General features: G+C 54.1%; 35 protein-coding genes and 30 non-coding genes across 65 annotated transcripts; 30 read left to right on the forward strand and 35 right to left on the reverse strand.

The window, feature by feature from the left end:
- Window positions 1-1,002: 1,002 nt before the first annotated feature.
- PHYSODRAFT_485033 (hypothetical protein) lies at window positions 1,003-1,406 on the forward strand (the record flags this gene model as incomplete). The annotated part of the gene is made up of 2 exons (XM_009520105.1): window positions 1,003-1,140; window positions 1,323-1,406. Coding segments are annotated over 2 exons (222 nt in total), but the record flags the coding sequence as incomplete, so codon positions are not given.
- Window positions 1,407-2,389: 983 nt separating this feature from the next.
- PHYSODRAFT_478218 (hypothetical protein) lies at window positions 2,390-3,232 on the reverse strand (the record flags this gene model as incomplete). Its single annotated transcript, XM_009520106.1, has 4 exons — window positions 2,390-2,495; window positions 2,586-2,713; window positions 2,783-2,907; window positions 3,028-3,232. 4 exons carry the CDS (start codon window positions 3,230-3,232, stop codon window positions 2,390-2,392), a joined length of 564 nt encoding a protein of 187 aa, XP_009518401.1.
- Window positions 3,233-5,641: 2,409 nt separating this feature from the next.
- On the reverse strand, window positions 5,642-6,646 carry PHYSODRAFT_483478 (hypothetical protein; the record flags this gene model as incomplete). Its single annotated transcript, XM_009520107.1, has 1 exon — window positions 5,642-6,646. The coding sequence occupies one exon, from the start codon at window positions 6,644-6,646 to the stop codon at window positions 5,642-5,644; it is 1,005 nt and encodes a 334-aa protein (XP_009518402.1).
- Window positions 6,647-7,296: 650 nt separating this feature from the next.
- Window positions 7,297-10,454, forward strand: PHYSODRAFT_540634 (hypothetical protein; the record flags this gene model as incomplete). Its single annotated transcript, XM_009520108.1, has 3 exons — window positions 7,297-7,549; window positions 7,640-7,728; window positions 7,807-10,454. The coding sequence occupies 3 exons, from the start codon at window positions 7,297-7,299 to the stop codon at window positions 10,315-10,317; spliced, it is 2,853 nt and encodes a 950-aa protein (XP_009518403.1). The 3' UTR covers window positions 10,318-10,454.
- A 25-nt stretch (window positions 10,455-10,479) lies between these two features.
- PHYSODRAFT_540638 (hypothetical protein) lies at window positions 10,480-16,915 on the reverse strand (the record flags this gene model as incomplete). The annotated part of the gene is made up of 5 exons (XM_009520109.1): window positions 10,480-10,885; window positions 10,959-11,104; window positions 11,176-11,418; window positions 16,200-16,466; window positions 16,540-16,915. The coding sequence occupies 5 exons, from the start codon at window positions 16,913-16,915 to the stop codon at window positions 10,532-10,534; spliced, it is 1,386 nt and encodes a 461-aa protein (XP_009518404.1). The 3' UTR covers window positions 10,480-10,531.
- A 2,208-nt stretch (window positions 16,916-19,123) lies between these two features.
- PHYSODRAFT_463937 (hypothetical protein) lies at window positions 19,124-19,405 on the reverse strand (the record flags this gene model as incomplete). The annotated part of the gene is made up of 1 exon (XM_009520110.1): window positions 19,124-19,405. A coding segment is annotated over one exon (282 nt), but the record flags the coding sequence as incomplete, so codon positions are not given.
- A 1,320-nt stretch (window positions 19,406-20,725) lies between these two features.
- On the reverse strand, window positions 20,726-22,862 carry PHYSODRAFT_555820 (membrane alanine aminopeptidase; the record flags this gene model as incomplete). The annotated part of the gene is made up of 1 exon (XM_009520111.1): window positions 20,726-22,862. The coding sequence occupies one exon, from the start codon at window positions 22,860-22,862 to the stop codon at window positions 20,850-20,852; it is 2,013 nt and encodes a 670-aa protein (XP_009518406.1). The 3' UTR covers window positions 20,726-20,849.
- Window positions 22,863-26,543: 3,681 nt separating this feature from the next.
- Window positions 26,544-26,756, forward strand: PHYSODRAFT_483708 (hypothetical protein; the record flags this gene model as incomplete). The annotated part of the gene is made up of 1 exon (XM_009520112.1): window positions 26,544-26,756. One exon carries the CDS (start codon window positions 26,544-26,546, stop codon window positions 26,754-26,756), a length of 213 nt encoding a protein of 70 aa, XP_009518407.1.
- A 283-nt stretch (window positions 26,757-27,039) lies between these two features.
- PHYSODRAFT_483000 (hypothetical protein) lies at window positions 27,040-27,366 on the forward strand (the record flags this gene model as incomplete). Its single annotated transcript, XM_009520113.1, has 1 exon — window positions 27,040-27,366. A coding segment is annotated over one exon (327 nt), but the record flags the coding sequence as incomplete, so codon positions are not given.
- A 1,964-nt stretch (window positions 27,367-29,330) lies between these two features.
- On the reverse strand, window positions 29,331-29,403 carry PHYSODRAFT_t639. The gene has a single exon. It is a non-coding gene; the product is annotated as a tRNA-Val (tRNA).
- Window positions 29,404-29,782: 379 nt separating this feature from the next.
- On the reverse strand, window positions 29,783-30,163 carry PHYSODRAFT_478365 (hypothetical protein; the record flags this gene model as incomplete). The annotated part of the gene is made up of 1 exon (XM_009520114.1): window positions 29,783-30,163. One exon carries the CDS (start codon window positions 30,161-30,163, stop codon window positions 29,783-29,785), a length of 381 nt encoding a protein of 126 aa, XP_009518409.1.
- A 21-nt stretch (window positions 30,164-30,184) lies between these two features.
- Window positions 30,185-31,006, reverse strand: PHYSODRAFT_378851 (hypothetical protein; the record flags this gene model as incomplete). The annotated part of the gene is made up of 4 exons (XM_009520115.1): window positions 30,185-30,279; window positions 30,355-30,623; window positions 30,680-30,825; window positions 30,896-31,006. Coding segments are annotated over 4 exons (621 nt in total), but the record flags the coding sequence as incomplete, so codon positions are not given.
- A 552-nt stretch (window positions 31,007-31,558) lies between these two features.
- Window positions 31,559-31,825, forward strand: PHYSODRAFT_445618 (hypothetical protein; the record flags this gene model as incomplete). The annotated part of the gene is made up of 1 exon (XM_009520116.1): window positions 31,559-31,825. A coding segment is annotated over one exon (267 nt), but the record flags the coding sequence as incomplete, so codon positions are not given.
- Window positions 31,826-35,163: 3,338 nt separating this feature from the next.
- Window positions 35,164-35,613, reverse strand: PHYSODRAFT_324374 (hypothetical protein; the record flags this gene model as incomplete). Its single annotated transcript, XM_009520117.1, has 3 exons — window positions 35,164-35,301; window positions 35,358-35,526; window positions 35,573-35,613. 3 exons carry the CDS (start codon window positions 35,611-35,613, stop codon window positions 35,164-35,166), a joined length of 348 nt encoding a protein of 115 aa, XP_009518412.1.
- Window positions 35,614-35,843: 230 nt separating this feature from the next.
- PHYSODRAFT_295661 (hypothetical protein) lies at window positions 35,844-36,431 on the forward strand (the record flags this gene model as incomplete). Its single annotated transcript, XM_009520118.1, has 1 exon — window positions 35,844-36,431. One exon carries the CDS (start codon window positions 35,844-35,846, stop codon window positions 36,429-36,431), a length of 588 nt encoding a protein of 195 aa, XP_009518413.1.
- Window positions 36,432-36,698: 267 nt separating this feature from the next.
- On the forward strand, window positions 36,699-36,923 carry PHYSODRAFT_440034 (hypothetical protein; the record flags this gene model as incomplete). Its single annotated transcript, XM_009520119.1, has 1 exon — window positions 36,699-36,923. A coding segment is annotated over one exon (225 nt), but the record flags the coding sequence as incomplete, so codon positions are not given.
- Window positions 36,924-38,193: 1,270 nt separating this feature from the next.
- On the forward strand, window positions 38,194-38,580 carry PHYSODRAFT_295662 (hypothetical protein; the record flags this gene model as incomplete). The annotated part of the gene is made up of 1 exon (XM_009520120.1): window positions 38,194-38,580. The coding sequence occupies one exon, from the start codon at window positions 38,194-38,196 to the stop codon at window positions 38,578-38,580; it is 387 nt and encodes a 128-aa protein (XP_009518415.1).
- Window positions 38,581-43,058: 4,478 nt separating this feature from the next.
- Window positions 43,059-43,715, forward strand: PHYSODRAFT_485275 (hypothetical protein; the record flags this gene model as incomplete). Its single annotated transcript, XM_009520121.1, has 2 exons — window positions 43,059-43,170; window positions 43,261-43,715. The coding sequence occupies 2 exons, from the start codon at window positions 43,059-43,061 to the stop codon at window positions 43,713-43,715; spliced, it is 567 nt and encodes a 188-aa protein (XP_009518416.1).
- A 592-nt stretch (window positions 43,716-44,307) lies between these two features.
- PHYSODRAFT_447642 (hypothetical protein) lies at window positions 44,308-45,003 on the forward strand (the record flags this gene model as incomplete). Its single annotated transcript, XM_009520122.1, has 2 exons — window positions 44,308-44,445; window positions 44,527-45,003. Coding segments are annotated over 2 exons (615 nt in total), but the record flags the coding sequence as incomplete, so codon positions are not given.
- Window positions 45,004-45,610: 607 nt separating this feature from the next.
- PHYSODRAFT_480914 (hypothetical protein) lies at window positions 45,611-47,020 on the forward strand (the record flags this gene model as incomplete). The annotated part of the gene is made up of 1 exon (XM_009520123.1): window positions 45,611-47,020. A coding segment is annotated over one exon (1,410 nt), but the record flags the coding sequence as incomplete, so codon positions are not given.
- Window positions 47,021-47,110: 90 nt separating this feature from the next.
- PHYSODRAFT_444861 (hypothetical protein) lies at window positions 47,111-48,228 on the forward strand (the record flags this gene model as incomplete). The annotated part of the gene is made up of 2 exons (XM_009520124.1): window positions 47,111-47,555; window positions 47,606-48,228. Coding segments are annotated over 2 exons (1,068 nt in total), but the record flags the coding sequence as incomplete, so codon positions are not given.
- A 2,289-nt stretch (window positions 48,229-50,517) lies between these two features.
- On the forward strand, window positions 50,518-51,938 carry PHYSODRAFT_251156 (hypothetical protein; the record flags this gene model as incomplete). Its single annotated transcript, XM_009520125.1, has 2 exons — window positions 50,518-51,483; window positions 51,591-51,938. The coding sequence occupies 2 exons, from the start codon at window positions 50,518-50,520 to the stop codon at window positions 51,936-51,938; spliced, it is 1,314 nt and encodes a 437-aa protein (XP_009518420.1).
- A 2,853-nt stretch (window positions 51,939-54,791) lies between these two features.
- On the forward strand, window positions 54,792-55,523 carry PHYSODRAFT_251206 (necrosis inducing-like protein NPP1 type; the record flags this gene model as incomplete). The annotated part of the gene is made up of 1 exon (XM_009520126.1): window positions 54,792-55,523. The coding sequence occupies one exon, from the start codon at window positions 54,792-54,794 to the stop codon at window positions 55,521-55,523; it is 732 nt and encodes a 243-aa protein (XP_009518421.1).
- Window positions 55,524-56,644: 1,121 nt separating this feature from the next.
- PHYSODRAFT_375762 (hypothetical protein) lies at window positions 56,645-56,929 on the forward strand (the record flags this gene model as incomplete). Its single annotated transcript, XM_009520127.1, has 1 exon — window positions 56,645-56,929. A coding segment is annotated over one exon (285 nt), but the record flags the coding sequence as incomplete, so codon positions are not given.
- A 522-nt stretch (window positions 56,930-57,451) lies between these two features.
- Window positions 57,452-57,847, reverse strand: PHYSODRAFT_483845 (hypothetical protein; the record flags this gene model as incomplete). Its single annotated transcript, XM_009520128.1, has 1 exon — window positions 57,452-57,847. A coding segment is annotated over one exon (396 nt), but the record flags the coding sequence as incomplete, so codon positions are not given.
- Window positions 57,848-57,925: 78 nt separating this feature from the next.
- PHYSODRAFT_479223 (hypothetical protein) lies at window positions 57,926-58,318 on the reverse strand (the record flags this gene model as incomplete). Its single annotated transcript, XM_009520129.1, has 1 exon — window positions 57,926-58,318. One exon carries the CDS (start codon window positions 58,316-58,318, stop codon window positions 57,926-57,928), a length of 393 nt encoding a protein of 130 aa, XP_009518424.1.
- A 219-nt stretch (window positions 58,319-58,537) lies between these two features.
- PHYSODRAFT_484467 (hypothetical protein) lies at window positions 58,538-58,897 on the forward strand (the record flags this gene model as incomplete). The annotated part of the gene is made up of 1 exon (XM_009520130.1): window positions 58,538-58,897. One exon carries the CDS (start codon window positions 58,538-58,540, stop codon window positions 58,895-58,897), a length of 360 nt encoding a protein of 119 aa, XP_009518425.1.
- A 483-nt stretch (window positions 58,898-59,380) lies between these two features.
- PHYSODRAFT_324383 (hypothetical protein) lies at window positions 59,381-59,905 on the forward strand (the record flags this gene model as incomplete). Its single annotated transcript, XM_009520131.1, has 3 exons — window positions 59,381-59,497; window positions 59,679-59,780; window positions 59,834-59,905. The coding sequence occupies 3 exons, from the start codon at window positions 59,381-59,383 to the stop codon at window positions 59,903-59,905; spliced, it is 291 nt and encodes a 96-aa protein (XP_009518426.1).
- Window positions 59,906-61,957: 2,052 nt separating this feature from the next.
- On the forward strand, window positions 61,958-62,606 carry PHYSODRAFT_284701 (hypothetical protein). Its single transcript, XM_009520132.1, has one exon. The coding sequence runs from the start codon at window positions 61,965-61,967 to the stop codon at window positions 62,499-62,501; it is 537 nt and encodes a 178-aa protein (XP_009518427.1). The 5' UTR covers window positions 61,958-61,964; the 3' UTR covers window positions 62,502-62,606.
- A 113-nt stretch (window positions 62,607-62,719) lies between these two features.
- Window positions 62,720-64,869, reverse strand: PHYSODRAFT_555828 (hypothetical protein; the record flags this gene model as incomplete). Its single annotated transcript, XM_009520133.1, has 3 exons — window positions 62,720-64,242; window positions 64,310-64,576; window positions 64,720-64,869. The coding sequence occupies 3 exons, from the start codon at window positions 64,867-64,869 to the stop codon at window positions 62,932-62,934; spliced, it is 1,728 nt and encodes a 575-aa protein (XP_009518428.1). The 3' UTR covers window positions 62,720-62,931.
- A 3,508-nt stretch (window positions 64,870-68,377) lies between these two features.
- Window positions 68,378-69,209, forward strand: PHYSODRAFT_310667 (hypothetical protein; the record flags this gene model as incomplete). Its single annotated transcript, XM_009520134.1, has 3 exons — window positions 68,378-68,720; window positions 68,749-69,064; window positions 69,122-69,209. The coding sequence occupies 3 exons, from the start codon at window positions 68,378-68,380 to the stop codon at window positions 69,207-69,209; spliced, it is 747 nt and encodes a 248-aa protein (XP_009518429.1).
- On the forward strand, window positions 69,187-70,148 carry PHYSODRAFT_487100 (hypothetical protein; the record flags this gene model as incomplete). Its single annotated transcript, XM_009520135.1, has 3 exons — window positions 69,187-69,329; window positions 69,698-69,776; window positions 69,849-70,148. 3 exons carry the CDS (start codon window positions 69,187-69,189, stop codon window positions 70,146-70,148), a joined length of 522 nt encoding a protein of 173 aa, XP_009518430.1.
- Window positions 70,149-70,532: 384 nt separating this feature from the next.
- On the forward strand, window positions 70,533-71,201 carry PHYSODRAFT_454285 (hypothetical protein; the record flags this gene model as incomplete). Its single annotated transcript, XM_009520136.1, has 2 exons — window positions 70,533-70,812; window positions 70,936-71,201. Coding segments are annotated over 2 exons (546 nt in total), but the record flags the coding sequence as incomplete, so codon positions are not given.
- Window positions 71,202-71,864: 663 nt separating this feature from the next.
- Window positions 71,865-72,724, reverse strand: PHYSODRAFT_324387 (hypothetical protein; the record flags this gene model as incomplete). Its single annotated transcript, XM_009520137.1, has 3 exons — window positions 71,865-71,881; window positions 71,965-72,424; window positions 72,494-72,724. The coding sequence occupies 3 exons, from the start codon at window positions 72,722-72,724 to the stop codon at window positions 71,865-71,867; spliced, it is 708 nt and encodes a 235-aa protein (XP_009518432.1).
- Window positions 72,725-82,207: 9,483 nt separating this feature from the next.
- Window positions 82,208-82,390, reverse strand: PHYSODRAFT_486679 (hypothetical protein; the record flags this gene model as incomplete). The annotated part of the gene is made up of 1 exon (XM_009520138.1): window positions 82,208-82,390. A coding segment is annotated over one exon (183 nt), but the record flags the coding sequence as incomplete, so codon positions are not given.
- Window positions 82,391-83,937: 1,547 nt separating this feature from the next.
- On the forward strand, window positions 83,938-84,010 carry PHYSODRAFT_t334. The gene has a single exon. It is a non-coding gene; the product is annotated as a tRNA-Arg (tRNA).
- A 1,044-nt stretch (window positions 84,011-85,054) lies between these two features.
- Window positions 85,055-85,127, forward strand: PHYSODRAFT_t335. Its single transcript has one exon. It is a non-coding gene; the product is annotated as a tRNA-Val (tRNA).
- A 1,658-nt stretch (window positions 85,128-86,785) lies between these two features.
- PHYSODRAFT_324389 (hypothetical protein) lies at window positions 86,786-101,369 on the reverse strand (the record flags this gene model as incomplete). The annotated part of the gene is made up of 26 exons (XM_009520139.1): window positions 86,786-87,077; window positions 87,166-87,207; window positions 87,616-87,801; window positions 88,210-88,395; window positions 88,804-88,989; window positions 89,646-89,831; window positions 90,240-90,425; window positions 90,834-91,019; window positions 91,428-91,613; window positions 92,022-92,207; window positions 92,616-92,801; window positions 93,210-93,395; window positions 93,804-93,989; window positions 94,398-94,583; window positions 94,992-95,177; window positions 95,586-95,771; window positions 96,180-96,365; window positions 96,774-96,959; window positions 97,368-97,553; window positions 97,962-98,147; window positions 98,556-98,741; window positions 99,150-99,429; window positions 99,500-99,618; window positions 99,961-100,212; window positions 100,555-100,806; window positions 101,149-101,369. The coding sequence occupies 26 exons, from the start codon at window positions 101,367-101,369 to the stop codon at window positions 86,786-86,788; spliced, it is 4,992 nt and encodes a 1,663-aa protein (XP_009518434.1).
- PHYSODRAFT_t638 lies at window positions 87,256-87,328 on the reverse strand. Its single transcript has one exon. It is a non-coding gene; the product is annotated as a tRNA-Val (tRNA).
- PHYSODRAFT_t637 lies at window positions 87,850-87,922 on the reverse strand. The gene has a single exon. It is a non-coding gene; the product is annotated as a tRNA-Val (tRNA).
- Window positions 88,444-88,516, reverse strand: PHYSODRAFT_t636. Its single transcript has one exon. It is a non-coding gene; the product is annotated as a tRNA-Val (tRNA).
- Window positions 89,038-89,110, reverse strand: PHYSODRAFT_t635. The gene has a single exon. It is a non-coding gene; the product is annotated as a tRNA-Val (tRNA).
- On the reverse strand, window positions 89,880-89,952 carry PHYSODRAFT_t634. The gene has a single exon. It is a non-coding gene; the product is annotated as a tRNA-Val (tRNA).
- PHYSODRAFT_t633 lies at window positions 90,474-90,546 on the reverse strand. Its single transcript has one exon. It is a non-coding gene; the product is annotated as a tRNA-Val (tRNA).
- PHYSODRAFT_t632 lies at window positions 91,068-91,140 on the reverse strand. The gene has a single exon. It is a non-coding gene; the product is annotated as a tRNA-Val (tRNA).
- On the reverse strand, window positions 91,662-91,734 carry PHYSODRAFT_t631. The gene has a single exon. It is a non-coding gene; the product is annotated as a tRNA-Val (tRNA).
- PHYSODRAFT_t630 lies at window positions 92,256-92,328 on the reverse strand. The gene has a single exon. It is a non-coding gene; the product is annotated as a tRNA-Val (tRNA).
- PHYSODRAFT_t629 lies at window positions 92,850-92,922 on the reverse strand. The gene has a single exon. It is a non-coding gene; the product is annotated as a tRNA-Val (tRNA).
- Window positions 93,444-93,516, reverse strand: PHYSODRAFT_t628. The gene has a single exon. It is a non-coding gene; the product is annotated as a tRNA-Val (tRNA).
- Window positions 94,038-94,110, reverse strand: PHYSODRAFT_t627. The gene has a single exon. It is a non-coding gene; the product is annotated as a tRNA-Val (tRNA).
- Window positions 94,632-94,704, reverse strand: PHYSODRAFT_t626. The gene has a single exon. It is a non-coding gene; the product is annotated as a tRNA-Val (tRNA).
- On the reverse strand, window positions 95,226-95,298 carry PHYSODRAFT_t625. Its single transcript has one exon. It is a non-coding gene; the product is annotated as a tRNA-Val (tRNA).
- PHYSODRAFT_t624 lies at window positions 95,820-95,892 on the reverse strand. Its single transcript has one exon. It is a non-coding gene; the product is annotated as a tRNA-Val (tRNA).
- PHYSODRAFT_t623 lies at window positions 96,414-96,486 on the reverse strand. The gene has a single exon. It is a non-coding gene; the product is annotated as a tRNA-Val (tRNA).
- On the reverse strand, window positions 97,008-97,080 carry PHYSODRAFT_t622. The gene has a single exon. It is a non-coding gene; the product is annotated as a tRNA-Val (tRNA).
- On the reverse strand, window positions 97,602-97,674 carry PHYSODRAFT_t621. Its single transcript has one exon. It is a non-coding gene; the product is annotated as a tRNA-Val (tRNA).
- PHYSODRAFT_t620 lies at window positions 98,196-98,268 on the reverse strand. Its single transcript has one exon. It is a non-coding gene; the product is annotated as a tRNA-Val (tRNA).
- Window positions 98,790-98,862, reverse strand: PHYSODRAFT_t619. Its single transcript has one exon. It is a non-coding gene; the product is annotated as a tRNA-Val (tRNA).
- Window positions 99,859-99,931, forward strand: PHYSODRAFT_t336. The gene has a single exon. It is a non-coding gene; the product is annotated as a tRNA-Val (tRNA).
- On the forward strand, window positions 100,453-100,525 carry PHYSODRAFT_t337. Its single transcript has one exon. It is a non-coding gene; the product is annotated as a tRNA-Val (tRNA).
- PHYSODRAFT_t338 lies at window positions 101,047-101,119 on the forward strand. The gene has a single exon. It is a non-coding gene; the product is annotated as a tRNA-Val (tRNA).
- Window positions 101,370-101,640: 271 nt separating the features above from the next.
- Window positions 101,641-101,713, forward strand: PHYSODRAFT_t339. Its single transcript has one exon. It is a non-coding gene; the product is annotated as a tRNA-Val (tRNA).
- Window positions 101,714-102,234: 521 nt separating this feature from the next.
- PHYSODRAFT_t340 lies at window positions 102,235-102,307 on the forward strand. The gene has a single exon. It is a non-coding gene; the product is annotated as a tRNA-Val (tRNA).
- Window positions 102,308-102,828: 521 nt separating this feature from the next.
- PHYSODRAFT_t341 lies at window positions 102,829-102,901 on the forward strand. The gene has a single exon. It is a non-coding gene; the product is annotated as a tRNA-Val (tRNA).
- Window positions 102,902-103,422: 521 nt separating this feature from the next.
- On the forward strand, window positions 103,423-103,495 carry PHYSODRAFT_t342. The gene has a single exon. It is a non-coding gene; the product is annotated as a tRNA-Val (tRNA).
- Window positions 103,496-104,021: the final 526 nt, after the last annotated feature.

Consider the following 104,021-nt stretch of genomic DNA (forward strand, 5'->3'; position numbering starts at 1 on the left):
GTACATATGGCTCGCACGTGTACGCCCGCGTCTGTATTAGCATTTTTGCTCTTTGCTGGTCTACACCTCTACAGCATTGCAGCGTGCTCCAGTTGCACGATATGAATCCTGCTCCTACTGAGTCGGGCCGTTTAACTGAGGCTGGAAAACTTGTATACACATGAATCTACTGAAAACTGCGCAAACGCATACATTGCGCTTATAGACTACATCCTGGTAATTAGTTCAAGTCGTCGATATACTTCGTCTAACCTGCTTTCACGCATGTCGCGTCGAACCTTTGTATGGTAGAATATCATCAAATCTCCGACCGCACTTAAGATGATAGGTATATAAATCCCCAGTCAAATAACAGTATTACCCTACCCCTTCCCAAAGTGTTATGCATACACAGTCCAAGATAGATTAGTCGTCCCGTTTGCTCATTGGTCGGAGCCTTGGGATGGCTGGCACGGAGCGAGCGTAGCGAGCCCCCGCCTGCGGTTTGACAGTCCGTGTGCGTAGCACGCGGCTGCAAACCCAGGACCCAGCAGTGCTCTACCTAGCAAGCGGAGGCGATGCGTGCGAGCCGCAGCGGGCTTAGGGTCCTGGCCCAGCGAGCGCAGCGAGCCTTTAAGGGTTTTAGGTTCGCGCGTTGCGCGTAGCTGGGTGATAGTTAAAGGTGACCCCCCTCCTATCCGCATGTTTTGTGTACGAGTCGGAGAAAGTCGGAGGGTCGGAGGTTTTTGGGTATGGTTCGGTATCATATGGTTCAGAAACGAGTCGATGACGAGTCACACCATCGCGGCGTTTCGGCCACTACTTTGCGTGTCGAGCAAGCGGGAACATGCTCCACCCACCACAACGCGAGGGACTGCGAGGCAGGGAAGGGATTCGGCCAGCAGCAGGTTCTGCAGACCACATTTAGGAGGAATCGCGTCGCCGTCCAGAACAAGTCGAAATATGAACCAGGAGCGATCCCCGAGTCCCACCAGCAGCGACGCTCTCAGGACACCGCTTGCAATGGAGAAGGCTGTGGAGGAGCTCCCGCCGGCCAAGCGTACGCGCAAGAACAACAAGCGCTCAGCCAAGCGCTTCCTGTGGCATGAGGACCTGCACTTGCGCTTCGTCGCGGCTATTTTCGATCGTAAGTTGAAATTGGTCGTGAGACATCGGAAGTCAATTTGGTCTAACACGGGGTCAATGGTGTTGTCTACTTGTTAACACAGTTGGTCTCAAGAATGCATCTCCAAAGGCGCTGCTGCCTGTAAGTGTCCTTCTTTTAAGATTAAAGGGATGTGGCATGATCTCGTATATTGACGCCTTGTTTGCAGTTGATGCAGGCATCGGACCCAGACTCGGCGCTCACGACGGAGCACCTCAAGTCTCATCTGCAGAAGTACCGCATCAACTACGAGCGCTCGCGTCGGGAGTTCCAAGAGATATGCCACCGCGAGGTCAAGCGCAACCGGAAACGCCGCCGCAGAGAGAAGAGTACGGGTCGTACTTACATTTTCCCGACCCATACTGCGAATGACCGCAACGACAGCAGCAAGAACGAGACCGATTCAGACTCGGAAGGTGACAAAGGTACCAGCTGCAATGCTAATGCAGAAGAGCAGCGACAGGGACCAAGCGCTGCAGCTTCAATCTCAGCGCCGATTTATCCTACGCGGTACCGACCCGTTCAGCAGACTCCAGTCCAAGCACCTGCCATGACGCCTGAGCTCACGGACGCTCAATGGCGCACGTTTTGTTTGCTGATGTCTGCAACCCCACAGACGTTCAGCGGTGACGTCGGGAATCTCTCCATTCAGATTCCACAAGAGGCAGCGCCGTCTTTCCCTCAGCAAGCGCAAGTCCAAGAGGAGCTGCAGACTCAGATGCACCGAGCCATGCAGGCGCAAATGCATTTCCACCGGCAAATGCTGACGCGTAAGGTGGAGTTATCGCACCATCTGAGCCACATGGGGGCCTTAGGTGCTGGTGGTTACCCGGTCAACAACAGCAGCTTCGATTCGAGCACGCTGGAGCTTAACCGTCAAGGCTTTCAGCAACGATGGGCCACCTCTCCGCAGCAACTCCAACAGCCGCTGGTCTCATCGGAGTTGAACGTCCAGGTTTCGCCCCCGCCAGCGTTCGAGGCACCCGCCCAGAGCAGCTCGTGTTCATCTTTGATAGCAACTGAGTCCAAGGTGGCAACCGACGCAAGGACCGACGATGTCGGCGACGACCTCAACCGATGGGATCCTTTTAGCGTGGATCTGGATGGGGACGATCTCTTCGACTTCCTTCGGACGTAAGATGCAGATATTGAGCGTCAATGGATATTGTGCTGTTCATGTTAGTTTCTTGGCGTTAGGTTACCGACGACACACGCCAGTCGCATATTTGAAGCCACACACGAGCTCTACGCTAGGAATCCAAAGAGGTCTTCGTCGTCGGGGTCCACAGTGAGGCTAAGCCGGCCCCAGCTGGCTAGGTCCATGTCATCGGTTGTGCCCGTGCTGTCTTGCCTCACAGCAGTTCGTTCTAGCGATGCTTGCGCTGCGGCTTGAACGCTGTTTACCGACACGTGGGTGGCAGCCACTGCGTCCTGCACCGACGGCTGCTGCTGCTGCCAAAAGAGGTTTTGTTGTTGCTGGTGCAGACGGCCATAGACTTGCGCCTCCTGCTGTCGGAGTTGCTCTGCCTTAGCCCATGCCTGAAGAAAACTTGAGTTGTAGGTATCTTGCTCGTGCTGCTCGTAGTGATTGCTATCGGTGCTCGCTGGCCTGCTAAGATTGGCCTGGCTTCCATCCACGCTATCCATTCGACTGGCCCAGGAACTGCCCGACGTAAACTCGACGCTGCGAGTGAGAAGAAGCTCCCGGTGGAAATCCATCCGCTGCTGCATCGTTGCATGCATGTGCTGCTCCGACGCCTCGTCTTCGAGCAATAGTGCGTCGCACACGTTCCATTGCTGGTTTGGGTCCTGCAATATCGCAGTGCCTGCTACTCCCGCGGAGGCCGTGAGCCCTACCGTATCTTCGATCGATTCAGCAGCACCCTCGCCTCCAATTTTCGCATCAATGCTGCCGTGCTGCTCTGAAGCGTGCCGGTGCTGATGCCGCTTCGAGCTCCGTGTAGCATGTTTTTCATTGAACCGCTGAACTTCCAATCTCGAACGCTTGTAGTTGATCCGATACTTCTGTAGATGAGACTTGATATGCTCGACTGTGAGCCCCTCGGTCTTAGGATTCTTGGTCTCCATTAGCTGATAGTGCCAGAATGACATATCCACAATACGCGAAAACTCGACAATTGGTTAGTGGTAGTCTCGCAAGTCAAAGACACGAGAGCGAACGTACGGCCAACAGAGCTTTCGGGGACGCATTCTTGACCCCCACTGCTACATCAAGACACAGCAGACGCCCGTCACAACGCATTTGTTCACCGTTCATTATCATGCTAGTGCGCTACGTACGCTCAAAGATGGCCGCCACGAATCTGAGGTGCAGGTCATTCGTCCAGACGAGCCGCTTCATCTTGCGTTTGGGCTTGCTGCCTGCAGTCTTGTCCGGCGTGAGGAGGACTGCAGACTTGTCATCGCGTTCCGACGAAGCCTTTGAGCTGGCTGTCGCGTCGGGCGCAAGCAAGTTGCCAGGTGGGCTTGAATCCATGTCGACCAGCACTACGACTCGTAGTACGAGTGCGGTCGACACGGGGTCGACTGAGATGGCGGCGGGTATTCCAGGCCCAGATTCGAATTGACCAGATGATTCTACAACACAGGGGACATCGATGTCGCGGAGCTTGCAAACTGAGTGGTACACCCCGGCCATCACCAATGGTGGCATGTCACCATGGGCGCCAATAACCCCCGAACACTTTGCGCGCGTGAACCGAGATACGGGGGAGCAACGGCTGGGCTGTTGCGTAGTCACAAACGCCATGGATGAATCTCGAGGCGAGCCGGGCACATCGCGTTGGAAAAACATGGCTACACTCGCTGACGGCGTCAACGACGAGCCTCGTCACGGATTGCTCTCGCACCATCGGAACCAAGGAGCGGTGAAGCAGGCTACACCCTGGCGGGGAAGCGCCGCTCTATCCTGCCGCATAACGTCGTCCTTCTCCGGGTCCTCCAGTAAGCAATGATACAGTCCGTGGAAGACCTTGACCTCCTTGTCGCGGCTTGCCAGTCGGTCGAAGAAGCGAGTGCCTTGGCGCTGACACACCACGCGATCGGCTGAGCCGATGAGGAACAGCGCGGGGATCTGGCTGAAGGCGCTATCTGGTTGGGCGATTTGCGGATCGATGGCGAGAGCTCGCATAGCGCGCAAAGTCTCCGATCCCATACGCGCTGTTACCTTTCTGGTGTCGGTCGTCAGCGGGTCGTTGTCGAAATCCTCGAAGTAGCCTGGATCTCTGCACAGCCAGTCGCGATTCACTGCTGGAACGATGTTCGCCTTTGTGAACAGTGTCGAGAGAGGACCTGCGAACGCCGCTTGAAGCCTCAACAATGGCGTCAATCGAATGAAGAGCGAGGGGCCAATGAAGCACATCGCAGCGAAGTGGTGCTGTCTCGACAACACCCCACCAGCGTGCCGTACGAGTAAGCTCCGATCACGATAGGGGGCGAGACTGCTGCGGAGGCCGACATCATCAACGGGAAGATCGTGTTCGTGGCAAACGTCACAAAATCGTTCGTGTCGTCTACAAGTGGTGGAACCGAGTCGTGTGAGCCCTCACGCCGTCGCACGAAGCGCTTGCCCCATGGCTCACGAAATCGTAGGCTATGACGCCGAATCTTCGCTCGCACAGCCGCTCGTACAGGAACGAGTACCGTCGGCAGTGATCTCCAAGCGCATGCAAGAAGAGCACCACAGCTCGTACCCCGCCAATTCGCTCTCTTGCTTTCGTGGCGGCTGGAAATGCTGCTAGGAAGAAGAGCTCCTGGTTGCGCGAGTTCTGGAACATGCCCTCTTGGTATCGCAGTGTGGACGGCAGCGGCTGCCCGCGCAGCACGCTGCTGGTACTGCTTGTATTAATACTTGCTAGGTGGATGTGAGATTTTCGTTTCGGCATGCTTCCGACCTGCGTAATACGCGTCTCTTTCAACTGTGATCAATGAGCAGCAACTCAATATCCAACCGTACCTGTTCTGACTCCAGCACGCGCTGAGCTCGTGCAGGGTAGGAATTAAGGCAGGTAGTAGGCTGTGCATCTGACGTGCATTCTGAGTCCACCAAATCCATCTACTGCAGTACATGTATTGCGTTATGTGTTGGCGCTGAGTTGCTTCAGTTTCGATGCCGAGGTTTGGATCCTTGCGTACATGCTTGGCCACGACCAGAGAGAGAAGCACGGGTCACCACCATCTGAAGACAATTCCGAAGCAGCTTCAGGTCGAGCTCAACGGTCTGGACCCGTAAGTACGTCGCTAATACGCAATGGCGCGACGAAATCAAGTGCACATGACGTTTTGTAGCCCTGCACTGCAAGTAATTTTGGTGCTGCCTGTATTTCGACCTTATTTTTTTAAAGCTAAGCTTGCTCGTACAAGTTGTACGGTACAACTTTGGAGACGCAACAATATATTTTATCTTCATTTTCTCTTAGAAACCAGAGTTAATTGATCGACAAATTACACACTCGCCTCCGTTGCAGCACCTCCCCTCTATAGCTTCGAGGCACCGAGGGAGGTTGCATCCATCTCATGGGGTACTGCCGGCGAGGCAAACCGCGCGTTGAGCCAATTGGTTGCATACTTCATTACCTGCTGCTTCTCCGGTTCGTTCCAAAGGCAGTGGAAGAGTCCGGGGAACAGCTTGAGCTCCTTGTCCTTGCTTGCCGCACGGCCCATAAAGTCTTCCACGACCTTCACACTGGTAACCTTATCCTCCGTTCCTTGCAGCACCAGCAGTGGGACCTTACAGAACGTGCTGTTCGCGTCTTCGATCTGCGTACTGGTCTGCAACTGCTTCATCCCCAGTCCGATCTGCGTCGCCATGAGCGTGGTCAGGTTGTCCGTGACGTTCAATGGGTCTGCCATGTAGTCCTTGAGGAACTCCGGGTCGCGCGTCAGGCCTTCAAAATTCACCCCAGCCACCAACCTGGCCTTCGGGAACATCCACACAAGCGGCTTGGACACCGTCTCCATGATGCGGAGCGTGGGCGTGTACTCGACGGCGATGGCTGGGGAGGCCACCACGCAGCCGCTGAAGTGGTGCTTGCCCGACAGGATGGTGTTTAGGGCCACGAGAGCCCCGAAGGAGATGCCCATGATGATCATCGGCGGCTCGGACGCGCCCTCCGGCAGCATTTTACTGTACACCGAGAGCTTGGCGGCCGTCACGAAGGCGTTGGTGTCGTCCACGAAGTAGTGGAACTCCGACCCGTGGGCCCGCAGGCCGGGCTCCTCGCACTCGCTCTGGCCATGGCCCAGCATGTCGTACGCGATCACGCCGTAGCCACTGAGGCGCAGGTGCTTGTACACGTGCGTGAAGCGCAGCGCGTGCTCCCCGACGCCGTGCAGGAAGAGCGCCACGCCGCGCAGTGGCACCGAGGCCGGCGGGAAGGCCGCGCAGTAGAAGAGCTTCTGGCCGCGCGCGTTGAGGAAGTGGCCGTCCGTGTAGCGCTGGCCCTGCAGGCACGAGGCTTGAGCGGGGAGGGGGGAGGCCATGGCGCGCGTCGAGCAATGGGCGTTGCGGAAGTGAACACTGAAAAAAGTTTACGTGACCGTGACGTGAAAGGTTACGGCCCGTAACTTACGGTCCACTTCAACATATCGCTGATTGGCGCAACGTCCTTTGGATTTATGACCAATCGAAGGCGTTGGCTCCGGATTGGGCGGAAAGGGCACAGCGTTGCAGCACTACGCATGACAATGCACTGGCGGCCGAGCCTTGCATACACCGTTCACGTTCGTCACGCTGAGCTCGACACCCCTCGTCCTATTGAGACGTCGCTCCTGTTGCGATCCAGCAGGTTCCAGTGTCTCGGCCAGTCAATCATTGGTTCCGCCACTTTCTGATTGGCGTAATTTCAGCCAATCACCGAGCTAGTGCACTTTTTTGCCTGGCGCTGCGCCAGTCAGTGGCGCAGCCTGGGGCCGCAGCCAACCAGACATTATCGCCGCATCATCCCGAGAGCAACGCGTTCCGCTCCCGTAGCCGCCGCATCTCTCCATCTCCGGGACCTTCGAGCACCTGCGCAAGTCGTGCGTGTGTGTCCGCGTCTCCTGCATCTCCCCACGCCGCTCCGAGCGTCTGAGTCCCCGCACAGCCCTCGCAGTCCCACTGCGCGCACAGCCACCGCCGTAGAGCCATCATCATGACAGAAGCGCGGCCCGAGAACCGCGCCACGCTGGACGCCAAGACCAAGCCCGCGTCGGCCGGCAGCTCCTCCAAGCTGCGCCCCACTGCCAAGGAGTTCGTCTTCAACACGGCGGCGCCCGTGTGGACGCCGTCGGCCGCGGCGTCGCCCTCTCCCTCGCCCGCGCCCGCTGCGGTGGCGTCGCCGGCCAAGGCCCCCGCGCCCAAGAAGAGCCAGCTCAAGCTGTCGGCCAAGCCCTTCGTGCCTTCCTGTAAGCTGCATTGGAGGCTGTAGTGAATGTGTGTGAGTTGTGTGGAGCTGGAGTGCTGACAGACTGTTTCATGTGTTGGTGTGACTGTAGTTATGGCGCCTGCCTTCGTGCCGGCGTCGATGAAGGCGCCCGCTGCTGCTGCTCCGGCCGTGGAGAAGACGGTGAAGGTGGAGACGACGGTGGAGGCGGAGTCTGCTTCTACTTCGACGACCACCACCACGACTACAACTACCACCACTACCACGACGGTGGTGAAGGAAACTGACACATCAGAGACCCCGACGCCCGCCACCTCTGCGGCTTCGTCGAGTGCGTCGGAGACTGAGGTCGAAGAGCACACGACGGTGAAGGTGGAGGAGACGCAGGCGGAGGCCACCGAGCGCGAGCAGAAGCAGAACCAGGACGTTGATGTCAAGGTGGAAGCTGCTCCGGTCGTCACGGAGGAGCCCCCTGTCAAGGAGGAGGAAGTGGCTGAGAAGCCTGAGGTTGTGGCCGAGCAGGCTGCCATTGGCGAGCGTATTATTTACACCATTAAGCAGCTACTCGAGATGGAGCCCGAGGTTGAGAAGTGTCCGATCCCGGAGAGCGTCAAGGGCATGGTTTGTGCCGCCGACAAGACCACCAAGGCTCTGTCCGCCCCGGCGCCTGAGTCTTCGGGCAAGATGCGTCGCAATGACTCCTCTCGTTCGCTGGGACGCCATGGCAGCGGCAACTTCAATGAGGGCCGTGGACGTCGTGAGCGTGGCGGCCGTGGAGGCCGTGGCGGCCGCGGTGGTCGTCACCATCAGGAGACTGCCCCCCCTCTTGAGGAGTGTGCCCCCCTTGAGATCAACGAGGAGACCCGGTGGAAGCCGTCGCACGCCAAGTCGCGTCTGGACGACCCTGTCGAGACGGCCGAGGCGTCCCTGAAGGAGGCCAAGTCCATCCTGAACAAGCTGTCGATCGAGAAGTTCGACAAGCTGTCGGACCAGTTGATTGAGGTTGCTGTCCGTGGCCTGGAGGTGCTGAAGGGAGTTATCGAGATGGTTATTGCCAAGGCTCAGATGGAGTGGCACTTCTCGACGATGTACGCCGAGCTGTGCGCCAAGATTGCTCAGACTGCTATGCCTGCGATCACCCTGGAGGACAACGAGGTCGTTACTGACACGCACAAGCTCTTTCGCAAGCTGCTGCTGCAGCGGTGTCAGAAGGAGTTCGAGGCCAAGCCGGACGTGGAGGGACTTGAGAACCTCCCGGAGGACGAGCGCCTGGAGAAGGAGCTGATCATGAAGCGCGCGTCGCTGGGCCACATTCGCTTCGTTGGTGAGCTGTTCAAACAGCGCATGCTGAGCTCGCGCATCATGCACGAGTGTGTCAGCATCCTGTTCGGTGACATCACGGCGCCCGATGAGGAGTCGCTTGAGTGCCTTTGCAACCTGCTGAGCACGATTGGCCAGGCTCTGGAGGGCAACGCTCGCGAAAAGGCCGAGCTGAATCACATTAACGGCTACTACGCCACCATCAAGAAGCTGAGCGGCGAGTCCAAGCTGCTGTGCACGCGTGTGCGCTTCATGCTTCAGGACCTGCTTGAGCTGCGCGCGAACCGATGGGTCGCTCGTCGCAAGGAGACCAAGGCCATGACCATCGCTGAGGTGCACGCCGAGGTTGCTCGTGAAGCGAAGGAGAAGGAGCGCTCCAGCGGCAAGCCCAGCGGCCACTCCCGTCTGCAGCGTAGCCAGTCGATGAACTCCACGAGCTCCACTGGTTCGAACGACCGGAGACGCGGCAGCGGTGGTGGCGCATCGACTGCTTGGAAGGCTCGCGCCGCGGCCTCTTCATCGACGTCGTCATCCAGCAACAACAGCGCCCCTACCGTGGATGCGGATGGCTGGGAGACTGTGACGGGCGGTGCACGCCCGAAGGGTCTGAAGCACCGCAGCAACTCGGACCGATTCCCTAGCTCCTCGTCGGGTCTTCCTCGTCCCCCGAGCGGCACTCGCCTCAGCGCGAACGCCTTCGCGTCTCTGGGCGGCAAGGACTCTGGACGCAAGGAGCGCGGTCGCAGCAACAGCTCGACGTCCTCGTCGTCGCGCTCCTCTCGTGGGCGTGAGGATGCTGGTCGCCCGCCCACGCCGTCGTCGGCCAAGTCAAGCAACGGCCGCTCTGCGAAGCCGGAGAAGGCTGCTGAGGCCGAGGCTGCCCCGGCCCTGACTGCTGAAGCCTTCGAGAAGAAGGTGAAGGCGATTCTGGACGAGTACGTGGAGCTGGAGGACTTGGAGGAGGCTTACACCAGCTTCACGGAGCTGAACGCGCCGAACCACTACGCGCTGATCCCCAACAAGGTTCTGAACATTGGTTTGGAGAAGGGCGACAAGGAGCGTGAGGCCATTGCGAGCTTCCTGGCTGGCCTGTACGACCGCAAGGTCGTGACTGCTGCTGCTCTGGAGAGCGCGCTGCAGGATGTGCTGGAGTTCGCCGAGGACATCGAGATTGATATCCCCAAGACGCTCCCGTACTTGAGCGAGATGGTGGCTCCCTCCGTTGTGGCGGGCAGCATCACGCTCCCTCAGCTTGTGGCCATGACGGAGCACCTGCAGTACAACGGTAAGGCTGCGAAGCTGATCGGATCGACCCTGGCGGCCGTCGTGTCGTGCGAGGACGAGGCCAAGGTGCAGGAGCTCCTGGCCGCGGAAAGCGTCGACTTCATGGTGCTGCTGGCCGAGGCGGAGCGCAACGAGGAGGCCGTACAAGCGTTCTACAAGGACTATTCGCTTGAGTTCCTCCTGTAAGACATCACGAGGCCGCGCAAGCAAGCCCTGCTCCGCTCCATAAAGTTGATTTATTGGGATGGATATAGGTAGGTTTGACATATACGTAACGTAGCTGAGAGCAGGAAATAAAGCAATCGTTCACATTTCACACACTCAACAGCGTCTTTCATGCAGGTAAACGTGTAAGTGTATGTGTATGTTGAGAATGCAACGGTCTCCGATTACAGGACGTCTAGAACACGGCAATCAGCACGAAGCACGCATACACCAGCATGGTCGGGTACATGACCAGGTACTTCTGCTCCGTCATGTAGAGCGCCTTCTCGAAGAACCGCGACGCCGTGTGCGTGCTCCAGAGCGTGCATACACTAGCGAGCAAGAAGCCGGCGATGCCCAGGTCCTTGACGGAAATGACGATGTTGATAGCTGCCAGTCCGATTATCGGCAGCAGACAGTAGCCCAGCACGGAGCACACGCGGTAGATGTCGATGGTCCGCTCAGGAGACAGCAAGTTCATCAGCAGGTACATGAACAGACACGAGAGCACTCCGAAGCCGTAGATGTAGCCGAAGTGAACCTTGGCAGCCTGTACCAACAGCAGCAGACTAAAGGTTAACAGGATATTTTTCCTTTAAAAAAAATATTTTTCAGCCGCGCACCAGCAGCAGACACATGCCGAAGAGGAAGCAGAAGACCAGCGGTCCTGCCAGATCGGCATCGTCCAGAATGTGCTCGTTGATCTGCTTGGTCGGGAGCAGCACGGACACCGTCTTGGCCCAGATATGCTCGAAGTTAATGCCCAGCTCTGCCAAAATAAAAAAAAATGTGTTAAGAAAAAACACTTAGAGAGCAAATAAGAAAATAAATATGCCATACCTTCCAAGAGCGGAGGTTCATTGGCGAACTCGTCCTCGTCGTCCTCGTCGTCATAGTAGCCGGAGGAGGAGCCGACAGTGCCGCTGAGGCCGCTGGACGAGCCCGGAGCGGGCACGTGAAAGCCCGAGCCGCCGACGCTGCTGTTCGGGTGCGGAGCCTGCGCGTTCATGGGCGGGTACTCGCCCTCGGGCGCCGTGAACCACGGGCTCATGGCGTTCGGATCCATGTTCATGTTCATCGTCGCTGCGGGTACGTGGACGAATGTGAAGTGAGGAAAAAGCTCTAAATTTGGGGAGATAATTTAGTATGTAGTGTGGTGCACACACATTAGCACACGTCGCATGAATGGCTTCACCTTGTGCCCTTGGACTGCAGTACAGACAACGACTTACAAAGCCGGCAGACACAAAATGCCGGCAGACGAAGTCAAGCAAAGCTTAACATGAGCAAACCAGCCAATCAGATTCAATCAATCGACTTCATCTTTGTATACCATCTGGTTTTGTGTACTTTATATGCTTTCTTGTGTACTTTATGCAACACACCGTGTGTTTTATGACAGTTTTACAGATTTGACGGGAGGGAATTTATCGTTGTTTTTATATAGGAGGATGGCATTAAGCATGCCGGCTTTGTAAGTCGTTGTCTGTAAGTGCATCACATCAAGATTCAGCATAAGTGTTTTGGCCAGTTTAGTGGAATTGACCAGTTTAGCAGAACCAGCAATATTGCAGAAATAATGAAATGCGTGCTTTGGCTGGCTATAAAACTCTTACCACGCGTTTCCATATGGTAGTTCGATACAAAGACCAGTATTATTCCGCTCTACTAAACAGATCGCAGCATACTGTAGGTATGTATTCTATGGCGCGCTACAATAGCACTTTCATAGCTGCTAACTGTGTCTGGATTGGTGCACATTGTTAGAGCAAATCTAGGGCTTTCATTGTGTACACGTTTTATCTCCAAAAGATTAGTAGTTTTCAAGAAAATACTTTTCAAAGTCAAAAATTCAGCTTGCTCTACTAAACTGGCCAATCCCCTTAGGACAATCCCAGCCCCCCCCCAGGCACAAAGGGTGAGCATTCCTAACTTGCGCTAATCTGAGCTGAACGCTTGCCGCACTTTTGTGTCCGAGCAGCGGAGACTTTCTAGCCCCTATCTATGACTACAGGTTCTCTTAGCTATAAAGCCTCGGAGGAATGTGACCTGCATGTGCATGGTTTTCAAGATCGAAGATATATGTCCGTTGACCCAGTTCGGAGGGCAGAACCTGAAGTTTTCCAAATAAAAGTCAAGGGGCTCTCATTGGATAAGAGTCACTCACCGATGAGTTAAACACTTAAGTTGTAGGCGGTGTTCTCACGTCCCACAACGAAATCAACCTGAAGTCGACTGTTTATCAACTTCTCACTATCTTCGCGCGTCGCAGAAAAGAAAAGGAATGTCGTATTGCCGACATGTTATCGATTTTGTGGTGGACTGCTGGGAGCTGGTGCAAGTGGAGCTTCACGGTCAACTCAGCGCCGATCGCATTCGAGCGATGCGGTCGTTTCTAGCTCAAACAAGCATCAGAAAGGCGACGCACTTTGCGTCTTGCTGCCACTTCCATTTGTGCTCCTGTTGGCTGCGATGGAGGCCATCCCCTTGGCGCCACTGGACGCAGGAACAACTGCGAACTACGCCTTTTGGATTGGCTATGTATTGGCGTTGGCTGCGCTCATACCAGGCATTATGTCAACCTTCCAGTCGTTTCTCCCTGAACTGAAAATTGCCACTAAAGCGTCGATAATGCTGAGCATTCTTGCGGGAGTCGCATCGGCAGGGTTTACCTTCGGCATCTCGCTCTTGATTGGCTTTCTGGTGCCTTTCACGTTGATCGCCAGCCCCCCCCCGCGTGGTTTGCGGCTACGGTTCCGGCCGTAATAGTGGCGTATGAAGCTCGACTTCGGGACGATTCGGCACTACGGAGAAAATTCATTCGTTGCTGGCTAATGTTGGTTTGGTTCGTGCTGTCAATTGTGCTCTACACGATTTACGTCTACGGCTTCCAGCATTTCGACTCGGTCAGCCAAGTGTTTTACGTCAGTCTGCTCCCTCTCCTCAAGATAGCAAGCCGCAATGTTTTCAGCTATCTTATAGGAGACGGCGATTGTGATCTTCAACGTCGAGGTATTCAGTGCTCTCAACGCCGTCGTCGCCGTCCAAAATGCGTCAAAAGTTACCACAACACTCGCTATGGCCGCCGTAGATATCGGCCAGTCGATTGTGGCTCTCCGTGATATCGATAAAATGACGAGAGGCATCAATCGGATCTGTGGACCTCTCGGGGCACAGTATACTGCCAATGCTTATATGATGATCCCCAGCGAAGTGGATCAACCAGCTCAAGGAAGAGAGCGATCTAGTTCCCACAATGCGATTCGACTACTTAAGTCGGTATCCTCGAAGTTGCAAATTACAGACCCCACCGGTTCTGCTTAAGCACGTTCAGCAGTCTTCGACGAAGTTGGTACCACGAATTCATCCGACCTTAAACTCCCCAGATGAACCTTTGAAGCACCATTGCTAATACATCGGGTAGCTAACCGAGCGTGCATCGAGGAGATCATTACCTGAAGTCTTGTCCAAAGAAAGACCTGGAAAAAGTTGATATGAAGTCAGCACAAGTTCTCTTCACAGCTGAATTTGTACTGCTCGTTGAAGCAATGGTATCAGCCATCTACTAAGTACGGTAAGCGTAATATTTCTGCACTGATGTCTGGTGGTGTGAACATTGCTAAAGTTTTTTTCCCCTGTCGATTCTTAGGGGTCTTCGTGGCAATCGCGTACAACTCGCCAAATCGGAAATACAGCAGCCTGCTCGCCTCGATTGCTTCAAGCGATGTCTCCAGTATTATCTTCAACGTCACGCTTTTTTGCCTGCTGAAAACCTTTGCTTTCTGCATCATGTGCTTTCTCGTTAGTCGCAAATTGGGAATGTCCGGCATTCATCTGGTGGCGTTTGTTCTGGGGTATCACTGGGATACAGCGTTAAACAAAGCCTTGACGTGGTTGATATACCTGACGGTAAGCACGCTCGACCACGCAGGTACGAAGTACTGCTGCTTACTACCAAAACTCCTTCAGATTATTTGTTTTTGTTTACTGATGCATGCTATAATAGGCTCGGATTTCACGTTCGAATTTGCCTGGCTACGCCAACATTCTGCGGGATGAAAATTCACCAACTTAGTGTCATGGAATCTAGGTAGTGTTCGCTCAAACGCTAACTGTATAGCTAACACTAGCGTTTGCAAACTGTTTGTTAGTGTGTTGTGAAGCTGGCTTGCATGTTTGTGGAGTTAGACAATTTTTAACTATTTATCTTAAACTAAAAACGAGCTCTTTTCTTGTCGGAAGCTGACTTGCACACGAAGGTCTTCTTCTTTACACCAACCATGATCTCTTCAAACTAAGCAGCACTAGATTGCTCTGATGCACACATGGAATATGGACTCGACAACGAGTGCTACGTAATTGTGAGTACAGTTCATTGACTTCTGAGTAATTCCACATAATGTGTCTTAGGAAAGATACCACGCCCGGCATCGCCACCTTAAACCAGGCTGGAGGAAGAGATACAATGTGAATGTATCTGGGGAAGTAACGCATTAATTCCGTTATGCGGACGTGAGTAAGCTAATAGAGAATTCAAGCGTCATCTAGCAGAAAACAAAATAAAAGTTGCCCTAAAGGGCTTGTAGCACTTTAGTTATGCTCATGAATGGCATCCCAACAAGCAACGTCTTTAGGGTGAAGCCAATAGTTTCAGTTGACGCAGCGCACGAGATTAATGAAGTTTACGTACTCGGAAGTCCGAGCACATTACTCGTTGCTCGAAAGTCCGCGAAATATACTCAAAAGTAAGGACGACGTCCTCTTGAGTAGCCATTAATTTGATCTGCTATTAAAATAGTGATAGAGCAGCAAACATACAAACGCGTTTGCAAACAGCACTTACTGTAAGTCAGTGTGTTGTGAAAATCACTAACATGTTTGCGGAGTACACTAATTCTAGGGCATAACTTGCCTACCCGTAGGAATTGGTTCACTTTTAAATGAGCTCCAATGGAAACGTGTTTTCGCTGCCATTGCTGTGAACAATGTTGGAGATATATTCCATTCCAGAAGGATAACATTCTTTTTCCTGGCATGATGAATGGGATTTCCCTCGTTTAGGATTTGATGAACTTTTGGTGGGAAGCTCCTTACAGATTAGGCTCACAATGTCAATCGTCAAGTAAGGGGGCCTACTTCTGCGTGTTACATCTACCTACTCTCATACTTTCATGTTCGCGTGTGTCGTCTATGCCAAAGTCGGCTGGTCGGTGTAGTGGAGAAAGCCGTCACGGCCTCGTTCCTGGTGTAGTAATAGGAGTGGACGTACAATTTCCGAGACGGCGAGTCCTCCGTGGCATACTCGTCTGACTTGTATCTTCCCTCATCGTCAGACTCCGCCCTCTTTAATCTATCCGCGTCTTCTGTGACCACGATCCGAAGCTCCGACTCCCCTGTCTTCGCCGTCCTAAAGGGCGAGTCATACCACACCATGCTCGATTGTCCACCACTTGATGAAGCTTTGTTCCTGTAGTTCTGCAGGGCGTGGATGCCTGGCAACACGGGATAGACCCTGCGCTCATGGTGGGGGTGGCGTGGGTGCTGTGCATGCGGATGCCTCGTGTACCGATCTGTGGGCTTTCGTATTTTGCTGTAGGTCGCGAACGAAGGGAATTTATCGTTCGCAGTCAGCAGCGCTGCCAGACCTGGTGCTACGGGCGAGTCTCTCCTTTGAGTCTCATCGTGACCACGGGCTGTTGGCCTCCTAACGGGTGATGGAGACCATGTTTCTGGCTGACCTGTGGATTCGTGTCTGCTTCGCCATTCAGACGCAGGTGCTGAGCAAATTCCTGAGTGAGTCGCAGTTGGTACTTGTGGTTTTTGTTGAATGGCGCGACAACGCCGACCTTCGTCAGGAAATTGACCTGGTGTCGGCAATCTGCTTGCGGTGACGGCCTGCAGGGAGGCCTCGGCCTTGTGCTCGGAGCACATTCCGCCACGCACCGCACGCTTGTAGCAGTGCTCTAAGACGCACACGGAGGAGCCGCCGTGCTGCTGGCAATAGTCGTTGGCCATTGCTCGCCGGTCGCAGTTCTCAAAAACACACCGCCGGTAGCCGCCGTGTCCGACGCACAGTCCGTCGTACTGCACCACCTTACTGCATCCATCCATTCGACATCGCTTGCCACCGCCTGTGTTCACCACAATCATCAAGTTAGTATCGGAGTGGCAAGTGTCAACTCACGATGATCAATGACGTCTTACCGTGGGCGATGCAGGCGCCACCGCTCTGAGCACGCTTGGGACAGCCCTCATAGCCGCACTTCTTCCCACCGCCGTGGACCCAGCAGAATCCTCCGGATTGAGCACTCTTGGTGCACGACGGGGTCTGGCATCGCTTGCCTCCGCCGTGTGCGACGCACAAGCCTCGACTCACGACGCTGGTGGTGCATCCGTCCACGGCGCACTTGTTGCCGCCTCCGTGTGCGATGCAGCGCCCGCCGCGCTTGGCTGTCTTCTGGCAGCCGTCGACGCTGCACCGCCGAAGGTTTGGTTTGTCGTAGTCTGAAGGCACTTGAGACCTTGCCGGAGCTAGATCTTCGCTATCGGTAGCGCATAGGAGGTGGTTTAGCGAGGCCATGGCGCGATAACGACACGTGCTTGATCTTCACCGACTTGTCGGAGGATGGAGGTAATTATTGAAGTGTGGATGACCACCGTGGGCGTGTGGAGTTTGGTTAACGGCGATGTTGTAGTTGATCCGGGTGATGGCAAAAGGACGAGTGCGGAGTCCATTCTGCTTTTAGTGCCCAGCTGCGACCGTGGACATCGGGAAGTCACCTATTGGTGCGTGTGGGGAGAAGTTGAAACGAATGCCCGTTTGGTGGGTTTCGCGCCAACGTACTTTGAGCCACTCGGAAAACTGATGCGCGACGAACGCCTGAGAGCTTTCTTTGCTCACCCGCAGGGCTATTTTCCTTAGAGAAGCGTGATCCTTGCAGTCCTCGTCTCAATAACTACACCCGTTGAAAAATACCAACATGGCTCCAAATAGTGGTGCAGTTGGCTCACGAAGGGCAAGGAATTTGCTTTAGGGGCCCTGCAGTTAGTGACTTAGACAATCGGGGGATACCGGCCTGCATCGCAATTGAGACTGGTGTAAAACAAATAGCTTCCACTCCTGGGGTTTTGATATATCGTTGGCCAACGGATCCCCGCTAATATTAACGTTCATTATTGGAGGCAAGCTACGTGGTTGATTTCACGAACGCCTCGGTTGCGACATCGGTACAAAAAATACTTGATAAAACAGCTCGACGCTGCATCGCAAATGTTGTCGTGATAGTGAGGCAAAAATAGTCTTCGAGTACTGGTGTTGGTGGAGGCCTTCCACCGGAGGGTCTTCAATGCGATTCTGCTTCCTTTGCGGCAACACCCCACTTCGTTTCTCTCTCAGGTAGAAGACAAGCGAACCTGCCCCGCTAACGGTAAGACCTACGCAACTCGAGACCTTGCGCTACACCCTAGATTCAGGTGAACAGGAGCGGACGCACCATCGCATACGTTTCAGATGTTGCAGTCTGCACTGGGTAGCTATCCGAGTGCATTCCAACGATGCTGAGGGGGGTTGTCAGTAGAAATATGATGGCGTGCATTTGACCGAAATGGCAGTTTCTGGAAGTGTCCTGGGCAACCGACAGCGTGTTCATCGACTGCAACGGCAGGAGAGTAGTTACGAAGCATTTGTGTCCCGAATATAGAGTCGCTCTCCCCACACAAGGAGCTAACATCACCTAAGTATGTAGCACGCTTGCTGTGCTAGTGCGCTCGCTTGAGTATTCCTTCAAAATACCGAAAAGCACCAGTATTACGCAACGCGAGGGTTTTTATATATTATACCTGACATGTTGTTTGCGCTTCACTTAACTTAGCAGTAGTTGACGCCATCACTATTTGTGTTTGCGGATTGCTCAGCGTACCAACCCGTCTGCGTTGTGAAGCACGGCAACACCCTTGCATTTTGTCTGTGAAAGTAGGAGTGCTCAGGATCTGCTCTCGACATCCTCTCCGGATCTTCCTTTGCCATTTGAAGTTCTGAATCCTCTGTCTTCAGGACCACGCGCTTCTGTAGTTCTGCAGGGCCCGTATGCCTGGTAGCACGGCGTACCCCTTGAGTCCATGGTGGGGGCGCAAGTCTTCAGTGCATGAGCGTCTCGTGTAGCGTGAAGCGAACGCGTTGTTGGCGCTGAGAAGCGCAGAAAAACCTGGGGCCGAGGGTGATTCTTCGCACCGCACCTCATCGAGACTTTGGTCCGCTTGCCTAACTGGCGAAGGGGGTCACGTCAAATTAGTGCGTGTCGGGCAATTAGGGATCAGATCCGATGTTGATTCCCGAACCGCGGGCGAACACGGCACCGCAAATTCGGGCCATGCTAACGTCGGCACTGGGTCCGTTGGACGAGTTGAAGACTTTTGTCGTACTGCGCGACGACATCGACCAGACAATTGACTCGTAGTTGGCAATCCGCTTGCGGTGACGGCCTGCAGGGAGGCCTCGGCCTTGTGCTCGGAGCACATTCCGCCACGCACCGCACGCTTGTAGCAGTGCTCTAAGACGCACACGGAGGAGCCGCCGTGCTGCTGGCAATAGTCGTTGGCCATTGCTCGCCGGTCGCAGTTCTCAAAAACACACCGCCGGTAGCCGCCGTGTCCGACGCACAGTCCGTCGTACTGCACCACCTTACTGCATCCATCCATTCGACATCGCTTGCCACCGCCTGTGTTCACCACAATCATCAAGTTAGTATCGGAGTGGCAAGTGTCAACTCACGATGATCAATGACGTCTTACCGTGGGCGATGCAGGCGCCACCGCTCTGAGCACGCTTGGGACAGCCCTCATAGCCGCACTTCTTCCCACCGCCGTGGACCCAGCAGAATCCTCCGGATTGAGCACTCTTGGTGCACGACGGGGTCTGGCATCGCTTGCCTCCGCCGTGTGCGACGCACAAGCCTCGACTCACGACGCTGGTGGTGCATCCGTCCACGGCGCACTTGTTGCCGCCTCCGTGTGCGATGCAGCGCCCGCCGCGCTTGGCTGTCTTCTGGCAGTTGTTGACGCTGCACCGCCGAAGGTTTGGTTTGTCGTAGGCATAGGGAGTAGTTAGATCTTCGCTGTCGCTTGCTGGGGAGCACAGGAGACGGTCTAGGAAAGACATCGGGCGGCAACAGCTCGTGTTTTGCTCGTGCACGAACTTCTTGGATGATGGAAGAAAATAGTATGATGAGCAGCGCGTGGAGTTTGGTTGACGGGTGTTGTAGTGTGTTCACTGACAGCTGGACTGCTGTTGCTCGGGTGATGGCGGAAGACGAGCGCCACTTATATCGAGTTATGATCAGAATAGCATGGAGAACGAATGGGATACGTTGGGTAAGCTCCAACTAACGAAACGGCTTCGTCCCCCGCACGTGGGTGTTCACTCTTCAAACGCCTGCTATTTTCATGTTTCGACCAGGAGACTCGCAACTCAGTCTCGTGCTAGGCTATACGCCCTCTCAAAATACTCCACAACGGTAGGGACAATCGAGGTCGTGCGAGCTCAAATACAGTAGTGAGTGGACTTCAGAGACATCATCACGCCACCCGACTGTAGCAGCCCCAACAAATCGCAATATCGATTGTGGTGGTTTGTGTTGATGTCTCTCAAGTCGAGCCAAATTCAGCTTTTAAAGTGATCCTGTGGTCCTGGGAATCCACAATAGCACTTTCATAGCTGCTAACTGTGTCTGGATTGGTGCACATTGTTAGAGCAAATCTAGGGCTTTCATTGTGTACACGTTTTATCTCCAAAAGATTAGTAGTTTTCAAGAAAATACTTTTCAAAGTCAAAAATTCAGCTTGCTCTACTAAACTGGCCAATCCCCTTAACCACAATTTTTTTCTCCAATTAGAGTTTCTGGGTGACGAAAAACCCGGCGACTAGGTCACGGCTTGATTTCACAAAACGGCTTCGGGTCAGAAGGCTACATTACGATAGACCTAGTGGGAAACTGCGCAGGGTTCATCCCATCTTGTCCCAGTTGGTGAAACCACGCGATGGAAAATAGTACTGTGGTTGCAGTCTGCCAGCAGTCAACCCGCGAGAGCACCAATCTAATTGGCGATTTTTCGCTATGGGTTCTTGGCTGCATTGATTCCTGCCGCATGGGCTTCCCTCTCATCGACAAGTTGTCTGCTTGGGTGATAGAGGCAAGATCTTGGGGTGAAAGAGTACGCATGATGCCTGGTGAACCGCCCGCTCATGTACTTAGCTCATCCACGATCGAAACTGCTGGAGAGGAAATAGCGCGGCAATCAGTTGACTTCGAGTTAGCGGGGTCGGTTTCGGATGCTGTGTGCTTCCTCTCGCTCTGATCAACCCTGTCATTGCGAAGAGCATATGCACTGAACAGTACCGTGGCAGAACTCCAAAAGGTGTTACTTGACGCGAATAATGTGCTGCTGCCTTCTGGCTGCCACCGTCCTTAACCTCTTAACATACTCCGGTGTATTACCGTGTCAGCAAGGACCTATGCTTACCGCCGGCGAGACACGACAACGAGGGCCACAGCAGCGACAGCAGCAGCTACAGCCGCGTAGCCAACCATCTCGTCAGACACACCCAGCCACTGAGCCAGAGCACTCGGGGCCGTGGGCGAAGCGAACTTCACCTTCTTGCTCTTCGTCTTGGCGATGCTGTTCTCAATGTCACGCTGGATCATCTTGGCAGCAATCGGGTGGTACAAGTGCTTGCAATCTGCGAAGATCGCCTCAGCCTGAGCGGGGCCCAGAGCCGTGCACAAATCACGGAACAGCGGACGCACAAACTTCATGCGGCCCTGTTCCTTCAGCATCTCCACAGTCTTGTCAAGCACGCGCAGGTCACCCGAGCGAAGCGACAGCGTGTACCAGCGGAAACGCAGCTCCGCGTTGTGCGTAGTGGTGAGGTGGCGGTGCGTGAAGGAGTCGATGGCGTCCAGATGGGCAGGCGTGAAGCTCGCCTGTTCCTGCTTCAACAACAGCGTATCCAACAGCAGGATCCAGAGACTCGCCGGCCACTTCTTCAGCACGTTCTTGCTGACGCTCGTCCACGTGTCCGGGTTGCTGCTGGCCGTGATCTGCTCGCCCAGCTTCGTCGCCTGGGTAGTCAGAGTCGTGTCGAACTTGTTCGCAACGGGGGGCATACCCGGCGAGTGGTACCACGCCTCCCAGTCGATCTTGCGAAGCGCCTCCTGCTTGTCGGCGAAGTACTTCTCGAAGAAGGCACGGAACTCGCCCGACGTGAGAGTCTTGAACTTGAACTCCTGGATGTAAGCCTGCGCGAACTTGTCAAACACTTCGTGGCCGCCGACCACCGTCGACAGGTAGTGAAGGAAGTTGAAACCCTTCTCGTACGGGATGGACGAGAACACCTCGTCCGGGTCAATGCCGTCCATGTTGGGCACCAAGGCCGTGTACGGGTGGTCGTGTCCGAACGCCTCCACCGACTCCACAAGGTCACGCAGACCCATGGCCGCCTTGAGGTCGTACGCCTTGGGGTCCTGAGCGATGCGCGTCTGGATCTTGCGCTCCAGCCACATGGTCCATCCTTCATTAAGCCAGAAGTCGGTCCACGAGCGGTTCGTGACCAAGTTGCCCGTCCACGAGTGCGAGATCTCGTGCGCCACGACGTCCGCGAGGGAGCGGTCTCCCGCCAGCAGCGTCGGGGTCACGAACGTCAAGCACGGGTTCTCCATGCCTCCGTACGGGAACGAGGGCGGCAGACACACGAGGTCGTACCTCTTCCAGACGTACTCCTGACCCGTGATCTCCTCCGCGTGCTTGAGGAAGTCCTCGGTCTGCGCGAACTCGTGCGCGGCCTTCGTGACCACGGAGGGCTCCGCCCACACGCGGCTGCGCGGGCCGAGGTCCACGCTCTCGAGCTTGCCGGCCACGATGGCCAGCAGATAGGACGGGATGGGCACTGACTGCTGGAACGAGACCTGGTACGTGGCGTCCACGCTGTTGTGGTTCTTGCGGCCCTGCGGGTCGGCGATGGCGCTCATGAGGCACGTGCACCAGTCGGGAACCGTGACCGTGGCCGAGTACGTGAACTTGCAGGCCGGCGTGTCGGGGCACGGCACGATGGTGCGCGCGTGGATAGCCTGGCACTGGGTGAAGAGGTACGGGTGCGTCTTGCCGGCCGTGAGCTCCTTGCTGAGCCACTGCAGGCCGCTCGAGGCGGCGGACGTCGTGTAGTCCACGCGCACCTTGGTGGCGTGGCTGGGCACGTCCACCACGAGCGCGCGGCCGAACGCCGGGTGCTCCTGCTCGGCCAGAGTGTAGGTCGTCTCCTTGCCGTCCGCGTAGGCCTTGGACACGCGCAGGTGATGCGTGTCCAGCACCACGACGGCGGAGGCGGCTGAGGCCGCGTGGTGGAACGTGTACTCGGCGTAGCCCTTGAGCTGCTGCGCGGCGAAGTCCAGCGCCACGACCCAGTGCAGGTGCGTGAACGTCACCTCGTCCAGGTTCGAGTACGAGTGCGAGCGGAGGGCGCGAGGCTGAGCCATCGTGTCTGTCTGCTGACGGAGGAGACTTCAGACTTGCGCGGCGTCGGGAAGATTGGCGAGTGATCCAGATCGGGGGGCTCAGGTTTGGGGGCGTCGTGTTTTTGTAAAAAAGAGACCTAATTCAGTGGAGCAATTAAGCTATTCAAGTAGATTACCCTTGATTTGTTGCAACGTAAGTAGGTTTGTGTTACTACAGTACTTATAAGTAGGTTAGGGCCAAACCTACTTAAGCGTAATATACGCTTTTATAATTATCTTATACATGTAAGCTACTGGTCAGCAACGCAATGTTTTACTATCATGCTTCAGTACAGGGTAAAGTTGACGAGCGATAGCGGGCTAGATGTGTCGCCAGCTAATTGTCTTTTGCGGGGACCATGCTCCGCAAAGTTATTACAGTACCGTGTAAACTTATGGCATGAAGCACGAATACGTTTATACAGTGCAAAGTTGCCCTATCTAGCCTGCCCCCGAATCAAACATCCTTAACAACATCATAAAATATTTATGTCGCACGCTTGTCATCTTCATTCGCTTGCTTTACCGGATAGTGTACATCGCAAACATGTTCACGATTTTCACAGTACACCAATTAGCGGTAAGTGCTGTCTACTAACGCATTTGTACGTTTGCTGCTCTATCATTTGCGTGCAATGTTATTTTGCAAAATTTCACGGCTCCGCTCGCGAACTGTTACCCGATGTCGAATCTGCATTCCGCGCACGCACCACAACGTAGTCAGAGTAATCTAAGGTAAGGGGGTCACTATTGGCAAACCGTCTAACCCACAAACATGTTAGGTAGATTTACGACACACTAACAAACCGTTTGTAAACGCTAGTGTTAGCTATACAGTGAGTATTTATGCGAACACTAATGTAAACACGAGGCACCCTGAATATTGGTTGATGCTGGTGTTCTTCTTGTCCGCACGGGTGAGCTCGGAATTCTGCTAGCCGTTTAACCAGGGATCGCTGTGTGGGGAGAGTGTGGTAGCACCACCATCCAACACCCTACCGACGCTTTAGCAATGTTTTTTCACAGTTTAAGTTCCTGATTCACAGGTATGTACAGGTTTGGTGATATGATTCTTTTCCATTATCGTCGGTATGCGGGGTTGAAGAAAAGCTCACCCTGAGCGCAATCGGCGTTAACCCCGGAAAAAAAAACTTATTATCGTCAAACAAATACATGTTACCTACGCTTACACCAAGTCGACAATTCTTAAAACGGCGCTATAAGATAATCATAAAACCTATATAACGTTTAGAAACGGGTAAGTAGGTTCGGTCCTTACCTACTTATAAGTAGTGACACAAACCTACTTACGTTGCAACAAATCAGGGGTAATCACCTTGAATAGCTTAATTTCTCAATTCAGTGTGGAGATCCTTTTTACAGAACTCTGCCTGAATACCGAACGCCTGATATATATAAGGGCTCCAGGTTTATAAAGTGATCTCAGCGTTACCAGAGAAAAGGCTGTACTTAATTAGTTTATCTTAGACGGGATTTGACGCTTGCTTACTTATTGTGGAAACCGATTAGATTGTCCGAGCGGATTAGCTGATAAAGCAGCGTTCATGAGGGATTTGACTAGTACTAAATCGGGGATTCCTATGATTTCATATGGCATCAGTAAGGGTATAAATCGGTGTAAGGTTAAAAAATAGGGGTTGCCTCATTACCGCCTGCAATGCGAGGAACGACCACTTACCGCCACGAGCTAATGTTTCGCGCACCTACTAACGAGGAATAGCATCGCGTGCATTAAATACGCTTCTGTGAGCAGTCGATACGTACTGCTATCTATTTATCAAGTTGTGTAGTCATGTATTTGCGCTGTCATTTCTCGTCAGCATTAGCGTTTGTCGGTTTTACTTTAAATCGGCCGCCGAATGCCGAGTGGGTGTCGGACATTCGGGCTGATTAGCATGCAAATCAGCCGTCCAAGGCTTTGTAAGTCGTGGAGTGGCTAAATCAGCTTGCCACATGGCGATGTAGGCACAACAGACTGCTCTGTCAAATCAGAGTACAAATCTTAGGTTTTCGATCTAATTAGGAGGTCGGATTTGCTAAATCCGACCCAATTAAGCTTAATCATCTGCTTAATCAACCGATTTATGTTCCAATTAGACAATATAATCGGTTTTCACAATAATCAAACCCGAGTACTGAGTTGTTTCAGCGCTGACCTTCGATCAAGCGTGTTCGCACCACGTCAGTGCGGTTAGTAGCTCTACTTTGTACTACTCCTAGAGGGCTTAGCGGGTAGTGCGCAAATGTGAAAGTGGAATCGTAAATACAGAGAAGATCGCACAGACAATCAAAAGGGCGCCAATTTTCAAACTGCACAGCTTAGTACTTTTAGCCAAACAAAGGTATCCTGAATTTTTACATCAGTACCTTTGCCCATCTCCGTTCGTCCTGTTGTTGGACCTTGAAGTATTATTTATATGAGGTTATGTATTGTATACCCGTTCGGTATTGAGGCAGATTTCTGTATCCCCTTTTGATGAGTGAACAGACCGGGTCTTTGCCGCATTCGTCTACACGTCTGTATTTCCACCCGGCACAGACTGCAGAGCGCTCGGTGATGCACGAATAATAGAGAATGCACCGCCACACAGCAATGTAACAAGGCGCTGGGGGTACCGTCAGATAATGCTTCGGTCATTACTGAAATCAACGTTAAAATATGTTTTTCTATTTCGAACTTGCATTCTTGTTGTCGTTTAATTACGTAATAACAGTTCGGACAACAAAAAACGTATACTGCAGAAAGCGAGCGGTTATTTGAGTGTCAAAATTGGAAGCATATCTTGTTGCTGGAGTTACTTCTATTTAGCGGCTATATGCATTTTGATGTACTAAATTAAGTTTTAAAGATGTGGGTACTATGTACTGGATTAGTAACGTACCGTAGCAAAATGTTTAACTTATAATCACAAGTTCCACTTAATGTATGAAGGCTAACCAATCAGATACGATTAAGGGGTGGTCTATTTGCCGGTCGTTGTCTGTACCAATCTAATAGCCATGCTTCAGCCGACGCATAGATTTAGTATCCAGGCTGTTAAAAGCTAGTATTTACGTCCCTTCAATTGGTAATTTACTGGCTTGGCTCAAAACAGGTCTCTGGTACACAAGAACAGCATTAAAAAAAACTGGTGTGTAGTCATTTAGCAAGGGGTTTGCGACTGAGCTGAAGGTTTCCCGGTAGGTCCCTCTTGATCACAATCTCGCCAATAGATTTAAGATTGAACCAGTAGAACGAACATGAGGATCTGCATCTAAAACAACGAGTTATGCTTTCGGTAGCTGATCTATTCTTTAGTTTTGAGGATGCTCTCCTCTCTGTACTCAAATCATTACATAAATGTCCAAACAGTAGTTGCAGCACTCATGCTACAATATCACCACTCAGGTCGGGCTGTTGTCACTCACAAAACAACTAAACCACCGTATTTCATGTCGCCAAATACCCCCCTATATATATATATATCAACACCACTGAAGTTGCCACCCGATCAAATTGTACTATTGCCCGACTTTAATCAGTTAGAACTAAGGTAACAAGCGCCAATTGTATATTACTGGCTGCAAGCCACTCGATAATTCGACACTTTCCTGCAAGAATCCAGCCCCTGCCCAGCTCAGCAAGTTACCCCTCACCGCAGCATGAAGGCCAAGATTCTACAAACCGCCCCAACTCCCCCGATGCCTACCAGTGATACTGAGATGCTGCTCGACTCTTTCAAGATCTTCAAGGTGGTCAAGAGCCTCTTCGTTTTGTGTGGGCTGTGCAGCCATGCAGCCTCGCATACCATGCGTGTCCGGCTACCGACCTGCAAGTGCCCTACGTGTGCGGCGGTGGTGCCCTTTACCCTGTGACCATGTCGCGGTAAGATGCTTCCCTGTCAGCACATCAACCGCCTGCCCGTAGAGGAAGCTGGCATGCAGGTCTCGTCGGAGCCATCACCTCCGCGCCCTCGCCTCTACCCCCGCTGTCGGTGGTGCAGCGATTTGCCATACCTATACCTACTTCCATCTACGCAACTACGACATTTTGGTGACGGTGAAGGGCAAGGTCTGCGAAGCCGCGTTCCACAGCGGTGAAGAAGAAATCCAGTCCTTCATGTTCACGCGGGCAAATGACTCGGCTGGCTAGTCAATTGTCGGAAACGGCAGTAACAACGCCCCATTCATCGCCGCCATTGTCACGAAGAAACTGCTCCAGCTCGCAGACCGCGAGCCCAGTTCTTTCGTTCTTCACCTTGATCCAACCTCCAAGCTACACCAGGCGACCTACCCAGTTCTGGTGATTGGTGTATCTGACAAGGTACGCAGGTTTCACGCTGTTGTCATTGTGATTATGTCTCCGCAGATGCAGCTACACTATGCGAGGACGCTAGCCGCTTTGAGAGAGTTGCGAAGAAAGTCTACGCGAAGGCTAAGATTCTGGAATCTACTTGTTCGCCATGGTGCTGCGCGATCTGCATGATCTCCCTTCATGGTTGATGAAGACGAGTACGAGAAGGTCAAGTCACGGATGTTTGCTGGCTGAGCCGAGTGGCCAGGCCTGGCGGCTTTTACGACTTACACCACGAGCACTTGGGTTACGGGGCGCTTCGTGTGGTGGCAAATGTACAGCACTCCACCTGAGATGGCGGCCACAATCTACAACCAGGTGGAGCAGTACAACGCAGTACTCAAGCGCGATGTCACCGTGCACAGGACGGTTAAGATGGGGCTTGACAGGCTGCTAGACTTTTGTACGCTGGAGAGCACTTGCTCCGTATCTTTTGCTGTGGTAGCCGTTGCAGAGACAATACGGCAACGACGCACTCGCAAGTTGGAGCGGCGAAATCTCCTCTCTGAGCTAGCGGTAACCGGCACGGCATTGGCTTCATGACGGAAAATACGCCACCTGACGCCGAGATCCGCGACACCTTCTATGTGTGTGCTGTAGGTGCAAGTCGGCCTTAAGAAGAGAACTAACACCGTCGACACGAGGAGCTTCGGCCCAGTGAGCTTGCATACAGCTAGGATGGAAACAAAGGACGTCTCGTCGGAGGGGTTGAAGGTGGATATGTGCGTGCCGATGTCAGTTCTATACGAAGTTTGCGTGCTGCGCGCATGTGCTCTTTGCGTTGAATGCTCGGTGTCTCGTCGACCTTTTGGTCACGAATGACCTGTTTACCGAGAAGCCACCAAGAAGCGCCGAGTCTCTAGGCGTCAAGGCCCAGGCCACCTGACATCCAACAGCTACGTGCTTACTATCAACTATGCACACCGCAATTGTAGAACAAAAGTTTATACAGCGGACACGACCTTAGTCAATGCCGTTCACCTTCGCCCGTTGCTTACCATCAAGTAATGTGCGGTCCCTTACCCACTTACCCACCGCCCACCACCGATGAGGCTCCGACCTCACCCGCGCCACTCACCATCCTGCACAACCTCTCACCACCGCGTTAAGCGGCTCGACCCGCGCGATGTTCACCGTTTGTCAACGTGTGCCCACTTCAAACCGCATCCTGCCATCCCTACGGACGCTATTAGATACCCGCAGAGAGCGCAGTATACGCAGACATCATTCTGGCTGCCCTTCCCTGTGCTTCACCATTACCAACATAAATTTGCCGGGGGACATGGATATGCGCACCGATCTGACACCGATATAAACCAACGGCCCATCCGCGAAGCTGGTTGACCCCTATAGCGCCCAGGAGAGCCGCGGGAACTTCGGCGCGTGTACCGTGCCCTGACGTGCCGCACGACGCCTGAAGGTCAGGATAATGAATGGACAATGGTACGGAACATTCACACCAGACCGACTCTGGTAAGATGCGAGTCAAACATAGCCGCTGTGATGCTGGTCATGTCTCACATATCCTATATGCGTGAAATAATGATTTCCCTTGTGCTGGGCACCCTATTCATATGGTATTTCTCGTATTTTATCACAAACAACTCAAAACGCACCCTACACGCTCCTACACACAACACACAAGCACACGCGCTTGCGCTTGCGCCACGCCTACACATACCCCTCGCTCGCCAAACCGCCCTGCCGCACCCGCGCATTCGACCGCATCGACTACCAAAGCATCACCCCTGACCGCCGCCGGGCTACGCCGCCGCCTCGTGTCCTGGTGTCCTGTGAGCTCGGTTTGACCTGCAGGACACCGAGGACGCTGTGGTGGCTTGTGCGCACGGCCGACAACGCACCGGACGCCCACTTGCGAGAACCACGAAGACAGCCGCAACCGGGCTCGAAGCCCAGCCAGGCGGGCCTCCAAAGTGTCGGCCAAGATAACATTCAAGGCAATGGACCGATCCAGCGGTCCGATCGGTGGATGAAGGCATGCAGACGCGAACGGGGGCGACGAAGAGCCGCGCAGGCGGCCGGGAGCGCTGGAATCGGCGCGGTAGCGTGCGTGGAGGCAAAAGGAGCAAAGAAGATATCAGAGGAGGGGATCGAACCCTCGATCTCGAGCGTGTGAAGCTCGCGTCCTAACCACTAGACGACACTGACACGTTCGACTACTCACAACACAAAAACAACACAAAATTCACCCTACACGCTCCTACACACAACACACAAGCATACACGCTTGCGCTTGCGCCACGCCTACACATACTCCTCGCTCGCCAAACCGCCCTGCCGCACCCGCGCATTCGACCGCATCGACTACCAAAGCATCACCCCTGACCGCCGCCGGGCTACGCCGCCGCCTCGTGTCCTGGTGTCCTGTGAGCTCGGTTTGACCTGCAGGACACCGAGGACGCTGTGGTGGCTTGTGCGCACGGCCGACAACGCACCGGACGCCCACTTGCGAGAACTACGAAGGCAGCCGCAACCGGGCTCGAAGCCCAGCCAGGCGGGCCTGTTTTGAAAAAAGAAGATGCTATTATCAGATCAACATCTCAGGGTACTTAGGAATTGCTTTCTCAAAGCTACGAATTACGGTGGTTTCCGCTAATTCTTCCCAGGGCGCAATTATAGACTTAATTGCACGGAGGCGCTTCTCCTTTGCAGTGCCTCCTGCAACACCCCGAAACTTTGACCTAATTTTTGCTGTCAGTGGGCCGATCACGCCAACGTCGAGCGGTTGACAAACCGCCGTCGTATTAGGCGGGAAAGGCACCACTGTGGCGTTCGTTTCTTCGAAAACGACCCGCTGTCCCTCCTCCGAAACATGTGAGTCAAAATTACCAAGGAGGAGGACAGCGGGTCCATTGATTTCATGTTTTAACACATTACTCACATAAAATCTCCATCCTACCGCGTCCATCCAGGCATGCTCCTGGACAGTGTAGTAGTGACCGGGTGGATAGTGTGGCAGCTCGTCGCTGTCGATGTCGCCGCCGAGCTTACCCCGAATGATGAAGAGAATTGGCAGCTTATGCCCTAAAATATATAATACAAAATGTGTTAGCATTAAAATACCCAGTTTCAGAATTGTGAAAGCAAGAAAAAACGTACCATCACCGCGAACAGTAAGAACTGCTGTCATTCGGCCAGTGTGCTTCGTCATCTTGGTAATTCGGGCAGGGTCCTTGCGGCCTTTGACAGCCCAAAACCGTGTCGGCGGCACATCAAAATTGATAGCCGTCTCATCCACGTTAAAGAGTGTCGTAGGGCACCACGTCGAGTACTTGTTCCAAAGTTCAATGGAGAACTCAACGCGTTTCTCGAGCAGCTCCACTGTCGGAAGCGTGGCTTCTTGGGGCCTTTGAGACGTGAAGTCGTAACTAAATAAAAAAACATCAATTGAAAGAATGATTAATCGATTAAAAATTAACTTCACACCATGAAAACCAATTTACCGTTTGCAAATGCGTTGACACATTTTTCTAGCGACTGCCCAGGGCTTTTGTGGCTGTCCACGTAGCTAGCACACCACTCAGGCTCTAGTAGCCACATGTAGTCGATCATTGCATGCGTCGATAGGGCCTACAAAAAAAAAGCACGCACAATAGTCAGTATTAAGTCGCAAAAGCACGTACTAGAATGGTAAACCGACCTTTTCGTCTCTGCGCGTGTCCTTCATAAATGTAACAAGGGCTGGGACGCTAGGAAATATTTCCTTGCGTCCCTGCCCCTTCAGAGTTGGCGAACGCGAGTTTCCGCGAAAACGAAAAGCCTGTCGGCTTGCTTCCACCATCCGAACACAGTTCCGCGGGGTCGCCCAAGCTGGTGCGCAGCCTCGTCGACGCCGACATGAATTGCGAGCTGCGCACCTTCACGCTTCTCCTTGATACTATAGCGCTGTTGTTTCGGCGCCATTTCGACAATGAACCTAGGCTTTAGTGGGTGAGGTGGCGCGTTTTACAGTGGCCAACCGATTTTATCTAAGCTATGATTTGCTAAAATAAAAGCACAGTTCTGCGTTTTGATTTGCTAAAACAAAAATTTATGTGAACATATGTCTGTCTTTTTTCTACTAATGCCGGCTTTTTGAGTCTGCCGGCTTTGTAAGTCGTTGTCTGTATTGCTGACTGAGCGAGCACGGAGAGTATGTGATGGGCGACGGGTCGCTCGTTCGAGCTGGTGGTGCGATGATGGGCGGGATTCCTTAGTGTTACATCTATCGGTAGCGCTAAGGCGGTTGGTTCTGCTACAAGCAGCGATCTGTCGCTATGGAGTGATAGGCCGATCCACTAAAGGAAGCTGACTGTGGACTATCAGTGGAGGTCTTAAGGGGAGCGGAGGATCTCCAGGGTGTGAAGGTTCTCCATTCGGGTCCCAGGTTTACGGGCGCGCGGCGTGGCACAACGATCTGTACGCCATCGTGTACGCCTGGTACTTCCCAAAAGGATTCTCGGGGCCTTCGCCGTCAAGGCGCCACGACTGGGTCAGTGCGGTCGTGTGGCTCGACAACCTAGACGTGGCCACACCAAAGATCATGGGGATTTCGCTGTCAAACTCCGACGACAAGTACAAGAAAGACCCGATGGCGACTGTCCCGAGCCACGCCATTAGTGCTGGCACAACCCTCAAGTTGTTCCATGACTTGTCCCTGTTTGGAGGATCTACCGTCTTTGACTATCCTGCCATGTTGGGATCCAGACGACGTGGTATTCGCGAGGAGGGCGTCACCGACTGCTTGGTACTGATAGCTGACATTGTCTGATACAGCAGGCATATCCGTTTTTTTTCTTTTCGAGGCACGACAGAAAACATTGGCTCTTGTTGTTAGTTAGCAAGAAGATTCGGCCAAAATTCTGCAAAACAACTAACGCAATGTTGGTGAACCATCAAATAGCAAATGACTTCAAAACTTAATTCCATGCCGCGTTGAACTTGTACTCCCTCCAGTTTGCCCGACTGTTCTCTCCAGCTACCCAAGCTCAGACGAGCTGGATACGGGTCCACAGTATCCAAAATATGAACCTGGCTGGATGAAATGCTTCTCGTCGTGCCTTCCAAAACTAGGTCGTCTGCGACTTAGCTGGGAACACTTATGAGAAGAAGTGCTGTATTTGGCAGTGGTAGATGTTGCAGTGTCAAATTGAAGTGCTTATCCGTGTTTAGGTCTTTCGCGATAAAGATGAAGTCCAAAGCACTATATAGTAATTGATACAGCTGTATACAGACAGTCTGTCAGATTCGGCAGGGTGGGACCAATAGAGAGTGGAAGGTTGTAAAATTCATGAACGCTTCACATAGATGCAAATGTACTGAATTACTACAACTTGAGCTTAGTTGAGGATGCGGCGCATGTGCATCATTGAGCTTACTATCCCCGGATGCCTCCAACAATTCCTGATAGTATCCTGCGTAACTCCGTCCCAAGCACGTGACGCCCACTCCACAGCATACTTTTTCACCTTGTCGTCAGAAAGATGACTATATCGCTTCTTATATTCATCGCGTGATACTTGAAATGTTTCTGGTAGACGAGAAAGCGGGATGCATACAGCGGGTGGATTAAATGAGCCCCCCCCCCCTCCGTCGCATGTTTCGATACAAATCATGGGAGCCCATACAAAAATCAAGATATGGACATGGCTCAGCTGTATCGGGTGCTCAACTCAATCAATGATTTGTCAAAATACAGGCATTAATAGCCAATGATAGGGCAGCTGATTATAGTCCAAGGGATTCTGCGTCGAATGGGGCAGGTTTGATGTGAAACCAAGAAGAAATGACAATTCTGTACTTCTCTGGCCCACCTAAGAATCGACATTTCTATTTTTCCGCTCTAAAAAAATCAAAAAAATCTGTCGGAGACAAATAATAGCTCAAAAGAAAGCTGGGATTTGGGGGATTCGCGTTATACTATTGGCTACTCAAAAAAAGCAGGATTAAGGGAAACAGAACAAATTTCGTAAGCCCGATTTTGGGTAACATTAGGTTTTTTGCGAAATGGCTACAATTTTTGGCGATATTATACCAAAATGGTATCATTGGAAAGCTTAGTTAGCTGTCAATACAGTGCTAGTTCGCCGTCGTAGAACGCGTGCGGAAGGTGTGGCGTTCGTCAAGTTTTTGAGGGTTTTCTAAGCAATTTTGTACTCTAATCAAACTTTGTACCCAATCATATGGCTGAAACCGTATATTAAGCCAATCAGGTGAGTTCGCAAAAAATGAGGTTAAATTGAATTGTCGATTGTTAAGTGGGCCAGATGAAAAGTCAAGCCTGCAAATCATTTGACTTGTTTTTTGTATATTTTTTTTGCTAAGGGGGGGGCGCTCATTTAACCCACCCGCTGTACGTGTCCACACTGAGATCCCACCAGAAATTCGCAGCAAGAATCACACGCAAAAATCCCACTCAATGATGGATCTGCAGCTGCCGCTGATTCTTGGCAGCGTGCGTATTCAGCTACGCCTGAGGGAGAATCCAATACTCTCATCAACCGTTCCCGCACTGATTCACTTTCACGAACGTGCTCGTCATTGAAAACGAATGCATCTGGATGACCTCCACAGCAGTAATAGTTAGCCAAAGCTAATCTCGGATCAGTCGTAAACTTCTGTCCACTCTCCATCAAAGCGATTTCGTCATCAGTTATGCTGTTTTTCAGCAAGATAGAATCTGCTAAGTCCTGTAGACGTTCATCTTGACCTCGTTGCCGCGACTCTTTTTCTGCAAATAATACAACAACCAATCCATCAGAGACTAGAATATAGCATCGTATCGAAACAATACCACGATACCTTTCTTTTCTTCTGCGTAGCCCGGGATGCTCGCAAAGTATCTGCAGGCCGCTTCAACTTTTTTTGCTTTGTAGCCATCTCTGCAGGTGCCATATCGCTGGAACCACGATCTGCTACACCCTCTCGGCTACTAGTGAGAGTCTTCTTGCGCTTCGCGCGGTAATTGCGCATGTAAAGACCCTGCTTGCGCTTTTTATCTTGCGCCGCCACTCCAGCTGATGTTTCAGCGCTCTTCGTTTTTTTGTAGCTTCTTCTGTTGATACGTTGCCGTCAATATCGCACTCGCGCCGCTCGCAGCTACTTGCCGTGACTCGAGAGGAGCCCTGGTCGCTGCTACCAAGGTCGTTTCTGCCAAACCACCACCCGAACGCGTTGCGATCTTTATTCGCTTGTGTCTGGCACGGTAATCCCGCATGTAAAGGGGCCGCTTCTGCTTCCTTCTGTTAAGCAGCTCTTCAGCAGCTGATTGCTTCGCGTTATTACGCTCGCGTTTCCTTTCCGACGCCACTACTTCGCCGGAATCAATACTGCTCGCAGTTGAAAGCGCTTCGATAGTATTCGGCACTCGCCTGTCTTCGCCAGGGACGGCGCAGCTAGCAACCTTAGACATTATTCCGCCTTGAGATCAATTGGCAAACTGTCAGGACTCAATCAGGTCTATTCAATTCAATCATATCTTGTCATTGCCGTTGAAGTCGTTGAAGTTGCTGGGTCAACATTCACTATTCGAACTGTGCCGCGAAGGTTGCGCCAAGTTACGCTTACGCGTCCAACTTGGTCGTCTTCGACTTGGCTGCTGGTGATGGTACCGGTGCTAATTGCGATGATAAGGGAGAACTGTGCCGCGTGATTCATGGGAGCTGTCCACCCCCTCATTCTTCGGGAGTTCCCAGTATTAATCCGTTGGGAGCTGTCCACTCCCTCATTCCTCGGGTGTTCCCAGTATAACAATGAGGTTGAACCTCACAGCATATCTGTATTTCCAGATCACAGTAACTTTGATTCAAATTCCCACAGCCATGCTGAAGAATTCCATTTCATTTAAACGAAGAACCACTTAATAAAACTATCCTACCTACTCAGTTACTGCTGACTAGTGTCCTCTACTCTTTCTCTATACTCACCAGTCTAAGAAAGCGCGGTGACATCCAGATGCAGCAGATCGCTCCACGCAATCGTCGTCGGGTACACGAGCATCGACGTCTCCTTCACCGTGTTCTTGTCCATTTCGTGCACGAAGATGTTGGTGAAGCGCACTCGAGTGAGCTTCATGACGATCAAGGGAGCAGATCCTGCGCGCCGATGAGGAACTTGCCGTTGACCACGAGGAAGCCGTTGCAGTAGACCGCGTCGATTGTCGCGATGAGCTGGTTGTCGTGCACCGCGTAGTTGTCGTAGCTCGAGATGACGCCAAAGCGGTTGGTCAGAGCCGCTCCTGTAGCCACTTCGAAGGACGTGAGGCCGTTCTGCTGCAAGCCTTCCCTGTAGGCGCTGGACCGTCGGGTCTCCGGTCGCTACGACTGGCACGCTGGTGTACCGAGTCGACTTCCGACCGATAATGTACGCGAGCATGAACATCTCTCGAAAGATCTCCGGCGAGAACAAGCGACCCTCCGGCCGCGCTCGATAAAGATCTCAGCAAGCAAGACTGTACGTGTGGAGAGGCACGTGGCCAGGGTCACTAAACCCAGGAAGCAGTTCAGCTACAATCTCAACCTACTATGGACCACCAAGACTGACCACCGGACGTGTCAATACACCCAGGTGAACGCCCCGAAACTTCCCCCTCGAGAGCTGGAAGTCCCAAGATGGAGAAGGCAGTGACGGCTCCTGTGGCCCCGCTGGAAGGAGGCGTAGTGGCTCCCGGAGTGGCAGAGGCCTCCGCAGCGGATAAATCGGATGCCGGGTGGACCACCAAGACACCAGGACGCAAGGGCAGCGCTGGACAGAAGGCGCGAAACGAAGGTTTGAGTCCAAGATTCCGAGTTGGCAACAATGGAAAGAATCCAAGCTCAAAAGACGCTAAACAGCACCAGAGGACTGCCAAGCCTAGTTTCCCACCCAAAGGAACGAGGCCTCAAGGTGAAAACGGCGATGGCCGTGCCTCCTTCTACAAGCTACAAGAACTACTGCGATCGGAAGCACCACCAGAGTACATTTTCCAGATGGTGGTTCGTATTCATGATCTTGCGCAGCAACGTCGGCTTGAGGAATTCGAAAGCCGTATCAATGCAATCAAGGACGAGGAGGAAAGGGCGAAATTACAGGCGAATTGGACTGACAGTCTCCCTGCTAAGACGTTGGAGCGCTTTGGCCGTTTTGCAGACCAATGGGACTACACCATCCGCGATGACAAGCTCCGCCTCGCTCGAACGGTGTACAGCTGGCTCATCTAGGATAAAATATCAAAAAAGGAGCTGGAGCAACGTGTCCAAGTCTTCACTTTCGTGAACAAACCGGAGCAGCAGGTGTACATGTCTGTCAAAAGCTACGCGCAACCAAAAAGTTACAATGATGTCTTAGAATCCAAGATGCCCGCCTTTAGCACCCCTCCGCCTGGCGGGAGCGCTAGTATGAACAAGCTACTTCAAATTGCTGCCCGACCAGCGGCTCCGTTGATGAAACCACGGGCGATGACAAGCGAGGAACAGGAGGTCTTGAATCTGATTCTCTCCGGCGAAATGGAAATCAAGTCTACGCCGCCTTTTCTGGCTCAAGTATTCGACACGGACAAGGTGGCATTAATAACGGAGCTGATACAGCGTCAAGAGTACCCAGTGCATGCGCATCTACTACCAGGCCACTTTGTTCGAGACGGCCTGAGCCAAAACACGCTACTACAACTGGTGGATGCGGGGGAGGCAGGCCTTCCTGAGCAGCAGAACCAAGTACAAAGACTCAAAACAGACCTGGTGCGATTGCAGCTCGACTCAGAGCAGCGATTGCTCACGATGTTTTTTCCCAGCGCCCGGATTGCCAAACAATGGGCGGGGTCCTTTTGCCCCTTTGACCGGCGTGGCATGCAACTGATCGACGCGTTACGTCAAGAATTTCCGGACGCGGTGCTGCGCATGGATACTTACAGACCTCCTGTTGCGAGGGAAGATAAGCCCAACTGAGATGCACGCACTGCTCACGAAAGAACTGCAGCTCCAGATAGCCGTCTTGAACCACCCAACGCTGTGCGAGCAGCAGCCAGGAAGAGAGAGATGGGAAGTGATCGTCAAAAGCCCGAAGTGCCCCGACGTACTAACGCGGCACTCCCGTATCCAACTGCCTCATGCGGAACTACTAATCCACCACTCGGATGTGCATCTACATCTACCATGTACCAAATGCCGAGACAGGTGGCACTCCCACGCTCACTGCAAAACCGCAGAAGCCGATCGCGCCCAAGCCGCGGCGAAACGTACGCTGAAGATTCCATCCTGGTCTCATGCGCTTCCCGTAGCACATGATGCCGCAGAATCATTGGAAAATATCCGGAGCCTTGACCAGCTTCTGCAATTTTTTGACCGGATGAGCGAGACATCCCCCTCAGGAACTGCAGCAGAATCACCAGGAACGAGTGCCTCGCCGTCTTGTGTGTCCAAGAGGGACCATAGCTCAGCTGAATTGAAGCCTAGGGCAGAAGAGGAGCATGCAGACTGTGCGAACGACATCGATATGGAATTAGACAGCATTTACCAGGAAGAGAAGAGGGCTGCTCCACCTACAGAAAACGATGTGTCACTCTCAGACCCTGGATCAGTCGCGCCCCAACCTGCCTCGCCTCAGACTGTTTCGACTGGAGAGGAAGCCCCAGCTGTGCCGCCCTCAAAGCTTTCACCACTGAAGAGAGCACGGGCCAACACTGCAGTCAGTGAGGAAGTTGAGACTCACAGCGAGGGCTCGGAAATTGGGTGTACAGACGCAACGACAGATAAGGACGCCGTTCGTAAAGCCTCCTCAACCCAGCAACGCTCAGCGCGACGAGAGGTAAAAATTTTACGACAAGGATCCAATTCGAACAGCTGCTCAGTGGCTTTGCCCGCAGCTAGATCGAAGCCAGCCAAGAAAGCTACTAAGCAACTTTCTCTCTACGATACGCTACGGGTTGAAGCCCGGCCAACCTCCACCGGACCGATGATCGGACCATCACAAGTTGAAGATGTCAAAATGAGATCAGTAAGCGCTAATGCGGAGCCAGCCCTCGTCTCGCCCAAGAAGGAAGCGCTGCCTATATCCTGGGCTGAAGTGCTACCGGCTGCGGAGTCCAGTACCGAAGCCGATTTTAGCGATATTGACATGGCTGAGATAGTGACATCGGAAACTGAGGCTGCTCAACATCAACCAACTACGCAAGACACATTGCATGTAACGAACAACGATGACGATGTCAGTATTACCGGAGTGAAGCCAACTGAAATGCACTATCCTCTACAGCTGTGGTTGGAGGCGTTGGGAGGGGAGGGTCTATCACCGACGTGGAGGCAAATGGCCAATGCGGCTGGTCAGCGCTTTTTGCTGCCATGCACAACATACACGAGGACTCCCTCCAACTGACCTCCAAACAAGTCGTGGAAGCCACCCTGATGAAGAAGAAGATATTGAACGTCCTCCTTGCATAGTTTCAGTACCTGGTGGATACCCGGGCAATTGACATAAAGACAGAACCCGGAGCCACATACTTGGGACCACAAGAAACTGCAAAGGAACCTACGCTCTACTGGGACGCGGAGCGTAAGCGTAATGTCGACGTCCCTGTGCCTAAAAAGTGCTGGGTAAGCCACACGGTACTTAAAGGGGCAGCTCTTTTCCGTCATTGATGTGCACGAACTGGAAGTGCATATCTGGGCATGTACTCCTACAAGCCGAAGCCTGATGAGGACGGCAACAGTGCCGAGTTCCCGTACTTTGAAAATCTCAACACTGGCAATCCTGTACAAATGCTGAAAGACTTGCGTAGAGCAGAAGTACAACCAGTTGTCATAGTACTCAAGAGGGAAGGAGACAGTAAGCATTTCCAAGCGGTGACATACCCTGACAGCGCATCTGAAGGGCTGAACGATCCAAAGGCATACGACTTGATGGCAGGCCGCCATGACGACATCCTGCATTCATACGGACTGACTCGGCCGCCGAGGGGCAACACGGACATAAGATCAATTACTCTGTCGGCAAATCACGCGGTTCGAAAAGCCCATAAGAGTCTCGCTTGTGTGAATGCACAGAACAATGAAGCAAAAGACTCCGAAGGGGCTGCGGGCACCGGTAATGCCAATGTGGACTTATCGGCAGCTTCGCCGAATCTCTAATGGGTGAAGGGGGATCGAGATCTCGACGAAGTCCTGTCCAGGCTTCGATCAGAGATTTTTACTCTAGAGTCCCTGAACAAGATCGCGCACGTCAGGTGCAGCATCTCTTTCAGCGCTCTCGAGTCAACCGAAGGACACGTATTACTTTTGATTTACCGCCACGACAAGCAACATCGCGTCGACTTGCCGCGGATAATTTTACACATGGACTGGCCACCTACAATGTTGGGGGCCTTGCATCTTATATTAACCAGCTACCCCAGCTTTTTCAAGGCCTGCGAGAACAACACCGGAATGGTGCCAACGACATAGTGCAAGAAACACACCTGGATGTATCGGAGTCGGCATTTGCAGAGCGTCAGTATAAAGCTGTTTGGGGTTTCAAGGGGTTAGCCAAAAGCGTAGCCTCATTTTGGTCTCCAGCCCATGCAGGAAGTGCTTCCGAGCGTGCAAGGCATGGAGGGGTTGGTATCCTAGCTAACCCGTACGGAGCAGTTCGAGACGCGAGGCCGTGGAAAGAGGAGTTATGGACTGCATACCATCAATTTATCCAGTGTAAACTGCAAGGAGGGAGCTGTTGGTGATGAATCTGTACGCGCCGGCAGACCCAAGTGCCAGAAAACAATTTTTTATTCAGCTGAAAGATGTACCCGTGCCGGAAGGGGCTAAGGTGATCACTGGAGGCGACTTCAATTGCGTGATTGACCGCACTCTCGACAGACGCACATCATCGCAGAAGGGAGATGCTGGACGTGCGCAACTACAAACTTGGATTGAACAAAGCAGTATTGTCGATGCGGTGGAGCAATTTAAACCTCGTCATATCAATACGATCATTAGAAACGCCTTCGCCAGCGAGTTCCACACGTATTTCTACAACTTGGCTCACAGGCAGAAAGGTTCTAGTCGAATTGATCGCTGGTACATCTCTGCTGAAATGCAGCAGTGGGTCAGACGTGTTGAAAAGTGCAAGTGTCCCCTCGAATCAGACCACTACGGAGTCACGATGCATCTTCAATCGCCGAAAAATCCGATACGAATAAAGCGCCAATCGCCGATTTACCCGATGCCGAGATTCGTCACGGCCGCAGCGAATGACCTCATTGCTACAAGATTGACAGCCTTCAGCAAGGAGCTATGCTGCGAAGATGCCGGAGACGGTTCCGCTCTTGCAGCAAAGTGGGATCAATTCAAAGGAGATTTATGCAAAGAGCTCACGCATCTAAAACGACAATGCAGACGCAAAGTGGCGAAAGGATTCAGACAGCGCATCCGACGAGTGATGCGGAAGTTACGCAATTGTGAGGCCGACCAACAATCCACGCTTTTCCTCAAACGCAATGAACTTCTCAACCAGCTGAAGGCAATTCGAAACCTTCGACGGAAAAGGTTAACGAGGAATCATACATGGAGTGATCGTTCATCGTCGAAGTTTTGCTTTCGTAGGATCAGTACTCGGTTTGGAGACAATATTATTCACCAGCTGAAGCCTGCGAGCGGAAATCCCACGCGAAACCCCAACGACAAAGCCAACATTCTTGCGGACGCATGGTTCCCCATTATGACAAAAGAGGACATCAGTTGTGAGGACATAGATGGCTACGTGTCGAGGATGAAGTCGCGTTGGGAGAAGTTCGATCTTTCCGAAATGGACGCCATCATCACAGAAGACGAGGTGGGGGCGGCAATAAAGAAGTGTAAGTGTGGAAAAGCAGCAGGGCCAGATAAGCTTGGGAATGATTGGTACAAGGACCACTCGGAGCAACTCCGCCCCATTTTGACTACTCTTTTCAACAAGTGGATGGATGCTGGTATTTTCCCAAGAGCTTCCAGCAAGGAAACATCTTTAGTATCAAGAAGAAAGGTGACCCAACGGATCCCCTCAACTATCGACCCATTGCGCTTCCCAACTCAGACTACAAAGTGCTCACTAAAATTTTTACGAAGCGGCTACGGACTCGAATAGGTTCTCTGGTTCTCGACACTCAATTTGGTTTTGTACCTGGACGCAGAACTCACACTGCAATCGAACTTTTTGAGGCGGCCAAGAAGGTTTGAAACTCCAGCGCGAAGTATGCCAACGCGCAGGCACTTTTACTGGATTTCGCAAAGGCCTACGACACGTTAGACCGTCGGTTTCTACTGGCGGTACTCAAGGCCAAAGGCTTCCCGCCTAAATTCATTCAGCTGGTGGACGCAACTCATGCCGACACTTTCGCAATCTTCCTCGCCAATGGTTATCCGTCTGAGCCGATCTCCGTCACGCGAGGAATTAGGCAAGGGTGCCCTCTAGCCCCGCTCCTTTTCATTCTTGCGGTCGATCTGCTGTACGATGAGCTGGAGTTCACAGCAGAAGAGTGTGGTCTGGATTTAGTGGGATTACAGGGCTCCTTTAGACTTCACGTAGCTGGTTACGCGGATGATACAGCTATTTACATTCGTGAGAAAGCAATGCAAGACAGAATCATCGCAGCTGTCAAGCGTTTTTCGGACGTCTCCGGGCTAAGAGTCAATGTTGCGAAGTCCGTTGCGATTCCGCTGAGCAATGCCAACCAAAATTCCAACACTACCGATAGCATTTCAGGACCAATCTCCGCCCAACCTGCGTGCAGGTATCTTGGTCACTGGGCTGGAACTCTGGGTACCACTGCTGAAGCCTGGAAAAGAGCTTTCTCGGCTCTATCTTCACGTCTTGCGTTGGCGATTGACAAGACAAACTCCGCTATGCAGCGAGTCGACATCGCCAATGCAATAATCATGCCCAAACTGCTGTATGTAGCCCAGCATGCATGGCCGACATCGCGTATCGCCAGGGATGCAGAGATGCGGATGCGAAATTTCATCTGGCATAGCTCCTTTGCACGACCAACAACCAAAATTTGTGGATGGGCAAGCTGCGAAGCCCTAGAACTACCACGGAAACGTGGGGGGTTAGCAATGCCGAACTATCAAAAGGAGCTACACGCGCTAAGCGCCCATGTTGTGGGCGAGTGGTCTACTTCAACTTCACGTATTGTCCGAACTATCGGTGACATACTAGGTCCCAATGGGATTGATCGCCGTACCCATGTCTCTCCGAGCTGGAAGCTGGCGGCTCCCGTTACCATCCGAGATTCAATTCGAGCCACAGGCTTCCTTTGGGTCTCCCGTTCGATCACTCCCCACTATACAGAAGATATCATTACACTTCAGCAGGACATACGCTCTCGATGCCGAGCTGTCCACCAAGTCACGGCAAGATGGTGTGAAGGCGGACTGCTCTGTGATTTAAGGAGTTTGTTGGCTGAATCAAGGCGTTTGGCTCAACTTCAGGAAAAACGACTCGGTGCTTTTGCAGCTGAGGGTGTAAAACATCTCCCCGTCTTCGATTTACCGGTCTTCAACGATCCCGGTTACTTTGCTTCATTGAGGACGAAGTTTGGCCTTCTCGCAAACAGCGCGACCACTTTGGCGGAGGTTCTCGACTGGTAGTGGATTAGACCGGGAGGTTAGAGTCAATGTTCGGCTTCCACGGACAAGATGTCGAAGACGTTACAGTCGAACGAGGAAGGCTGCTTTTTCGGATCACGAGAAGGTTGCCTGAAAAAATTTGTAGGCAAAGTTTAGTCTTAAGAGGAAGGCTGGACAGACAGCCGAGCTCAGTTTCTCTTTTCCTCCGCTTCTCATCAACCTCCAGCCACCCCGACCTTTCGTGTTGCCTTACGGAAGCTGCCAGCAGACGACATTATGGCTACTTCGAACAAGTACGCGTTCTTCAGGCCGGACACCCTGGATACAGCGGGTTATGCCTATGGCAAGGCGATCTCGGAGGCGCAGAGAGGAAAGATTGAAGTGGAACGTGTGGCGAGCGGGCGGTGGGCCGACGCCGGGACGCTCGCAATTCAGCGAGAAGCCTCGGAATTGGAAATGCGCGCCGTGACAGAGGAAGAAGCATTAAGCGGGGTTGGGACGTACGTCGGGTGCGCCCTGTGCATTGCTCGGGTGCCCGAAGGACAGCCTAAGATATGGGATTACGGTGTGGTAGTGGGCTACACGTGGGATAAGGCCACTCATACAGGGGTGCTGCAAGTGACCTTCGTTGATGGAACAAGCGAGCTACCCTACGGGAAAGAAGAGCAGCAGGACCTAGTGCTGGAGACTTACGCACTCCGCCCTTGTAGTGGCAGAAGCGTCGCTGACGTAATGCCGGCCGAGATGCGCGCCATCCACAATGCGGTTCACGACCACTTCAACGGGATAGGACAGCCCGCCCGTCGAAGCTCTTCCACTGTTCTCCGCAAGGTTGACATGGCAGAGATTGACTGTACCCGTGTTCAATGTAGCAGACGCACGAGTCGCGAAGTTGAGGATCGACCATATCCTAAACTATGTTTTCTACACTGAGGGCAAGCGCCGAGCGCCGCAAGGAGTCACGGTACCAGCTTCATTGTTCTTGGAGACGGTGGAAGGACTGGACCTCGCGCGAGAGAGCCCAGGCAATTCCAACATGGATGTGGAACGCTTGGAGCGCCTTTACGAATCGGAGGACGACGATGTGGGCGAGGGCACCAGCCTAGAAGTAGATACGGCACGGTCGACAAGTGCAAAACGAGCACGGGAGGCCGCTCCGATTGTTCAAGGTGAGGCGCGCCTCGAGGCTCTTCGACAACGCCTTGAGGACGATCCCAATATGGTACGGGATATCGACCAGCTAATCGCTCTCCGCCAGGCCAACGTGCGTTCAAGCAACACTACCGCTCTAGTGACGACCGCAGGACTCAATACAAAGGCGCAGTTCAAACCGAGTCGTCAGCAAGTGATGGCACACGGTCTGCTGGTCAATGGTAAGTACGCTTCATTGGATTCTCAGTTGTTTGTTAAGACTATGCAGTCGAAGTCGAAAGAGTTCGATTATTTGCCACACCCTGGATCTGCACGATGATTTTTCGGCTGGGATTTTGGTTTTCGTGGACTCTCCTTGATGCATTTCTCCCCCATGGATGTGGACGAAGAGCGTGAATATCGTCGCCGACACGACATGACCGACTTTTCCGCCAAGAACAAGCTCCCAGAGCCTCCAAAGGCTAAGGACATTGCTGACATCTTAGCTGCGCTGGAGGTGCTGTCACTGCTTGTGAATGAGCTGTACCAACCAGTGGTAATGGACCTAATCGACAGTGCGAGACGATTTCTGCTGGGGTTACGGAAGACGAAGTCCATGACAGGACCAGAGGCCGTCCCAGAATTGGTGGCATGGATTGACGACTGTTTTGAGCAATTCCGATCGTATCTCGTGCGTCAAGACCTGGTGGCGGCGGCGGACGTGAAGATGGGCTTTCAATTCAACAGCGAGTCTTACGCCCGGGTGGTGCATCGTGTGACGAACCTGAGAGTCGAGGCAGCGACGAGAGCACCCCCTCGAAGAACCGACACTCGACACAGAGGAGCTCAGCGCAAGACGAAGGGCGCTCACCAACCCTCAATCATCCCGGTTCCTCAAGCGGTTGTGGCGGCTTTACCTATCCGGAAGGGGAAAAAGCTCTGCGTGAGATTTTTGTCGGTAGACGGTTGCCCTGGTGACGGCGACACCTGTGTGTACGACTATCGAGGTCATTTCGTACCAACAAGGCTACCAACGATTATCAAAACGTTTATCGCCAAGGCTTACGGTGGGATGCGAGCTACCAGCTCAGAGAAAGAAGTGGGGGCCACAGATGCCATGAAACAGATCGGGAAGCGTCTCGTTTCAGGCCTGAACAAAAGCCCCCACCTGCCGTTTTGTCGGTTCGCCCCGGTTGTCTCTCCGTCCCTGACAGCCCCAAATTATCTCGAGAAGTTTCTGGGCTCAGGCGTGTACGCCCGAGTTCCGATAGTGCACCGATTCCGGTCGGCGGAAGCACGAATGGTCCTGTCGTGACCCACGCCCCGTGTTCGGCGTTGATCAGCCGCTGCAATACACTTGCAGGCAGGTAGTTTGCCTCAGGGTGGCCACACATCACTCTCCAGGCGTCGAGGTGCCGCTGCACGACGAGTGCAGGCAGGTTGTTAGCTCCGACGAGGCTACCAGCCACTTGCGGGGCGTTAAAAAGCCACTGCAAGACGGTTGCAGGCTGGTTGTGTGCCCTGACAAGGTGGATGACCACGGTCAAGAAGTCGGTATGCCGCTGCAAGATCAGTGCAGGCAGGTAGTTTGCTCGGAGGTGGTCAAACGTCCGGTCCAGTGTAAGGCGGATCGGCCTCGGAGCAGCCAACAGGCTACAGAATCAAGGGTGGTCCTGGCACAAAATCTACATTCGCACATGGAAGCTCTGCAGCGACAGTACGCGTCAACCTTGCGAGCCCGGGAGTGTTTATTTTCCTTGCAGCAGGACGCCGCCGACTCCAACTTGAGGACGCTGCTGGCCCACTACGGAATTACACCTCCCACTGCGAGCCCATCCTTCGTTCTGAAGAAGGGAGTCCAAGTTTTCAGGATCGACAGGGCAAAACAATCTGCTTACAGCGAGCTACTACGGAAATCAAGAATGCGACTGCCGGATTTAATTCGCATTGTGCGCGGAGAAACAAGTAGCGACCCCCGCCCGAACAAAGCCTTGAGCGTACCTGATCAGCTCCCGTGCTGGAAGTCATACCAATACAAGGACGAGTGGCGTGATATCGTCACACATGGAGTGCGACCAACATGGAAGAATGAGTTTCCAAAGCAAACAAGGCCACCCCAGAACCATGGATCAGCCTTGCCAGCTCTAAATATTGTGATCAAAAGCCTTCGAAAAGGCCAAGATGACAATAGATACCTGATCTTGGACATCAATTTGCTACCACTACTCGAAGGAGTCACCTGCAGCCCGTTCGGGGCGGTACCAAATGGAGAAGCCGACCTGAGCGTGGATGGTCGGGTGATACACGACCTCTCCTGTCCGAAGGGCACCTCGGTAAACGACCAAGTGCAAGATGAGCCCACCATAACTGTCACGTATGATGGAGCTGCAGTGTTAGCCCAACGGATATTGGATGTCGAGCAAGAATTTCCTGGTTTAGCTCGAATGGCTACAGGGGATGTAGCTGGTGCATTTCGCAATATTCCGCTTGCAGCAGAGGCGGCCTGCCGATTTGCAGGGACTTTGCCTGAACTCGGCATTCTGGTGATCGATTTATCATGTCCCTTTGGGTGGTCAGACTCTCCACGGCAGTATTGGTCTGCAGGAGGGGCAATAGTTCATCTGCACGCGCAGTCATCGCCGACGTGGCCCGAGCAAGGTGCCACAGCTAATGGGAACTTCGATGGGAAAGATTGGTGCGACGACCACATCTGCATAGAACCCGAGGTGGGGACCCGGTTGAGTGAAGCCAGTATTTCTCTGCGGACAGCGATGGTCACGATTCTGGGACCACACGCATGCAATGAGGAAAAGTTTACATCTTGGTTCGTCGAAGGAAAAGCATTGGGACTGCATTGGAACCTGACGAGATTGACATTGGCGATGCCGGAGGAGAAGATTACGAAGGCTCTTGGACGAATACATGACATGTATGTATCTGAAACAACGACCAGGAAGCAGCTCAATAAACTTCTTGGGAGTCTACGGCACGTGGCGACCTGTATTCGCGCAACAGCCCCATTTTTCCAACGAATAGCGGCTTTAGCCAGAGCGACAAATCGCTTCCAGCGCTCTGCCATTTCGGAGGATGTACGGGAGGATTTACGCTGGTTTGCAGCAATTATTCGAGTCGGCCGACTCAATTCAGTACCGCTTTCTCGTTTTGTAGCATCACGCGCTCCTGATCACCATATCTTCATGGACGCGAGCGACCGAGGTCTCTGCGCACTGTGGCCAGCGAAGAAGGAATATGTGCAAGTGGAATTTGATCAAGAGGAACTCCAACGAATTGCTGAGTTTCATGCTGCGGGCCCAGATGATTTCAGCATCATCATCCGCGAGCTGATGAGTGCCGCCTTTGCGTCAATTGTCTGGGCCAAAGAGTGGTCTCAGTCAAGTGATGATGACCCATCACATGTCCGCTATTGGATTGACAATTCTTCAGCGGTCTGCTGGGCAAACCGGCGGTCGAGCCGGATTTCATTCGCTCAAGTAGTGCTGCGATTGCTCGCCCTCTTCGAAGTGCAACATAATTTTTACTCTTCTGCCCAGCACATCGCGGGTAGTGACAATATCATGGCCGATGCAGGAAGCAGGGTGTGGCAATCTGTGGAGCTCTCGAAGAAATTTTCTGACATGTCGTGTTCGTGGACACAGGTCCAGGTCCCAGAGAGCTCAAGAAAACTCTGGAAGCTCTGGGAGCAATGCTCCGAGCTGGCGCTCTAGCGGACACGTCTCGAGTGCAATACCGGCGAGCTTGGAATCAGTGGCAACGATGGTGCTCTTCTCTCGGCTTTAATCCGTGGATGGATCGAGACACTGTCGATGCTAATGCTGCTCAGTTGGGAGCGTTCGCAGTATTTCTCTGTCGGTATGGCATGAACAGATCCGGAAAGGGAAACACCTACTCTACGATTTGCAATAAGCTGTGTGCTGTGAGATGGTTTCACAAGCATACAGCAGGGTACGACCCCGGTGTGAATGCAGGACATGCTATTCTGCTTCGTGGAATTCGAAGATTTACAGACCCCGTTGTCAAGCAACAACCGCTTTCCCCCGCTCTTCTTCGTCTCGTCTATCAGGATTTGGACTTACGACGTTCACGGGATCAATTATTGTGGGGTGGTTTGTTGCTCGGTTTCTTTTTTTTATTACGGCGCTCCGAATACCTATTTATCGGGCGGAGACACCACAACTACGTCCTGCGACTGGGAGATATCCTCTTTCAAGACGGAGCAGGAAATCGTGCTAAACCACACCGAGCGGAAGTGGTGGGTATCCGGTTGCTGGGAGCCAAAAACAACCAATTCGGGCGCGAGGAGCGACGTTTTCATCATCGGTCAGGTGACGAAGTCCTGTGCCCCATCAAAGCCGCGCGATGGATCTTGCAAGGAGCCAAGTCCTACGGCACAGCCGCAGAGCAACCAGCCTTGTCCACTGGAGCCGGAAAGGGAATTACCGCGACAGAGGTGGCGCTGACACTGAAGCGGGCGGCCGCGTCGGCGGAACTTGATGCAAAGCTGTTTCGACGCACTCGGTTCGAATTGGGGGAGCAACAGTTCTGATGAACTCGGGCGCCGATCGCCTAATTATCAAGTTGATGGGTCGCTGACTCTCTAATACATTTGAAGAATATCCAGTGCTGACATCGGACGGATCAAGAAAACTGGCAAGGCTGATATGCGGCGCGGCAGGCGATAGCCTGTAGTGGATGCATGGTGTGGATCGGCGGGATCTGTTGGGGCGCGCCACTCCACTCCCGAGAAGCTCAAAATGAAGTTGATTTTTCCCCACAATGATCGCGATCCATGAAAATGTTGTACTTCACAAATACCCCATGACCTCGTAGCTGGCTCACCAATTTCGTGAACTAGCACTGGACGTGCTTGTGATTTTCCCACAATTGTACTTCATCAGAATTGTAACTCCCAGATTGTGGTAACACCAACTCGATGACCCCCACCATGTATTTCAAATAGAAGCACTGCCGGGCTTAATCGTCACACACACATGGGGTTCCAGGGATCCTGTTGTGTTCAAGCACTCATCGCCACCGCTACTTGACGAAGAAATCGCAACGTTTCTTGCGGTCCCAAGAACCTCTGTATGGACCGCACCCCACGTGTGGGCGACGCGAATGGCAGCAATTTGGGTGGGCCAGCGTCGTTGGTCTCACACGAGAGCTCGATATCGGACGGCTATCATGGCGAAGCGAACCAACAAAGGGGAGAAGAGAGTGATTCAAGCCGAAGCAGCATGGACCAAGGACTGCCCAAAAGTTAGCTCAGCATTGAAACGGGTGTCATGGGGCAGTTTGGCTAGAATCGTTGGGATTTCCACGTATCAGCGCTCCCTACTTTATCGTATCAAACTTCACGCTCTGTCGCTGTGGATCAAGAATCGCAAGGCAATTGCATGCCCCCATGACCAATGCGAACACCTTGATATATCGTTGGGACATGTTTTCTGGGATTGCCACTTCGCTCAACAAGCATGGAGCTGGATGCTTAAGCTGTTCACGACTCATGGGCCAGAGGAAATTTTCTCTTTCAGTTTGGACTACCCGCCGTCGAGGTGCATTGCTTTCAGGACGGCCTGGTTAGACAGTAACAACAAAAAAGATCAAGACATGACAACGGATACCATCGCGGAGGTGGTCAATAAGTATTGGAAATACGCAGTGATGCAGGTTATCAGCTTGATATGGAGAGTACGACTGGACTTAATACGCAGTACTGAGTCGAGAATACCCACGGTAGATGAACGGCGGGCTCTCTTAAGACGGCAACTGCAGGAAGGATTCGACAACATTGCATTCTCGTTTCCTCTTACGGGGGAAAAATACGGAGAGTGGGTAGCGGCCATGGAAATTCGAAAAATGCTGCGCTATAAAAGTGGAGTCGCGATTGAGAACCCTCTCACCCAACCCGAATCGACGGTGAAGTATGTCGGATTCTTCGACGGAGGTTCACGGGGTAACCCAGGTCCCGGGGGGAGTGGCAGCGTCCTGGTCGAATTTGGAGTAGGTGCACCAAAGATTATCTGGATATGCAGTACATCACTCGCAGGGACCAGATGCACCAACAACGTTGCGGAGTTCCGAGGACTTTACAGTCTTCTGCTCTTTGTAGCCAAACGGAAGCTACCCACAGTTCATATTGTTGGCGACAGCCAGCTGATCCTGCGGATGATGAAAGAACGACGAAGGCCAAAGTCTCGCAAGCTCCAAGGCTGGTATGACCGCGCTCGACCGCTGGCGGACATGGCCAGAATAGTATCGTGGACCCACCACTTGAGGCGGCATAATAAGATGGCAGACTGTATAGCGAATCTGGCTATGGACTCAAGACGCAGCCAGGAAGATGAACCGACAACAGATGAGATGATAGATTGGCGCTACCCAGGAATACTGAGCCACCTTAGCGGGGACTGTACTCACTGGTTGTCAGCGAGAGAGGGCGAACCACGGTGACAGTCCTCCCTCTGGATATATACCTTTTGCATTTATAATAAGTAGCGTTTCCCAGCCCTCTTCAATTCGAGGCGGAAGGGGTTCGGCGTGAGCCAGTAACTCAATGCACCTCAACATTATTATTATTTCAGAAATGGAGCTGGTAGCCCCCGTCGTGGACTGCACGTTTGGTCTTTTGGTGCTTGGCGACCCAACCGCCGTCCGCGTGTACTACCTGGTGCGTAACCAGAGCGACACCGAACAAGTGTTACTGCTGTCGACTTCGCTGTCGGCGCAAGACTACCAAGTGGCTCAACAATTCCAGAGAGGACCCGCTGCAATTCTCCAACTCGCACCTATCAACGATACTCAGGCCACCACGCTGGAGCGTCAGCTCACGGTGACGCTCAACTATCCCTACGTATCCGACCCAGCGTTTGCCTACTCCGAACTGGAAGGGATTGATGGAGACAACTACTGGCTTTTGAAAACTTTCCCAAACCAACACAACGCAGACCCTGCCAAAACTGTGCGCATGGCTCGACGTTTTGGGCGATACAGGAGTGATCCAACCGCACAGTCCAACATCGAGACAGCGCATTGGGACCTACCCACTGACGCCGCTACCGAGCTGCGAGAATGGAGGTGGTATACTCGTGCTGTACTACACGACTCGTGGGCCTGGACGCACGCTATCCACGGCGCCTTCGCCCTCAATGACATCTTCAACCTGAGCGTACTGGCGTTCATCATCTATCGGCGTCTGCGCATGGGCCACGTCTGGGTGGGCGACGCCTTCGCCACCATCTCGAACTCGCTGCTGTACCGAGGCGTGATCGTCATTTTCTGCAGCCACTTGAACGGGTACTGGACCATCACCAAGATGTGCATCTCCATCGGAGACTCCATCACGGACCAGCACGTCATCTACTACCGCCCAGAGCTCGTGCACGCCAACTTGTGGTCTGTGTATCTGAATCTGGCCAGCGTCTTGAGCTATCTCGCGCGTGAGAGGGTCGACCCACTGGTGGCGTATCTGACGTTCGAGTTGGGCTGGACGTACCGAGTGCAGCTCGCCAAGCTGTTCCCCGCCTTGGCCCACGCATATCGCGACCTTCGCGTGGGCTGATACGATTCTGGGTCTGCTGGACGTGAGTTCGGGGCTCGAGGGTCTCTCTCCGATGCAGCTCATGACGGCATACCCGCTGGAAAGCGACCGGAAGCCAGTCGTCTTCTCCCATCTGCAGCCCCATCGTGTTCATGCTCGCGTACATTATCGGTCGGAAGTCGACTCGGTACACCAGCGTGCCAGTCGTAGCGACCGGAGACCACGTTACAATGACAGCTCGTCGACGGTCCAGCGCCTACAGGGAAGGCTTGCAGCAGAACGGCCTCACGTCCTTCGAAGTGGCTACAGGAGCGGCTCTGACCAACCGCTTTGGCGTCATCTCGAGCTACGACAACTACGCGGTGCACGACAACCAGCTCATCGCGACGATCGACGCGGTCTACTGCAACGGCTTCCTCGTGGTCAACGGCAAGTTCCTCATCGGCGCGCAGGATCTGCTCCCTTGATCGTCATGAAGCTCACTCGAGTGCGCTTCACCAACATCTTCGTGCACGAAATGGACAAGAACACGGTGAAGGAGACGTCGATGCTCGTGTACCCGACGACGATTGCGTGGAGCGATCTGCTGCATCTGGATGTCACCGCGCTTTCTTAAACTGGTGAGTATAGAGAAAGAGTAGAGGACACTAGTCAGCAGTAACTGAGTAGGTAGGATAGTTTTATTAAGTGGTTCTTCGTTTAAATGAAATGGAATTCTTCAGCATGGCTGTGGGAATTTGAATCAAAGTTACTGTGATCTGGAAATACAGATATGCTGTGAGGTTCAACCTCATTGTTATTTTGGAAGGCACGACGAGAAGCATTTCATCCAGCCAGGTTCATATTTTGGATACTGTGGACCCGTATCCAGCTCGTCTGAGCTTGGGTAGCTGGAGAGAACAATCGAGCAAACTGGAGGGAGTACAAGTTTAACGCGGCATGGAATCAAGTTTTGAAGTCATTTGCTATTTGATGGTTCACCAACATTGAGTTAGCGGAGTTTGACAGCAAAAGCCCCATGATCTTTGGTGTGGCCACGTCTGGGTTGTCGAGCCCCACGACGGCACTGGACCAGTTATGGCGCCTTGACGGCGAAGGCCCCGAGAATCCTTTTGGGAAGTACCAGGCGTACACGATGGCGTACAGATCGTTGTGCCACGCCGCGCACCCGTAAACCTGGGACCCGAATGGAGAACCTTCACACCCTGGAGATCCTCCGCTCACCTTAAGACCTCCACTGGTCCACTGGTCTCACCGGCCTCATTCACTGCCGGGTATGACGCACACCCCTCGCGGATGGACATCCGTGGCTTGAACTTGACGCCAGCCTTCTCTGCTATCGTGACGGGCTCAGGCTGAGCGTGCGGCTTGACTTTGTCGTGGTCGGTTGAAATGCCGTCGACAGCAAGGAAGGTGGCCGTGAATACGACAACAAGCATTCGGAAGTGCATGGTCAGGTAAAGTTCACTTGTGTCTCACTTGGAATTTTCAGGAGTGAATTTGTTTGTTTTTTAGGCTCGGGTTTCCTTTTTCTTCTGTGTGGGAAACGGAAGATGCCAACTAGACTCAACGGTCAAGGTAATATCCGCAATCAAAATCCGATGATCGCGTTAGATCGTCAATAACGTCAATACCGCCCCGCTATCCAGGAAACCACATTTTTTTCGCACTCGAGTATGGGTTATCATTATTACAGGTCATGAACGGATCTGGTCACGCCCTTTGGACACGCGACTTACAATAGTGTAAAGGGTGAGAACTACTCGAGCACACTCTCCATTGATGAAGGATCACTTCAAGGAAAGTCACACCCTTATGAGATCTAAATAGCTGTCCTAAAGCTCCTAAGCCTGGGTTGAGCCAAATTGAGGGCTTCTACACCGAAAATGGACAAAAAAAACATGTACAGTACTGTAAAATAAAGAATTGATGATACTCCATACCATGAAATATCGGACTATAGGGATCTATCGGACCTGTACCAAAAACATGGTACCCTAGAAGGATGGACTCTACGGGATAGGAGTTTTTTGGTATAATCGCTTTCTATTATTATGAGTTTTTTTTTTACGAACCACGGGCATCTCCTGCGCTTGCTTCGCAGCCGCAGCGTCTGCCCGGTAATTCACCTCAAAACTGTAGATACATGATATGCCTTGGCGGTGCTTATACACAGTGATAAAACGAACCTTGCTCGAGATCTGTTTGTAGTTTGTAGAAAATGAAAATGTTTACCTTTGTATGCGGTTCGCCCGCTTCAATCATTCTACTGACTCATACCGGTTCAATCTGCCCACGCATATACATGTAAACCTTTAGGAGGGCCCAGTGCGGCACCGGGGTCACACCGGTTTCAGGACAATGTACCAGTTAGGTGTCAAGAGGGTTCACCTTTTGACTTGACGTACCACGGATACTAGGGCTTCGCGGGGGCTGAGATAGCGAAAATAAAACAGAACAGATATACGCACAGCGCACACGACTTAGGCGCGCCGCACTTGCGGTGCACCAGTCGTCCACGCTGTACGTATTGTATTATAAACATCCACAACTACCAGATAAGCAGCTTCTTAGTGCAATAACCCACTTGCGATAATATCAATTTACTTTCTTAAGCTTACCTCCGCGCTGTTAATAATCAAATACAAGCAAGCTATTAGCTGCAACAGCGGCTGTAACTTCGGCCTGGTGTTGCGTCTTCGGGTCGGGCGTGAGAATGGGAAATGGTTCGAATGAAACTTGATGATGCGATTGATGCTTCCTCACCGATAGAGACCGACTAGATAATTATTTAGGTGACCTATTCAGTTTACTTTCATAAAATTTCAATATATGATGGATACTTAAACACGCACGGCTTCATGCGACACCGATTTAATCCTGTGCCGGCTGCGTAGCAGCATACCTTACGGTACACATGCTATCTCAGAATAATCCTATTTGGTCTGCGATAGCAGCACTAACGTTGCTTCCTATCCCAGTAAAAACAAATATATTAGTAATATATATATATATAATACATTTGCAGTGTAATTGTAACGTTGCCTTACATCGGCTGCAGGCACCGATGCATTATCCAAAAGTTGTCGCCACTATTATACTGCGGTCCTGCTGGAGCTCAGAACTACAGTATTTGGTGCAATCATCGGGCCCAAAGTGCTATCATTGAGCGTAAAGACATTTGTCAGGAATGATTCAGCGATAGCGTTATGGCAAATCTAACGCTATAATATTAATAATAACCATCGCCCATCTCGGTATATTATTTGAAGTGCATTCTGAGGTCCTCAGAAAAGCACCGTCAGAGCAAGCACCGAAGAATGCACGCGCTCAAAGTTGTCTTCGTCGCTGCAATCCTGCTGGTAGTCGACGCAGTCTCCATCGACCATGACAAGGTTCAACCGTTCGCCCAGCGCGAGCCCGTGACTCTTTCGGAGAAGCTTGGTGTCAAGTACAAACCTACAATGGACGATCAAGAAGGCTGCGCGGTTTTCCCTGCTGTGAACGCGGCCGGGGAGACGAATGGCGGGCTGAAGGGCTCCGGGGGGACTACTGGCTGTCGCGAAGCACCTCTGGGAGCGCAAGTGTACGGCCGATCGATGTGGTATGAAGGAAAGTACGCCATTTTGTACGCATGGTATTTCCCGAATGGCTTCTCCGCGGACTGGCCAGTGAGGCGCCACGACTGGGCGAGCGCGGTGGTCTGGCTGGACGACCCCGAGGCTGCGTCACCAACAGTCTCAGGGCTTTCGTACTCAACGTCGGACACCAAGTACGATAAAGAGGCACCGCCAAGTGGCGACAACGCTTGCCTCGCATCAGTTAACGGTGGACCGTACGTGACGATGGTGCTGGAGCATGCGATCCCGTATTTCCTGGGTCCCATGTATTTGCGCTGCAGTGGCGGCGGCGGGGATTACGACCTCATCATGTGGGAGCAACTGACGGATGCCGCCAGGATGGCGCTGAATACGGCGGACTTCGGGGAGGCAGAAGTTCCGTTTAATGACGTCAACTTCGAGAAGAGGCTCAAGAAAGCGTGGCCGTATTAGTGCGAGCCACAAAGGATGTTGGTTGTGGCAATGAAATTTGCATTTCAACCATTCGCCAGTAATACAAAGCGTGCGTATGAACGATACCTGTACGAAAATAATTAATACCTGTTGTTCCAGCACTGTCGAGCTGTTGGTACCGTACAGCTCCTACTGACCTGTCAAGGACCCTGGTATGCTGTTGTTCTCCAACAAATACTACGTAGTATTTTAGATTAAACGCCAGTTGCGGGCTCAAGCTGCGATTCGCTTCGATAATTCAAAACCGCTTCATCCAAAGCACTTCAGTCAAACGTACATCGGCTACTCCCATAGCTAGTAACTTGCAAGTGGACTGCTCTTTGCTATTGAGAATCCGTAGGATACAGAAGTAAAACAATAGCGCTGTACTAAGTAAATTCATGTAGCAGAAGGTAGTGAGCGATTGCAAGGGCACGTAGCCGAAGAAAACCCTACTGTACTAGCAAATTAGGGCCGCCCGGAATTTCCAGAGGCGGAAACCATTGCCGAGCATTCCTGCGAATGGGCCTGCCCCCACAACTCGGAGTAAGATTTATTGCTGGGGTCTGTAATCCACAGTACACACATCTCAGGAGAAATCCATGAAGAAAGTAGCAGGTTAAACAGAAAGCAACAGCAGAACAGGGCTCATGACGGGTGAACAGGGGCTGTAGGTGGGCAACAGCCGAATAGTGCTAAAGTAACAGCTCATAAATATCACCCATACCTGTACCTCAACACTCTATGTGCAGCACCTTCAGTTGTGACTCACAAACACAGAGACGTTACAACGTGAAGGCTCAGGGCGCGGCTTTCGCTCGAATGGGTTCGACCGTCAGCTAATTTGCTGTTCGTTTCTAAGGTTTCAGACAGGTACCCGACAATTGAAGACTGGCGTTAGTATTTTCTTGCCAGTACTGGGCAGAACTCTACCATTTTCCAGCTACGGTGCAACATCACGCGCATTACTATCGAGTGCCCGAAACAGACCTGCACACGGTGTCCTTTCAAGATCTCACTTGGGTGTGCCAACAAGAATTGAAGACTGAGCTCTACTTGTTGAACAAGTAGAGCTCAGTCTTCAATTTGCTACCTTGGCATCGAGCCCCTCCATGGCGAAGTCCACAGCTGCAACAATCCTGGTGCTGGCAACTACCAAGCTAGTGACTGCAGACTTGACGGTCACTGTGCAGCTCGATGCAACCTACGCCGTCGATTCCTCTCGAGGACCAGTATGCTCTGGTCTTGGTGATCTTCCAGTAGGAACAGCATGTCCGCTCAAGGGGGATGTCGCCGTAGCCGACTGCCACTCCAGTCTGCACACGTTCAATGGGACCGACTGCGTTGCTCCGGTGGACGCCAAGTGCGTTGCTGCAGATTCAACTTGGAGTTGCGCTTTTCCTCGTGAAGACTTGTCAAGCACGCTCATCGTTTCGCGCGATTCATCGCTAGAGGAGTCGCCATGGGGGGATCTCCCGTGGAGAGCCCCACCACGAGTAGAGCGAATCTCGACACCAATGTCTGTCGAAACGGACTACGTCGCCACAGAATAAAGAGCGTAAGCAAAACTAACAACCATTTCACGAACCTTACCTGGAGTTTTGGGTATAGGACTGCCATCGTACTGGGCGCCGGTAGTTCAAGCGACTATGATAGCGGTGCACGTCAGTGGGGCTATCAATTATCCGAGCGCGTTACCACGTTAAGCATGAGCACGCTCGGGTTGCGATCGGTGCTTTTGGGGGTATTGTTGAGTGCATTAACGCGTCACTTGCCTGCTTATCCTACGTAAGCAGTCTACTCTGCTTCGTCGGCGTCGTCCTTCTCGCGAATGGCGCCGATCTCCACCATCTTGCGGGCGAGCTGCAAGGCAACATAGGTTAGTGAAAGTTGTTAAACAGCATGCAAAAACAAAAACAAAAAATGGATCAACGTACGGCAGCGGTGGGGAAGTTGTCACTGGACGTGGCGTGGTGGTTCGACCGGGATCCAAAGTTTGCCAGCTCGGCCTCTTCCTCGTCCTCCGTGAGACCGTCGAAGCCGACGACTCGGTCCGGGAACGCCACGCCGTCCTTGAAGCACACGACCGTCGGCAGCACGCGGATCACGAGCTTCTCGACGAAGAACGGGGCCTTCTCCGCGTTCAGTTTGAGGAATTTGCACTCGATGTGGCTCTTTGCCAGCTTTGCCAGGTGCATGTCCATGATCTTGCAGCGCTCAAAGTCCCGGTGGTAAAAGTGCACAGCCACCAAGGGACTGCCCGTGACCTCCTTCAAGAACTCGTCCTGGGTGATCTCGCGGTACTCTCCGTGGCCTTTTGCCAGCAGCGTCTGCTTCTCCTCGAACTCGCTCTTCAACTGCTTGAGCCTCGCCGCGCGTATCCTACAAATATCAACAAAACTCTAGTTAGCAACTTTAAACACACACAAGGTTAGCACTAGTTTAAACTTGTGGTTAAAGAAAGTGTCTAACCGCTCCAGCTCCGGGTCCTCGTCCAGCTCGTCCAGCAGGGCCTCGTCATCCGAGTCCAGCTCGTCCTCCTGCTGCTGCTGGCCCACATAGGAGCGGTCCTCCTTCTGCTGCGCCGCCTTGGCCGCCAGCGCCTCCTCCAGCCGCCGCGCGCGCTGCTTGTCCTCTCGCTCCTGTTGCTCCAGTTGTTGCGCGCGGATTTTCTCTTGCCGCTCGTTTTTCACCTTCAGCTCCTCCATGGCGCCCTGCATGCGGTCCGAGGCCTCCACATGGGCCGCCGAGTCGAACAGCCCGGAGGTGTTGGCCATGGAAAACTTGGCCGCCATGGTTAACACTCTTTAACCGAAGCGACGGCTCGATTGGCTCTTGCAAAATGGAAATGATGTGGGAAACATAGAAAGTGTGCGTAACTGGAACTAGAACCTGGAACCTGAAAAAAAATCTCGAGGGGACACGAAACGGTGCGAGCGGATCCGCTGCAGCGGAGTGAGTGCAAGATGCGGCGCCTCGGGCTGGTGCTGGCGATGGTTTTGTCCCTTGTTGCCATGGTGTTGGCGACGGATTCGTCGGGGGTCTTGGTTGACAATGCAGGAGAAGACGCAGCGGTCACTGTGGATGACACGCACAACACGACGGTGGTGCAGCCCGCAGCCGACTTCATCCCAAGGCCAAACGACAACGACGACGCAGCGGAGAAGAGTCCGAGTGACGGCAACGGTGGCGGGTTGTCCAGGCTGGTAGTGGCGGTGATCGTCAGTGTCAGTGTTGCCGGGCTCTTGTTGGGTCTCACGCTCGTCGGGTTCGCGTGGAGAGCGTTGAGGCGCGAAGAGGAATCCATGTTAATGGACCTAGGGGACGATCGCAACTACGTGTACGGGCAGTTCGGCGACTATGCTGCGATGTAGAGCAGGCATCGACAAGCAATGCCATAGTAGATTGATGAACCGATGGGGGTTTTATGTTGCGGTTGCAGTTTTGTCTTGTTGAATCTGTCGCCAACGGAAGCTGGGTGTTGCTTCCTCTTCGAGCAATATGTGAGCCCCCCCCCCCCCCGCCAGTAGAATGTCGGTGTAGAATGAAGAGTTAGCTAGTTGTCAAGAAGGCAGACCACCTTTATTGGTGAAGTCTGAGCATGAACGGTGTTCTCGTCACGAGAACCTCGTGTTTTATGCCTCGAGCTTCATACCGGTACCATGAATCTTGGACACAAATTGAAGCTGCCGCGATTTGTCAGGGGTTATGCCGAAAAGCCTCTCGAGGGAGTTCTCGCATCCTTTTCCCTCCTCCAAGCACACGCAGCAGGTACCCACTCCGGCCTCATTTCAAGACTTGCCACCCTGGCAACACCCAAGTACTTCAAGCGTATTCAAGCTCAAGCTCAAGTCACCATGCCGATGCAAGTTCCCGGGTACCACACCAACACGCCGCTGGACCCCTCGTTTGACAAGGACACCCGCGACCTCCACCTCGTGTACGACTACGACGTGAAGGAGGAGGACGGCCAGGTGCGGAAGTGGCGCTGCGAGTTGTGGTGCATGTCGCCCACGCGTATCGTGTACTCCATTCATGGCTGACCCATGGCCGGCCGGCTCAACTACCAAACGGTGGCGTGCCAGTGCATTCGTCCGGGCGAGCTCTGGCAGTGCAATTGGCTTGAAGAGACCGGCACGATCGTGAGCCATCCAGAAGCAGATGATCACCACCATGTGCGCGTTCTCCAAGGGGCACTGGGAGCATAGCGAGGAAGCGCACGGTGACAAGCGTAACCCCGGGGACTTTGCCCGCTGCGTAAACTCGCGGAGTACGGCAACCAACGCGACCGCCTCGTGCTCTGCGAACAGGCCAAGATCCTGGAAAACTTCCGAGGCCCGGGCGACCTCGTGCCCATTGCCTCCGATGCCGAGACGCTGTAGCTCGATGGATTTGTCGCATTGAAGAATGTGCTGCGTGCAGGCTAGAAATCCAAAGTAATGGATCCACGTGGTTGTGTCTAGGTTGGTTTCGTGCATTTCGTCGCAGGAAGAAACTTCATATGATGAAGCTCATCGAGTCCATGCACAAGTCAGACGCAGGCACGAAGCTGCCGGCTGTGTTGCCCCTGGATGAGTGCGCGGGGCAGCTTATCCATGTCTTTTTCGCAGCAGCGATTGAATCAGGAAGAGTTGGCATCGGTATCATACATACTGTATCCGGATAGCAGTCGTGGAGTTCCCAAGCTCTCAGGTTGGGCTTGGAAATTCAGCAGAAAAAAACAATGCTACATGTAGAATTTGAATTAAGGTGTATAATAATGCTCTTGGACGCCGAATAATGTTGAGCATGGAGGACGTTTGATGGACAGGATCGACACTGTCGAGGACCTAGTTGATGAATTTCTTTAGCGACACCAGTGCTACAATACGGTACAGTGGTGTGGTGGTGCCAGCCCGCCGTACAGAGGAGGTTGGCGTCATCGGCCGCGGATAACACCTCATGAGAACGCTCATCCCTCAAGTCCTGTGAAGCAGCAGCAACAGTATCAAAGGCGTCCATTTCGGTGGCGTAACGGGACGGAACTTGTAGCAAACTAGCAAGTCTTCCTCGTTTCGCGCTCGATTAATCATTGGGCGACTACCAAATGAAAACAATTCAGCTGTGTGTTGTTCAACGCAGCTTCAGCGATCGCCTCCAACGCTTTTTGCCGCCTACATTTGACGTCCTTGGCCCTACAGTCCTTCATTTATGCTAGCGTCTTGGCGGACTTGGCAACCGACGGAGCGGTGCGATGCGGCCTTTTCCCTTGCTGCTCGAGCAAATCAAACGTGCTCGCCGCTCCCATCTGCGAAGCTTCTTCTTGGGGCAGCTGATGGCAGAAAAGGAGCTTAGCGCGGGGATTCAAGGCGAAGCGCGTGACGAATCTGTAGAGAAGGAGCGTCGGGGTGCGCTCTGCTGCAACGTGAGCTTAATGTTTCCTGCTCGCCCAGTCTCCTTCTCCCTCTTCTTATCGACGGCACCGCGCCTTGAGAGTCATTAAAGCAACATTGGACCCCATCAATGTTATTGATCCCACACATTGAGGCTGATTTTCAATGTTGCTTTAATGACTCTCGGCGACGCGTGTCCACTATTGTCACATTGGTAAACCAAATATTCTGCTACGAGAGATACCGTAACATTGTGCAATGTTAGGCAAAGGCACCATTGTTGCGCTCAATGTTACGCAACGCCAACATTTCAATGTTGCTTTAATCAGTGCCCTGCGCCTTCGGCCGACGAAAGAGATCTTCTTGCGTTGATACTTGGTTGATGCAGGTGCATGCGAAATTTACATTGCGTCAATGTTAGCGATCATGCAACATTGGACCCCATCAATGTTATTGATCCCACACATTGAGGCTGATTTTCAATGTTGCTTTAATGACTCTCGGCGACGCGTGTCCACTATTGTCACATTGGTAAACCAAATATTCTGCTACGAGAGATACCGTAACATTGTGCAATGTTAGGCAAAGGCACCATTGTTGCGCTCAATGTTACGCAACGCCAACATTTCAATGTTGCTTTAATCAGTGCCCTGCGCCTTCGGCCGACGAAAGAGATCTTCTTGCGTTGATACTTGGTTGATGCAGGTGCATGCGCTTCATCCTTCATCCATCTGCCGAGATGTGGTTAACGCGCCACGCCCTCCTCTGTTTGCGCGCTGTAGGGACAACTCCACCGTCTGGTGCCTGCACTGATAGGGTTGGCTGTCTGTGTGAAATTCATAGAAACTCTGTCTTGAAGGCGCCCAAGAGCTCCCCGATTACGTCCGGGTCTTCACGTCCACGCCCCCGAGGTACTGGTGCAGCAAAACAGGGGGGCTCTCCCCAGCGCAGGCCTCGGGATGGATGACCCCTCGGGCTCGGGCCACGTGCCGAGGGCTCGAGGGCTCCTCACTTTTCATTTTGCCGTCTCGGAAGCACTCCATCCAGTCCCCAAGAAGTCTCAAGCAACATGCCGATGCAAGTGCCCGGATACCACACCAACACGCCCCTGCACCCGTCGTTCGACGAGGACATCCGTGACCTCCACCTGCTGTACGACTACGACGCCGAGGGCGCGGACGGCAAGCCCGAGAAGTGGCGCTACGAGATGTGGTTCTTCTCGGAGAACCGCATCGTGTACTCGATCCACGGCGGCCCCATGGCCGGCCGTCTCAACTACCAGACCGTGGCCTTCCAGTGCATCCGCCCCGGTGAGCTCTGGCAGTGCAACTGGCTCGAGGAGACCGGCACAATCGTGTCGCTCGTGTACGACATCAAGAACCAGAAGATCACGACCATGATCGGCTTCTCCAAGGGCCACTGGGAGCACCCCGAGGATGCCCACGGCGACAAGCGCAACCCCGAGGACTACGCGCGCTGGCGCAAGCTGGCCGAGCTTGGCAACAACCGCGACCGCCTCATCCTGAGCGAGCAGGCCAACATCCTCGAGACCTTCAAGGGCGCCGGCAACCTCGTGCCCATCGCCCCGGACGCCGAGACCCTCTAAGTTGCTGGCTAACCAGCAGCACCAGTCGGCGTTTAGAGAGACTGCATGCGCACGCTCTCTCTTCTCTGTCATAAGCAGTAAATAAAAACTCACGATTTTGCGCGTAGCTTGGTCCCCTTTCATCGACACTTCGCTTGCTGTACGTACTGTCGTGATCTCAGGCTGCTTGGTGGTGGTGCCACGCTGACGTCAGTCAAAAAGCCACTTCACTTCAAGGTGGTCGTGTCAAGGAGGTCATTATATTCGTATCGTACGTGGCTAAATGCTACTTTGACTACCTGCATCTTCGGCCGCAACGCGCACTCGGGCGGCTCTCGTTCTCTCTCATACTGCGATTGTACATGGGCGGCTGCTTCGTTCGCATAGTTTGCCATGCTCCTCGCCCTTCATCTTCCCTCGTCCTTGCGCACTTCACTCGCGCCCCACCCCGCTACTCCTTGGCCTTCACTGACGCTCCAGCCTTCGGGGCGCTGGCCACGCTGCTTCTGATCTTCCAGCCCGCCTGCAACTCCATCTGAAGCTTCTGCAACAATGCGTGCTTCGTGTCGGCGACCAATGTCTTCAGCAGCTCGAGGAAGCGCGACGCCGTCTCGAGCTTCAGCGGTAGCGACAGAAGCAGGGGGATCGAATCCGGCGCGTAACCAGCACAGACAAACGCGGTCAATGCCGGCGTCAGCGGGACACGGTGCTGGAACGGAGGCTGCAGCTTCTTGGTCGGATTGATTTGGGGGCGCTGCACGCACGCGACCCAGTTGACGCAGAAGTCGGAGAACGCGGTCGGCGACGACGCGCTGCACTCGGCCATCCACAGCGCCAGACAGCGTCGGACAGCAGGGTTCATGGCCACTAACGCGACGCCTGCAGCATTCTTGACTTCTCGGAAGAGAAGCGCGTCGCTAGCAAAGAGCGACGCGCCGAGCTTCTCGAGCTGGGCAACCTTGGCACGCCTTTCACTCGGCGAGCCAGCCGTAGATGCCGTGGTAGCCAGGTACAGAGGAGTCAAACCTTGAGCACTCGCGACATTCACCTTGGATGAGCCTCCTTTGCCTAATAGCGACAGCACCGACGTCAGGTCCGAAGGAGACCCGAAGCGCGCGGCGTAGTGAAGAACCGACTCGCCCTTGCCCTTCGTTCGAGCAGCGAGCAGCAGCTCTGCAGATTTTGACTTGCACAGCATTTCAACGAGCGCCTTGCGTTGCTTCATAATGGCCAGGTGCAACGCCGTTTCGCCTCGAGCGTTGACGACATCGACGCTCGTGTACTTGCCGTCCAGCAAGAATCGCACAACGTCCACGACGCCGAGCTCCGCAGCGTGCAACAGCACCGCGCCGGAGAAATCCTGCCTCGCAGGCGTGGCCACGAGCGAGTGGTGGTTCAGCAGCAGCTGCAGCGCCGTGATGTCCCCGTGCCGGACAACAATCGTGAACGGCGTCTCGCCCGTCTTGTCCGGGAGATCAATCGGCGCGCCTCGCGAGACCAGCAGGTTCGTCACCAGCACGCTCTGCTCGGGGGAAGCGCGCAAGCACGCGTGGAGCGGGGACCTACCAATCGAGTCCTGCGCGTCCAGACGCGCTCCATTCTCCAGCAGAAGCTTGGCGACCTCAAACAGCTCGTCATTCGTCGCGAGGAACAGCGCCGTCTTGCCCTCGTTGTCACATGCCTCCGTCTTCGCGCCGTGACGCAGCAGCAGCTTCACCACTCTCAGAGTGTGCTTCAGTCGCTCTTCGTCCTCCTCCCGACACTGCTCAACAACAAAGCCAACGGTCAGCCTCAGTCTCAGCAGCTCAACTCGATTGCAGACCACGTACATCCATGACGGTGTTGAGCTGCACGACCGCGGTTCCTTGGAACACGGCGCGCAGAGCTTGCACGTTGTGCCTCATGAGCGTGGCCATGAGCGCCGTCACCCCTCGTCGGCCGCGCTCGTCCACTTGCTGGCCTTCCTTCAGCAGGAACTCCAGCACCTCGTACTCGCCGTCCCAGGCGGCGGCGTGGAGCGCCGAGGCGCCCACCGTCGGCAGGTGGAACTTCTCCCAGTCGCAGAAGGACGGCGCTTCATCTCCTTCGTCTCGATTCTTGGGACTGCACTCGGCCGCGACAACCTGCCATGGCCATCAGCGCAACGCAGGAACACAAGACGATGTGCATCAGTCAGCCGCGTCTGCAGGCAGGCAAATCGCTGCTTAATCGGACGAGCCAAAGCGCGCAAGAGTAGTACTCGCGCGCACACTCGAAGATGGCTACGTACGCGGTCGAGCGCGAGCCACTTGGGGTGCTGTTTGCGGAGACCTAGCATGGCCTTGACGTCTCCTCGCCGCCCGGCATCGAGCCACGCCTGCTCCACTTCGGAGCAGCTGGCAGCGGGCATGACCGACCTCGTTGGTGCTCCTGGCGCGTTCAATTCCGCGGGCAGGTCGGCAGTCGGTCGGCGTGTTCACGAATGACCCGCAGCGGAGACTGCGCCCCAGATAGTCGGATCTAATTCGCGACGGACGGACGTGTAGCTTGTCGACGTGTACTGTGTGCAGCACTGCAAGGCTCGGCCGAGTCGCGTGTGGCGGAGCGCATCCTGCCTGAAAAAAAGCGACTTGAGCTGGACGGTGACGCAGGCAGGCCGGAAGGCGAGCGCGAAGGCGGAGAGAAGCCGCGCGGCAGGCAGCAGCCGCGAGGAATCAAGCCTTGGACAGTGCTGCGCGTGGCCGAGAAAAGGCGAGGAAGACAGGAGCATACACTTACGCGTGACAAGCTGCGCGGAAGTCTTTCGCGTCCCATACCCGGGCCCGGGATTTTTGGCTCGCGTACATCATCCATCATGCCGCGACTCGGCTCGAATACATGTACATGTACAACGATTGGTATCGGTACGCACGCACGCGCAGCTTACAATGGAGCACAATAGTTTTTTATGTGTGAGTGCAGGCAATCTCCAGTGACACTGGACACTGGCAGTGTCGGAGGAGATGCAATCCTGCAACTTGCTGGATTAACTTTTTTCCTCTTCGAGCTGCTCACCGCGGCAGCGTTTACGTCTGCCCCAGCCATCGCTCGCCTCGTTTCTGAGCCAACGCTGATTTACATCCGCGGTCTCTGCACTTTGCAGGACGGCGGCGGCGGCGGATGCGCGACTGAAAATGCTGCTCACCGCCCGCTGCTGGTGGCGGCCGGGAACGCGGTCCAAGCTTGAAATGAGATGGAAATCTCAGCTAACGGCGTGACGAACACGCAACACCACTGCAACGTGGCGCAGCGCTGCTTGGTCGTGTTGACACGGACGCAGAAATGCAAAACTCGGGATCGGGTGGCTGGACACCGCGTCCGAAAGCTTGGTGAGCTGCCACAAGTGGCTACACTCGCCGGAGCTCCGTTCTGATGAGTCAAAGCCCGGCCACACCCATCCTGAGTTTTGTGCGCCAAGCAGGCGACAAGAATCAGCAGCGTGAGTGTTGAAGCAGGCGGCGGCATGCACGACGCAATGTAGCGAGCGCTCCAGTGCACGTCAAAAAATCAGCGGCGACTCGTTTGATAGCTGCGTGCCTGCCAGTCGATGCTCCGAAGGGCGGACCTCGAACAGGCAGGAGAATGCGCGGACGCAGCGGCAGCTTCGCAGAGAAGTCGGCCGCCGAGATGTTGCTGAGCTGACATCGAGCAACGAATCTCCGTTGGCGAGTGTTGAACCCGGACAGACCACAGTGCGTCTTGGTGCACACATTTGGTAGCCAGCGATTGTTTCCTCGTTCGAGCGGCAGGAGAAGGATTTATGATTACATGTAGCGTTGTGTCATACTTGGTTCGCGCTGTTTGGAATTGTGACCAGCAAGAATGTTGAACAAATGCATGTAAGTTGTTGCCAGACGACACTTTCGGATTCCAAAACAGAAAAATCGTGGGTGGCTACGGTACTGTACTGAGTACATGCACTGACAGTGGGTGGCTTGGGCTCAAAAATTTACAAGGAGAGGATTGGCATCTGAGCATTGCAGAACTGAAGTTGTTGTGGGCCTGTGAATACCGATTCGCTTTGGCTGGGACTGGTCACCGCCGAAAGATGAAGAGAATTCGACAGACAAGAACACTAGCGCTAGGCAATGTAACGTATATTAGTCATATTTTAATATTAAAATAGAGCGCACAAAATCACAACAACTCAGTTTGACCACTTTGTGCCAAATTTGCAGCATCAAAGTTCAAAATACACTCAAAACGTTCCATCTCAAAATTCATCAACACTTTGATTTACACTTTATAACATGAGCCCGATCAAACAAAAACATTTGCAGTTTTCGAGATAATCACGTTTGAAGTTGATCAATATTATTATCACTCGTAAAACACTTAAACCGCATTTATACTGGGAACACCCGAAGAATGAGGGCCAACGGATTAATTGGACGCGTTAGCGTAACCTGGTGCAACCTTCGTGCTACACCAGCCAGAAGGATGTCGACCGAACAGGTTCAACGGCAACTTTCAGCAAGACAGACTGAGGCAGGAAATGCACGTCAACAGACCCATGCACCAGCTTCAGAAAGTGAACTGCGGCACGCGCGATATTCATGGTTGTGGCCCCGCAGGGGCCACGCCCTTGAATCACGCGGGCCACAGTTCTCCCTTATCATGGCAATTAGCACCGGTACCATCACCAGCGTTTACCGCAATTCGCATGTAGAGAGCTGCACCCTATGTTCACCCCGGTAATGTTGATCTGTATTCGTACTTAAAAGTATCATATACAAAATTCAACATGTTGTAGAAGTCACAACTGTAATATTGTGGTTATATCTTATTTGCCGGGTATAATAATTGGTCTGATTAGATAAAAATATGTAGATCGCTTCATATGATTGGTCGATGTAGGTGCATCTCATAAGCGGGTGCAGCTCTCAACATGCGAATTGCGGTATACCACTGGTGTTCCCAGCCAAGTCGAAGACGACCTAGTTCGATTGCGTTTAGCACGAGTATTCTGATAATATGCAACAAGTTAAAATTGAAATAGTATTGAGGTCACAAGTCCTTGTGCTTTGCAGACTTTTTGGCACTTCGGACTGTAACTCGTACGACTTATTGAGCACGACTTATTGATAAATCGTACTCGAGTACGAATTGCTGTAAGTTGTGGATGGTCGGTCAATCAGCACTAAGTAGTGCGCATCTCCTGCATGATTTAGCACATCCAGTACGGATAAGCATCCGTTTGGCAGTTTTAGAAAGTGTCATTTCCGAGCCAAACCGGGTTCGAAACACGACTTGAGCAACTCGCATTCAAGGCCACTATGGTTTACCGCTAAGTACGAGCACTAAGGAGTGCACTAAATAGAAGGGCAAACTGGATGCACAGAACAATAAATAGAATCGAATATATGCTAATATGATGGGGTAAGGCCCAGTCTTGTATCTCGCGGGATGCGGGATGGGACCAATCAGAGCTCTTTGTTGCGGGTCGGAGCGGGACGCTTTAGGGACGACACCCCTTCTTGTCCCGCTGGGATGTTGTGTGGCACGGGGCGCGGGATACACAATATATGACGCTGGCGATGTCAGCAAGAAGCTGGTTTGACAATGGCAGCATAGCTACACCGGCCACCCTTATTAGTCGTGCGAGTTATTTAATCGTGCATCGTACTTACCACAGTATATAAAGTACACCCACCACAATTAGTCATGCACAGCTATTAGTCGTGCACCATTATTAGAGATGCACCACAATTAGTAGTGAGTAGACGGTTTGTGGTGGCAGAGAGCTAGAGAGGGAGTAACTCTCGCACCACTGCTCATTTACAAAATGGCGTCAGACGTCAAGCGCAGTCTCCAGCAAGTAGTGCCACTGAGCAACCGAGTGAAATGTGTGGAGTGGATGGAGATCGACAAAGCAGTCAATGGCGAAGGGCCTCTTTGGGCGAGCTGTTGCCCAATATCCCGCTCTCTTTCGATCTGATAATCGGCGAGTCAATCTTAACAAAGCACGGGATTGGTGCAACAAGCGGGACACTACTCGTGTAAAACTCGCTGATAGCAAGCAACTGAAGTATGGCAGCAGCATACGAGGCGCACGACAGCAATTCGTAGTCAAGGCTCTACATGGTCGCGGTCGCAAGCTGGAAGCTCAGTGGCAATGGCTGTATCCGCAGCTGTTAAGTGAATTCGAAAGGCTACGACGCGCAGGAGTGAAGTTTTCGATTCGCTTGGTAGTCGACATGGCTACAGTTCTTATCGAGGACAGTGTACAACAAAGACCTCAAAATCCGAGGCACCCCCTTCAAGGAAATGATTTCAGAGCGCCGTATACAAGATTTCATGGAGCGCTTCAACATCGTCTACCGTCGATTAAAGGGCAATAAGCAGGTCAGCGAGGAAAAGCAGTTGCAGATCGGCATTTCCATTGCAACTCACCTGGGCAAATTGAAGCGGCAGTTTGACGACAAAATCATCGACCCGAACCAGATATACAACATGGACGAAAGCCATTTTGTAATTGACCTCGATGATGGCAAGACCCTGGACTTTCAGGGCTCTGAAGAGGTCAAATACCGCAAAATTGTTTCAGGTAATTATTTTGGCGTTTTGTATGTTTGTTATGATATTATGATTATGACTAATAGTACATGGTTATTGTATTGCAGGGCGGGAAGGTATCACGATGTGTGTGCTCTTAAGAGGAGGTTCCAACGCCAAGATACTATGTCCGATGCTGATCTTCAAGAATCCTAACTCGAGCCATCCTATTCAGGGACTTCCAGACTCCGTGGACGGCGTTTGCTATCGCTCAACGCCGAGTGCGTTCATCAACAATGTGACGATGGAGGAGTGGCTACACGATGTTCGTTGTTGGTAGAGAATTTTATCGGATGACATTCGGATTTCAGATTGGCATTTCTGTCTCATCCGGTTCAACCGGTTTGAAAATCGAATAAATCCGGTTATATTCGAATGCATTCGGATTGTTTGACTTATTACATTATGGAGTATCCTTCTATATACGATTAAATCAGCAATCGGCTACCACGGGGTAATAAATGATACACATTTTTTGAGTGATCATGATTGGATAAAATCAGAATGTGTACAAAGAAATGTCCCAAAATTGCATCCGGATGAACCCGGATCAGAATCCGGATTTTTATTGACCGGTTGCATTCGAATTTCATTCGAATGCAACCGGTTGAAACCGAATTCGGTCATCCTTTTACATTCTCTAGTTGTTGGGGACCTGGAGGTCCGTTTGCTGGCGACCGTATACTCTGGATGGACAACGCAAGCGGCCACTCAAGCCCCGAGGTGCAGACAACAGCCAAAACACTACGAACCACGATCAATTTCTTCCCTCCAAATGCGACCGATCGCGTTCAGCCTGCTGACCGCTTCCCTATTCAGCGAATAAAGGCACATTGGCGCTCCATTTGCGAGGCACGCAATATGCAAGCTATTCGGGACGGGGACTGGGCGACAAATTCAAAGGCTCTGTCAAACCCTGGGAAACAGTTCTTCTTGGAGACAGCAGCGGAGTGCATTCGACGAGTCAACCTTGAGGTTGATAACGCTGGACTCAATTGGGCAAAGAAGTCCATGCTCGAATGTGGATTAGACGTCCCAGCTGATGGTGTTTGGAAATTAGTAGAAAGTTACGTGAGCTCTTGGCGGCTCACCTAGCCGACTTTGAAAAGGGGTACCGGGAGGTAGATGTAGCAGGACTAGAATGCACAAGCAATTCCACGTGATTTAGTCATGCACACAATATAGTCGGTCTTCACTTTTACTCTCCAAACATTCCACCATAATTAGTGAGGGCCCGACTAATAAGGTGGTCGGTGTAGTGGACACTACGGCTAGATAGTGAATGAATGGCAATGAACTGTTTGCTTGCCTTCTAGGAGAAAGCTCAGAACTGTCGTGCTCATTTGCAAACACTCCACGCAGCCACGCAGCAAGATGACCTCAACTGATCCTGTAACCGACCTCGTGAAGCGCATCGGAAGTCCGCAACCTGGCGAGACCGACGACTCGCTACAAGAAATCATGACAGGCCACACGGTCAAGGAACTCCGATCTGTGTGCAAGCTATTCGGCGCGAAGGTTCGCTCGAAGAACGGCAGCACGGACAACAAGATGGGCTACGTGACTATTTTGGTGCAGTTAGCACGCTCGCGCCGTGAGAGCGAGGAGGCCACGCGCGACCAGCGCAGCAAGTTGCTGCAAGGGTCCGAAGGGCAACTGTCCACGTCACTCGCAAGTACGCGCAAGATCAGGCACTGCAGCTTTCGGCTGCTGAATGTCCTCTTCAGCGAGAGGCTCTGTGACAGACTCGGCCAAATGGGTGCGCAACCCGCTCGGCGCGAGCTCGATGCAGGCGCTGTTGGTGGCCACAACGTCTTTTGGCAGGAGGTGGCGGCGGAGTTCGCTGCTGAGTGAGAAGAGTACGCTGGCCTCGTGTCGAGAGACGACCGGTTTTCCGGTATTGACCCTGGGCACATGGTCCCCCACGACGGCCCAAAGCTCAATCAAATATGGAAGGACACGTCGGCCAAGTATTCTGCAGCCCATGCGCGGGCTACCCAATCGGGTTTGCATGAGTCTGAGTTTTATGACTTTTGTATGGGACAGCTGGACGCGCTTTACGTGAGTGCGTGGTTGCAGGTGAGGCCGCAGGCTTTCAGCGCTGCTGTGGGCAGCATGCCCAAGTACTGTCAGGTGGACACGCTGGAGGAGCCGGTGGCCGCGGAAGAGACCTTCTCGACGAAGGACAGCAACAACAGCAAGTCGAACAGCTCCAAGAAGCGAGCGTCGGACGCCGAGACTGTGATTGCATTCTTGGAGTCAAGGTTCGGCTCAACAGAGGCCAAGATGCAGCTAAAAGAGCAAGCGATGCAGAGCAACAAGCGCGCTCGCACTTTTATAGAGCTGGAGCAACTGACAAAGTCGCTGTGTGCTGCGGTGCAAGCTGGGCTCGGTAGTACAGTTGTCGGTTGTCTCGAAGCCAATGTGGAAGAATATGTGAAGAAAGTCGAAGAGATGGATGCTTCGGAGTAAGCATTAGACACTTGGGTTGATTAGTTAGGTCGATAGAGATTGTTCGCTTTAATCTTTTCAACCATTGCTTCTCTCATGAATGGATTAGTGTCTGCTTCAGGGAGTGTTGCGGGCGCGTACCCTAGCAACGAGATGAGGGAGTTTCCTTGGCGACGGACGAGACCCTGTCTTGTGCACGTCTCGACAATGTCGTAAGCTTCAGAAGAACCGTAGCGTTCATTTTGCACGAAGTTGTGCAGCCAAGCAGCAGCTTGAACAAGGCACGGCACTTTATCTAACGCAACAACCAGCGGTCGCGTGAATATCTGCCAGCGTCCAACTAGTAGCCCGAAAGACATCTCAATTCGGATCCTCAGCTGAGAGAGATAGAAATTGTAGGCGTCACGATGAATATCCGTCGTCTCAGCTCGTGTAAATGGCGTGAGCATATGCGCCGTACACACGTAGGCATTGTCGCCTAGTAGGTAGAAGCCGCTCTCCATCTCGTCGAGCACACCGTGCAGCGCGCTCTGTTGGAAGGCTCTGCTGTCGTTGCAACTACCAGGTTGCGATACGTTGATGTAGGTGAAACGACAGCGATAGTCGCAGCATGCCTGGACATTTACTCCATAGCAGCGATAGTGGCCGCTACAATAGCGCTGCGGTCCGACGCCGTCAGTCTCCGTCAGCCGCGGTGCTCTGGTCGAGCAAAGCCAACCGTCTAAGCAGCCCACGCAGCCTGAGAAGACACCTTGAGCACTTAACGTCTTGAAAGCTGCTGCTGCTGCTTCGCGTGAGGTAGGCGAGCGCGGGAACTCTAGGCGCAACTCCTCGGCGGCGTTAATTGCGTCGACGACCAGCCACACAATGCGATAGAAAGATGCCTTGCTTACACCCGCGATGCGTCGGATGCCATGCATCTACCCGCCAGCTAGATACCTCAGTGTGAGCTGCAGAGCGTTATCGCAGGCAATCCAGCCTCGCCTCACCCAGGCATGAGGCGAGCGAAGCAGCAATGGGGCGGTCAAGGCCTCGAGTCGCACGAAGGCAGCGGCTGGCATCCGGTAACAGGCTTCAAATTGGCTCTCTGCCAGCAGCATGTTGAGCTCCCGGTGGCACTTGAGCTTCGCTCGAATTGTCAGCGGTGCTCGGGGCCGTGGCAGCTCGAGCAACACCAAGCCCTCCGCAATGATCTCTTCCTCGTCTTCAGTGTCCTCCATCCAAGCCTCTTCTGATTGTGCAATACTGAACACTGGCTGTATCGTCTTTAGCACTCGGACGGAGGTCCTGGGCCGGGTAGCGCCGTCTCACATCCCATCCCGCTCTCGCGAGGAGATACAAGACTGGGTCTAATTGGGACGAAGTCCCCATTATAATGACTTGATACCGGTATACCTATCCTTACCGTAGTGTCCGGTGACTGATTGGATGAAATAATTAGGTTTAGGGTTGAAATGTATAGCAGGCCCTCGACCTCCCCGAATTTTACTTGGGCCCTCGATCGAGGGGTCACCAGCCTTTTAACAGTCTTTTAGTAACGCTATGCTTTGATGAGGGCCTTAAAGTAATGGTACATAAGTGCACGGAACCCTTCGTCTCGCGGTATTACGGCGGTATGTTTGCCTGCTGACCGCTGGCTGCCCGAGCCAGATAATCCTTTTGCTTTCACTTTTGGCATCGCGCGGAGCCCCTCTCAACATTGTGGTAGCGAGCTATGCAAACAGACCCCGGTAAGGCTGACCACCAGATCATGAACTTGGTTGGACACGCTATGTTTTGCTGGGTTGTGAAGCCAACAACGCTGTTTCATCCGTAGGGCGAGATCTTAATCTTCATTACCCAGCCTCAAAGCCCACCGGTGGGCCCGGTCCAAATCCCACGCGTGGGCTCAAAAACAATAGTTGTAGATAATACGTTTTCGCTTTCCAAAGCAATGTAATTGATTCTAAAGAGCTCTAATGGCGCATTGAAGTACAATTGACTTGCCACTGACCACGAGGAGCAACAACATTTATTTATCGGATCATAGTTAGTGCGGAAAGTCGATTGGTAATCTCCGTGCAGCCTATCTACCTTTAAAATAATAAGGTCAATGGTCCAAGCTCTACAGACACATTGAAAACAGCGCAGCAAGCCAAATGAATTCACGTGATACGTGCACTGTTGGGACATAACTGGTTAGCCTTCAACAGCCACAAGGCGTCAACTTGTTGTAGCCATGACGAAATTGTAGGGATTCCTACTTTGGGAGTAAATCAGTGGTCCTGTAACGCTCTATCGCGTTGGTAGTGCTTACAATAGAGTCTACACAGTATTTAAATTGTTTATGTGGTCGGCTCTTGCTAAGTTCCCCCCCCCCCCCCGCAGTACTTGTTTAACGCTGTGCGGTTTGCATTTCTTCCCTTATACGTGGAGGTACACCTCGGGTATACCAGCACCGATTCTAAATACATACTTAGCAAACAGTTTTGATGAGATCGCTATTTTCTCGACCATAATCTTTGTCCGGACATTTTTTCGTGAAGACGACTCCGTTTGAAGTCGGGCAAAAGGCGCTGAACAGACCTCTCTCTCATTTATTTGTATGCAGAATGGTATCTATAAATAGGCCAGACAACAATAGTATCGGCTTTTTGAATTGAGCCCACGCGTGGGCTCAATGGGTATTAAAGGTTAATAGATCTAGATATTTAAGCAGCCTGCTATGTGTAGTTCTGCGGACAAATAAACACTTAATAAGCGATATGTCTGCGAAGACACCTACACAGAAAGATATTGATCTTTTCAACACTCGCTGGATGCCGCCTCAGGAAGGCTAGACATATTGCTCACTTAAATGTAGATGTTGATTCAGCAAATGCCGATTGTGTCTCCTTACACACGGAAAATATTGTCCACATATTCTCCCAGCATTTTGTTCAGAAAAAAAGATTACTTGCACAGCGCGATATTTCAGATATTACTGTGCATCACTTTTGGAGGAAGCTGTGCAGACTGATTCTAGTCGAGACCGAGTTGTTCCACCTTACGTTAAGCTTGCCGTCGGAGTGCCTATAGCTGTAAAGGGCCCATTTACATAAGTAGGTAGAAGTTACATAGGTACATACACAAAAGTAGGTGAAGTCACACGGCTAGCGTGTGGCCTGCTGTCATGTTCTGATTGGTTGAAAGTGGGGAGCCAGACCCATTTCATCCAATCAGGTGCAGACTTAGATTTGAGTGGTCCACAAGGTTAGGGGGCCTCCGCCCCCGTCCCATACATAAACAGAGTTGATTTTACCCTAAAGACAAGACTTGAGCTTAATATTACAAGCTTCCTCTTATCTACAGTGTACGCTAGTGACGGTATCTCTTACCCCGTTACACCTGGTAGCACTTTGTAGTCCTTCCAACGTCCAAGACCAAGATGAGCCAAGTCCTGATGTCCGAAGGGTCCGGTGTAACCCTTGACCACACGAGTTTTCCCCACCTCACCCGGGTTGAGTGGGAAGCCCTTCACCGCCTCGCTGCCGTGTCCGGCGAGTTCGTCGTCACGTCGCTGCTGAGCTCAGCGACCGCCGACCAACAACGCCAGGCTGCCCAAGAGTTCATGGAACGCAAGCTCGCCGATACCAAGCGGCGAGTTTCAACTCCCTCACATTCCTCCCGGAACGATGCTGTGAAGATGGAGACGTCGACGTACTCCGGCGCCGGCCAAGACCGATTGCCCCTGAACCGCTGGTTCAGGGAGATCGACATCGCCATCGCCTCGAGACTGATCGAGGCGCCGACGGCGAAAGTGAACTTCCTCCTGTCGCGTTTGTCGGGGAAGGCGAAGGAGTGGGCCCTCGGCAAGCTTGTTGTGGACCAACACGCCTTCCCGAGTCTGGACAGTCTCCAGAAAGACATTCGACTTGCGTTCGAGCCTCTGCAAGACGAATCGCGGATGCGTGCAGAGTTCTTCGCGTTGAAGCAAGGCAAGCTGTCCATGCGCGACTACGTACAGAACACTCGTCACCTGGCCTCGTGTATCGTCACGAGCTCCATCGACACGGCTTCGCAGGTCCACGTCTTCGTGTTTGGCATACGAGAAGGAATGACGCGCTGTTGTCTCACGCGCGCCGAGCCGAAGTCGCTGGAAGAAGCGTTCGCCCTCGCATTGCGCGAGGACTACACGATATCCGCTTCGTACTCGCGACAGTCGCCGGCGGACGCTCGGGCAGCGATGCCCGAGCCAATGGAAATCGATGGCGTCGAAGCCGCGGAGAATAACCGGCGGTACTACTCGCGCGGCGGTCGCAATTCCCGTTCGCTGACCTGCCATCGTTGTGGGAAGTTGGGTCATCGCGCGGCAATCTGCCGCGCGGCTGCGCCGATGCATGCTGCAGTCGCTCGCCGACGACGAGATCCTGGCCGTTCAACCAAAAAACGGCCGGGACCAGTAGGTGCGGGGAGCCCTACTGGCTGGAACGGAGGTCCGGGTCCCCCGGTGGCAACCCGATCTCCTAGCCCCCCAGTGCTTCACGCACACTTCGATGCCACCACCACCAGCGGCGACCACAGACTGATCATCGTCAGCCTGCACGTCGCCGGCGCGCGGCGTTCTCTCCGTGCGCTCCTGGATTCGGGCGCAACGAACAACTTCTTCCGCGCCTCGTGTTTGTCGCTTCTTCCCTCGGACATATCCGTCCCCGAGGGTCCCGGCATCGTCGTCATTAAGCTCGCTGACGGCAAGCCACACCGTGTCCCACTCCCATCACACTGCCGTACACGTTCGACGGCTTCCGTAGCAACGACGACTTCCTGGTGATCGAGATGAACTACGCGTTCGACTGCATCTTGGGCATACCGTGGCTGACACGGTATCAGCCGGAGGTCGACTGGCTGGCCCGATCAGTCAAGCGTCGAGCCGACTACGACGTGAGTGAAGTGTTCACTCATCTCCTGGTCGCTCCGACGGACTGGCCCCACGTTACCGTCGTGGATCGTTCATCCACGACGCAAGCCCTACACAGAGCGAGCGATGGCCCTCTCTGTATGACATGTGCGGTGCTGTTGGATGAACCGACAAATGAACGCGAAACCTCGCAGCGAAGCGAGGTTGTTGCGACGGCGGTCGAGCGAAGGCGACTCCCGCGAACCAACGAGGCGGTCGAGCGACGTGGGCTCCCGCGAATAAACGAGGCGGTCGAGCAAGCGGTGCTCCCGCGTACTTCCGGTGCGGACGGGCTCGACACTCCGCACCTAGAGGAGGGTAAAGTATCGTCCAGCGATAGCGACGATGTATCGTCCAGTGCCAGCGAGTCGTCCACCTCGAGCTCCTGCTCGAAGTCTTCGAGGAGGAAGAGGAGGAAATCTTGCCAGCGCGTCAAGCCAGCTCCATCATCGCAAGCTCCGCTGCGCCCGTTGCCTATCGCCACGGCAGCGTGGCGATCCGCCACCATGGACTTCGTCTTCGGCCTTCCATCGGACGACCAGGGCCGCACGGGCGCCTTTGTCATCGTCGATCGCTTTAGCAAGATGGTCCGTCTTGCTCCGGTCGAAGCCCAAGTGACAGCTGAGGTGACTGCGTCCCTGTTCCTCGACCTCGTATTCCGGCATCATGGCCTCTCGGAATCCATCGTCTCTGACCGCGATCCTCGCTTCACATCGACCTTCTGGGATCGATTGTTCGAACTGCTTGGTACGCGCTTGTTGATGTCGACGGCAGCTCATCCTGAAACGGATGGGCAAACGGAGCGCGTCAATCGAGTCGTTGAAGATGTCCTTCGCAGCTACGCCACGTCGTTCCCGTCGTGGAGTACGTTCCTGCCGCTCGCCGAGTTCGCTATCAACAACGTAGTCGACAGGTTTGACGCCGTTCTTCATCAACAACGCGCGGCATCCGCACGTTCCAACGACGCTCGCCTTCGAGTCTTCGTCCGGCTCCGCGCGCTCCACTCTTGGTGGGGGAGGAATGGATGCAGTGCCGAACCGCCCGGTACTAGTGTCGAGTGAAGACGAGCCGCGAGGGAATAGCAGCAGCACTGTGGCGTCGGTTCCACCGGTAGCAGAACCGGTGGACGCGGAAATACCGGTTACGGCAACGGATGCCATGTGTGGAATTGCATCACGAACGCGTTCGAAGGCACGAAGGTCGACCGGCACTGCTTTCGACCCTGTCGACCCGCCGGCAGCCAACTTCGCTCTTCACGAAGCTGCATCGCCGATCGACTCCGCAGCGGTATCGGAGTTCATGCTGCAACGCCAGGCAATCACGAGATTCGTGCGTGATGCGCTGCAGTCTGTTGTGGACAAGCAGAAGGAGTACGCAGACCAGCGAGGCCGGAAGAACATGAGCGTCTTCCGCTAAGGTGACCGAGTCCTGCTGTCGACCACCGGAATTCAATCGACAGCAATTACGAACCTTGGCGCGAACAAGCTGGCGCCAAGATACATCGGTCCATTCAAAGTTATCAAAGTGCTGGGAGACGCTTACACGCTGGACATACCGACCGTAATGCGTCTTCACCCGACGTTTTACGTCGGGCGCCTGAAGCCGTATCTACCGGCCGAGATCCCCGACTCCCGTCCGCAGCGCCTCGGGCGGGCTCGTAGTCCGATTCCCCATGACGACGACGCTGACGCCAGCTTGGCCCAAGTCCCTGATGCTCACGCGCAGACGGTTTCGCCTGAGGTGCCCCGAATGCAGCCCTCTCCAGACGACGGAGGCGCTCCACCAGCGCGCGTGGATCACGCTGAGACTCTTCCGTCACTGCCTCGGCCGCGCTCGCTCGAGTGCGAGCGCTCTCCGCAAGGTTCTGCGCGTCCAGCGCGTCGTTCCGGGCCTGCTCCGCCTCGGCCATCATTATCCGGTCCTGCTCGATCGTCACCCGCTGCACAGATGCAGCAGGATCCGTGGGCGCAGGTAGCTGATGAGTTGACGAGGCTGACGAAACTGACGAAACCGGCGGCTGTTCGAGCCGAAGGGTCGCGCGCGACGTTTCGCCCCCATGTTCCGCCCTACCGTCGCGGTGGTCCACCCCCGCTGATTGACACAGCTGGCGATCGGCGCTAGATTGCCGAGCGCATCGTAGACCATGACGTCCGCCGGAGTCGCGAGGAAGGTCCTCGCGATAGTGCTGCGCCGTCGAAGCCGAAGAGAAGCCACGCGCGTACCCCTGAGAAGCACTATCGCGTCCGCTGGCTGGGATATTCGCCAGCGGAGGATACGTGTGAGCCACGTAGTCGCGTGTTGCAGGATATCCCGGATGTTGTGCGCGAGTATGAGTCCACACTCGCGCTGGCGAAGGCGAACGATGACGCGCTGGAGGACCGCGTCCTCGCGAGCGACTGCGCTCGCGCGCCCCAGCCGAAGGCCACCCTCGATCACGACTGCGGCTGCGACAAAACTCCGGCGAAGAGTCGCGGCGGTTTCGGCCGCGACTGTCATGACGATTCCGGTTCTTCGGCTCCTTGGAGGCTGTAGAGCTCCCAGGGCTTGAGCTCGTGGTCCATCGCGTGGGGCGCCGACACGAGCGACGGAGACGGCGGGCGGCCGACGCCGAACCCGGCACCGTCGCTTGAGTTCGATATCGCCATCGTCGTTCGGCGCGCGCTGCCGAGTGTTGCCGTCGGAACTTTCGCCGTTGTGAAGAGTGTGTTCTCGAGAGTTCCGTGTCCGCGCTTAAGCTACATAAGCGCAACTTAGAGGGCCCATTTACATAAGTAGGTAGAAGTTACATAGGTACATACACAAAAGAAGGTGCAGTCACACGGCTAGTGTGTGGCCTGCTGTCATGTTCTGATTGGTTGAAAGTGGGGAGCCAGACCCATTTCATCCAATCAGGTGCAGACTTAGATTTGAGTGGTCCACAAGGTTAGGGGGGCTCCGCCACCGTCCCATACATAAACAGAGTTGATTTTACCCTAAAGACAAGACTTGAGCTTAATATTACAAGCTTCCTCTTATCTACAGTGTACGCTAGTGACGGTATCTCTTACCCCGTTACAATAGCTCTTACATTCAATATGTGTCAGCCTGCAGAACTGTGCAACGGGACCAATGGTAACCTGTACGATCTCATTTTTACAGAAGGGAGCGACCTACCAATTACTTTAGTGCAGATAACGGATACATATCTAGGCCCGTCATTTCTGTCCGATGTTCCGAATATTATTCCTGTACCTCCGAAAGAAATCAGCGGAGTCGCAAACTGGGTTACGAATTTGCATGGATCTATATGCATCTATTGTGTTGCAGAGCTGCCTCTTTCGTGGATGCAATGATCGCTGTGGCGTAGTCAGCAGTTTTGAGTCTTGCTTTCTTCACTCCTTCCTCCTCGGCCTGGAATATTTGAAGCTTTTCTGGCGATGTTTTCCATTCGTCAAGTGTTAACGGGGAAGTGAGTATGATATCATTTCTGTGCTTAACCCTGGATAGCGCGACATACGCAAATGCACATGAAGGGACAGAGTGAGAATGAAAAACAACTTTATCGCAAGTAAGCCCTTGAACTTTATGCATCGTCATCGCAAAAGCCAAACGGACCGGTAATCCTCTTCGAACAACTTTAACATCGCTTGTTTTCTTACTCCCGGTGTGTCCTCCATCGCGCAATTGCGCCCCTCCACATCCCCTCCTGTTAAAGATCGCCCCCACCGCGCCATGTACTACTACACCAAGGGCCCCTCCTCTTCAAGATCACCCCCACCGCACACACAATTGCGGCCTCAACACCTCTATACACTACGAGCTACGCGCCAGACATCCCCGATATGTGATGCGGGAACAGCAGTAGTTTGGGAGAAGCGTGGGGACGTCGTCAAAAGTACGTTACCGTACTTAAGAGGTCGGCCCACCAGAGCTGCTCAGCTAGTCATACTATCATATTATGGTATCGGTTATTTAGTGTGGAAGCCGATTTGTTTGTCTAAACGAGCAGTAATTCCGGCGTTTGGGGTCCCAACTATGATTACCAACCCTGATTAATTTCTAAATCGGACAAGGCAATGTCGGTTTAGATACACCTATTCCGATTAGCACTGCATTTATGCACATCCAATCCCACCCCAATTCCAGAGCGATTTATATATAGCAGAGGTCAAATACCGATTTATAAATATATTAAGTGAATGCCCGATGAACTCCCGGCATTTCCAGGGCACAATTCCGACTGCAAACCTCAACCCAATATGACCCTCGCTTTCGTTTGACGAGCTTCAAGCTAAGATGGAACAAATTGTCGCTCCTGCACCTTAGACAACATGATGGGTGCAGAATCGACATAGAACTACAAAGCTTCTGTGTTATTGTTTACCCAACCGGGTTGCAAAAGACTTCACCATTTGGCGGTCTGCCGGGGGTCACAGGAGCGGGCTTCATGGTACGAAATGCCTCCAAACGTGGTCGGTGGCCCGTTTGATGGGACCGTATCACAATAAGAAAGGAATATTGCTGACGCTAATAAAGATAGAGAACATAAGCTTAGCTATATACCAGTGCATTAAGCAACTATGGAGACGTCGCAAGTAATAAAGCACTTGTTTTAGGTAGAATAACATGGATACATCCTGTATATCAGACTAATTTGGGATGGTCATAACTAGTCTATATTCCACATTAGTCTGTTGTTTTCAACACTAGATCTAATTTGTACGGACGCTAAAATCTTGTTTGCACCAATCAATCAGTACTAGACTTAAGTACGCTAACCACTGTATGAAGGTGTTAATGTGCATATTTATTTATTTTCTAGAATAGAACAACCCATGACCATTTAACGTTTTGCCTGTTTTCAACCTTGGCCCACAACATTGAATCTGTTGGAAAACGTTGCGGTCTACGATAGCCTAAACATGGGAAACAACTTCGCATCGTCCATCTCTAGCCGATGCGCCACTCAGTTATTCCGTTGTCCAACCGCTCTCAGTACCGTCGAAACAGCGGCGATTTCAATCGAGTCGGCGTCCTCTCGTTATCACGCCCAGCTGGGCCCACCCGTCCGCTGCCCTGTAGAAAGCAAACTACACGACATACCCACCACTATAACCTCTGACAACGACTGCACCAATGCTACCACCACTCGGCCGCCAGTCGCAAAAAAAAAAACTAAAGCCCCACCTGACTATTAGCTTATAAGGCCAGCACTCTACCGACTTGCTAGACAGGTGCACCTTCGCCACCCTTATGGTAACTTCACAACAACGCACAACACTAACAAAAATTCCGCCTACACAATGCGCACTGCACAGGAAACGCACACGCAGAGAGACCATCAAAAGCACCCACAAGACCCGCCTTTTATCTATCAGGCACCGCCGTTTTCGATAACAGATCACCACAACCTTTGTTATCTCTTACTCAAACACGCCCCTTACGATCTAGCTTCCGATAACATGGCTCTGGATTGATTGCTTTGGGCACTGACAGTAGTAAGTGAATCCAATGCGCACCATCCTAAAATAAATTATAGGAGACAACTGCCAACAGTGGTACGAAACCAAAAGACGCTGGAAGAGATGACACATTTTTCGCGCTTTTGCAGGATTATTAAAACAAGGTCGGATATCCGTTCTCTCCGAGAACGGCTTACATTTGGCTTCTGGTGGTTTCAAAGGCGCATGAAACGCACGTTTAAGCAAGCTGATATTTCTTGAGCAAACTAAACATCAGTATGGTAATAATAGGCAGCTCAGTATACGTAAAACATGTGGACAGGATTGCTGATCAAATGTAACTTGTATTAGAAGTACGTGTTATTGTTGCCTTTCTTGATTACTTCTCCGTGGTGTGTCTTCTTTTCGCTCTTCTCATTCATCTTCTGGTAGCGACACATCATTGAGTCGATCAACGAGCAGATTATCTTGGGCTCGATGGACTCCCACGCAGCTTCATTGACAGTACGCAAATCAGCCAGCGTGCTGAACTAGCGGATGTTTCGATAGGCGGGGCGAGGCGGAATGAATCACAGGTTTTCAATTGCGCTCAGGTCGTGGGATCGTGGTGTCTACTCAGCATCTGTAACCTCTGCTCTTCCAAGAACTGCGCTGGTTTTGGACGTATGAATTAACATTCTGTCTCCGTAACAACCCGCACGTTTTCGCCCTTTTTGGATGGCAAGTGTAATTTTCCAGCATTTTTAAATCAGCTTAAATTGGTCTAGCTCAGCGTTTAAAGGAAAGGCCCGATCAAGAAATGGTAGATGTAGCTTTGTAGACTCGCAGCACTGAAAATGGAGGAGATACGATGGATCAAAGAGGTGAGGCCTGATATGTGGCTCGTCAATGAGGCCCTTCGTCGACGGGTATCGCAATCAATGTATGACATTTTGACCACGACCCGTCCAATTTGATCATAAACAGACTAAAATGTAGCCATAATGATCAGAAAAGGCACAGTCCATTTACACATTACGGCGGATTTCGTAGTTCTTTGCCGATTCATAACTTCTACTCGCGCTACGAACGCGAAACTTCACAGTACATCTTGCTATGCTGTAAGCACACTTTGTGTCAAATTTCAGCTCAATCTGAGCTCTTGATCATAGGGCTTGTCATCTGGGGTATGCGGGCAGGCCCGGATACCGTGTGTTAAAGCCTCATCCAGCTGCTAGACGAACTCGATACTGCAGTTGGGGTGCACAAACGGGAGTTAAACTCCGAGACCATGTGGATGAAGTCCTCGGAGTTCTCGCGGCCTATCAAAACGCGATCTAGTTCTTGTCCTTGGCGCTAAACCCGTACACACCATGCACCATGCACAATTCCCGTCCAGTCTAGCGGCGGCAAATTTTCAAGCGGCGGACGCCGAACATCGCGCCAGTAGTGCACAAATTGTCGGGGTCGTCGATGTTCCTTTTTATTTTTTATGAAGATAATCTTCAGTGAGACGTTCGCCATGCATGAGTATGTTCCACGCCCCTATATTCTCCTCTCGATCATGGATGGTGCCACCTAGTTGAGTATCAAGCTTCGCTCGGAGCTGCTTCTGCTTCTCTTCAGCCGTCGAGCCTGGGCTGCTTGTCCTGCAGCGTGTCTTGAACCGGGGCCGTTGTCCGCCTACCTGTTGAGTAAGTATCTGGTCGAGCGGTCTTGCCCGCTTTAGGAGAGCCGCGTTAGAAAAGCTAGAAAAATGTTAGATAGAGCACACAGAATAGTCCGCGAGGGGGGGGGTAGACCTAAAGCGAGGGTGAGGGGCAGTGTAGTAACCCGTGCTATTTGCCATAAGAGGTCATGGATATCGCGCTTGGACAAGCTGGGTGCTATGATTTTACGTGAGTTCGAGTCGTCGTCACGCAGCACACGCCGCATCGCGTCCGTACTTGAGTACTTCATCTGCCGGGAGGTTCCCCTAATGCCTATGCCATCTTGGCACTTGCGGGTCAGCGCAAAGAAATGCAAATCATAAATAGACCGGTACTAGTGTAATTCCGAATTTTACTTTATCGATTTAAATTCCGTACCACATGTAGTAGCGCGGCTGGCGCAATGGATAGCGTATCAGACTTCGAATCTGGGGGTTGCGGGTTCGAGTCTCGCGTCGCGTACTTTTAGGAACTGTTTTGTCTAGCTCGAGGTGTATCATTATTTCATGTCGTAGATCTATGTGTGCTTCAGGTATGAAGCTTTCAGCGATGTATTTTTCTATGCAACACTGCGCGACAAAATGCTTGAGATACTGAATATCTCAACTTCTAGGAGGAATTGTAGGGTGCGAGCTGGATATATTTCTCCAATCAGATTGTTTTAACGTGGCATATGACACGAGCTATGATTTCCCATTGGGTACATAGGCTCCTATACAAATATGTCGAATTTGCACGCGACACGACTTGGAAACACACATTAATCTTGATTAAATTATAGATGCCTGTGACGGAGATTCATACTAACAAAGAACTATACAGGCGTTCGTATTGAAGTTGCCAATACATTGACTTGAAACAAAATGTTTGAAGAAATAAGTGAACGTTTAAGTGCGTCAATTAGTGGATCTTTGGATTTGTTAATGGTTTCTACCAAATAATATACGTATTATGAATCAAATACCATTGTCCATCTTTGGCGTATAAAAAATCCCATAATATCATTCCAAATAGCATACCCTACAAACTCAATCACGCGTCGATAGGATATGATTTTTGCTGGAATTTTACCATTACTGACTATTCCTTACTTGGCGTGCGACCTAATAAGCGTGCATCCTCAATGATCATTCCGCGATGCTGGGTCTCACTTTACGATTTATGAACGATGTATCTTGAAATGGCAACCTGATTAAGGAAGTCCGACTTAGCTACTACATACGTCACAGATACATAGCTGCAGCTTCGATGTACCCATATGAAACCGGTGATTTATTTTTCCTCTCACATACAATGCATCTATCCAATCCCCATTTGTATAAAACACTGTTAAATGGTATACCTGATCATTTCGAAAAAAACTCGGCTTAGAAGGTACACTAATGGAATAATATATCGTATACTGCTTGATAGAATTGTTATTTTGTTTTGTTATTTTGCTGCCGAGCCTCCATTTCAGCTTTGCGCAGACATAGACAATTATGTTGTTGATAAGTAAGTTCATTAATCAGCGTAGTGTAGTGGTTATCACGTCTGCTTTACACGCAGAAGGTCGCCGGTTCGAACCCGGCCGTTGATATTTTCTAGTATTCACTAGTGCTCGTACTTTTTCGGCAGTCAGACTGATTAAACAAAATGTTGTCCCAGTTCTGATGCTTCAAGCAAATACGCAAGGTGCACTTAAAGTAGCATGGATGGAGTAAAATACAAAACAGAGGTCTCTTAAAACCATGTATGTTTTTTTTTGCTGAGTAATAGATCTTTCTAGCGCCAATCTGCTTCCGCTTATCTACTTGCAAAAAATATTATGGTGCTTTGAACGAACTTTGGCATGCGATTAAGGGCTCTAAACCAATGAAAAAATCGTTTCCGGTGATCATATATCGCAGCCTGACTCTAAGTTAAAGTAAGCTAATCACCCGCCAGTCCCAAGCGCGCAGAGCAAGAATGCAGCGGTTGCCACTGCAAGAGTAGGTCGGTTGGCGCTGCACAAAAGAAACAACTGATGAGGTCCCCGATAGATTGGCGCCGACTCCGTGCAGTAAACACTGATTTAGCCGGGGACTCTTTCCCTCGCTCTCTTCGTCGGGGCCTTCGCGTTAAACCAAAGTTGAATTTCAGAGCACGGTATATAGTAGCAGTTGAATTGTTTGGTAGAACGCTGACTTTAAAACTGCTTGCAGCTCTTCCATTTAAAAACGACGATGTTCTTCAATACTGTAGAAGTAGTTTAGTACGATAGATCAATCGAGATCATGATCGACTGGAAAGCAATCACACGAAGCGAGCGAGTTAGAATGTTAGGACCGTAGTATTGTCGTATTTACTCCAGTCATTCAACGAAAGAACACATAACTCAACGTTAACTCGTTGTCTTAGCAGCTATTCTATCTTAAATCGATGAGTTAGTCTTCTACTCTATGATGGACTAATCACCGTGATTTGTTAAAAATAACGAATTACGTCGTTGTTTAGACAGAAAGTATACCAGGCACAATACATTCAGTTGCAGAAGAAACACAAATTAAATTTTTCTGGGCGTTAGAGAGGAAGCAATAATAATCATCTCTCTACTACCCATCCTTTAGACTGATCGCGTTTTTATTAGATTTAAAAGAACGTTGTCCCCATTCCGATCGCCACTCCATATAAAACACCGAGCAAAATTTTTCTACTGTTGCTGCTACAGTGCAGTCATATGAGAAACGACACTGAATTATTATTATGACAGATGCGGTCGCTGCTGTATTTAATTAGTGGCTCGACACCGACCTCTCCAATAGTCTCGGTGAACGATGTTGGAGATAGCTACCCGTAATTAAAACGAATATGCGATCTGTCCCTTGTTTTGAATACGCGATATCCAGGCGGTTTTGCAGCACAGACCACCTAGTCTACTTTCTTTCAATCTAGAAATATATTCAGCGCACTCATATTCTGGCTCTCTTGCAGCAGCTCCGCACATGACGATCCGAGAAACGAATTAGAAACTCTCTTTGATGGACCTTTGCCTATGCGAGTGGAGCTTGTGCAATGCATCTCCAATACCTAGTCGGGTTCACTGACATAAAGTATTTTTTCATAACTAGCTTACATAGTATTCCTGGCGAAAAGCGATCAGACCCTTTAGTCCAACACACAAAACTTTCAAATAGTTTGGCGCTATCACTCTTCAGGAACACCTCAGTATGGCACAAACAAGACCGCCTTTGTTTGGCTGTTATTTACTCTAACTGTTCACTGTTGCTCATACTTTGCTCCTTTTGCCTCCACGCACGCTACCGCGCCGATTCCGGCGCTCCCGGCCGCCTGCGCGGCTCTCCGTCGCCCCCGTTCGCGTCTGCATGCCTTCATCCACCGATCGGACCGCTGGATCGGTCCATTGCCTTGAATGTTATCTTGGCCGACACTTTGGAGGCCCGCCTGGCTGGGCTTCGAGCCCGGTTGCCGCTGCCTTCGTAGTTCTCGCAAGTGGGCGTCCGGTGCGTTGTCGGCCGTGCGCACAAGCCACCACAGCGTCCTCGGTGTCCTGCAGGTCAAACCGAGCTCACAGGACACCAGGACACGAGGCGGCGGCGTAGCCCGGCGGCGGTCAGGGGTGATGCTTGTGTGCAGACGCGAACGGGGGCGACGGAGAGCCGCGCAGGCGGCCGGGAGCGCTGGAATCGGCGCGGTAGCGTGCGTGGAGGCAAAAGGAGCAAAGAAGATATCAGAGGAGGGGAGCGAACCCTCGATCTCGAGCGTGTGAAGCTCGCGTCCTAACCACTAGACGACACTGACACGTTCGACTACTCACAACACAAAAACAACACAAAATTCACCCTACACGCTCCTACACACAACACACAAGCACACACGCTTGCGCTTGCGCCACGCCTACACATACTCCTCGCTCGCCAAACCGCCCTGCCGCACCCGCGCATTCGACCGCATCGACTACCAAAGCATCACCCCTGACCGCCGCCGGGCTACGCCGCCGCCTCGTGTCCTGGTGTCCTGTGAGCTCGGTTTGACCTGCAGGACACCGAGGACGCTGTGGTGGCTTGTGCGCATGGCCGACAACGCACCGGACGCCCACTTGCGAGAACCACGAAGACAGCCGCAACCGGGCTCGAAGCCCAGCCAGGCGGGCCTCCAAAGTGTCGGCCAAGATAACATTCAAGGCAATGGACCGATCCAGCGGTCCGATCGGTGGATGAAGGCATGCAGACGCGAACGGGGGCGACGGAGAGCCGCGCAGGCGGCCGGGAGCGCTGGAATCGGCGCGGTAGCGTGCGTGGAGGCAAAAGGAGCAAAGAAGATATCAGAGGAGGGGATCGAACCCTCGATCTCGAGCGTGTGAAGCTCGCGTCCTAACCACTAGACGACACTGACACGTTCGACTACTCACAACACAAAAACAACACAAAATTCACCCTACACGCTCCTACACACAACACACAAGCACACACGCTTGCGCTTGCGCCACGCCTACACATACTCCTCGCTCGCCAAACCGCCCTGCCGCACCCGCGCATTCGACCGCATCGACTACCAAAGCATCACCCCTGACCGCCGCCGGGCTACGCCGCCGCCTCGTGTCCTGGTGTCCTGTGAGCTCGGTTTGACCTGCAGGACACCGAGGACGCTGTGGTGGCTTGTGCGCATGGCCGACAACGCACCGGACGCCCACTTGCGAGAACCACGAAGACAGCCGCAACCGGGCTCGAAGCCCAGCCAGGCGGGCCTCCAAAGTGTCGGCCAAGATAACATTCAAGGCAATGGACCGATCCAGCGGTCCGATCGGTGGATGAAGGCATGCAGACGCGAACGGGGGCGACGGAGAGCCGCGCAGGCGGCCGGGAGCGCTGGAATCGGCGCGGTAGCGTGCGTGGAGGCAAAAGGAGCAAAGAAGATATCAGAGGAGGGGATCGAACCCTCGATCTCGAGCGTGTGAAGCTCGCGTCCTAACCACTAGACGACACTGACACGTTCGACTACTCACAACACAAAAACAACACAAAATTCACCCTACACGCTCCTACACACAACACACAAGCACACACGCTTGCGCTTGCGCCACGCCTACACATACTCCTCGCTCGCCAAACCGCCCTGCCGCACCCGCGCATTCGACCGCATCGACTACCAAAGCATCACCCCTGACCGCCGCCGGGCTACGCCGCCGCCTCGTGTCCTGGTGTCCTGTGAGCTCGGTTTGACCTGCAGGACACCGAGGACGCTGTGGTGGCTTGTGCGCATGGCCGACAACGCACCGGACGCCCACTTGCGAGAACCACGAAGACAGCCGCAACCGGGCTCGAAGCCCAGCCAGGCGGGCCTCCAAAGTGTCGGCCAAGATAACATTCAAGGCAATGGACCGATCCAGCGGTCCGATCGGTGGATGAAGGCATGCAGACGCGAACGGGGGCGACGGAGAGCCGCGCAGGCGGCCGGGAGCGCTGGAATCGGCGCGGTAGCGTGCGTGGAGGCAAAAGGAGCAAAGAAGATATCAGAGGAGGGGATCGAACCCTCGATCTCGAGCGTGTGAAGCTCGCGTCCTAACCACTAGACGACACTGACACGTTCGACTACTCACAACACAAAAACAACACAAAATTCACCCTACACGCTCCTACACACAACACACAAGCACACACGCTTGCGCTTGCGCCACGCCAACACATACTCCTCGCTCGCCAAACCGCCCTGCCGCACCCGCGCATTCGACCGCATCGACTACCAAAGCATCACCCCTGACCGCCGCCGGGCTACGCCGCCGCCTCGTGTCCTGGTGTCCTGTGAGCTCGGTTTGACTAGACGACACTGACACGTTCGACTACTCACAACACAAAAACAACACAAAATTCACCCTACACGCTCCTACACACAACACACAAGCACACGCGCTTGCGCTTGCGCCACGCCTACACATACTCCTCGCTCGCCAAACCGCCCTGCCGCACCCGCGCATTCGACCGCATCGACTACCAAAGCATCACCCCTGACCGCCGCCGGGCTACGCCGCCGCCTCGTGTCCTGGTGTCCTGTGAGCTCGGTTTGACCTGCAGGACACCGAGGACGCTGTGGTGGCTTGTGCGCATGGCCGACAACGCACCGGACGCCCACTTGCGAGAACCACGAAGACAGCCGCAACCGGGCTCGAAGCCCAGCCAGGCGGGCCTCCAAAGTGTCGGCCAAGATAACATTCAAGGCAATGGACCGATCCAGCGGTCCGATCGGTGGATGAAGGCATGCAGACGCGAACGGGGGCGACGGAGAGCCGCGCAGGCGGCCGGGAGCGCTGGAATCGGCGCGGTAGCGTGTGTGGAGGCAAAAGGAGCAAAGAAGATATCAGAGGAGGGGATCGAACCCTCGATCTCGAGCGTGTGAAGCTCGCGTCCTAACCACTAGACGACACTGACACGTTCGACTACTCACAACACAAAAACAACACAAAATTCACCCTACACGCTCCTACACACAACACACAAGCACACGCGCTTGCGCTTGCGCCACGCCTACACATACTCCTCGCTCGCCAAACCGCCCTGCCGCACCCGCGCATTCGACCGCATCGACTACCAAAGCATCACCCCTGACCGCCGCCGGGCTACGCCGCCGCCTCGTGTCCTGGTGTCCTGTGAGCTCGGTTTGACCTGCAGGACACCGAGGACGCTGTGGTGGCTTGTGCGCATGGCCGACAACGCACCGGACGCCCACTTGCGAGAACCACGAAGGCAGCCGCAACCGGGCTCGAAGCCCAGCCAGGCGGGCCTCCAAAGTGTCGGCCAAGATAACATTCAAGGCAATGGACCGATCCAGCGGTCCGATCGGTGGATGAAGGCATGCAGACGCGAACGGGGGCGACGGAGAGCCGCGCAGGCGGCCGGGAGCGCTGGAATCGGCGCGGTAGCGTGCGTGGAGGCAAAAGGAGCAAAGAAGATATCAGAGGAGGGGAGCGAACCCTCGATCTCGAGCGTGTGAAGCTCGCGTCCTAACCACTAGACGACACTGACACGTTCGACTACTCACAACACAAAAACAACACAAAATTCACCCTACACGCTCCTACACACAACACACAAGCACACACGCTTGCGCTTGCGCCACGCCTACACATACTCCTCGCTCGCCAAACCGCCCTGCCGCACCCGCGCATTCGACCGCATCGACTACCAAAGCATCACCCCTGACCGCCGCCGGGCTACGCCGCCGCCTCGTGTCCTGGTGTCCTGTGAGCTCGGTTTGACCTGCAGGACACCGAGGACGCTGTGGTGGCTTGTGCGCACGGCCGACAACGCACCGGACGCCCACTTGCGAGAACCACGAAGACAGCCGCAACCGGGCTCGAAGCCCAGCCAGGCGGGCCTCCAAAGTGTCGGCCAAGATAACATTCAAGGCAATGGACCGATCCAGCGGTCCGATCGGTGGATGAAGGCATGCAGACGCGAACGGGGGCGACGGAGAGCCGCGCAGGCGGCCGGGAGCGCTGGAATCGGCGCGGTAGCGTGCGTGGAGGCAAAAGGAGCAAAGAAGATATCAGAGGAGGGGATCGAACCCTCGATCTCGAGCGTGTGAAGCTCGCGTCCTAACCACTAGACGACACTGACACGTTCGACTACTCACAACACAAAAACAACACAAAATTCACCCTACACGCTCCTACACACAACACACAAGCACACACGCTTGCGCTTGCGCCACGCCTACACATACTCCTCGCTCGCCAAACCGCCCTGCCGCACCCGCGCATTCGACCGCATCGACTACCAAAGCATCACCCCTGACCGCCGCCGGGCTACGCCGCCGCCTCGTGTCCTGGTGTCCTGTGAGCTCGGTTTGACCTGCAGGACACCGAGGACGCTGTGGTGGCTTGTGCGCATGGCCGACAACGCACCGGACGCCCACTTGCGAGAACCACGAAGACAGCCGCAACCGGGCTCGAAGCCCAGCCAGGCGGGCCTCCAAAGTGTCGGCCAAGATAACATTCAAGGCAATGGACCGATCCAGCGGTCCGATCGGTGGATGAAGGCATGCAGACGCGAACGGGGGCGACGGAGAGCCGCGCAGGCGGCCGGGAGCGCTGGAATCGGCGCGGTAGCGTGCGTGGAGGCAAAAGGAGCAAAGAAGATATCAGAGGAGGGGATCGAACCCTCGATCTCGAGCGTGTGAAGCTCGCGTCCTAACCACTAGACGACACTGACACGTTCGACTACTCACAACACAAAAACAACACAAAATTCACCCTACACGCTCCTACACACAACACACAAGCACACACGCTTGCGCTTGCGCCACGCCTACACATACTCCTCGCTCGCCAAACCGCCCTGCCGCACCCGCGCATTCGACCGCATCGACTACCAAAGCATCACCCCTGACCGCCGCCGGGCTACGCCGCCGCCTCGTGTCCTGGTGTCCTGTGAGCTCGGTTTGACCTGCAGGACACCGAGGACGCTGTGGTGGCTTGTGCGCACGGCCGACAACGCACCGGACGCCCACTTGCGAGAACCACGAAGACAGCCGCAACCGGGCTCGAAGCCCAGCCAGGCGGGCCTCCAAAGTGTCGGCCAAGATAACATTCAAGGCAATGGACCGATCCAGCGGTCCGATCGGTGGATGAAGGCATGCAGACGCGAACGGGGGCGACGGAGAGCCGCGCAGGCGGCCGGGAGCGCTGGAATCGGCGCGGTAGCGTGCGTGGAGGCAAAAGGAGCAAAGAAGATATCAGAGGAGGGGATCGAACCCTCGATCTCGAGCGTGTGAAGCTCGCGTCCTAACCACTAGACGACACTGACACGTTCGACTACTCACAACACAAAAACAACACAAAATTCACCCTACACGCTCCTACACACAACACACAAGCACACACGCTTGCGCTTGCGCCACGCCTACACATACTCCTCGCTCGCCAAACCGCCCTGCCGCACCCGCGCATTCAACCGCATCGACTACCAAAGCATCACCCCTGACCGCCGCCGGGCTACGCCGCCGCCTCGTGTCCTGGTGTCCTGTGAGCTCGGTTTGACCTGCAGGACACCGAGGACGCTGTGGTGGCTTGTGCGCACGGCCGACAACGCACCGGACGCCCACTTGCGAGAACCACGAAGACAGCCGCAACCGGGCTCGAAGCCCAGCCAGGCGGGCCTCCAAAGTGTCGGCCAAGATAACATTCAAGGCAATGGACCGATCCAGCGGTCCGATCGGTGGATGAAGGCATGCAGACGCGAACGGGGGCGACGGAGAGCCGCGCAGGCGGCCGGGAGCGCTGGAATCGGCGCGGTAGCGTGCGTGGAGGCAAAAGGAGCAAAGAAGATATCAGAGGAGGGGATCGAACCCTCGATCTCGAGCGTGTGAAGCTCGCGTCCTAACCACTAGACGACACTGACACGTTCGACTACTCACAACACAAAAACAACACAAAATTCACCCTACACGCTCCTACACACAACACACAAGCACACACGCTTGCGCTTGCGCCACGCCTACACATACTCCTCGCTCGCCAAACCGCCCTGCCGCACCCGCGCATTCGACCGCATCGACTACCAAAGCATCACCCCTGACCGCCGCCGGGCTACGCCGCCGCCTCGTGTCCTGGTGTCCTGTGAGCTCGGTTTGACCTGCAGGACACCGAGGACGCTGTGGTGGCTTGTGCGCACGGCCGACAACGCACCGGACGCCCACTTGCGAGAACCACGAAGACAGCCGCAACCGGGCTCGAAGCCCAGCCAGGCGGGCCTCCAAAGTGTCGGCCAAGATAACATTCAAGGCAATGGACCGATCCAGCGGTCCGATCGGTGGATGAAGGCATGCAGACGCGAACGGGGGCGACGGAGAGCCGCGCAGGCGGCCGGGAGCGCTGGAATCGGCGCGGTAGCGTGCGTGGAGGCAAAAGGAGCAAAGAAGATATCAGAGGAGGGGATCGAACCCTCGATCTCGAGCGTGTGAAGCTCGCGTCCTAACCACTAGACGACACTGACACGTTCGACTACTCACAACACAAAAACAACACAAAATTCACCCTACACGCTCCTACACACAACACACAAGCACACACGCTTGCGCTTGCGCCACGCCTACACATACTCCTCGCTCGCCAAACCGCCCTGCCGCACCCGCGCATTCGACCGCATCGACTACCAAAGCATCACCCCTGACCGCCGCCGGGCTACGCCGCCGCCTCGTGTCCTGGTGTCCTGTGAGCTCGGTTTGACCTGCAGGACACCGAGGACGCTGTGGTGGCTTGTGCGCACGGCCGACAACGCACCGGACGCCCACTTGCGAGAACCACGAAGACAGCCGCAACCGGGCTCGAAGCCCAGCCAGGCGGGCCTCCAAAGTGTCGGCCAAGATAACATTCAAGGCAATGGACCGATCCAGCGGTCCGATCGGTGGATGAAGGCATGCAGACGCGAACGGGGGCGACGGAGAGCCGCGCAGGCGGCCGGGAGCGCTGGAATCGGCGCGGTAGCGTGCGTGGAGGCAAAAGGAGCAAAGAAGATATCAGAGGAGGGGAGCGAACCCTCGATCTCGAGCGTGTGAAGCTCGCGTCCTAACCACTAGACGACACTGACACGTTCGACTACTCACAACACAAAAACAACACAAAATTCACCCTACACGCTCCTACACACAACACACAAGCACACACGCTTGCGCTTGCGCCACGCCTACACATACTCCTCGCTCGCCAAACCGCCCTGCCGCACCCGCGCATTCGACCGCATCGACTACCAAAGCATCACCCCTGACCGCCGCCGGGCTACACCGCCGCCTCGTGTCCTGGTGTCCTGTGAGCTCGGTTTGACCTGCAGGACACCGAGGACGCTGTGGTGGCTTGTGCGCATGGCCGACAACGCACCGGACGCCCACTTGCGAGAACCACGAAGACAGCCGCAACCGGGCTCGAAGCCCAGCCAGGCGGGCCTCCAAAGTGTCGGCCAAGATAACATTCAAGGCAATGGACCGATCCAGCGGTCCGATCGGTGGATGAAGGCATGCAGACGCGAACGGGGGCGACGGAGAGCCGCGCAGGCGGCCGGGAGCGCTGGAATCGGCGCGGTAGCGTGCGTGGAGGCAAAAGGAGCAAAGAAGATATCAGAGGAGGGGAGCGAACCCTCGATCTCGAGCGTGTGAAGCTCGCGTCCTAACCACTAGACGACACTGACACGTTCGACTACTCACAACACAAAAACAACACAAAATTCACCCTACACGCTCCTACACACAACACACAAGCACACACGCTTGCGCTTGCGCCACGCCTACACATACTCCTCGCTCGCCAAACCGCCCTGCCGCACTCGCGCATTCGACCGCATCGACTACCAAAGCATCACCCCTGACCGCCGCCGGGCTACGCCGCCGCCTCGTGTCCTGGTGTCCTGTGAGCTCGGTTTGACCTGCAGGACACCGAGGACGCTGTGGTGGCTTGTGCGCATGGCCGACAACGCACCGGACGCCCACTTGCGAGAACCACGAAGGCAGCCGCAACCGGGCTCGAAGCCCAGCCAGGCGGGCCTCCAAAGTGTCGGCCAAGATAACATTCAAGGCAATGGACCGATCCAGCGGTCCGATCGGTGGATGAAGGCATGCAGACGCGAACGGGGGCGACGGAGAGCCGCGCAGGCGGCCGGGAGCGCTGGAATCGGCGCGGTAGCGTGCGTGGAGGCAAAAGGAGCAAAGAAGATATCAGAGGAGGGGAGCGAACCCTCGATCTCGAGCGTGTGAAGCTCGCGTCCTAACCACTAGACGACACTGACACGTTCGACTACTCACAACACAAAAACAACACAAAATTCACCCTACACGCTCCTACACACAACACACAAGCACACACGCTTGCGCTTGCGCCACGCCTACACATACTCCTCGCTCGCCAAACCGCCCTGCCGCACCCGCGCATTCGACCGCATCGACTACCAAAGCATCACCCCTGACCGCCGCCGGGCTACGCCGCCGCCTCGTGTCCTGGTGTCCTGTGAGCTCGGTTTGACCTGCAGGACACCGAGGACGCTGTGGTGGCTTGTGCGCATGGCCGACAACGCACCGGACGCCCACTTGCGAGAACCACGAAGACAGCCGCAACCGGGCTCGAAGCCCAGCCAGGCGGGCCTCCAAAGTGTCGGCCAAGATAACATTCAAGGCAATGGACCGATCCAGCGGTCCGATCGGTGGATGAAGGCATGCAGACGCGAACGGGGGCGACGGAGAGCCGCGCAGGCGGCCGGGAGCGCTGGAATCGGCGCGGTAGCGTGTGTGGAGGCAAAAGGAGCAAAGAAGATATCAGAGGAGGGGAGCGAACCCTCGATCTCGAGCGTGTGAAGCTCGCGTCCTAACCACTAGACGACACTGACACGTTCGACTACTCACAACACAAAAACAACACAAAATTCACCCTACACGCTCCTACACACAACACACAAGCACACACGCTTGCGCTTGCGCCACGCCTACACATACTCCTCGCTCGCCAAACCGCCCTGCCGCACCCGCGCATTCGACCGCATCGACTACCAAAGCATCACCCCTGACCGCCGCCGGGCTACGCCGCCGCCTCGTGTCCTGGTGTCCTGTGAGCTCGGTTTGACCTGCAGGACACCGAGGACGCTGTGGTGGCTTGTGCGCACGGCCGACAACGCACCGGACGCCCACTTGCGAGAACCACGAAGACAGCCGCAACCGGGCTCGAAGCCCAGCCAGGCGGGCCTCCAAAGTGTCGGCCAAGATAACATTCAAGGCAATGGACCGATCCAGCGGTCCGATCGGTGGATGAAGGCATGCAGACGCGAACGGGGGCGACGGAGAGCCGCGCAGGCGGCCGGGAGCGCTGGAATCGGCGCGGTAGCGTGCGTGGAGGCAAAAGGAGCAAAGAAGATATCAGAGGAGGGGATCGAACCCTCGATCTCGAGCGTGTGAAGCTCGCGTCCTAACCACTAGACGACACTGACACGTTCGACTACTCACAACACAAAAACAACACAAAATTCACCCTACACGCTCCTACACACAACACACAAGCACACACGCTTGCGCTTGCGCCACGCCTACACATACTCCTCGCTCGCCAAACCGCCCTGCCGCACCCGCGCATTCGACCGCATCGACTACCAAAGCATCACCCCTGACCGCCGCCGGGCTACGCCGCCGCCTCGTGTCCTGGTGTCCTGTGAGCTCGGTTTGACCTGCAGGACACCGAGGACGCTGTGGTGGCTTGTGCGCACGGCCGACAACGCACCGGACGCCCACTTGCGAGAACCACGAAGACAGCCGCAACCGGGCTCGAAGCCCAGCCAGGCGGGCCTCCAAAGTGTCGGCCAAGATAACATTCAAGGCAATGGACCGATCCAGCGGTCCGATCGGAGGATGAAGGCATGCAGACGCGAACGGGGGCGACGGAGAGCCGCGCAGGCGGCCGGGAGCGCTGGAATCGGCGCGGTAGCGTGCGTGGAGGCAAAAGGAGCAAAGAAGATATCAGAGGAGGGGATCGAACCCTCGATCTCGAGCGTGTGAAGCTCGCGTCCTAACCACTAGACGACACTGACACGTTCGACTACTCACAACACAAAAACAACACAAAATTCACCCTACACGCTCCTACACACAACACACAAGCACACACGCTTGCGCTTGCGCCACGCCTACACATACTCCTCGCTCGCCAAACCGCCCTGCCGCACCCGCGCATTCGACCGCATCGACTACCAAAGCATCACCCCTGACCGCCGCCGGGCTACGCCGCCGCCTCGTGTCCTGGTGTCCTGTGAGCTCGGTTTGACCTGCAGGACACCGAGGACGCTGTGGTGGCTTGTGCGCACGGCCGACAACGCACCGGACGCCCACTTGCGAGAACCACGAAGACAGCCGCAACCGGGCTCGAAGCCCAGCCAGGCGGGCCTCCAAAGTGTCGGCCAAGATAACATTCAAGGCAATGGACCGATCCAGCGGTCCGATCGGAGGATGAAGGCATGCAGACGCGAACGGGGGCGACGGAGAGCCGCGCAGGCGGCCGGGAGCGCTGGAATCGGCGCGGTAGCGTGCGTGGAGGCAAAAGGAGCAAAGAAGATATCAGAGGAGGGGATCGAACCCTCGATCTCGAGCGTGTGAAGCTCGCGTCCTAACCACTAGACGACACTGACACGTTCGACTACTCACAACACAAAAACAACACAAAATTCACCCTACACGCTCCTACACACAACACACAAGCACACACGCTTGCGCTTGCGCCACGCCTACACATACTCCTCGCTCGCCAAACCGCCCTGCCGCACCCGCGCATTCGACCGCATCGACTACCAAAGCATCACCCCTGACCGCCGCCGGGCTACGCCGCCGCCTCGTGTCCTGGTGTCCTGTGAGCTCGGTTTGACCTGCAGGACACCGAGGACGCTGTGGTGGCTTGTGCGCACGGCCGACAACGCACCGGACGCCCACTTGCGAGAACCACGAAGACAGCCGCAACCGGGCTCGAAGCCCAGCCAGGCGGGCCTCCAAAGTGTCGGCCAAGATAACATTCAAGGCAATGGACCGATCCAGCGGTCCGATCGGTGGATGAAGGCATGCAGACGCGAACGGGGGCGACGGAGAGCCGCGCAGGCGGCCGGGAGCGCTGGAATCGGCGCGGTAGCGTGCGTGGAGGCAAAAGGAGTAAAGAAGATATCAGAGGAGGGGATCGAACCCTCGATCTCGAGCGTGTGAAGCTCGCGTCCTAACCACTAGACGACACTGACACGTTCGACTACTCACAACACAAAAACAACACAAAAGTCACCCTACACGCTCCTACACACAACACACAAGCACACGCGCTTGCGCTTGCGCCACGCCTACACATACTCCTCGCTCGCCAAACCGCCCTGCCGCACCCGCGCATTCGACCGCATCGACTACCAAAGCATCACCCCTGACCGCCGCCGGGCTACGCCGCCGCCTCGTGTCCTGGTGTCCTGTGAGCTCGGTTTGACCTGCAGGACACCGAGGACGCTGTGGTGGCTTGTGCGCATGGCCGACAACGCACCGGACGCCCACTTGCGAGAACCACGAAGACAGCCGCAACCGGGCTCGAAGCCCAGCCAGGCGGGCCTCCAAAGTGTCGGCCAAGATAACATTCAAGGCAATGGACCGATCCAGCGGTCCGATCGGTGGATGAAGGCATGCAGACGCGAACGGGGGCGACGGAGAGCCGCGCAGGCGGCCGGGAGCGCTGGAATCGGCGCGGTAGCGTGCGTGGAGGCAAAAGGAGTAAAGAAGATATCAGAGGAGGGGATCGAACCCTCGATCTCGAGCGTGTGAAGCTCGCGTCCTAACCACTAGACGACACTGACACGTTCGACTACTCACAACACAAAAACAACACAAAAGTCACCCTACACGCTCCTACACACAACACACAAGCACACGCGCTTGCGCTTGCGCCACGCCTACACATACTCCTCGCTCGCCAAACCGCCCTGCCGCACCCGCGCATTCGACCGCATCGACTACCAAAGCATCACCCCTGACCGCCGCCGGGCTACGCCGCCGCCTCGTGTCCTGGTGTCCTGTGAGCTCGGTTTGACCTGCAGGACACCGAGGACGCTGTGGTGGCTTGTGCGCATGGCCGACAACGCACCGGACGCCCACTTGCGAGAACCACGAAGACAGCCGCAACCGGGCTCGAAGCCCAGCCAGGCGGGCCTCCAAAGTGTCGGCCAAGATAACATTCAAGGCAATGGACCGATCCAGCGGTCCGATCGGTGGATGAAGGCATGCAGACGCGAACGGGGGCGACGGAGAGCCGCGCAGGCGGCCGGGAGCGCTGGAATCGGCGCGGTAGCGTGTGGGAGGCAAAAGGAGCTTCCAGCACTGACGTCCCGGCCGCCTGCGCGGCTCTCCGTCGCCCCCGTTCGCGTCTGCATGCCTTCATCCACCGATCGGACCGCTGGATCGGTCCATTGCCTTGAATGTTATCTTGGCCGACACTTTGGAGGCCCGCCTGGCTGGGCTTCGAGCCCGGTTGCGGCTGTCTTCGTGGTTCTCGCAAGTGGGCGTCCGGTGCGTTGTCGGCCATGCGCACAAGCCACCACAGCGTCCTCGGTGTCCTGCAGGTCAAACCGAGCTCACAGGACACCAGGACACGAGGCGGCGGCGTAGCCCGGCGGCGGTCAGGGGTGATGCTTTGGTAGTCGATGCGGTCGAATGCGCGGGTGCGGCAGGGCGGTTTGGCGAGTGAGGAGTATGTGTAGGCGTGGCGCAAGCGCAAGCGTGTGTGCTTGTGTGTTGTGTGTAGGAGCGTGTAGGGTGAATTTTGTGTTGTTTTTGTGTTGTGAGTAGTCGAACGTGTCAGTGTCGTCTAGTGGTTAGGACGCGAGCTTCACACGCTCGAGATCGAGGGTTCGATCCCCTCCTCTGATATCTTCTTTGCTCCTTTTGCCTCCACGCACGCTACCGCGCCGATTCCAGCGCTCCCGGCCGCCTGCGCGGCTCTCCGTCGCCCCCGTTCGCGTCTGCATGCCTTCATCCACCGATCGGACCGCTGGATCGGTCCATTGCCTTGAATGTTATCTTGGCCGACACTTTGGAGGCCCGCCTGGCTGGGCTTCGAGCCCGGTTGCGGCTGTCTTCGTGGTTCTCGCAAGTGGGCGTCCGGTGCGTTGTCGGCCATGCGCACAAGCCACCACAGCGTCCTCGGTGTCCTGCAGGTCAAACCGAGCTCACAGGACACCAGGACACGAGGCGGCGGCGTAGCCCGGCGGCGGTCAGGGGTGATGCTTTGGTAGTCGATGCGGTCGAATGCGCGGGTGCGGCAGGGCGGTTTGGCGAGCGAGGAGTATGTGTAGGCGTGGCGCAAGCGCAAGCGTGTGTGCTTGTGTGTTGTGTGTAGGAGCGTGTAGGGTGAATTTTGTGTTGTTTTTGTGTTGTGAGTAGTCGAACGTGTCAGTGTCGTCTAGTGGTTAGGACGCGAGCTTCACACGCTCGAGATCGAGGGTTCGATCCCCTCCTCTGATATCTTCTTTGCTCCTTTTGCCTCCACGCACGCTACCGCGCCGATTCCAGCGCTCCCGGCCGCCTGCGCGGCTCTCCGTCGCCCCCGTTCGCGTCTGCATGCCTTCATCCTCCGATCGGACCGCTGGATCGGTCCATTGCCTTGAATGTTATCTTGGCCGACACTTTGGAGGCCCGCCTGGCTGGGCTTCGAGCCCGGTTGCGGCTGTCTTCGTGGTTCTCGCAAGTGGGCGTCCGGTGCGTTGTCGGCCGTGCGCACAAGCCACCACAGCGTCCTCGGTGTCCTGCAGGTCAAACCGAGCTCACAGGACACCAGGACACGAGGCGGCGGCGTAGCCCGGCGGCGGTCAGGGGTGATGCTTTGGTAGTCGATGCGGTCGAATGCGCGGGTGCGGCAGGGCGGTTTGGCGAGCGAGGAGTATGTGTAGGCGTGGCGCAAGCGCAAGCGTGTGTGCTTGTGTGTTGTGTGTAGGAGCGTGTAGGGTGAATTTTGTGTTGTTTTTGTGTTGTGAGTAGTCGAACGTGTCAGTGTCGTCTAGTGGTTAGGACGCGAGCTTCACACGCTCGAGATCGAGGGTTCGATCCCCTCCTCTGATATCTTCTTTGCTCCTTTTGCCTCCACGCACGCTACCGCGCCGATTCCAGCGCTCCCGGCCGCCTGCGCGGCTCTCCGTCGCCCCCGTTCGCGTCTGCATGCCTTCATCCACCGATCGGACCGCTGGATCGGTCCATTGCCTTGAATGTTATCTTGGCCGACACTTTGGAGGCCCGCCTGGCTGGGCTTCGAGCCCGGTTGCGGCTGTCTTCGTGGTTCTCGCAAGTGGGCGTCCGGTGCGTTGTCGGCCATGCGCACAAGCCACCACAGCGTCCTCGGTGTCCTGCAGGTCAAACCGAGCTCACAGGACACCAGGACACGAGGCGGCGGCGTAGCCCGGCGGTGGTCAGGGGTGATGCTTTGGTAGTCGATGCGGTCGAATGCGCGGGTGCGGCAGGGCGGTTTGGCGAGCGAGGAGTATGTGTAGGCGTGGCGCAAGCGCAAGCGTGTGTGCTTGTGTGTTGTGTGTAGGAGCGTGTAGGGTGAATTTTGTGTTGTTTTTGTGTTGTGAGTAGTCGAACGTGTCAGTGTCGTCTAGTGGTTAGGACGCGAGCTTCACACGCTCGAGATCGAGGGTTCGATCCCCTCCTCTGATATCTTCTTTGCTCCTTTTGCCTCCACGCACGCTACCGCGCCGATTCCAGCGCTCCCGGCCGCCTGCGCGGCTCTCCGTCGCCCCCGTTCGCGTCTGCATGCCTTCATCCACCGATCGGACCGCTGGATCGGTCCATTGCCTTGAATGTTATCTTGGCCGACACTTTGGAGGCCCGCCTGGCTGGGCTTCGAGCCCGGTTGCGGCTGTCTTCGTGGTTCTCGCAAGTGGGCGTCCGGTGCGTTGTCGGCCGTGCGCACAAGCCACCACAGCGTCCTCGGTGTCCTGCAGGTCAAACCGAGCTCACAGGACACCAGGACACGAGGCGGCGGCGTAGCCCGGCGGCGGTCAGGGGTGATGCTTTGGTAGTCGATGCGGTCGAATGCGCGGGTGCGGCAGGGCGGTTTGGCGAGCGAGGAGTATGTGTAGGCGTGGCGCAAGCGCAAGCGTGTGTGCTTGTGTGTTGTGTGTAGGAGCGTGTAGGGTGAATTTTGTGTTGTTTTTGTGTTGTGAGTAGTCGAACGTGTCAGTGTCGTCTAGTGGTTAGGACGCGAGCTTCACACGCTCGAGATCGAGGGTTCGATCCCCTCCTCTGATATCTTCTTTGCTCCTTTTGCCTCCACGCACGCTACCGCGCCGATTCCAGCGCTCCCGGCCGCCTGCGCGGCTCTCCGTCGCCCCCGTTCGCGTCTGCATGCCTTCATCCTCCGATCGGACCGCTGGATCGGTCCATTGCCTTGAATGTTATCTTGGCCGACACTTTGGAGGCCCGCCTGGCTGGGCTTCGAGCCCGGTTGCGGCTGTCTTCGTGGTTCTCGCAAGTGGGCGTCCGGTGCGTTGTCGGCCGTGCGCACAAGCCACCACAGCGTCCTCGGTGTCCTGCAGGTCAAACCGAGCTCACAGGACACCAGGACACGAGGCGGCGGCGTAGCCCGGCGGCGGTCAGGGGTGATGCTTTGGTAGTCGATGCGGTCGAATGCGCGGGTGCGGCAGGGCGGTTTGGCGAGCGAGGAGTATGTGTAGGCGTGGCGCAAGCGCAAGCGTGTGTGCTTGTGTGTTGTGTGTAGGAGCGTGTAGGGTGAATTTTGTGTTGTTTTTGTGTTGTGAGTAGTCGAACGTGTCAGTGTCGTCTAGTGGTTAGGACGCGAGCTTCACACGCTCGAGATCGAGGGTTCGATCCCCTCCTCTGATATCTTCTTTGCTCCTTTTGCCTCCACGCACGCTACCGCGCCGATTCCAGCGCTCCCGGCCGCCTGCGCGGCTCTCCGTCGCCCCCGTTCGCGTCTGCATGCCTTCATCCACCGATCGGACCGCTGGATCGGTCCATTGCCTTGAATGTTATCTTGGCCGACACTTTGGAGGCCCGCCTGGCTGGGCTTCGAGCCCGGTTGCGGCTGTCTTCGTGGTTCTCGCAAGTGGGCGTCCGGTGCGTTGTCGGCCGTGCGCACAAGCCACCACAGCGTCCTCGGTGTCCTGCAGGTCAAACCGAGCTCACAGGACACCAGGACACGAGGCGGCGGCGTAGCCCGGCGGCGGTCAGGGGTGATGCTTTGGTAGTCGATGCGGTCGAATGCGCGGGTGCGGCAGGGCGGTTTGGCGAGCGAGGAGTATGTGTAGGCGTGGCGCAAGCGCAAGCGTGTGTGCTTGTGTGTTGTGTGTAGGAGCGTGTAGGGTGAATTTTGTGTTGTTTTTGTGTTGTGAGTAGTCGAACGTGTCAGTGTCGTCTAGTGGTTAGGACGCGAGCTTCACACGCTCGAGATCGAGGGTTCGATCCCCTCCTCTGATATCTTCTTTGCTCCTTTTGCCTCCACGCACGCTACCGCGCCGATTCCAGCGCTCCCGGCCGCCTGCGCGGCTCTCCGTCGCCCCCGTTCGCGTCTGCATGCCTTCATCCACCGATCGGACCGCTGGATCGGTCCATTGCCTTGAATGTTATCTTGGCCGACACTTTGGAGGCCCGCCTGGCTGGGCTTCGAGCCCGGTTGCGGCTGTCTTCGTGGTTCTCGCAAGTGGGCGTCCGGTGCGTTGTCGGCCGTGCGCACAAGCCACCACAGCGTCCTCGGTGTCCTGCAGGTCAAACCGAGCTCACAGGACACCAGGACACGAGGCGGCGGCGTAGCCCGGCGGCGGTCAGGGGTGATGCTTTGGTAGTCGATGCGGTCGAATGCGCGGGTGCGGCAGGGCGGTTTGGCGAGCGAGGAGTATGTGTAGGCGTGGCGCAAGCGCAAGCGTGTGTGCTTGTGTGTTGTGTGTAGGAGCGTGTAGGGTGAATTTTGTGTTGTTTTTGTGTTGTGAGTAGTCGAACGTGTCAG

This window comes from Phytophthora sojae (assembly GCF_000149755.1).
Source record: "Phytophthora sojae unplaced genomic scaffold PHYSOscaffold_2, whole genome shotgun sequence".
Taxonomy (NCBI): domain Eukaryota; phylum Oomycota; class Peronosporomycetes; order Peronosporales; family Peronosporaceae; genus Phytophthora; species Phytophthora sojae.

What these genes read in the sequence shown, in the direction of transcription:
- PHYSODRAFT_284701 (XM_009520132.1), top strand. Translation starts at nt 61,965, where the DNA reads ATGCCGATGCAAGTGCCCGGATACCACACCAACACGCCCCTGCACCCG.